This window comes from Lampetra fluviatilis, chromosome 28, assembly GCF_964198595.1.
Source record: "Lampetra fluviatilis chromosome 28, kcLamFluv1.1, whole genome shotgun sequence".
NCBI lineage: Eukaryota > Metazoa > Chordata > Hyperoartia > Petromyzontiformes > Petromyzontidae > Lampetra > Lampetra fluviatilis.
In genome coordinates, this window is record NC_136302.1 from 6,544,730 (window position 1) to 6,688,908 (window position 144,179).

At 44.8% G+C, this 144,179-nt stretch overlaps 6 protein-coding genes and 1 long non-coding RNA gene across 12 annotated transcripts; 2 read left to right on the forward strand and 5 right to left on the reverse strand.

Annotated features, from left to right (window-relative positions):
* The first annotated feature begins 3,128 nt into the window (after positions 1 to 3,128).
* Positions 3,129 to 24,816, forward strand: CASP9 (caspase 9). Its single transcript, XM_078869597.1, has 10 exons — positions 3,129 to 3,417; positions 6,768 to 6,937; positions 7,707 to 7,941; positions 10,123 to 10,166; positions 11,709 to 11,879; positions 12,841 to 12,930; positions 15,274 to 15,421; positions 19,302 to 19,547; positions 20,547 to 20,656; positions 22,020 to 24,816. Exons 2-10 carry the CDS (start codon positions 6,806 to 6,808, stop codon positions 22,125 to 22,127), a joined length of 1,284 nt encoding a protein of 427 aa, XP_078725723.1. The 5' UTR covers positions 3,129 to 3,417; positions 6,768 to 6,805; the 3' UTR covers positions 22,128 to 24,816.
* LOC144942659 (uncharacterized) lies at positions 23,694 to 32,091 on the reverse strand. Its single transcript, XM_078869457.1, has 8 exons — positions 32,052 to 32,091; positions 31,513 to 31,745; positions 30,316 to 30,366; positions 28,737 to 28,784; positions 27,721 to 27,765; positions 27,330 to 27,386; positions 25,286 to 25,387; positions 23,694 to 23,759 (listed from the first exon to the last, which is right to left on the reverse strand). Exons 1-8 carry the CDS (start codon positions 32,089 to 32,091, stop codon positions 23,694 to 23,696), a joined length of 642 nt encoding a protein of 213 aa, XP_078725583.1.
* Positions 32,092 to 40,428: 8,337 nt separating this feature from the next.
* Positions 40,429 to 41,797, reverse strand: LOC144942732 (uncharacterized). Its single transcript, XR_013639410.1, has 3 exons — positions 41,532 to 41,797; positions 40,789 to 40,832; positions 40,429 to 40,491 (listed from the first exon to the last, which is right to left on the reverse strand). It is a non-coding gene; the product is annotated as an uncharacterized LOC144942732 (long non-coding RNA).
* A 444-nt stretch (positions 41,798 to 42,241) lies between these two features.
* EXOC8 (exocyst complex component 8) lies at positions 42,242 to 65,223 on the reverse strand. Of its 2 annotated transcripts, none has more exons than XM_078869599.1 (17): positions 64,977 to 65,223; positions 63,599 to 63,754; positions 62,597 to 62,692; positions 61,901 to 62,001; positions 60,632 to 60,774; positions 60,141 to 60,220; positions 59,402 to 59,475; positions 58,365 to 58,479; positions 57,175 to 57,321; positions 56,220 to 56,271; positions 55,128 to 55,266; positions 54,435 to 54,615; positions 53,589 to 53,719; positions 52,526 to 52,645; positions 51,297 to 51,497; positions 50,159 to 50,326; positions 42,242 to 44,252 (listed from the first exon to the last, which is right to left on the reverse strand). In XM_078869599.1, exons 1-17 carry the CDS (start codon positions 65,035 to 65,037, stop codon positions 44,145 to 44,147), a joined length of 2,073 nt encoding a protein of 690 aa, XP_078725725.1. In that variant the 5' UTR covers positions 65,038 to 65,223; the 3' UTR covers positions 42,242 to 44,144. The 2 variants fall into 2 exon arrangements, with proteins under 2 accessions (XP_078725725.1, XP_078725726.1); XM_078869600.1 differs by having other exon boundaries at positions 42,242 to 48,319.
* A 2,643-nt stretch (positions 65,224 to 67,866) lies between these two features.
* LOC144942733 (uncharacterized) lies at positions 67,867 to 88,254 on the reverse strand. Of its 5 annotated transcripts, none has more exons than XM_078869602.1 (14): positions 87,797 to 88,254; positions 85,180 to 85,243; positions 83,659 to 83,720; positions 83,028 to 83,071; positions 81,740 to 81,802; positions 81,143 to 81,185; positions 79,859 to 80,254; positions 79,430 to 79,477; positions 78,919 to 78,963; positions 78,097 to 78,144; positions 77,001 to 77,100; positions 76,203 to 76,314; positions 75,427 to 75,526; positions 67,867 to 74,584 (listed from the first exon to the last, which is right to left on the reverse strand). In XM_078869602.1, the coding sequence occupies exons 1-14, from the start codon at positions 88,144 to 88,146 to the stop codon at positions 74,365 to 74,367; spliced, it is 1,695 nt and encodes a 564-aa protein (XP_078725728.1). In that variant the 5' UTR covers positions 88,147 to 88,254; the 3' UTR covers positions 67,867 to 74,364. The 5 variants fall into 5 exon arrangements, with proteins under 5 accessions (XP_078725728.1, XP_078725729.1, XP_078725727.1 ...); XM_078869603.1 differs by having other exon boundaries at positions 81,740 to 81,799; positions 83,028 to 83,074; XM_078869601.1 differs by having other exon boundaries at positions 83,028 to 83,074.
* Positions 88,255 to 91,804: 3,550 nt separating this feature from the next.
* On the forward strand, positions 91,805 to 95,633 carry LOC144942844 (uncharacterized). Its single transcript, XM_078869850.1, has 2 exons — positions 91,805 to 91,848; positions 92,182 to 95,633. Exons 1-2 carry the CDS (start codon positions 91,824 to 91,826, stop codon positions 94,206 to 94,208), a joined length of 2,052 nt encoding a protein of 683 aa, XP_078725976.1. The 5' UTR covers positions 91,805 to 91,823; the 3' UTR covers positions 94,209 to 95,633.
* A 4,296-nt stretch (positions 95,634 to 99,929) lies between these two features.
* On the reverse strand, positions 99,930 to 138,822 carry ECEL1 (endothelin converting enzyme like 1). Its single transcript, XM_078869851.1, has 18 exons — positions 138,802 to 138,822; positions 135,088 to 136,193; positions 134,124 to 134,192; positions 132,269 to 132,379; positions 129,642 to 129,734; positions 128,512 to 128,636; positions 125,784 to 126,006; positions 124,286 to 124,384; positions 123,100 to 123,174; positions 121,763 to 121,866; positions 120,641 to 120,699; positions 119,573 to 119,624; positions 116,803 to 116,870; positions 113,060 to 113,184; positions 109,520 to 109,585; positions 104,448 to 104,543; positions 102,737 to 102,813; positions 99,930 to 100,900 (listed from the first exon to the last, which is right to left on the reverse strand). The coding sequence occupies exons 2-18, from the start codon at positions 136,186 to 136,188 to the stop codon at positions 100,801 to 100,803; spliced, it is 2,643 nt and encodes an 880-aa protein (XP_078725977.1). The 5' UTR covers positions 136,189 to 136,193; positions 138,802 to 138,822; the 3' UTR covers positions 99,930 to 100,800.
* Between the last annotated feature and the right edge of the window lie 5,357 nt (positions 138,823 to 144,179).

Below are 144,179 nucleotides of genomic sequence, written 5' to 3' on the forward strand. Positions count from 1 at the left end.
ATGGAGTCAGACAATGGCTGATAGAAAAACCCTGGTAACCCCTAAAAATGTACAAAAACAGAACAAGCCATGACAAGGAAACCCAACAGAGTACAAAGGAGACGGAGACAACAAGACGGTGTTCATGAGACAGCACAAACGCAGCACGAATTCGATCGCAGACAAGTCAGTACGGTGACCAGGAAGGCAGACGGAACAACTCATACGACAAAAGAGACATTAGGGGCCGTCCATAAATGACGTCACGCGATTTTTGACGATTTTTGACCACCCCCCCCCCCCTCGTCACACGGCGTCACAAATAGTCAGACCCTCCCACTCAAATATGACGTCGCAAAAATCTGCCCCCCACCCCCAAAACCATATTTCCATTTTGAAAATAAAACATGCTTCAAATCGCTTTAAACTATTGTCATTGTAGTGCGTATTTAATGTGGCGCTGCACTCTGATGTTGTAGGAATGTTGTTATAACACTTAGTGTTGTTATAACAATTCTATATTTAATTAAACTTGCGCATTTTGATGTGACGTCACATTTCTCAACCCCCCCCCCCCCCTCGTTACACATCGTCACAAATGTCTGACCCTAGGTGTGTGACGTCATTTATGGACGGCCCCTTAGTACACGTTCCACGGACCCAAGGAGCCGGTACAAATAAAACAGGCAAGGCAAAGCAATGCAGAATACAGAAGGCACTTGGCCATGAACGTATTTAAAAATTAATTGGCCAAACATATCCCAGTGTAGCAGGACCCCTTTGAAAACGAGTCTTGAGACTCATTAAGGCTTTCCTGGGTGAACAAATACATCGATTATAGAGAATCATGAGCAATATAAATGTATTTTTCGATTTAAAGCTTTCGTGACTGCAGGGATTCATCTTCTTGGTTTTTTCGGTAAAGTCACGTAGAATGGAAATAACAAAATAATAAAAATAAAACATAAAATAATTCTCACGACGTTTCGGCCACAACGCAAGCAGCTGTCCTCAGGTGGAGAACAGGTCTGTCGAGAATACAGAGTCTGAATGACACACCCCAGGCTTGGAGCGTCTAATATGAATGTACACTAATTTACAAAAGGAAATGGCTAAACAAACATATACCAAAGGATTTGTTTGTTTGTAACTTTACCGAAAAAAACCTAAAAGTATGAATCCTTGCAGTCACGAAAAGCTTCAAATCTAGAATATCCCAAAGAAGCAGGACTCTCCTGAAAACGAGGCTTGAGACTCAGTGATGCTCTTTCCCGTGAGTAGAAACACTAAAGCGAGACGATGCAACGAAGCCGATACAAACAACAAATGATTTCTCGAATTGTGTCGTTTAACACAGCGTTGTGTGGTTTATCAACAAACAAAAAACCGAACACTCTGGAAGCTGCATATATTTCCTTGCAAGCTACTGTAATTGACGAAAGTCTTGAGGTTTTTTTTATGCATTCATTAATCGGTAATAATATAGGGTAAGGGGCCGTCCATAAATGACGTCACGCACCTGGGGGGGGTGAGACATTTGTGACGATGTGTGACGAGGGGGGGGAGTTGAGAAATGTGACGTCACATCAAAATGCGCAACTTTAAATTAATATAGACAACACGATCTACTTAATTAGACTTTTAATAAATGTTTTCTCCTACAACATCAAAGTGCAGCGCCACATTAAATGCGCACTACAATGACAATAGTTTAAAGCGATTTGAAACATGTTTTATTTTGGGGGGGGGGGGCAGAGCTTTGTGACGTCATATTTGAAGGGGGGTCTGACTTTTTGTGACGAGGGGGGGAGTCAAAAATCGTCCAAAATCGCGTGACGTCATTTATGGACGGCCTCTAAGCATGGAACGTTGGAGCAACATTCATTGGCCCATGCAACAACGTAGAGCCAACGTTGGCACGCGGTTGGCCCAACGTTGGCTCTATGTTGGAGTTGGACCAACTCCTGTTAAGATAAAACTAAAATTTGGACCAACTTCAACTAAGGGGGGAATTTCCGTGGGGGGTGGTGGGGGGTGGTGGTCGAGGTTGGGGGGTGATGGTGGGGGGTGGTGTCCCGTACTTTTTGGTTAAATAATGTAAAAATAAACTATGACATCACGTTAAACCGCTCCTCCTCCTTTAGATTGTGTTGCTGCTATAAATGTCCACATGATAAGCAATTTCGTTGAGCTGTCATTTGTGATAGGAAGGTCGCTTCTGAAGAAGAGCTGTTATAGCTCAGTGTGCCTTTCCTGGTTAAATAACACGTTTCGTTAGCTTAGTATATTAAAGTTGAGTTTGCACTCAGTGGGCTTTACCTGTTAAGATAACATTTTTTTAAATAAATAACAAAACATTGTTTAATAGTTTCGCTTTACTTTGTTTTTTTTATGTAAAGTTAATTTGTTTTACCTTTCCTATACCGTGCACACTCCTATCGTGTTTTTTGTCTTTTGTTTTAACGTTCTTTGACATTTGTAAAAAAAAATAAAGCGCTTTATAGCGCATCGCATTCCTCCCGTGGTATAAATAAATATTATCAAATAAATAGAAAATAAATAGAAAATAAATATTATCAAACAAATATAAAACAAATATTATAAAATCAATATTATCACATAAATATAAAAAAGTATTATCAAACAAATATTAAATAAATAGTATCAAACAAATATCAAATAAATATTATCAAACAAATATCAAATAAATATCAAATAAATATTGTCACATAAATATCAAATGAATAGTAAATAATTATTTAATAAATATGAAATAAGTTTTAAATAAATATTAAATAAATATTATCAAATAACTATTAAACAAATATCAAATAAACATTCAATAAATATTTAACAAATAATACCAAATAAATATTAAATAAATATTATCAAACAAATATCAAATAAATATTAAATAAATATTACCAAATAAATATCAAAAAAAATATTAAATAAATATTATCAAACAAATCACAAATAAATATTAAACAAATATTCAAAAATTATACCAAACAAATATGAAATAAATATTATCAAACAAATATAAAAAAAATATTAAATGAATATTAACAAATAAATATCAAATAAATATTAAATAAATATTATCAAACAAATCACAATTAAATATTAAACAAATATCAAATAAATATTACTAAATTATACCAAACAAATATTAAATAAATAATAAATAAACATTATCATCAACATTCGGAATCCACCCCTACCCCCCTCACCCCCAGCTGTGCTGGTGGAGGGTGGGGGGAGTGGTGACGTCACGGTTGTTGATTCCCGGCAGCCGCAGCTGAGAACCCGGCCACAGTCAGTCGCGACACCGAGAGGCTGAAGCATCTTCGCAACAACCACTCCTCCTCCTCATCATCCTCCTTCATCATCATCGTCGTCGTCGTCGTCTGTGCTACCGGACACGTTGACCACCAAGTAAGCACATTAGCACGTGTGTGTGTGTGATGTTAAAGTAAAATCATCGATCGTTTCGCTCGCGGCCCGCGTTGTACTTTTGACTTCGTAGCTGTTCTCGTTTAGTGCTGAGCGGGCAAAACAACCAAACACCACATCCGTGTTTTTAACGTCGAACCAAGAAGTTGCTACGCCGCTCTGCTACTCGCCTCATACCCGTTGTGTTACACACACACACAGCGATGGTATCGTACTGTGTGGCGGGTGTTGGATTACATCGTAGCGGCTACAGCAGCGTTCGTCGCCTCTTTTGTCATTAAACTCCCACAACTCCGCCACTAAACGTGACATTCGCCTTGAGCGCCGCTCACGACACACAAACAAACACCGCCAACTCCTCGCCTATCGTGCACGACGTTGGATGCCGGTGTTGAAGCTTTGTCAGCAGAGGCCGCGTTCACAACAGCAACAAAGGCAGTCGATTATAGCCACGGCGATAGGAAAAAGCCTGCATCTAGCAATGGATCGATCGTGGAACGTATTGATCAATGGACGTGGGCAAGTTGGAGGCGTTATGGTGAGAAGAGACGGTGGCGGTGGGGTGAGAATGGTCGAAATTCAACATCGGAGAAGTCATTGGAGCGGTGGCGCAGTGGTTAGCGCGTTATGCTGCAAATGCCCCCTGCCACCTGGGTTCCATTCCCGGTCACGGGAAACATCAGTGGCGAGTGATATTTGAACCGATCTTCCCCCACCCACCCTTCCTCCTTCGCCTCCATAACCAGAACCACCGTGGTGAAGTATGGTCAAACATCTTCCGTGACCGACTTGTGAGTAGGAGGGGCCCGTTATCCAGCAGTGGATTGACAATCACAGGACCAGGACCGTGTGCGCATCGACAACAAATGTGTCGGAGCAGTCGCCCGCGAGTAGCTTGCAACATGTACAGTGTTAATACTGTCAACGCTTTGTTGTTGTTAGGGCTAAAGTGACGCAAACGCCTGAAGGCATACTGGCAAAGCTACAGCACAGACGAAGAAATATCCTCGTATTGAACACAGGCGAATTCATGCAGTGCCCTTTGTTGACCCAGGAAGACGATCTGAACGTCGGTATTTTTCAGAAGGCTCCTGCTAGTTTTTCGGATGTTTTTTTGGCAATTCCAGTACTTTAATCATTGCTTTCGTTAATGTGACCACCCCCTCCTCCCCCACTGCAGCTGCAAGTGGCCGCTACATTGCCACTGTAAGAAAAACAATGTTTATGGGATTCACAAAGCCACCGTTAATCGCGACAATGTATCAAGTTACAGAGCAGGAGCGAATAATCGCATCTCAGACAAATGACATCTCTATTGGTTATACAATACAAGAGGTTTTGTGTTTTTTTAAAGAGACACACGTGGGGAATTCCCCATGCGTGCTTTTTTTGAATATGCCCAGATGCACCTTCTGTTGTCTGACCTTTGAGCAGCGGGTGACGCAATTGGAACGAATGGGGGCATGTTTGGGGCATGTTTGAGGCACGTCAAGGCATGTACTGTACCTGAAGTTCGAAAACTGGTCACAGCTTGAGAGATATTTCAGATTATTATTGACGGTGGATGGTAAGCGTGACGCCATCCTGCAAAGTGTAAACATTGTCCTGGCCTCTCATACGATATGGGTAAAAAAAAAATTTGAATTATAATGTATACATTTATAGCATTATGATTTGTGAATCAGAATACAGTACCGTGCTTCGATTTTACCACTTACCTCCTGATAAGGGATGCAGTTGAAATAATGGGGCAACTTTCTTAGATTCTCCAGCCTCTTGTCAACCCAGCAGTATAAATCGGTGCACCACAATGGATCGGCAGGTCGTGTGTGGTGGGGTAACGTCTTGATGCTTCCACCGTTTCTGGGACGTCTGGCCAGTGTGGAAGAGTAGACCAAAATACCCTCTATAGGGGCCCTCTCTAGAGCTCCCTTTGGTGAAGGCCCTTCTGCCAAACAGTGGGCTGAGCAAATGCAGGGATGCACCTTTACTCGTGTGTTTATTATTCAGATATAAATAGCAGCACGTGCATTTCTGCAACACATTTAGCATGTAGTTCGCAGTGTAAATATTAAACACGTGGTTTATTGCGTACTGTTAGCTCAACATCATCAGCTTCAAACTACTGAACAAAGGACCATGATCTGGATTTCATGCTGTGTTTTACTGGTGGCACTAGGAACTGTTCTGCTGGAATGTGTTAAGCATGCTGTTTCAGGGGTGCTGTTAAAACGACCTTTACTTGAATTAGGCACTTGTCCAGAAGAAATACCGGTTCCTATTCGTGTCTAGCTTAGTCAAATACTAGACAATTTGGCAATCGCTTAACTCCCCAATATAGATCCTCACTCGACTAGTCATAATTTAAAATCTTGACTCAAAGTGTCAGCATGCTTAAACTACGTGGTTCTCCTGTCATTTAGTCTTGTTGACCCACCTTTGATAATTCCACACTTTCTCGAGAGGACAACCACTGCTGTCTTATCGCAAAGCAGTACAGTTCTCACTTAGTTATCTATGAATGCATGATGATAATAATGGGCGGATTTGACTCCTGACTGGGATTTAAATGCGCAACTTTCTCAATATGATTAAATAACGTCCCTCATTTCGCCAGGAAAGCATTGCTGAATCTCAAGACTCAGGAGGGTCATCCTATGTATGGGATTTTGGTTAATTCCATGAATGAGTCTTTAGAACGTGGGGGGGGGGTACTGAAAATCCACCATGTGTACGAGAGAGTAACACTCCACATAGATAGTTTCATGAATCCATATCAGCACTGTAATATCCTGGCCACCTCCAAGTACATACGTATAGACTGTTGAACATGAAGAGTTGAATGGTACAAACCAGAGGTCGCAAACGGGTTTTGATTCCTTACCCGTGCCCGGTCGCACCAGGGTCGCAAACAGGTACCCGTACCCGGCCGTACCCGTACCCTACCCATACCCAGCCGGGTACGGGTAGGGTACGGGTATCGGGTACCTGATTGCGACCTCTGGGATGAAGCCATGTTGCAGGCGCGGGTGGGTTGATTCTAGGAACTTGAATTGCGAGAAGAAACAAGACGTTGGGAAATGAGTGACAAACAGTTACTCACCAGTGACTCATGGTCTACCCGTACCCGTACTCGGCCGCACCAGGGTCGCAAACGGGTACCCGTACCCGGCTGGGTACGGGTAGCCAGGTATCGGGTAGGGTACGGGTATCGGGTACCCGTTTGCGACCTCTGGTACAAACATGGCTTTGTCTTTTGAAATGTTTTGCCTTATTACATAAGTGCTTGTATGCTTTCTAGTGCTCAGTCCTTGGCCTTTTCCTTCTAACAGGATCGTTCGAAGGACTACAAATCCCTGTGGCAGGCATAATGGATGAGCAGCACAGACTGAAACTTCGGCGCTTGAGAGTGACTTTGGTGAAAGATCTCGACCCCAAGGCGCTGTACGACTACTTGGTGGCAAACGATATCTTCTCCGACGACATGATCGAAGAAATAAATGTAAGGACATCCTTGATGCACAACACGGATTGACATTGACTCACCCCATCGCATATTTTGCAGCCCGTTTCAACCATTGATTATCCAGTTGCAATGCATTTGCTGCTTTGCTGTACATGTTTTAAGCGATTTGGGTTGGTGGTGGTTGTGGCAGTGAGACTGTACATTATATCACTTGATTTACATGTTTATGTTGAAAAATAGACATGTTGTCTGAAAGGGGCTCTTACCTGGTTTTATATGAAGCTAATTTATCTTATCGATTGTATCCAGTCAGCATGTTGATTTGATATATTGTCACAATTGATAAAATTCCAATAACCATATGTATCCAGTTAGCATGTTGATTTGATATATTGTCACAATTGATCAAATTCCAATAACCATACTCTTGAAGAAACATGCAAACTTGTGAGTATTACCCCTCAGTGGTGCTGTCGCATTTTTGGCCTGTGGGTCTGTGCTCAGTAACCGTAATGAGAACAACAATTAACCTCCCACAGCTGCCGGTTAAAACACTTCTCTTCCTGCATCTTCCCTTTTGCCACTAGATTTTGGAATTTCCATCCCATTGTCTCTTTTCCCCAGTTATTCCAACCCTGCTCAAGTCAAGAGAGGCACTCATTCTTATCTATTACCCTTTCATCAATGGTGTTATTTGTCGCTGGGCGCTTGGCGGTTTGGGACTGTTTGTCGGCCTGTGCTCGGATCGCGTGGTTGAGAGAAAAAAAACAACCCAACCATTTCCACCTGCCGCGTGTGCTATCAGAATTCCGGCACTCGGCGGGAGCGTGCAAGCAAAATGCTGATGGAGCTGGAGAAGAGAGGCAGCCGCGCTCTGCCCATCTTCATTGAGGCCCTGTACGACAGCAATCAGTCGCACCTCGCCGAGATCATACGCGAGGAACTCGCCTCCGACAAAATCGACGCTCGCAGGCGCAGCTTGCCTATCTTGCCCATCGAGCCTCAGAATGTGCCGGGCGGTGCTCCGGATTTCATTTCAGGTACGCACACAAACATGACACGTGGCGGTTGTGTGTACGACGAGGAAATTAAATCCATGATACAGTTTTTTTTTGGGTTAGATCGCGTAAATATGAATGTGTCGTTAAACCCGCCTGCCCATTCACGAGCCGTCACATGGACCACTGGTGTGTCGAGCACAGTCCGATTGGACGGTTCTGAAGCACTCGTCTTAGATTGGCATGGGAATTGATTTGGGGATTGGTGTGGGACAGATGAGGTGGGAAGAAGGGTCGAGAATTTCAGGAAAAAGGGTAAAAGGACTTGTGAGAAAAGCTTGGGACACCTTTATGGAGTAGTTCCCTGAAGACTGCTCCTGACTACATGTCTGCAGATATTCTTTCAATGGGAAGAAGCTATCTCTGGATAATAGGATATTTGCAGATCGATTGGTGCCGTTGATAATGAGTTGCGTGTTATGGGGCCCACACGTAACAGGAGTTTAAACCGTACGTGCTTTCATGTATATATGTTGAACTTCTTTCACATCGTACATAGCCGGCCATGCTAATGTGCTTGTCTAGGAATTGCAATTTGTCAAAGAATGAAAATCTCCATAAATATAAAAGGCAAAGTTGTGATTATGTGTGTCTGTTCAAAATGTTTAGCGTACTTCCCGACATGCAACAAACTTGAAATTTGCCATGTGGGTACTTTCCAGACTGTACACCATGCAAAAATTATAAAAATACACTTTTGTTTTAGTTTTTGGGGGGGGGGGGGGAGCTCAATAATGCATATATTTTTTGCACGGCAAGTGAGCTGTGACGTCACATCTGTCACGTGGCCCGCGCACGTGGAAGCGTAACGCATTGTAGTGTAGTGGTTAGCGCGCTCACGGCCACCACCAGTGACGATTATTTTAACCGCTCCTGGGCCTCCCCTAGGTCGACTCAGCCTCAAACGAGTAACTGCTGTGGTGTGTGAACATCGCCACTGGGGAGACAAAGGCGGCCGGGCGTGGTTAATCCAAGCCCCGGGCGAAGCCGGGTAGTAAAGCTAGTTAAATATAATTTTAATTTAATTTACAAAGCATTGAGCATCTCATGATGCTGCAAAATCTTACCGAGTTGTGATGATTTGAGAGGAATGTATTCTGTCGTGAGATATCCAACAGGTGCAAGATGGTAAACCCTTAGACTTTGCACAGACAGTTCATAAACCTATTTGCTGTACTGCATCCTGTTAATAAATCATTGCCCTCCAGGCAGGTGGCTCATACGTTTGTTAAATAGAACTCCTCATGATCGACCAGTCCCATGCTCAGTGTTTTACATCGATTTAATAATATTACCTTTTGTATGTATGTTGAACCTCTTTCGCACGGAATGTAGCCAACTCTGCTAATCGGAGGTGCATAATAATATTATTAAATTCGCTAACGTTTTATTGTTATATCCTGTAGGTAAATTGCATAGAGCTAAATTAATTGATGTTTTCTAAGCCAATGCATTGACTTGTTATTTTAATCATACCCACTCACAGTTCAACTTGTCAGTTCTTTCCATTTTAATTTATCGAAAAAATAAGCACTTTACGTTTTAAAAAAGCCATAGTAGGTTTATGTAATAAAAAATGTTTACCCAAAATGATCCATGACAAAGCATAATGAGTTTTTTTTCATGACTGTTTTTTGTGATGAAGAGGAATTGATCTTGTAGACAGGGCCCAATATTGCCAACAACATCTGGCAACCCAACAGCATTTGCTTAACAAGCTTGGCTTCTGATGAGATCCTGAAGTTTTAAACTGCTCCAGTGTCTGCTTGTTTCAATAAATGCTGTTTTTTTAAATAATATTTGTCTGAATAGCCAACACTTTTTATGTGGAAAGATAAAGGTGTATTTATTTACTCTCCTTCAACAATAAAAGTGTATAATATTTAAATTTTATCTTCAGTTCATGACTCATGCAGACAGTAATTCCTAAGAAGCACTGTCATTACCTTCAAAGTCGTGTCCTTGAACAGACAATATGACATCTCTGAAAAACATCCATGAGATCATCTCAACTTTAAATTGTGAAGTTGTGAAACGTGCTTTAGTTTTAGACTTTGATAGTTGTTGAAACACCTTTCAACTCAGGTTTTTTTATTTATTTTTTCTATCACATGGTGCCATTTCAGTAAAAAAAAAACCTGTTTATTGCTTTGTTGTTCACAGATTTAAAGCAGATTGAAGGAGCAGCCGATCGCGATGAACACCGAGTGAGTCATTCTGATGTTTATCAAGCTAAGAAAGGCAGCATTTATTTGCCATTAACAGCTCACGATGCAGTGTCTCCCTCTGAACAAAGATTAGTGTGTTACACATTAAAAGTACAGCCGCAGATGTCTCCTTTGTTTAGTCCACAGCTAAGCAAAATCAAGGCATGGCCAGAACTTGAATGGGGAGACTTGTGGTGTTATCCAGTTATAATCATATATTTTCTATCATGCTGCCATTTCCTAGGATCTTGTGCTTTTACTTAAATGCTGTATATCTTCTCTTTCTCTGTGTCCTTCATGAAAGTAATACTTTTCTGAGGTGCTCTCCAAAGGTCTACTACCCCTCTTTCTTATCTTTTTGCAGACTGCTCCTAGTTATAAGAAACACCCCATCCAAGTCCACCTCTATCACCTTCGTTGTAATGCGTCACTTTTCATCCTTGTAATTAAGCACTTCTTTGTTTATATATCTGTCCAGTTTATACTTAGCGATTCAATTCGCCTTCAGCTGCAATTATTTCCGTGTTCTCTTTGGGGCCTGTCGACATCTCCAATTTGTATAAATTGCCAGCCTACAAACAAACGTGGTGTTGTATTATTGATGCATTTAAGGATTTGAATTCTAGGGTACTTGAATGCCTCCGCAACTCGAAACACCTTGCATAACATTTCCTCTCAGCCACCCTTTTTGTGGTTTAGCTAAGGAGACGCCAGATGTCCCTTGTGTGGCACAAGGTCTCCGTAGCACCAGTCTGCAAGTGAGCTTTGGTCTGCAATAGGGGGCAATGTTTCTACGTGGCTTTTCCCAGTTAAGTAATTCGGAAATATGCGCCACGATGCCGGCACACATGGCCTATTTTAAAATAACGGCACTGGATATTTAACATCGACTGTGAAGCACACAGCGCACATTTTATTGGTAAATACACCCGCAGTATTAACCAGGGCGGAAGCTGGGCTCGAACCCCTGCAACAAGCGACGCATGCACTACCGCTCAGCCGTGTCACATTGTAAACCTATGAAAAGACGCTGTACAGAGGAAATTGACACATCAAAACTCTGCTCAATTAAATCCTTAATTTGGGTGGCTCAGATGTGGGTGCCTGCTTCTTTGTGGACATAAGCAAGTTAGGCACACATTGAGTAACAGTTCATTAAAGCGCAACAAACTGTGCATTTTCTTGGTTCTTTCGGTAAAGTCACGTAGAAGTGAAATAATAAAATAATAAAAATAAAACATAATAAAATACAATTCTCACGACGTTTGGGCCACAACGCAAGCAGCCGTCCTCAGGTGAAGAACAGGTCTGTCGGAAAGACAGCGTCTGAATGAACACCACCAAGCTTGGCAGCGTATATTTAAGCTGGGTTAGAGGAGGAAGGGCGCCTTGACAAGAATTGTATTTTATTATGTTATATTTTTATTATTTTATTATTTCCCTTCTACGTGACTTTACCGAAAGAACCAAGAAGATGAATCCCTGCAGTCACGAAAGCTTTAAATAGAAATTTAAACTGTGCATTGCTGACTGACTGTGCAGGAATATCCAATGAAGACGTCACCACGTGGGAAATGTCTGATAATCAACAACATGGAGTTCAGGAAGTTACAACCGCGCTTAGGCTCGGAGATTGACTGTGCAAAGATCACCGACATGTTCACGAACAATTTCCATTTCGACGTCACCGTGAAAGAGAACCTATCCAAGAAGGTGAGGCGGCTGTCGGCTGAATGAGCGACCATCACACGCGACAAACCAGGTGCAGACGTTCAGCTGAGCCCACGCTGCAGCACAGAAACGCGACACATTCGGCAATTGCACTGCCCTAAAGAGGAGACGCGTACAGTCGGTGACGACGTGGGCAGTGGCCCTTCTTCATGGCAGAGATTGAGTGGACAAGAGTGGAGGACTGCATTGTACACTGGGCCCTAATTGGTGGTGGTGGTACCTGCAGTCGGAATGCAAACAAAAAACACAACTCTGATAACTGTCCTTGAAATTGATTGGTCCACACCTGAGACAGCTTTCCTTAGAGCCTAGTCTCACATGATGTTGGACCAGATGACGCCAAAAGGCGCACAACTCAAAGACAATGCACCATCAGAGTATGAGAGCTCGGGGTAAGCATTTACACCATTGGAACCTCATTTGCCAGATAAAAGGGTAAAAAACCAATCATCATATTTTGCTACTGGCAAATGAGGTTCCAATGGTGGTGGTGGTGTTAATGGTTTTAGCACATTGTACAAGTCGGGCGCACATACACAGCTCAAGTTTAGCATAATAAGATTTTAACTTAACAAGAACTTTGGGGTTGCATGCATTCACATACTTGGAGGTTGTGTGTCTCCTAACAGATTGGAAGCTTTCTTCTAGGCAACAGTAATTTTATTCAAACTACTTGTCACCCTGGTTCACTGTTTAGCATGGCCATACAGTTTGTGTGTTATTTAAATGAAACTAATTATATTTATGATGTCGTGGCCATCCTACTCATTAGTTATTCTCGCCCACCGGTCATCAAGCGACATGTCCTGTCCAAGGCCACTTTTCTTTCACAAACAAACCTAAGTCTTTTAACCAGTCTGTTTGCTAATCAGTGACTTTGCCTATGAAAGCCAGCTCTTGGGTTTTTACACGCATATCTAACCCGCTGCCTCTCCGCTTTCAGGAAATGCAGGGCGCCCTCATATCGCTCGCAGCTGATGACCACACGAAAGCGGACTGCTGCGTCGTTGTTATCATGTCGCACGGACGAGAGGTGCGGCCATCACGCGCGCGAATCGGTTTGCGAGCGGTAGTTGAGGACCTGCAGTTGATGGTGTAAGAACCTTATTCTTAGTTCTTTCGGTAAAGTCACGTAGGTAAAAAAAAAATAATTAAAATTAATAAAAATAAAATAAAAATCACGACGATTCGGAGGCAACACAAGTCTCCGTCATCAGGTGGGACCGTCACAGCCAGATTTTTTACCTACGTGACTTTACCGAAATAACTAAGAATATGAATCCTTGCAGTCACGAAAGCTTCAAATCTAGGTGTAAGAACCTGTTCAACAAGCAGCCTGTTCAACAAACAGCCTGTTCAACAGGCAAAGTCCAGCAACCAGCCTCAAACTAAACACAGCGGCCGCGTGCATTGTATGCATTTGTGTCACGTGTGTGTAGTCGCATTGTTAATTGTTCCAGGAACGTACATTTCAAAGAATTCGATGGTTGGCAAAAGCTAATTCAATATGTAAAGTGTATATTAAATGTGTGCTTGCACATTACATGCTTGGCTATTGTTATATAATGCGTGGTGGCGGGGAGCGATGGTGCAGTTGTTCACGCACTGCGCTAATGAGCTCAGCAACACGAGCCCGTTTCACAGGCACAGTTGATATTCGTGCCATGTTGTATCTGGAGCAGTCTTCCCCCCTCTCTTTAAGTTCGCTAACTTGCACACTAACCAGTGTGGATAAATATGGTCTAACAACTCCCACAACAAACACTACAATGGAGAGTAGGGCTGAACGATTAATCGATTTCTAATCGAAATCGCAATTTTTTTGTGATTTGAAAAGTCCTATAACTTTCTTATTGGAATTGTTTTATTATTTATTATTATAACTTTATTTATTTAACTTAACAATTGTTCTATGTTGGATTGCTCTATTTCAATTAAAACAATTAAATAAATACATTGGAAGCAATTCATATCTTTTAAGTTCTCATCCTTGCATTAGAATATATAGAGCAGTTCATATTTTCATGGTATCATGTGCTAATGCTCCATCACGTTTTAAATCTATTGCACAGTGAATATTGAACTGAAGCTTGACTTAAAAAAATGTAATCTCAAATCAAATCGCAATATTTGTAAGAAAAATCGCAATTAGATATTTTCCCCAAGTCGTTCAGCCCTAATGGATAGCTCCCTCCCCTGTCCATTACACGAACGGCTGTAGATTGCCAAAGGGACGTAAATTATACATAATTTCGAGCTGAACAGTCCACTCTTGATAACGACATTATTTTCTGCCGAAACAAATGTCAAGAACTTCGATGCTGTTAACTGCAATTGGTAATACTACCCCGTCCCCTTAAATACTGCATAGAGAAATGCATATCGCTTTGTGTGAAGTCAGCATTTCTTGCTTCTTTGGTTAGCCTCTCCCTACTAACTACAGGAATGTGGATTTTCTCGCACTGGCTCACGGCTGAAAATGGCAAATGAGTGAACGCCCCAGACGCATCTTTGCAGCAAAATACTCTGAACTTTAAACACACCTCTGAGATAAATACACCTTACCGTGGGTCACACTTTTCTGATGAGCCCCTGTGCAATTGAAACCACTGCTAGGTTGCCTCGTTTTAATAACAAACTAAAATTATCGGGAAACATGAATCCGGCAAACATGCTCGTAGACCTGATATTATTTAATCAAGTAAACAGTCTCCTTTGCTTGTTTAATTAAGACTACTACTGCTACCGCAATTCACTGATGCAGTATAATTATGCAATAAAATGATAAACATTTAAGGGGAGAATTTTATCGTGCACAAATGAGAATATGTTCCATGAGGCTAGGCCCGAATCTGGACAAGTATTTGTCAGCAGCATTTGTGTAAGCAAGAACGCTCTTGTTAGACATTCCGCTGGGTTGCCGCAGGTTAATTGCAAACAGTGCGGGAGGCTTTCAGTGCGGTGCAGCAAAATCATACGATCGAAAATTGTGCGCACGGTGAATTTTGTTCACACGCTGCAAAGTCTGGATGTTTATAATAGAATTATGTAGTCGTGAAAACTGTTTGGTGAAAGGGTTTTATTAATTTTTTTATTTACACTTTGCAAGAAAATATAGAACAATCTAAAGTGCAGCATTACAATATAACGCAATGTGAATTCATATCTATGATCTAAATACATGGACATCTTTCATAAGGATAATTACAATCAGAATGTGTGACTCATACATATGATAATGATGATGAGGATGCTGATGATGATGGTGCTACTGTTGATGATAATAATGGTGATGGTGATGAGGATGCTGCTGGAGCCGTTGCTGATGCTGGTGTTGCTGCTGCTGCTGATGATGATTTTGATATTACATCTACAGATAGAGCACCGACGGTTCCCGGGGGCTGTCTTCGGCACAGACGACCTGTTTGTGCGCATGGAGGAGATTGTGTCTTTCTTCTCCGGGACTGACTGCCCCTCACTGCTGGGGAAACCGAAGTTGTTCTTCATCCAAGCTTGCGGAGGAGGTAAGCTGCTTGGATACTATCGTACAGTTTATAAACATCGGCCATGATCAAATTCACTGCTGGATGAAGGCCTCCTAAGCTGTGACGAAAGCCTCTCCACCATCTCACGATCTTGCGATTCGTAATCCACCGAGAACTTGCACATGAGCGGGTGTTACCGCTCCATCGCCACGGTGGATAAGAGAGGTGTGCTGTAGGCTGCTGCTGCTACGGGTCTACGTTGTCGGCAGAATAGCAGTGCGGCGAGATCTATTGTCCTGCAGTACACCAACCCATACTGACCAGCGTGGTGAAGTATGGTTGAATAAACCCCATGACCCACAAAAGTGGTGGGGCACATTTGTAATGCGGGCGTAAGCGACCTTCCGGATGTGACGTCACGGGGAGGCGGAGCCAGGTGACGTGGGTGAAAGGTTGGGGTCCTTAAGTGGGTAAACCGGAAAGAGAAGTCAGTCGGGGTGTGAATGGAAAAGAGTGGGGCCGCGTGGGCGAACGTGAGGAGGGGGCACCGTTGAACAGCGGGAGCCAACCCCGGAGAATAGCAGGGAGCTAAAGGGTGGTGAGAAGCTGCGGAGAGTACAGCCAGGAAGGCTGTGTGTTAGAGGCAGCGGTGTGGCTGCAGAGAGTCGCAGGAGCGACGAAGAGAGAGAGAGAGAGAGACAGCACGAGGCTGTCAGCGCTGCGGAGTAAGCAAGAGGGAGAAGGGCAGCAGCGATACAGCCAGGAGGGCTGAGAGTGAGTAACAGCAGCGGAGCTGCTGTGGGGCTACAGGAGCGACAGAGGCCAACAGAGGGGCTGCTGGTGGAGAAGAGAGAGACATCGGAGTCAGTACTGTGGGGACTGAGCAAAGAGAGAGAGCCGTGTGGGTAATACAGTACGGACCAAATAAAGGACACTGAGCCAGAGATCGTGGTCAAGTCTTTTATTACACTGGTGTCAGAAGTGAAACGGCATGTCGAAGCAAGTGAGGAAGAAAATTACTCCGCCGCCAGCATCAGCTTCATCGTCCGACGACGACGATTTCCCTCCAACCATGGATCCTGCTGGGGTGGTGGAGGAGAGCTCTGCTGAAGCGAGCATGGGGACGGGTGTGGAAGATGTCGGCGCGATGGCGGGGCCGTCAACATCATCGGACGCTGATCAGAGATGGCAACAGATGGCGGTGCAACTGGAGGCACTCAAGGACGTCCTGGCGCAGCTATGTCAACTCGTCACGCCGAGGACGACGGAGGAAGCTGAAGGTGCTCCACGGGCCGCCACGTTGCCTGCCCTGCCGCCGCCATTAGCCACGCGGCAAGAAGCCGCCATCTTGCGCGTCCCGCGGCGCCAAACCGCCATCTTGGACACGCCGCGGGCCGACGCCTTTTTGAATTTGCCTCCAGAACAACCAACAATTGAAGAGAACGTGAAGAGGAGTCGGAGTCGCCACCTCACCACAGTTAAGGAATTCTCCATCGGGGGCGATTGGAGCGCTTTCGCCTGCCGATTCTTGGCGGCGGTACGTTCAGCAAGATGGACCGATGCTGAGGCCTTGGAAGTGTTGCCGACTCTACTGGACGACGAATCGGTTCGATTTTTCCGTTCCATAACGGCCGATAAGAAGAAGACTTTATGCGGAGTTTTTGAAGAAATGGCCGACGCTTATGAGCCACCTGACGATGCGCATCGGCGATTCGCTCAACGACAACGAGCACCCGAGGAATCGCCCGTGGCGTTCAGAGGTGCGGTGCTGGAGCTGGCCATGGCAGCTTATCCGGAGACGCCACAGGACCTGCTCGAGCCTCTCATATTAGGCAAAATGCTGGAGCTGTCTCGGGATCTGGGGATCCCCATGCCTGTGTGTGGACATGAGAAGCTCACTTCCCGGGCGGCAGCAAAGTGTCTGGATGCGCAGTTTAATCTCCGTCGCTGGAAGCAAGTGGCGGCATGGACGGGTGGGCCCGTCAAGGAAGGAGGCGCGATGGGGTGGGACCCCACAAAGGCGGTCTATGTGCCGGATGAGCGGGGTCCTCGGGAGCTGACGGCCGCCTCCTCTCCATGGTCGGGACGCGGAGGCCCGGGGCCGCGCGCTACGCCATCGGAACGGGGCCGTCGGGATGCAAGGCCTGCGCTTCGGCGCAATGATGTCGACTGCTTCCGCTGCGGGCGTAGGGGCCACTACGCCAAGGACTGCTGGGCCCGCTTCCCGGCTCCGCCGCAGCAGGAGGCCTCGGCACCGGACAAGTCGCCTAAAGATCCTCCGAAACAGACAGGTCGGCCGTGACACCGAGGGGGACGAGGTGCCCTGCTCGGAGGGCGCCTGCCAGCTCTGCGAGACCTTCGAGCCCTGCAGCCCTTCTGACCCCGCCGCAGGCACATTCGAAGGACACGGCCAAGACTGATTCTTCAGGAACACGGGACGTTGGTGGACTTCCAACCGCAACAGGAGAATTACCCCCTGTCATTCATCGAGTTCCATCGCGTTCCCGTTCTGCGAGCGGGCCGCCGACCGTCCGGGACGGTCCAGCGACCCGCACACGCTCTAAATCACTTACGTTTCGTTGATTGTATGTTGTGTTGTTGTTCTTGTTCTTACCCTTGTATTTATTGCATGCTTTCTGTACGTCCGTTGATGTTACTTGTTGTTATTGTTCTGTTGTTATATTGCATGCTTGGTGTCCTTTAGCGCAGAAGGTCGGTTCACGGCATTACGCTTTGGTATTGTTCAGCCGAGGTCGGCTGGGTTTTTTCTACGGGGGAGGGTGGGGTAATGCGGGCGTAAGCGACCTTCCGGATGTGACGTCACGGGGAGGCGGAGCCAGGTGACGTGGGTGAAAGGTTGGGGTCCTTAAGTGGGTAAACCGGAAAGAGAAGTCAGTCGGGGTGTGAATGGAAAAGAGTGGGGCCGCGTGGGCGAACGTGAGGAGGGGGCACCGTTGAACAGCGGGAGCCAACCCCGGAGAATAGCAGGGAGCTAAAGGGTGGTGAGAAGCTGCGGAGAGTACAGCCAGGAAGGCTGTGTGTTAGAGGCAGCGGTGTGGCTGCAGAGAGTCGCAGGAGCGACGAAGAGAGAGAGAGAGAGAGACAGCACGAGGCTGTCAGCGCTGCGGAGTAAGCAAGAGGGAGAAGGGCAGCAGCGATACAGCCAGGAGGGCTGAGAGTGAGTAACAGCAGCGGAGCTGCTGTGGGGCTACAGGAGCGACAGAGGCCAACAGAGGGGCTGCTGGTGGAGAAGAGAGAGACATCGGAGTCAGTACTGTGGGGACTGAGCAAAGAGAGAGAGCCGTGTGGGTAATACAGTACGGACCAAATAAAGGACACTGAGCCAGAGATCGTGGTCAAGTCTTTTATTACACATTGAATTTGAAATTAACAAAAATGGCTAGGCATGCAATTTATACGTGGACGTGTTATACTGATAGAAAATAAAAAAAGAGAAACAGTGTAATAAAAATTAGACAAAATAATCTAATTTTGAATTTAATTGTGATCCCCAAAACCCTGACGATTCATTGCATCACATGGGAGGCGGTGGGGGGGTGCAGCTAAAACTATAAACTAAACTTTTTATTTTACCAGGTAAGGCCCACTGAGCTATATAGATTTTTTTCAGAAGTGACCTGTCCACAAATGATAGTTCAACGCAGTGGCTTATGCGGACGTTTATAGCAGCCACACACTCTAAACTCATCTTTCTAAATCTGGAGGGAGTAACTAGAGGACCCGATGAAAAATTAACGCGACCACGGGGAGAACACGCAAACTCCAAATATACATCAGGCATCAGGGTCGGGATCGAACCCACGGCCTCCTGCATACCAGGAGAGGGAGTTAACATCTCGCCACCGTATAGGCGCGTATTAATTAACAACGCGTTCGTTGCTCTCATTCCCCTCTGCAGACGAGAAAGACCGGGGAGCTCGGGGCCCGCAGGAGAGCGACGGCGGCGACAATGGGGATCACGTGAACGGCAACGCGACGTCTGTCGACGCCATGCCGTCGGAGCTGGACGACGAGCCGGACGACGAGCCGGACGCGTCGCCCGTGTACTCTGAGCAGGCGCGCAACCAGAGCCAGGAAGAGGAGGACGCCACCCCGCACTTGCCATCCATGAGCGACATGCTTGTGGCGTACTCCTCCCTACCAGGTGCTTGGCACGGACGGCGTGCTGCCTTCTGCCTGCCGCGCGAGTAACCGCCGTGGTTGCGGCCGGCGTCGTTGGCGTCGTCATGAGGCACGATCAGTCCACTACTGGATGATGGCCCGTTCCCAAGCTGTCTCCACGTGCCACATCCTGTGTTGGTGCATATATCTGGGATGAGTTTCGGATTCGGGATTTTCAGATTTCGGATTTTCAAAGGATGATTTTTGGATCTTTTTTCAGATCCTTCACATTGTTACATTTTAATGTGTCCCCTGTGCTGGCAAAAAAGTGATGCCACTAGATGCCAAATGACAAAACTTTGTCAGTAAATCCAAGGAAGTGACGTTATTTATTTTGGCGTCATACTTTTGGATCATTCTGAACTAATAAAATATTAGCATCTTCTGTAGGCCACATTTTTTTTGATGTATTGGATCATTCTGAAAATTTAGAAAACATCCCAATTACTCATGGATTTACCCAGCTGTGGCAATTGGAGAGGGATCCCCTTTTGGCAAACCCATGATAGAGCCAATTGAGAAATCTGTCATGGTCTTGCGATGTAACAATCCACCTGGCATATGCACATCAGCTGATTTCTTTGCTCCATCTCCACGGTACACGTACTCTTGGCATGTTCCTTCCCTTGTAAATGTCTAAGGCTGTGTGTGTCAATCCATTGTTGGATGAGGGCTTTGACACTGCAGGTCATGGGGGTTATATAACCATTGGATGGTGTGGGGAGGCCTTCATCCAGCAGTGGATAAACAATGGCTGATGATGACCATGAATCGTGTGTGGAAGATATTTGAAGTATATTCGTTACTGTAAGGTATTTAAGAAGCAGTGCTTTAAATGTGATAATTATTACCACCTGGGTCAAACTTAACATAATCCTAACCCAAGAGACCTAAATAGTCTCATGTGCAAGAGTGGCCTGGATCGCCAAAAGTATACGAACATCGGAGACCTTAGCTAACCCGTACCGTCAATGTGTTGCAGGGTTTGTGTCGTGGAGGGACCGCAATCAGGGATCCTGGTTCATCCAGGTGATGCTGGAGGTGTTTAAGAAGCACGCAATCAACGAAGACCTTATTTCCATGATCACACTGGTAAGGATACCACAATAAGTAAATTTGCTCAGCATTATTTTAAACGCTCTCTGTCCAGCAGTATAAATGCACATACCGCGGTTAGTCGATCGGCAGGTCGCGTGCGGTGACCAGTGTGGAAGAGTAGGCCAAATTACCCTCCCGTGGGGCTAGTGGAGGCCTTTCAGCCAGCAGTGTCGTGAGTAAGAAATTTCATGGCTGCGCCTTTACCACCTTGAAATTTAAGATGGGTTGCTGTACCGACCGTGGTGGCGCACGCTTGCAATCCATAATTCCCAAACCCACTGGGCTGAGCAATGGATAAGAGATGGCAGTACAGCAAAGTCGGTTGCTGGACCTATTTTTCAAGTGTTGTCGCATCGTATGTGTGATGGGTTTTCTCAGGCTAGTCAAAGGTCTTCCCACATGCAAAATACTCAAGAAGGAAATTGGCCAATCATTAAAATGAAAAACCATTCACAGTACTGGAACAAAAAGACGTTGAGAATTGGTGAGGCAGTAAATCACACGAACTTTGTGTGACGAACGAGGTACACCATTACACGCACGGACAAACTGAAATGGCAGGAAGACATCCACTAGAAACCGGTGTATGATATCGGTCTACGATATATCTTGTAACGAAACGGACCTCACCGTTAAACGTGCAAATTTGAGCCGACGATGGCATATGTGTAGAGGTGTAATTGTGTATGGGAGCGGATGGCAAACAAACACAAGGGGCGTGGTTAGGGCCGTACACATAGGAGGTGGCCACACCGACGTCCGCACCTGCATCCCCCACGGGCCCCTCCCGGGGGGGCCGCGGACTATAAGAGGGGGTGAGCCGGAGGGCTCGAGGTCGAGGTATCAGCTTTAACCAGCGAAGACGGAAGACCAGCTAGAATAGGCCCCGGAGCTCCCCTGGCTCGCTGTCCTTATCAGGGCCGACCAGGGCAAGCCGGTGGCGTGGCCCCGAGAGCCCAGACTGACGAGCAGGTCTGGGAACTCAGGGGGTCGGATCCCAGCTTGACCAGGGCTGGGACAGGTAGCCTCCCCTAGCTCCCTAGTGGAGGACTTGGGCTTAGGTTAGCGGGGCTTAGATGTTGTGTCTCCCTGTTAGCCGAGTAAGGAGACGTTACCCCTTAGGTCCTGTGTATACTCGCTAACTGTATACAAGTTGTGTTAATAAATAAGTGTGCCTCCGATCCCGTCGTCAAGCCTCCTGAGTAATTACTACATATGCTTGGAATCATTGGGCTAATCTTGGCCAAAGGTCATAAAGATTTATCGGGGTGCACCTCCCATGACGACGTCTGTCTTTGAGTAACTGTCTTATCGGGCGGAAGCACGTCATCGTGTCTTGTTTTCTTGTTCGTTTCAGGTGAATGAAAAGCTGTCTGATGAGTACCAAGCCAAGGGTGTCTTCAAACAGATTTCCAGTCCACTCAACACCCTCCGCAAACGCCTCTACTTCAACCCAACCTTCTGAGCGTGGGGCAGGAACTTCGCACAGTTTCCATTTACATGTACGTAAAACGATTTCCAAATAAGAATGACGCAAAATGTTGCGCGTTCGAATTTTACGTAAAATATTTCACAACCAGTTTATTCGTGTTGTGTTCGATTTCTCTGCATTTTTGGATTGTGGAGGGAGACTGTGTGAAAAAATGTTTCTATTCCGTTGACAAAACAGTATTTCGAATACATGCGCAGCAACAGCAGCACAATCTCGGTGAGCTATTTAACTTTTTTTTATAAGGGTGGGGGACCAACTTGAATGAACTGCACTATGGCACACAGTACCCTAACCAATATAAAACGTGTGCACATACATTTAGTCAATCCACTGCTGGATGCTGGCCTTCCCATGCTATGCGGGTTGTTGGGGTGAATTCAGCATACCTCAGGCGGATGAAGACGAGGGGTGTATGCGAATACAATCCAACACTCATTTATGCTGCGCTGCCGTCTGGCGATTATTCAGCTCCGCAGCAGCCTATAACACCTTGAATGCAAGGTGGTTGCCCATCCAAAGCCTATCCAGCATCAAACCTGTTTAGTTTCTGAGATCTGACGAGATTGGGCACATTTTTGGCGATTTGGTCTTTGGGTGGTACAAACTTCACTGGCTGGGTTTCATAGAACAGTTTGCAATTTTAGCTTTAAGGCTTTGACAGAATACCAGCAAGACACCATAACCATTGCTAAAGCAAAGGGCAAAATATTAGCTTCATCACAGTGACAAAAAACATAAATTAGCAGTGAGTTGCTCTAAAAACTTGCACTCGGGCTTACAATTAGATTTAGGCAGTGGGTTTAAATTAACAGAGTTGTGTCTTCCAATGTGTTGGGTACTGATGAAGTGGGGACATTTGCTTTTAGCCGGGCGGATAGTAAAACAGAATCTGAGAGCTTTGGGTCTCTGGATGAAGTGTTTTGTGTTTAGCATTCCATGAAATACCTATGCATCTGTTAAACGAATAAATATATTCTTGCCGAAGTAGTTCGATATTTAGCATTGGTTTAAAGATAATTATTTGTTTTAACTTTATTGTATGCTTGTTAGAAAGATAGTCTATTTTTTGTATTTTATTTACTTCCAGCTTGGCAGGAACAATTGCATTTTAGGATGCATTTTTTACATTCGTCAGAAAATATTTGTACAAAATTAACTTAATTTGTTTTTGTAAGTATGCTTTTTTTTTGTTCACAACCAATGCTTACGTAACGGAACTATAAGCTTAAACTATAATTTGATTGTAGCACGGTTTGGTGCTATGGGGCTTAGCATGTTACTGGAGTACTGTTTAAAAGGTTGTTTTGACTGCCTCCATGAATCGTTGGGTTTTTTTTTGGAAACCTTGACTGTTTTTCCTGTTCTACTGGACCCTTGAGTTCTACTTCTTACAGGGGGGGTTCCCTTTGCCTGATCACGCCAGGGATGTCTCAACTCCAATCCTCGCTGGACCGCTTTTTCGTGGTCACGCCTGCTTTCTGCAACCACTTGCAAATCAAGTGTTCACACATTGTGCGCAAACCATGAAAGGCAAAACTGTTAACGTGGGCTGGGGTGCGGCGAGCGAAATGGAGTTTGAACAAGCTTTCCATTGTTCCCTTTAACCTGCCGCAAAATGATTGCATGGTTATGGGGGCAGAGTCGATGCATGTGTGCATGTTTGGGTATTACCACTCTGTGCCAGGTTCAGTTCGTTGCAGCAATTATTGGCGATGTGAAACTGAGCGGGACACAAATTGTAAAGGTGTCTTTGTAAGATAACTTCAAGAAAGTGAATTCGTGTTGTGTTACTGGTTGTAATTTTGTCCATGCATGAAACACACTTGCATTGCGCCGAGCCATTCTTTTTAACCACTCGGACAAGCACCACCTTGCTTAGTGCACTTGGGGGCAGGAGAGTCTTCCCATACCTTCCGATGTACGATTTCTACGTTGGGTGCACCGATGTGTCTTTCTGTTCTATAGCCTCATATTTTATTATCATCTTGTGAACGTTCATGCTGTGATAAGTGCCTGGTGCAACTGAGTAAGGGAGCCATGCTTAATTTGTTTACATTTTTTTTTGTTCCTGATTAATGAGAGGATGTAAGTTTCGGTGATTACACTGGTCAACACACTTTTTCTGGCATAAGGTATTCCAACGGTTTTAAGGTAATTGTGGGGTGCTGATTCCAAATCTGGCATCAGTTTTTGTCTATCACATCAGGTTTTTGAGATATCAAATATTGCATTTTCAATAAAAACTGCAGAAGAAAAATATTAAATAAATGTGGATATCTACATAAAATGATATTATTAACACACTATCCTAAAAATACAGCACCATATATTAACACTAAAGCAGTCACTGACTCGCAACAACTTGCAATCACAAGTGACGGAGTTAATTTCGGGTAAAATCAATGAAAATGGGGTATGCCGATAGCATAAAATGAGATGTGATAGAGCAAATCTGAGATCAGATTTGGAATCAGCACCCTGAAATTAGTCTAAAACAGCTGCAAAAGTCCAGGCCAGAATTTTTGTTGTTGTTGTTGACCAGTGTTATATATGCACTGTTCAGCTGCAGCCTTATTGGAATTAAATGCGGACAATCATTCGTGTTTGGTTCGCTGCTCTTGATGTGAAATGTTCGTTACTGCTTTTGTATTGTTGTTTAATAAAAATTTCAAATAATAACGCATGCATTATTTTTGCTTGCCAATACCATTTTTGGCCCCGCAAAAAAACCCCTCCAGTATTGAGACTCGTCTTCAAGGGGATCCTGCAATTTGGAAAGTGACCAATACCTTTCGGCGTTTGGCTTTGTGTGGGAGGATACCGGAGAAAAACCCACACATGTGAAAGGGCTGCACTCAACACCGCCATCAATTCAGAACACGTATTAGCTCCACGACTACAACACTTTGCAAACTCTGGTGGTACATCGTCCAAGCACTTACCAGGCACCAACCTGCTTGGCATCTGAGATTTGGGCAGATTTGGCACAAGACTACCCCGCCCCCCCCACCTTTCTCTGTGGAGATGGGGGCACTGCCCCGGTGCTTGTCAGAGCGCTGCGAAACTTATTGAGTTGCAATGAATCAGACCGACGTCACCGTTGCTTGTTCTACGTAATTTTATTGCAATACCTGAGGCAACCAATTAAAGTTTGGGGCTTCTACAAATCTAAAACCCTCTGGACCGAGGCTCCACCCCATCACTTTACACGGCCACCACTGTAGGCTGGGAATCTGCAACAATAACAACAACAACGGACGTCACTCAATCGACTGTGGCATCAACATTGAATTGCAGACAAGTGGCGGAGCGTCAGGTCGGCACAGGCTCTGGTGCGAGAATGTGAAATGGCCTCCCCTGTCCGATTTCCCTCTGTTCGTGGCTCAGCGCGTGGGGGCACCCCCCTCCAGCCCTTGGGCAAATTGCATCTCACAATGCCGAGGAACTGCAGGCAAGCCAGGCGGGTGAGCCGGCGTCAACGATTGTCTCATCTCTGCAGTGGCTCTTGGTTGTTTTCACACAATTTAGTGTTCGTGCGTATAAGAGGAAATCGGAGCACCCAGAGAAACTCCACGCGTGCGAGAGGGCAACACGCGATCCCATAGAGAAGGGACAGATGGGTTTTATTCCGCACTCTGCTGTACCGCCTTTTGGCAATCCAGGGTATTATTTTGGCCCATCGACGTTCGAGGGAAGGGAAGGGAACTACACAGCGCTGGATTAGAGACGCGCATAGCCGCCGCCACCACCACTGGGCCCGTAGTTTTATTACAGCCTGCACACTCCATAGCTATGCCACTGATTGCAGAGCTTTCCATGTAGTACAATGCGGGCTCTGGGGTTGATGTGACAAGGAAGCTGAATTTCTTTCACGCCGTACGTAGCCAACCGTGTTAATCGAAGGTGCGGGGGAAGGACAAGAAAATAAGCTGACTAAGTTGTGGAGATGTCACCGTCACCCTGTGCATCCCCACGGTGCAAAGGGAATTGTGCACACACTAAAAACATTCTCATCACAGGACAGAAATATCATGGGACTTTTTTTTGCATGTGGTGCACAAGTATGAGTACGACACAAATTAACTCATCGCAGTCGTGTTAACCACTGCATTATAGTGGAAGCAAATATAATACGCTGGTGTTCTTGGGGCATTGGTCCTCCTTCAGAGCACAGTGGAGGGGGGAATTTAAAAAAATCAGTGATTTAAAAATTGGAGATCACAATGTCAATTGTGGTGCCCTGAGAAAACTCGGAAAATTTAAGAGGTCGACATGGAGAGTTTCAAATGGACACAATTTTGGTAGACGATACGTAGCAGAAAAAAGCTCCAATTTTTTTTTTTATATATGCATGAACTCAAATCAACAGGGAAATCGAATGTGACAAGGACTGTATTATGGGAAAGCCAACGATGTTATTCAGTCACCGTGAAGTGCTCATTGGTATATTAAACGTGCTGTTCCTGGATTCAATCGTATTTTCTACAGTTCAATAACATTGGCTAGGGGTAGAGAGGCTTACTTACTTGTGATACTGCGTTGGCAGTGGTGCACAAACACAAGTAAGATAAATCATCTTTGCTACGAGCTATCGCCCAAAACGTCCCCTATTATATATTAAGTTTTGTAGTTTAGGGCTGCATTGTTTGACGAATGTGTTGAGATTTTTTTTATTGCTCTCAGCTGGCTTAGCCCGTCAAGAGTTAACTATTTACATTTTAACGTATTTTATTTCACCAGGCAAGGCCCACTGAGCTACATAGCTCTTTTTCAGAAACAATCTGACCACAAATGATACTTCGACGAAGTGGCTTGTCACGTGGAACTCTATGGCAGCCAAATGCTCTAACCGAGTGATGTTGTTGATTCTAAATGTGGAGCGAAAAACCGGAGACAATTCCATGCGACCACGAGGATAACACGCAAACTCCAAATATACAGGCGTCAGGGTCGGGATCGAACCCAATGCCCCTTCTGTATACCAGGCGAGTTAGTGACCATCTCGCCACCGCGGCACCTAAAGGTGGTTAAGGGCGACAGGCGCTACAGTTATCACTGTCCTATTGCAAGGGCTGGGTTGTCGTCTGCTGAGATTGACACACCGATAGAGGCATGCCCCCACCCCCCGCACATCCATATCACGAACACTCAGGCGCACAGCTCATCGCTGCCTACCAGGAGCCGAGGTAGCACCGCAGCCTTCAGATCCACAGCACGGGGAGGCTCCACCACCTGCACACAAGTTGCGGTGTTTAACTCATTCGCTCGGTACACCAAGGCAACTACGACGAAGACGACAAATAGCTGTGATTCGCCACAAAGTGACGATGGTTTCACAGCAGCGCCTGTGCCAGGCTGAGTGCATTTTGAGGACTGTGGAAGTGGACTTCGAAAGGACAACCACTGTTGACTTTCCACTAAGTAGTCCCTATTTTATCTGCCCTCATGTTGACCACCAATGGAGGATTTGAACTCACAATATTCCGTGACCTGTGACCTCTAACGACTGTGCCAGCAGGCCAAATAAGGGTAGTTATGTACAGACTCAATCGGTGTGTACCCTTACTGCAGTCTGAGGAACAGCTGCAGGGGCAAGGGCTGCTGCCATCACCTGGGGAAGAAATGTAAACAATTACGCATCGCCTATTGCACAGCACAAGCAAAGCAACAAGGAACACGTGACAAACCATGACTGCGTAAGTGTCGCCGACAACATTGTATCTGTTGTCCTTCCCTCGCACCTCAGATTGGCGCGGTTGGCTAAGTACGGTGCGAAAGAAGTTCAACGTGCATACAAAGCACAGTCAGCTGTGGCTGCCACTCGATTGCCGAGTTCGCTACCTGATGACGCTCAAAGGAGTCTTGGAGTAAATTGGCCTCGTGTGTTGACGTTTAAATTCAGTCATGAAAAGTCTTCATTCGCCGGTGAGAGCCGGAGTTTCATTGGTCAGAATTTGAGCAATACATTGGCACGTATAGAAAGTATCTGTGTAAATTTGTGATAACATCTTTGTTGGGTGGTGGAGGGTTAATGACAAGAATTGTGGGATAAAACGTGGCCCAACCCAAAAACTAATATGAATCATGTTCAACTACCGAAAGTTCTACGTTATTAACTTTAATGAGACCATCACGATGGAACACGTGACTCTTCATTCAAGAATGTGACCAATTAAAATAACCTTGCAAAAACTTCTTACCAAGTAGAAGTGAAATTGATTTGTGTGTTTCTTAGAGGGCAGTAGCAATACGATTGGTTAACCTGCTGAACCGCCCATACTGCACAACTAAATGATTCCTCCAGTCAAAAGAAACATTCTGATACTGAAAATCTGAGACCAAGAACAACCCCCTCGCCTTATTTCTCAATCAATGGAAATTCGACTTAAGAAGGACTTTTTCCAAGTACATTTTTGCTGGTCACCATTGAGAACTCGGTTTAATTGATGGGTACCTGACACCCCGGATACAAACCCAGGTTATCTCAGTGGTGTCAGCTCAGAGCTCTGAACCCTGAGCCGCCCGGCCACCTGACAGAATCACAGCGTGAACGCTGCACATCGTCAGTGAACAGACACATACCACTGCACGGACTGCCGGTCCCTCCACAGCAACACCCTGTGCTTCCACCTGTGTCCACAAACATGTAAGGTGACATGAACACACAATGAATGAATGATAAATGCACAAAGCACTTTCATCTCGATGTCGAAATCAGCTCAAGCCTCCCATAAATCACATGACTTCTGCGTCTGTTGAACTTCTTTCGCACCGTACGTAGCCAACCGTGCTAATCGGAGGTGCGGGGGATGGACAACAAAACAAAAAGCAGTTCTAAAGAAATTAGTTTTGAATCTGAATACCTCTCGCCGCCCCCTGTGAAAACAGACGCCGCTGCGTTTATCAAACTTCAGCTTCTTCCTTCTCTCTTCCTCTCTTCCCTCCCCCTCTTCCCTCCCCCCTCTCATCCCCAACATCTTGGCCCGGTCATTCCTTCTGCCTCCATCTCCCCCCATCTTCCTGCGCATTCCTTTCTTCCCTACCCTACTCATCTTGAGCCGTGCCCTCTTCGTGTCCGTCTTGGGGACTTCCATCCCTACATCTTTTCCTTTACCGGTCATCCTCTTCGGTCTTCCCCATCACCTTCATTTTTCTCTTTTCCATACATTACATTCTTGACTAGCCCCCCCCCCCTTTCCTGTGGTGTGTCACGGGTAAATCGTTTTACAATTAGCTAAGAACCGAGTTTTTCTGTGCACAAATAATTGATAACCCTCTGGGCTAGGCCGGTGTAGGCCATGCGGGCGAGACTTAGTGCACGGCTCTTCCGTAAGTCCACCGCTCGATGAGGGCCTCCCCACACTGTGGGGGTTCATCGAAGTTATTTGACCATACTTCACCATTCTGGTCAACGCGGGTTGGTGAAGCTGGGGTGCACGAGCGTGGGAGCGTAGAAGTACAGTGCATGTTTGCCCCCCCCCCCATCGTTGAGTTAGTTGGCCATCCACCCCAACTTGGATGATTAATGTCAACGGGAAACAAATTTGTTGAATACTGAAAACAGAAGGATAATTCGCATTTCACGTCGCATTGAAGAGAGGTTTAGGCGGCTGTTGGGTTCAGTAAACATGGACCATTGGGCTAACTTTTGTCCAATTTTGGGTGTCAGACGGCACAGCACCTAACACGTTTTGTCAACTTGTTACCACGAGAGCACAGGCCATGAGTGGCATATATATATATTTTTTACGTCAGAGCACAGATGTTACATGTACAGTCCGTTTGTCAATCCACTGATGGATGACACCCCCCCCCCCACTTCACCACGCTGGCGTGTGCAGGTTGAAAGTGGGGGAAACGGACAGAATAGCAAAGGATTTTTGTAGCCACGTCGCTTCTGAAACATTGGTTAATACCTCAGTGGTCTTTACCTGGTAAGATAAAAAAAAAGTAATTTTATTTGTATAAATGTTTTATGCGATTACTTACCTTTCCTCTACTTTGCATTCCTGCCGTGTTTTGTAATGTGTTTTTGTTGTAACGTTCTGACCCGCCCCTAGTGGACGTCTGTTGAAAAAGAGCTTTATAGCTTATCGGATTCCTCCAGCACGAATAAATATTCTGACTCTGTAATGGACACAATGAGCGAGTTGCAACTCACAGCTCCCTCCACCGCAGCTGCAGGTCCCACCTGGGCAGTTGCAAGTTCCACCTGCAAAGAGGTAAACACAAAACTCGGTTTTGCTTGAATTGAATCACCGCAATCAAAAGCCACGACGAATCCACTGCCGGATGAAGGCCTTTCCAAGCCCCCACCACCTCTGCCAGAGTTCTGCAATGTAGCAATCTTCCTCGCACCAGGACAAGATCTCATTTCATTGCTCAATCTCCGCGGGGAGCGTCCAAGACTGGCGGACAGATGAAGCGTTTGTGTGAACGACTGGAAAGTGCATGTCGATTGTGTGTGTGTGGGTCCTGATCGTGGAGGTTACACAATGCCACGTGTGCTTATTCGCCTATGTCCCGTGTGGACGTTTTAGCGAGCGCCGTGCAATTAAACCACCGTCACGAATTTTACAATGACGGCTCGCATCAAACACACACACGCGCGCTTGGCGCGGGTGCTAAATAAAGCTAATGGAGCCAATGCCGTTAATTCAACACGACTCCTCTCCCCTGCTGCACGCAAGCGTTTGTACTGCTGCGGCCAGCCACGTAAAAACACCTTGGGCTGTAATTTCACATCGGCACGAGTCAAGGGACAGAGAAGCTGGCAAAAACAGTCCTTTAAGGGGGCCTCCAGTTTGTTACGGAATTGAGCTTCACAAAGATGCACGCATGTTAACATACACACCGCAATTTAACATGTAGGCTTTCGCGATAAATATTATGAATAAAAGTTTTCTTTTGGTTTAGATCGCTTAAATTTAGATGCATCGTTAACTCACCACCCCATTAACCCCCCTTCTGATCTTCGCACCTGAGAGGCTCACAGTGATTACATCACCTTACTCTGTTTAAGACCAGGAATAGGAAGACATCGTCACAATTCTGGCAAAATCGCTTGATGAAGCTGGTTGTAATCACCAGTGAAGCGTCGTACTCACATTGTATATGTTGTGGGTTTAGTCTCCAACACACCGGTGTACCGAAGTAGTAACTAATTAGTACGTTTTATTTACATGACAAGCCTTACTAATTGGCTGCGTCGGGTGGTGGTGGGTTAACGACACATACATTTACGCGTTCTAAACCAATTTTTTTTTTATTATGAATAAACACCGCAATTAACTTTCTTTTTGTTTCGTGCATACGTTTACGAAAACAGGCGGGAGGGTTTCGCGAAACCGTTGTATACCTTCAGAGCAAGCGCCGGTGCAGCCACCGCCACTTTTGCAACCGCAAGACCCGCATGGGCCACTGCAGCAGTTGCTGCATGCGGAGGAGTCGCAGGGCGTCTCACCGGAGGTGTCGCACGGCGTGCCACACGGATTGCAGCAGGAACCGCTGCAAGAGCCACCGCAGCAGTTGCCGCATGCGGTGTCACACGGCGTACCACTGGACGGGTCACACGGCTTGCAGCAGGAACCGCTGCAAGAGCCACCGCAGCAGTTGCCGCATGCGGTGTCACACGGCGTGCCACTGGACGGGTCACACGGCTTGCAGCAGGAACCGCTGCAAGAGCCACCGCAGCCGTTGCTGCATGCGGTGTCACATGGCGTGCCACTGGATGTGTCACACGGATTGCAACAAGAACCACTGCAAGAGCCACCGCAGCAGTTGCTACATGGTGCGCCACTGGATGTGTCACACGGATTGCAGCAGGGTCCGCTGCAAGAGCCACCGCAGCCATTGCTGCATGCGGTGTCACATGGTGCGCCACTGGACGTGTCACACGGATTGCAGCAGGGTCCGCTGCAAGAGCCACCGCAGCCATTGCTGCATGCGGTGTCACACGGCCTGCCACTGGACGCGTCACACGGATTGCAGCAGGGTCCGCTGCAAGAGCCACAGCAGCAGTTGCCACATGCGGTGTCACATGGTGCGCCACTGGATGCGTCACACGGATTGCAACAGGAACCGCTGCAAGATCCACTGCAGCAGTTGCTGCTTGCAGTGTCACATGGTGCACCACTGGACGTGTCACACGGATTGCAGCAGGGTCCGCTGCAAGAGCCACCGCAGCAGTTTCCGCATGCGGTGTCACATGGCGTGCCACTGGAAGGGTCACACGGATTGCAGCAGGGTCCGCTACAAGAGCCACCAGAGCAGCTGCCGCATGCGGTGTCACATGGTGTGTTACATGCAGTGTCGCATGAGCCTGAGAAAAGAAATGAAAACATCAGGTTCGGGACTCGTAGCTGTTAAATTACTTCCAATGTGAAAACAAACCAAGGTGCAAACACACAGTGACAGAGCAGCAGACGAATAGGATTACAGGATTTCCAGTGCGCAAATATATCATTGTATAACCGCTATCACACCTTCATTCGTTTAAATGAAAAACAACTTTGTACAACTATGGCTGTTATGAACACACAGAAGTGTGAATGCAAACTTACATGGACTCTTGCCACAAGAACCACATGCCAGGGCGCAGATTTCTTTGTCGAGACACGCTGAAGAAAGTCATGGGAATACCCCGGGATTAATAATAATAATGCAGTACATTTGGTATTCATACCATTCTTATAACGCACTCCATACATATTTGAATTAATGGCATAGTATGAGATATCCAGATTAAGTGGATAAAAAGAAAGTGATCTGAGATGCAGATTTGTGATCTTTTTTCGCAGGGCAATTCTGTCACACTGGATAGTGCACTGCTCATTGCTAGAATCCTGAATAGAAAGTTAATCTCATCTTACGACAAATATCGTCACTGTCCATTGCTATTAGATGTCTGCTCTACGAATGTATGTAGAACGTCTTTTTCACCGTACGTAGCCAACCGTGCTAATCGGAGGTGCTAATCGATCTCTTTTGACCAGTGTATTGGGGTGCTTCCATTGATGGTTGAGCAACCCAATCAATAAAATTGGCAGTGCAACGCACATTTAAAACAACACACAGAGTCTCAGAGCGACAGCATCTCAAGATGCTGCATAAGAGTGGAGGACACATGCTCGCAGCGGATGCGACGATTGCAGACGGGGTTCGAGGTTGAGAGGTGGAATCACGAAGAGAGGCGTTTACAGTAATCCCTCGCCACTTCGCGGTTCAAGTTTCGCGGCCTCAGTGCATCGCGGATTTTTCAAACTGATTTAAAGGCCTCATTATACCTGTGCAGTAACACCATCATCATCATCATTCATCATCACATTCATCGAACTGCACAGGTCTGTCATTGTCGTCATTGTCATCGTCATTGTCATCGTCGTCGTCATTACTGGAGTCAAGTCTCAAGATACTACTGTCATTGGTGAGTGTAGAACACCATAATACGTATCGTATGAGAGAGAAAGAGAGTGAATGTATAATATTAAGGTTTTATAATTAAATAGATTGAAGCAAAATATATATATAAAGTATAAATATACATATTTTAAACATTCTGGTACCCACACACACATATACGGAAATTCCTAGGGGGCCAATCCTACTTCGCGGATTTTCACCTATTAACCGCGATAAACGAGGGATCACTGTATTTGTGTTTGGAGGAGAAGAACTGAGGACTCGAGACCGGACTGCAAAAGGGAACTGTTGCAGCGGTGCAGGTGAGCAGGGATACAGAGAGAGAGAGGTCCAAACAGCTGGGCCACCAGAAGGCAGAAGGAGAAACCTCCCATAGAGCGGAGGTGGACCTTGGCTGATGAAGAGGAGGGCAATTTGAGCTGAGTAGAGAGTGAGGCCGAAAGGCGAGGAGGTAGTCAGGAGCAGGTCCACGATGGCGACTTCAAACGTTGAGAGTTCAATTCTAATAAAAAAAAATTAACCCGTAAAAACAAAGTTTTTCACTATAAATCCTTTATATGCGTGGCGGCTAGAGTCCTCTCGTCCTCTGGCTTGAGATGGCTGCCACCTACGGGTCAGATGATTGCCTGCCACCATTAAGCAATTGGTAATTAAATATATATATTTTTTTCCTAAAAAGTGTAAAATTTTGGAAATTCTTTTCAGGAAAATTAATTGTCACGCACAACGAGTCTGTGTGGAAAATGTCAGCTCGATTGGATCACGGGAAGTGGGTTAAAAAACGACCGAAAGATTTGCACAGTCGTAAGCGCGCAAGCAAGCAAGCAAGCGAACTTAATATAAAGGATTTAAAAAGGCCCATCTCACTTTGCCGTATCAAAGACTCACGTATGTCGGCAGATGGTGACGAAGTACGGAACAGCGCCAATAATTCAGCCAGTCCATCCTTGTCTGTGGAGCAAAGCGAATGACTTGCAGGCATCAACACGGGGACAGTTTGAAAGATGTTGTAAGAACACGTGCGTGTGTGCCTGAGACAGTGGGGAGCGGTAATGTAGCGGTTAGCGCGCTGCGCTACGAACCTGGCGACCCGGGTTCGATTCCCGCTCACGGCCAACACCAGTGACCATTATCTGAACCGGTCCTGGGCCTCCCCTAAGTCGACTCAGCCTCAAATTAGTACCTGGTGCGATGTGTAAACATCGCCACTGGAGAGATAAAGGCGGCCGGGCACGGTGTTGGCTACCCACCCCCTCGTGTGCCGTGCCGGCCTTTAAAGATGCTTGCTAACAGCACTTGCCCCAACAGTCTGTTAAGGCTATACGGGGGATCTTTGTCTTTGCCTTAGACAGTGAAACAGTCATCAGTGACTGAGGGAAGCCTCTGTACTCGAGTCGGGAGTCCCGAGGTGCCAATGGGGGTCCCCCTATGCAAAGCAGGTGCACTCGGAGATGTTCCGTTACGCGATGGGCGCACGCTGGTCGACGTTGTGTTCAAGTGCAGTGCACCACGGACACCTTCTGACGAGGAAGGTGTTGCGCTTTTTATGGTTAGGCTAAATATGTATCTTTTTTAATTCTATTTGATTCATATTTTGAACCGTGGAAATTTTTTTTCTATCTTAAATTTGAATCGCCCAATGTTGTTATGTTTACACGCTAAGCGCTGTGATGATTTAATCGCCCAGGGCGCTATGTTAAATAAAGTTTAAATTATCGATTAAATACGAACGAAAGTGTCATCATAAGTTTCTATTCTATTTGTATTATATTTCTATTTTAATTTAACCAAGTAAGGCCCACTGAGCTCTACAGCTCTTTTTCAGAAGCTATCACAAATGATAGCTCAATGAAGTGTCAGGGTCCAGATCGAACCCACGACCTCCTGTACACAGGGCAAGGTAATTAACATTTTTCCACAGTGGCTCCCCAAGTTTAGCTAACACTGAGAACCCTGGTGGGACATTTATAGCAGCCAAGTACTCGAATCGCATGTTTTTAAACGTGGACGGAAAATCCGGAGGACCCAGAGAAAAACCCACACGACCAAATATACAGCACGCATCAGCGTCGTGATTGAACCCACGACTTCCTGTACACCGGGCGAGGTAGTTAACATCTCGCCACCGTGGCGCCCCCAAGTTTAGCCAACTCTTGAGAGCCCTGCTCACCGTTGCACAGGCGACTGCTCTGGCCCAGCAGGGAAGGGTCGGCCGAGGCGGTGCTGCCAGACAGCATGGTGCGCACAGCCAGGAGGCCGTCCAGCCCGCGAGAGACGCCGCCGGATAAGCAGCTGCCGAACTTGCGCATCAGCCGCAGGCATGGCTGCGGCTGCTGCGCGTTGCACGGGCAGTCTGCAGACAACGGGCGCCGACCCACGCACACGCGCAGATGTGAAGATCCCCCCACCACCCTGCACACCCACCCCGTGTTGCCTTACGCAGGCTGTTGGGGCAATTGCTGTTAGCGAGAACCTATGAACACCGGCACGGTGGTGTGGCCGGAAAACCCACGTCTCTCTCGCGTGCTGATGTTTACCCACCCCACAACGGATACTCATTTCAGGCAGAATCGACCTAGGGGGAGGCGCAGGACCGGTTAAGTTATTCGCCACCGATGCCGGCCAGGAGTGGGAATAAAACTCAGGTGGCCAGATTTGTAACACGGAACGTGAACCACTGCGGCGCTGCTCCCCGATGTGCATGCACGCGCACACACACACAGCGCACACACACACAGCGCACACACACACACACACAGCGCACACACACACACACAGCGCACAGACACACACAGCGCACAGACACACACAGCGCACACACACACACAGCGCGCACACACACACACACAGCGCACGTGCAACTCGACGTGTACCCACGTGCCACTGCCTCCGAGGAGGCATAGAAAGCAAATGGATTTTTTACGACTCACCATGGGTGCAGTGGTGATATTATAAAGCTTGCAATCTCGGAGTGACTTGAAGGTGGGGGGGGGTTGATAAATCGTGCAAAAATGGGACCAGTGTGATTCCATGCGAGACGCTCAGCTGCATGGCAATGAGGTTCATGTACGAGGCAGTGCAGCAGGTAGGTTGTTGAAGACCTATCTGTGCGGTATTTGAGTGTCAGCCGCTCGGACGCGTGGGTTCATCTCTGGGCAATTTGGTCACTCCAATTTTTGTTTTTCATAAAGTGACCATATATCCCAATATGTCCATGTTGAAACTAAATTATTGAAAGCGCTTCTGCATAAATCATTATCATCACGAAATGCACTTTATAACTACAGTGCAATCTTGTCTTTCATATTTAATCCTGCTCTGAAGGTCCAGTGCATGAAATGTTTTCTTTTGTATTTTCAGGTCCAGGCCAGGGTTTTGTTTGAATACAGTCGTCAAAATAAAAGTCTTGACCCGTGGCGCAACACGGTCAGGGGAGTAGAGACTGTTGCACAAAAGGGCAGCAAGATGAGCAGGAAAGGAATGCTGGGGCGGAAGTCCCCAAGACAAACAAAGAGGGCGCGGTTGAGAATCAGCATATTCATTTATACTGGAAGAATCTGATGAGCTATAAAGCTATTTTCCACAGATGTCCAGTAGGGGTGGGTCAAAAAGTTACAACAAACAATCCAACAACACGATAGGAGTGCAAAGTATATAAAAGGTAAGAAAATCACACGAAAAAATAAAAGTAAAAAATAAAATCAAACTAGTTTTTTTTTTACCAGGCAAGGCTCACTGAGCTATATTGCTCTTTTCCAGAAGTGACATGTGGCCACAAATGATAGCTCAACAAAGCGGCTTACCATTTGGAAATGTATAGGAGCCAAATAATGATGAACCGGGCAGCAAGGACAGATAGAATGACCAGGCCAAGATGTCAGGGACGAGAGGGTGATGATGAGAGGAGGGGGAAGAGAGGAAATGAGGAGTGAGCAAAAGTGAGCTGCACGGAGCAGCGTCTGTTTTCTGAGGGGGCGGGGAGAGGGGAGGGATTCAGTCAGAGCGGGGGTGGGGGGACTCACAGAAGTCACATGGTTTACAGGAGGCGTGCGCTGATATATATCTGCGTGGGCTGATGTATATTGTCATCATTTTCAAGCCCCTGTTAAGGCTTCCGCATGCCATGTGCGGGGTCATGGGGGTCGTGTGACCATCCCACACCAGAGGTCGCAACTGGGTACCCGATACCCGTACCCTACCCGATACCCGGCTACCCGTACCCAGTCGGGTACGGGTACGGGTACCCGTTTGCGACCCTGGTGCGGCCGGGTATGGGTACGGGTAAGGAATCAAAACCCGTTTGCGACCTCTGTCCCACACCGACCAGCGTTGCGCAGTGCGATCAAACCACCCCGCACGACGGCCACGACATGGGGAGGGGCCTTCATTCAGCAGCGGATTGACAAAGGGCATTATAGACATAGGCACCGAGATATCAACAACTGTTTAATGAAACGACTCAAACAATGCCTCGCGAGTAAGTGGGTCGGTATAAGAAGAAAGAAAGAAACGCGTGTACTGGTGGTGGTGTCGCGTGTAATGCAAAGGTGGCGATGGAATTCACATTTTACTTCCCCGACACTCTGTAATTGGCTCTGTGCTGCACGCCGGGGAAATGTCACATGGCACTTGCTAAAAAAAAATAACAACCCAATTTTCATTTTGAACGTTGTATACCTCTGTGTATTGTGAATACATCCCAGTAAGCACATACTTAACAAGTGCTGTACTTATCATGCGGTTTCCCGACCGCACATAGCTGGGCAAGCTAGCCAACCGCTTAACGTGCAAACATTCTGGCATGAAATAATAACGACGCCCTCCGCTTACCGGGAAAAGCCTGTTCATTGGCAGTCCCTGAGCCATTGGTGAAGATTCCAATTTCGCTTCAGCGCTACCACAAGCGGTACTCGCATTATCACTGCCAGAGGGACGATAATGATGATGATAATAATGAGCCGATTTGTCTCCTGACTGGGATTTGAATGCACAAATTTCTCCAGTGGAATGTAATTGTCCCCTTTCTTTAGCCAGGAAAGCCTCGACCGAGCCTCAAGACTCTTTGAGGAGGTGTCGGCATTGGGATGTTAAACCACTCAGATTTAATGAGCGTTTGGAATTTTGGGAGAAAACGTGATTACCCAGGAGAAAAGGCATGCATGCGAGGGGGATAACACGTAAAAACACAGGTGTGTTGAATCCACTTGCTGTACTGCCACTTCCTGGCCACTACGAAGCCGAGTGGGTTTTAGAGCCTCACAATGTTTGTGTGGATCCACCAACCCTCGCCTCCGAAGTGCTGGCTCAAGGCATGCGCCTCTATGTAAGCCACAATTCAGGTTTTTGGGTTATACTGGTAGGAACCCACTGGTTCCACCAGCCCACAGAGGATTATTGTGTCCGTCCGTCCGTCGTGCAGGGAGTGGCTGGGTGGGGAGGGAGAGGCTGGGTGGGGAGGGGAGGGGCTGGGTGGGGAGGGTGTGGAGGGGCTGGGTGGGGTGGGTGGGGAGGGGCTGGGTGGGGCTGGGTGGGGGGTGGGAGGAGTGGGGCTGGGTGGGGAGGAGCTGGACACCCCGTGGTGCCCTTATAAAACTCAACGTTTAACCTACTCACGCCGGCTTGTGCCCGCCCTCACAGTCGGGAATATTTGCGGAATACACCACGCCGCCGTTGACCGTGGCCATTGACCGAGCAACCCAACGTTCCTACCAGCTCCCTCCGCAGGAATGTGTTATCGCGTAAATATAAATGTCGTTAAACCCGCCACCACCCAACAACAATTAGTAAGGTTTGTCACGTAAACAAAACATGGCAATTCGTTACTAGTACAGCACACCAGTGTGTTGGAGAGCAAATCCACAACATTTACAATGCGAGTACGACTTTTCATCAGTAATTACAATGCATATATACAATGAATGCATATTAATTACAATGGATACCCATTGTAATTAATATGCATTTATTAATCCCCCCCCCCCCCATTTCGCACAAGAAGGGCTCACCAAAGACTTCATCACATCTACACCTCTATTTCTGGAACGAAACAGGAGGATTTCTCCACAAATCTGGCTGCCGCATGATGCCGGTTGTAATTACTGGCGAAACGTCGTACTCAGATTGTAAATGTTGTGGCTTTGCTCTCCAACACACAACCGGTGTGCTGTACTAGTGACGAATTGGCATTTTCTGTTTACGTGACAAACCTTAGTAGTTGGCTGTGTCAGGTGGTAGCGGGTTTAACGACACATTTATATATTTACTCGATCTAACCCAAAAAAGCCTGTTTTATGGATATTGGTTGGGAAAGCCTACGTGTTAAACTGTATTTAATCCATTGATTTTTTTTTTCTCGGTTCATGTGTGTTTCCTGTGCCACTGCTCTGTGCAATTGTGCTTCTCAATTCCATTCGTGTTTCAGGACTTGGCTTGTATATGTGCAAGACACAATTTCAGGTAACAAACGACGACGAATAGAGATGTCCAGTTTCAATAGATTTGTCTACCGGGGTTTGATGAAAATTCATTCTAGATTTGAAGTTTTCATGACTGCAAGGACTTCTGACTTATATAACCTCCTTGGCTCCGGCATATCTCCCACTTCAGTAAAACAAAAAAAATATTGCTGCGGTTGCTTGTGTTGCAATCGAAACGTCGTGATAAAAAAAAAAAATTCACCTACGTGACTTTACCGAAAGAACCAAAGAGTTTGATGAAAATTGTTCAATCAGCCCATCAACGACGCTCTGGCATTCTGAGCACAAACACGAGCGTGAAGTAGTGCGTTTCAATCATCCTCACTCACCATTGATTCCCTTTCTCGGGGCAGCAGACCCCGAGGTGATCAGCAGGACGAGGATGATGAGTTTGGACAGCATGGTGGGGTTCTAGTCTCCTACTCGATACAGAGACAACACTGGAACCGTGGAGACATCGAATGCGTCAGTGTTCACGCACAAGCACACGCCTTAAACGTGCGATGTTTGTGACAGCATCGCAGGAAGTTGTTGCACAATCAGATTCAGAATATGCATTTATACTGGAGGAATCCGATGAGCTATAAAGAAATTTTTCCCCCACAGATTTCCAGTAGGGGCAGGTCAGAGCGTTGCAACAAACAATACAAAAACCCGATAGGAGTGTAAAGTATAGTAAAGGTAAACAAATCACTTAAAACAATATACAAATAAAACTTAACTATGTTTTATCTTACCAGATAAAGCCCACTGACGTATTAACGTATTCTTCAGAATCGACCTGGGCACAAATGATAGCAAAAAAAGTGGCTTATCATGTGAAAATTTATAGCAGCAAAATAAGAAAAAAAGTATCTAAATGCCTGTTTTTACAAAAAAACGAGGTGCATCAGGTTTAGGGTGAACGGCAGAAAGTAATATACCGCATACAATTGTACGCATGTACAGTACAGCGTGTAATTGCAGAATAAGCCAATATTGTAACATTGTCTTGGGGTTACAAAGCTTGTGCATATATCTACGTTCATATTACTGCATTCACTTCCAGCAGTGAATTAGCAAGGAGTTGTACACAAACCTCAGTTAAAAAAACACAAAACCTCGCTGTAATTTTCTAATTAAAATCAATTATTAGCAATAATTGATTTAATATTTCTGCCGCGTAACTTTGCATTTAACACGAATTAAATGTAACCCGCCGAACGCACTTTAAGTTTTACAGGTCATATTTTTTGATGACTGAGACGATACGAGTGCATCTCGTGAAGACGGTATATGTAGCACGATTGGTTAAAGGCGCATTGACATTAAAACGGAACATTACGTAAATGTTAACATCATTACAACACGTTAATCACGGCTGTAAAATATTGCCGTGCAATTCAACCACGATTATGAAGACGACGCAAAAACACATCGTATCATAACAAGCCACAAGCGCACGGCACACAAATGTCAAAATTCAAAGCGTAACACTCACGGAGACGATAGCAGTCACGAGCCGCGTCTTGTCATTGAGCATTCGCGATCGCCGGCTTGTCGAGTTTTAGACGTGGGCGACTGCAACGTCACCGGTGTAGCTGACCCCACCAACCATCCTTAAATATCCAGAGCCCTGTATCGATCCGTCAAGCACCCCTTCGTCAAGCAGCATCCTGAACTGCAGCCCTCTGTCCATTTGCTCTTCAACATCGCTGTTACGAAATAATACATTCGTGGAGCTGTGGTGTGTTCCACGTGTATAGAAACATGTGTTCCAGTCCATCAGCCTATTTATTGGATTTACAGACCAATATTATCAAGCAGTATTTAAGCATATTCTGAAATGGTTTCAACCTTCTAAAGCTCATCCGCAGCCATGCTTGTTAAATAAATTCTGCTGGAGTTATCAGATATTGTCACAGTCACTCCATGTAAACTATGGTATCCGGTGTACTACAATGTCAGTTGTAATACAAATATATTTATTTAAATACGGCAATATTACCAGCATCCATAAAAACACACACCAGTGATAACTGTCCATGAATGAAGGAAGCTGAAATGTTTAAAGCCATCTTGAACTTGCCCTTGTTGATTTAAAAACATACAATATTTAATGTGTTATTTTGTTTTGTGTGTAAAGCAATTCCAAGGAACTTAGATTGAAGTGCAGTCATTAAGCTCATTACATGACAGGCAGTCACAATCAGTGGTTTACATGTTTATTTAGCAATAACAAATTACACGTGTTCATTTTCAGTGTTAACTTAGGTTATAATTTGCGTGTGCAGAACTCATAAAAATGTTAAGACATATCAGTGCAACTACATTACATGATGTATTGGAAGTTTACACACAATATACAAGCACAGTTCTACGAAACCTGTAATGTAATTGTTAAAGTCAGTGCAACACATGGGACATCAAGCATCAAATGGCAAGAACGTTTCCGTAAAACTTTCCAATCATGACATTTGCATGAAGAATACAATGAGCGTGAGTGTTGAAGCAACGTGAAATGTAACTTGAGGAGTGAACCATGAACTTATTTCCACCGCACGTAGCCCACTGTGCTAATCGGAGGTGCCGTATATTATAAAACGGTCCACTTTTCAAATTAAAAGTGCTTGCGTGTTTTTGGAATTTCAAATTCTAAATGGCAATTTTGGGATATTTTCAGATTTCTTTTTTATCGTTTACATTATCTACCAATGTCAAATGTTCTTGTGCCACATGACAACACTTTTGGCAGGGAGAGAAAGTACAGTAACGTTATTATTGTCACTTCCAGTTTTTGAAGCAATCCGAATAATACGTAATTTGGATCGTTCAAAATTTCGTACTCAAGGCACCATTTTCATATTTTTGATCAATCTGAAAATCGGAAGCACATACCAATATCATACGACACTCTTTTCAAAGCCTTCTTTCTGTCATTCCTCTTAGAACGCGAGAGCCAAAAGCAGACCAGGCAAGAGCAGGGCAGAAAACGCGATAAAACATCACTTCCACGAACACTAGTTTGCTTTTTGAGGGCGTGAACTGAAAATATCAGCGATCATAGCCTCACTGTCACCTGCCACTCCGAAAGTAACAGAAAGAGTGGCTACCAGAGTGCACACCAAATGTTTGGACAAGGCAAACAGACAGAGTGGGAATTGCATACCAGTCATCATTTATCCATTGTGGCCAATGGGAAACAAATGTACACATGGCCATGCTAGAGAGATGGTAATGAAGGTGATGTCTAAACTAGCATTTGTGATTGGGATATACTTGCGAACTAACGTGGCTAAAAAGACACAACAAGCATGAAAAGGTAGATACAACTGGTGGATGTTCAGCCCAACTTTCAATGTTTACCAATCAATATGCTCAAATGATGTATAATACAGCTTAATACCAATACACATTTATACTGAATTGGTCAGTATGAAACGCAGCAAAAATATGATTGGGAGAGATGACAAGAACTGCAACTCTGAGAATAACCTCTCTACACCAGAATTTGATTTCTATCGCAAACATGTATTTTCTATGTTTTGTTTAGACCCATGGCTAGGTTCCCAAAACCTATCAGTGTTGAACCAAAGTAGGTCACTGCTCCTGCTCGGGTGACTACAAGTGCACATTTCAATTTCTTGGGCATGCGATAAATAAATGTAGCATTTCTTAATTTCCAGTACTTCAGGAACTACAAAACTCCAGCCCAGAGTTATGCTCTTACAGGTCCCGAGTATACAAAGTAAAGTGTAACATTCAGAGGTGTGGACTCGAGTCATGTGACTTGGACTCGAGTCAGACTCGAGTCATGAATTTGATGACTTGCGACTCGACTTGGACTTGCATAACAATGACTTTGTCCCACCTATGAGATGTGGACTCGAGTCATGTGACTTGGACTCGAGTCAGACTCGAGTCATGAATTTGATGACTTGCGACTCGACTTGGACTTGCATAACAATGACTTTGTCCCACCTCTGGTAACATTACACGACTGTTGCTCAGCAAATGCAGAAAACTGGAACAGTGGGCAGGATGTACTGGAGTTAAGAATTACAGCAACCAAACCGCTCCTTCAACCACCTAATGGCATCAGCCGGCGAGTTCCTCACACATCCGACGTTGTGCTACTTGGGTTGACGTTCTGGAAGGACGGGAGCTTCAACATTTCCTTGTGCAGCTCCAGTAGCTGCTTGGCTGGAAGTCCCACTGTCTCCTGTTGACAGGAAGCAAGAGAGAACACGTTAGACGTCCAAGCCCATCAACAAATTGGCCTTCTAGACCAATGTTTTACACAGCAGCACTTGTTTAAAGGAAGACCACCTCCCCCACTTCCACCAAAAGCGTTATCTTGAATATTCACGCTTAAGTCACGTGTCCCAGGCTGCCATTAGAAGCGACGTTTTGAGAAAATACTAAGCAATTTTTAAGTCATGGTTTATGTGCCGCCGAAGCACTCTAAAGGTATCGCTGCAGTGACCCCCAAATAAAAATGCACGACGTTAGGTCATTAAGATATTACAGGTGTTCCCTAGCGACATAACTGACTGCAGCTTTAACAACGAGTTTCTCATTAATGACGCTTCTAACTCATGCGAGACAGCCCGGGATGCACAGCCTCGTTACTTGTCTACAAGATCGGAGTTGTTTTTTTAAATAATTTTGTTTGATAATTTTTTTGAAGACAAACCGCAGAATGGCTTCGACCTCATGGAGTCACATAGTAAGTGTTACATCATGAAGCAATTTCTCCGAGTCTCGTCCGCCACATCATGCCGACGAAACACATAGAAGGCTAAACAGCTCCAGGATTTGGCCTCGTTTAAACAAGCGCTGTTGGTTAACATTCGTCTCAAAAGTACCATGGTTGATGGAATGAAATGCTCTTCTAGATTTAAAATGAAGGAGACCCTTCTCTCTAACTTTTTGTTACTCAGAATTATTACTCACTTTAGTTATCCAATAAAGGGAGCGGTGGCCTGAGTTCTATTCCCGGTCATGGCTAACATTGGTGGTGCGTGATATCTGAACTGGTCCTACACCTTCGCTTCACAAACAAGCACTGACCAGCGTGGTGAAGTTTGGCCAAGCAGCCCTGGTGATGAACACGGCGTGACGATTGTTGTATTCACCCGGGAGTTTATTTATGTTGGGCTGTAAATTTACATTATTGTATTTAGCAACATTACTGCAGTGTTAAGTGCCTCGCAGAAGTCCTCTGTTGACTCTGCAACATTCATGAGGATTCTGAAAAAAAAACTATGGTCAGGTGTTTGTCTTGCATTAGTGTTACGAGAATGGTGAGGTCTGGCTCCAGCTTAAAAGTTAACTGGCCCTACAGTACAAAAATAAAACTTTCCGTAGATTTTATACAATAAGTCTCATGAATATAAAAAAGGGTTACAGTTTCACACAGGCCCTGTAAGAAAACGTGTCCGAGTGAAAATTGTGAGTGTTAGTGACCTGGATGGAAAAAAATGAGTGGGTATTAGTAAAACAAAAACATGCGCAGTAAACATTAGAGGACATATATTAGTTGACGGAATGAATCAGGGTATTAGTATAATTAATTTAGGATGAAAGGCCAATTTGTTAAGGATTAAAACGGCATTATATTTACAGAAAAATAATACATTTTCTGGAAAATGTATTTGCTGTTTTACATCTTTACAATTTGACCAAAAGAATCAAACCCCTGTAAGATGTATGTCTGCTGCATACAACAGATTCATATTTAGTTGACACATAGGCATGCAAAAAAACGAAGTCAGGAACACACTGCCGTTTGTGTACACATTTGGTTGCATACACATTTGATTGTGTAAATATAATATGCACCAAGAGAACAGACTGACTAGCATACTACCAATGAGACAACCCTACAATTGAACCTCATGGCGGTACCCCAGGGTACCATAGTACCCTGGCTCTCGCATAATGTCCGCGATGCAGTCATTTTTAGTCTGTTGATGGTCGGCAAAGCGGCAATCGACTCATCTCGACGAGCTGTACACGATGCACCACTACGGTGCGTAAGAGCGTTCGGGGTTTCAGCGCAATCGTCCTCGCTGCGTTTCGGCATCGCGGAGTAGCACCGATGTCGGATTAATTGGTACCCCAGTCGCAGAGTTAAGTAGACCCCTGGAAAAAATCGTGTCCCAGAAATAAAACATTTAATTGCCTCGGCCCATTTTGTATTATTTGGTACCCATAACAAGTGCTTCCAGGCATTCAAGAACATTGGTTACAATTATTATGTTATTAGGCACAATTACTCAGTCCTGGTAAATATATCAATGGTGGTCAAAAGGGTTGGCTACATGATCTTAGAAATATGTCCGAGTGTCCAATAAAATAACATTCATTCAATACAAGACAGGTCTGTATCAATAAATACGTATAAAGTGTATTCATGTGCATAATGCACGTCAACAAATTATACATGTAACATAAAGTAATCCTATTTAGCTAAAATAATCCAAGTACATTCATACAAAAGGTGCACGAAAATCACTCAATCGCTATTTTTTCTTTCTTTCTCTCTCTGAATCTCAATCGCAATTTGATCAAAGCTCCTTTACAATAGAACACAAGCCGAATAAAAATAGGTCCGCTACATTTCAGAGGGAGCGTATCAACGAGACGATCACCCCCCCCCACCCCTCCCTTAAGAGGAGAGCGCCATCATGGGGGCTGCCTGCGCTGGAGCGCGTGTCAACACACTCGACGTGAAGAGGGGACACCAACAAGGCCCTCGTTAGCGGTAAAAGCCCGGCTTTGCACGAGCTGTCCGTGCGGGGAGTGCCACTCAGCGCGTCCCCCCGCAAGCGGCCGCTTGTTTGTGGACAGGGCGGCTCAGCAAATCCCTCTTCATTGAGAGGCTTGCCAGTCATCGCCAACGCGTGGACAACCGTCGCCGCGCCACTCAAATTTAATATTTCACCTCCTTTTTTTTTTCCTGCGCTTCGTGGATTCTTGCGCGCTTAGGTATAGGTTGTAATTCAAAAGTCAAAGTGATTTTCTGCTCAAATGGGAACTGAGGCACGAGTGCCCGTCATCAGTGATGTAAATTCCCCATTCCTATGGCGGGGGGCAGGTCTATTCATAGGACAACCATTGATGAGTTTTCTATAAAGTGGTAATTGTTTTATTAATCCCAGCAGGATGATGGGATCAGTCAAACCCCCAACCAAGATTTCAACTCACAGCCTTCAGCATTAATAATATAACAGAATTACAGCAGGAAATGTGTAACGGCAGATTAAGTTCATTGTTTAAACTTGCACACTGGTAGTGTTTGCAACTTACACGGTAAGCACTAAAAGTTTTGTTGATAATAACCATTGATTCACAATAAAATAGCGAACCTTTAAATAATTCTGAAAAGTTAATTCAAAGACCAACACATTTTACAATGACACAATAATGCATTGTATTTGTTTATTTAACACTAATATATTTCATACACATGAATCCTCTAACTTAATTTCCTTATATACTCAATGGCCGTATTTTCTTTTTGTAACGATGATCATTGCTAACAACGCCTTTGCTGAATAAAGGTACAGTAGAAAAACCAGGTGTACAAACCATCACTGATCTCAGTAACACATACAAATATGTACGTACGAGTATCCGGCAGAGGACGCTTTTTATTGTCTTTCGCGTCACACTCGCTGGTAAAGGTACCTGAAATTGTTGTATATCTGGATTTAGCATCGATAACCTCCAGATACGATGTTTGTGGGGCTTTAGTAAATTTTATTGTTCAGGTTTTGTCAGAAAAGGTTTGGGGGTGCAGAAATTCAAACGGTTTGGTTTTTTTATTTTAAAACGTAGCTTTATACTTGGCATGACCCAAATGTTAAATGTAATACAAATAAATTAACACAACTGAAAAGCCAGGCAATATGCCTCCTTCCCAAAACTGTCCACAAGAAACGTATTCTAACACATCCCATGACCCACGTGGAATTCTGGGACTGCAAGATCACGGCAGCAATGTCAGTTAGTTTCGCCAAGTACACAATTATTTGCAGTCACTGGATGATAAAGAAAAAGCACCCGCCACCAAGAGCGCACAGCGGAGACGAGATTTCCCTCCACCAGGAAAACGAGTACATCAGTAAAGTGAGGACAACGCGCAACCACCACCACTCCTCGGCACCTTACTGGTCACACGAGAGAGTTGAGGCTCTCTGGGTTAACACGAGGCTTTGAGCCGGCCTTGGTCATATCCTTCCTGAGATCGGCCAGCTGACGAGCTGGCTTCCTGGCCCCTTCCTGGTGGGAGAGGTGCGTCGTGGGGAGCAACGTCAACGATTCGGTGGCTATCGCAGCCTGACCTGGGTGCAAGCTTCAAGCAGCAGTGGAGGAACATACGGATCCCTCCGGTTTTTCTCTTCACATTTCAGAAACATGCCTCTGGAGTATTTGGCTGCTATAAATGTCCACATAAGCCACTTCGTTGTGCTATCATTTGTGGCCAAGGTCACTTCTGAAAAAGAGCTACATAGCTCAGTGGGCCTTTCGTGGTAAAATAAAAAGTTTAGGTTATAGCCGACCGTAGGCCAGATTTGGCTGGAGACTCCATTTCATAATTCAATTCAAATGCATTGTATATCGTGCCTTATCATGATAATTACAATCTCAAAGCATTTTGCAAGATTACAACAATAAGGCCCACAGCCACATGGAAATGTCTATCTGGTGATGTGATGCTGATGGCATAATTAAGAGTTTAATTGTGGTGGGGAAAAAAATGAAAATAACACAAACAGCCTGGCATGGCAGACTATTTGTTTTTCTCCAATAATTAAGATGAGGAAAGCTTTGATTATAATTTTTCAAACATCATTGATACAATTTAACCAGATTTTCAAAATGTTTACCATTATTTCATGCATGTTTAAAAAACAAACTTTCAATTGTGATGGCCAAATGTCGCGATGCATTGCAATATAGAATATGAATGCCACCAGGTTACAATAAATATAACCAAAACGTTATTTCTTGACTTAAAGCTTTCGTGACTGCAGGAATTCATATTCTTTGGCTCTTTCGGTAAAGTCACGTAGATAGGTTCAAAGAAAATTACCAAAAACTACGACGTTTCGATTGCAACACAAGCGATCGTCATCAGGCGACCGCTTGTTTTGCAATCGAAACGTCGTAGTTTTTCGTTATTTTCTTTGAACCTATCTACATGACTTTACCGAAAGATCCAAAGACAACGTTATTTGTTGTTGACAATTCACGAACATCTTTCTTGGATACCTGCGGGTTTAAACGTTTAAATCGGCATTTCATTGATTTATCGCCTTGGAACACAAATCCAAAGACAATACAATGCATACAAATCTTGATGAAACAGATGTTCTGCTTCACGATGCACTCAACACATCAACACTTGATGCGCGCACACACTTATCACACACACTCGGCCTGTGTGTCCCTTCAGGAGTAGCTGAGCAAGGATGACTGGCAAAAAACGAACGATACCCCAATTACTGGCACTTCATGGAACTAGAACTCCACGTATTAAAATGCTGATCAGCACCGCTAGGCTATCCGGGTTCGGTTTCAGCTCAGACACGGAGAATGTACTCATACTTTATCGATTAATTTGTGCAAGAACTTCTGCAGATATCAAGCTACAGTGAGTGCTATGTATTAGTGTAAACCCCTTTATGTTAATATTACATACGTTTAAGTGCATCGTTACAGCTGAAGGGGTGGCACAATTATTAGTGCGCTGCGCTTGGAAAGCAGTGACCCGAGTTTGACACCTGGCGATGGCTATCATCAGTGCTGAGCGATATCTGAATCAGTCCCGAGCTGCCCTTTACCAACCGGCATTGACCAACAGTGACGTACGGTAAAATAACCCCTACGACCCGCATGGCTCGTGATGCCCTCATCCAGCAGTGGATTGACAAAAGGGCTGAAAATGGATATTCGCAACTGCTGCACGCCAATTTAGGCATTTTCTGCAGTGAAATAAGTGTCCGCCAGCACATGAATGGGGTACACAGGACTAAGCCACGCCACTGCATTGACACAACACAAGCAGATTCAACTTTTCCAGCGCGTACCTCGCGAGCGATCGTACGCAGCGCTCACCTCAAAACGGTGCTCGATGCGAGGTAGGATCGTCTCCAGGAGGAAGGAGGCATTGTGCCGAATGAACTTCTTCTTCTCGGGGTCCTGCTCGCAGCGCAGGCTGTAGTCCACATGCTGCACAGCCACCAGGATGATCTCGATCAGACCATCCACCAGGACCATGTGCAGCTGCAACACAAAGAGGACGGCGGTTTGCAAAGTTAAACCCTGGGGTGGCCGGCTGGCTCAAAGAGCATGGTGCTGTTTCATTCAGACGCTGTCGCCTCGACAGACCTGGTTTTCACCTGAAGACGGCTGCTTGCGTTGTGGCCGAAACGTCGTGAAAATGATTTTATTATGTTTTATTTTAATTATTTTATTACTTCCCTTCTACGTGACTTTACCGAAAGAACCAAGACGAGGGGTAACGCAATGTCATAGAGCACTAAACGGATACTACTGAGAGACTGGTTTCAAATATGGGCAATTGTGTATGATCAAAGCGAGTGTTGTAAGGTTGATGTTCTAAGCCAGGTTTCTCAAGTATACCGAGTCTCAGCCCACCCAATAAATAATGACTGCATACAAAAAGAAACCCCATCATAAAATGTCGTGTTTCACACAATTTGGCTTATTCCAGCTGAGAATTGCCATTTCAGTTTAACTGACAAATATGATGAACCTTCCCTACAGGTCATAGGTGTGCCACTATTGTGATTAAATAAGTCTATTGAAGTGGTTTTAGAGAGTTGGGTGACGTCATCATCTGAGGTTGTTTTCTGACAGGTTTGTGCACTGCTGTGGGAGTTTTATTCTCATGTAATGTTTTATTTACATTACATGAGGATAACACAAGTGGAACTGGCCAAAACATTAGATGAGAGATATAAAGTCATACACATAGATGGAAAAAATATTCATCATCTCAGATATGCTGACAGTCATGATTACATTATTACAAATTCAATTTGATGTATTATGAGCATAAGAATAGGATCGATTAGGTAGAAATGTATTTGATTAACTGATGCTCCAATACACACCTAAAATTTCTAAAATAAACTGACAGCTGCCTGTGTGGAATACATAAATTGCATCTAAACACGAGTGCAATGGTGCCGACTGCAATGTGGCTGCGCCGTTTGCACTGCGTCCGTACTTCGGCCATGTAGAGTTTGAGTCCATCCTCCAAGAAGGACAGCAGCTGTTTGGTGAACGCCACAATAGTGTAGCTGAGATTGACCCAGCAGTCTTGGCCTGTGTACTGGGAGAAGTTTGAGATTCCACTGGACATCATTTCATCCTTCAGTTTCTGCAGGGCTTGTGGAGTCATCAAGTTCATCTGCCTCCACATTTCCTCCTATGAAAAAGGGAAAAAAAAAGAAATGTAACGCATTGTAAACATGTTGCACGTAAAGACCATTTTTGTCGTATGGGCTGTGTGGCTCTTCTAATTTTATCACAGAGATATTCTGCCCAGGCAAGTTTTCAGCCAGATATGGTTGAGTAATTAGAGGTTAATTTGGAATGTTAGGATAAAATCTAAATCAGCCATCATCGATTGTTTTCAATTACCGTACTTCCTTACAGTGCTAGAGGCAATCGGGAAACATTCGTTTTCAAAAGGGCTGCCTGTAATGGCAAGCACAATGAGACGTATGTTATGAATTATTTGACAATGGGTCAAATCAATATTGGAAATACGGACTACAAAAAAATATATTAATCGTGAAATAATACATGAGTACTTGCAGAGTAAAACCATTAAACTAAATGTACACAAATTTGAAATAACCAAGAATCTAAATATGAAATAAAGTACATTGGATGTTTTTATTGATAAAATGCACAATTTGTTGACGGTGGTGGAACAATCAATGAGACAATGTGTGATCTCCCAGTGTAGAAAATGAATAAACTAAATCACAACCAATAGCCAATTTTCTACAAATACATTTTAATACTGTTTGAAAAACAGGTGATTAGGTGAACGATTTAAAATGCAGCCAAAAATATCTACCAAACACATGTTACAATGGAAACAATTGCATAATTAATGATGCTAAATTCCATAGGTGTGTTTTGATATTTGCGGTCACTGCATCGCACACTTTTATATGCGCTTCTGCGGCCATCTGGAACGCTCTTCCTTCCAATATTAGGCCACTGTATTGAAAATTAATTTCTCTAGAACTGCTTTCTTTGTTTAGTTTGTTATCCTTCCCCTGCAGTTGGCTACATAAGATGCAAAAAAAGTTCAACATACATACATTCGGCTGGAGGTACCAACAAAACCAATTATTGTTCAGGAAGACAATTTTATTTTGCTGTTATCCGAGATGCAGAATCAACGCAAGCTGAGAGAGTGGCGCACAGCAATCCCCTTACAGAGTTTCGGTGCTTGGTCGCCTCAATGATGATGTCCTTGTAGCTTTGAAGGGCAGCCTTCATGTCCTTGAACAGTAGAGACTGCAGTGTGAAGGTGAGATCCAGCCCAATCTCACTGAGCTGCACGCCACAGGGAACGCACGCAACAACGCATGTGTTCAATTAAATTTGTGCTTTTTACAGGAGGAATGTGCTGAATTAATAATTAAATTATCAGGTTATAATAACCATTATGACGTCATTTACTCCAGAAGACATTTTGCGATGCATAATGTAATTGGCGATAGATATTTATTTTAATTATTGCACTTGTACAAATAATTGGTCAGGAAATAAGAAAACAATGAGTGCTTTATAGTGATATTTTTTCAAACGAACAATATGATTATCGTGGACAACACATTCCTGCGGAGGGAGCTGGTAGGAACGTTGGGTTGCTCGGTCAATGGCCAGGGTCAACGGCGGCGTAGTGTATTCCGCAAATATGGCCGACTGAGGGCGGGCACAAGCCGGCGTGAGTAGGTTAAACATTGAGTTTTATAAGGGCACCACGGGGTGACCAGCCCCTCCCCTCCCCACCCCACCCAGCCGCACCCCTCCCCACCCTCCCCACCCAGCCCCTCCCACCCTCCCCTCTCCACCCAGCCCCACCCCTCCCATTTTTGGATGCGCAACGGACGGACACAATAATCCCCTGTGGGCTGGTGTAACCAGGAGGTTCCTACCAGTATTATCTTGTATAGTGTAGAGTATGACCATATTGCGGTAACTCTGGCTGATACCTTAAACTCTCAATACTTGGGAACTTGGTTTAATCATAACAAAATAACTAAACGTACAATGTTTCCTTTACACATCAGCGTCTCCAGAGAAAAAAATTAAAGTATTTTTTTCACAACCCAACAGCCACACAGCCTTCTGGGAGTGCATAATTTCAGTAGCATCGATTTCAAGGCAATCAAACTCTGGAGGGGTTTCTTAGGTGGCTATCTGGTTTCAATCCAAGATTCTCAGCCCTTTGTGCCACTGAGAGCATCTCTAGAAACATCGTTATTCTCCGTACCTTTTCGCAATGCCTCTTAGCCACGGCCACGCACTCAGCTACAGTGGAGAGGCTCTCCTTGCTGTCAAACACCTGTTTGCAGAACGCCCCAGCGAACATCTTCATCGCAGAGCGTGACCACACCACAAAAGCTGAAACGAAAAAATTACATTTGTTTTTCAGCTTAGACACTCAGCACCTTTCAACAATAATTAGGTTTAAGAAAAAAAACATACTAAAATGACAAATGGAGTATCACTAGCTTTGCATATTTAATTTAGTGTTTTTGTAATGCAGACCTTTTGAAGATTAGAGAGAGCAAAACCCTTTGCCACAAACAATACAACACCACCCATTTTGTGGTCTCACACCGTTTGAGACGAGGCTGAAAAGAAAGCTGTCTCTGGTGTGGACCAATCAGTTTCAAGGACAATGCATATACTATCAGAGTGTGTTTTTTTTGCATTCTGACCACAAGTATTGTGGTTAATGTAGACATGATTCCTTGTAAAAGAGGTTTCAGTTTTGTTGCCAGAAAAAAGGGGAAAAACCTATTCTTGTATTTTGGTCCTGGCAAAGGAGGTCCCATGATGCTGTATATTTGTGGACTCAAACACGGGGAAGTGGGTTTTGTAGAGCATTTCACCAACCACTGCGACAGTGCCCCTCTTGGTTCCAAACAAACAAAAAGACAAACTCGCTTCCAACATTGACAACACTCTTTCATGACGACAGAATGAAAAAAACGGGAGGCACTTAGAGAAAGGTTTAAAACTCAGAGCGGAACCCAGCAGGAGAGAAATGGGGGGGTGGGGGGGGGAGGCAGCCGGCGGAAACCGGGTGCGGCAGCCGACGTGGTGGCCGTACACGAGTAGCAGCCAGAGTCGGCAGCGAAATCCCGCTCGAACTCGCGGGCCGTGTCCAGCAGGCTGGTGAAGAACACGTTACAGAGCTTGTTGATGTAGAGCAGTGTGGAGCCCTCGATGCGCAGCTGCCGCGTCGCCGTGTGCACCGCAGCCTCGCGGTTCTTTAGGAAGAGCTCGCACGCCTGCGGCCCCGGGGGGAAAGAAAATACTTTTTTTTTACGACAAATACGACGCAGGGGTGGTGTTTGTTACGAGGACTTGTAGAGGTGAGCGGGTGGCTCAAAGGGTTTGAGCCACCACTGCTGAGATCCTGGGTTAGAATGCAGCCAGCCACCCTTGATGAAACTCGTTTCTCACGTGTAGAAAAGTAGATTGTCTCAGCCCAGTCATAAAAAAACTGCACGATAAACTATAATACATTTTTTGTTCATTTGTCCAAATACACATCTGAACATTTATGTTTAAGTTTAATTTACACGTGAAAAAATACTCTTTGCAGAGTATATATGAAAGGCATACCCTGAGTGAGGATATAGGAAAATATTCGAGCGACTTTATAAGTTGCTGAGAAATCTGCCGTGATCATTCCCCGACACAAGGTGGTGCACTGCTCGGTGTGGCATTCCAAATGGGAATGTCTTTGCCTCGTGGCATGGAATAGCGCAAGTGAACTGCGGGACATAATGGCAGAGACCTTAGTTGACTGGCCGAGGCGGATGAGCTGGCAGACAGCGCGCCGTGTTGCCCTCGGGCCACCCCTCAGTGATCGGTCGGGCGACAGTTCAAACACCAGCACGTCTGTCAGCTGTTTCACCCGCTCCTCAACCTTCGCCCTAAATCGTGCACAACACACACACAATGAGTTTAGACTCTAGACCCATCGTTATCCTGTACATAATCTAGGGGCAAGTGTTGTTAGAGAGGACCCTTTAACAAAAAAGAGAGGCGCAGGCTGAGGTGGTAGAGTTCGCATCGTGCCCGGCTTCATGTCTTCCTGGGAAGCAATGATGGCACAGTCGTTAGTGGACTGCATTATGATCTCAGCGACCTGAGTTTGATTCTCGGCCACAGTTAACATTAGTGGCTAGGAATATCCCAAACAATTCTGGACGAATACCCCTGGATAAAAAACCCTGCGATCAACACCATGTTATGCAGCATTCATTCAGCAGTGGATTGGCAAAGGACCTTAAAGATCTCAGGAGAACCATCATACTTTCCGATACTAATAGCAAACAGTTATAGAGCACATTACACGATAACTATTCACATTTACTGAAAATATTAGCTTATTTATATACAGAAAAACCTTGGATTGCAAGTAACTTGGTCTGCGAGTGTTTTGCAAGACAAGCAATTTTTTAAAATAAATATTAATTTGATAAACGAGCGAGGTTTGCAATACGAGTAGTACGTGTATACGCTTTGTCTTCTGAGCGTCACGTGATCACAACTGATATACGAGTGCTTTGGATTACAAACACGTTTCCGGAACGAATTATGCTCGCAATCCAAGGTTTTACTGTATCTATTTAGTCAGCAATTTATATGTTGGATGGCGGCTATTTAAACATTGATGCGTGGTTTGTCAACTAACTTCCAAAACTAAGTGCTTCTGCCGGGCTTTTCCAACATGTGACTTACACTTTATCTGTTGCACACAACCACCCTTTGATCTGCTGGGTACATCTATGGAATGCTTGCATCACAACAATTTGCAGAAATATTTGGCCGCAAGTCAATGCAGCCAATTGCGTTGCCTTGGCAACGAGAATGTCACACTCACCTGAGTTGTTTTACAGGCAGAGTGGTGGGCTTGTCTTTCAAATACACTTTAACTGCAGGGAATAAGAATATAAATGACAATTAATAGTAGGGCTCTGTATTCTCTCATGTAGGTTTAGTACACGTGTAGGCGAACACCACCAAGTTCACATTCATTGCATTTACAACAAAATATTTGGCAATAGCAACATGCCTGTGCCCACTTTGGATATAATGAAACAATTACAGGAAGGCATCGCAAGACATTTCCTCAAATTGCATAGTATATACAAGTTGCATGGTGTTCACGTATCACAAACACGACACTAATAGCATCTGTTGTACTCAATTCCAAGTAAAGTTAGATTAAATCACAAACAGATCATGTTTGGGCTGCTGCTGGATGCACTTTGAAAAACACAGAACCGAGACTGAATGTATTAGCTCACTTTCCTAATGTTGACGTTAATTTGTACACAAGTTTTGAACATTTCCATGCACACCAAAGTAAACGAAAACTATTTTTATGTAACCAGATTAGGGCCGCTGAGTTATGTAACTCTTTTTCAGAAGCAACCTGGCCACAAATGATAGCCCAACGAAGTGGCTTATCACGTGGAAATGTATCGCAGCCAAATACTTGACTCGCATGTTTCTAAATGTGGAGAGAAAAACCGGAGGACCTGGAGAAAAATCCACGGGACCACGGGGAGAACATGCAAACTCCAAATATACAGGGGTTAAAAGGTCGGGTTCAACCTTAATCCACAACCTCCTGTATAACAGGTGAGGTAGTTAACATCTCACCACTGTGGCGATTTGACTGCGTTTCAGTCGAATCCCTCATAAAATTGAGAGTCTCAATAAACTGGCCTACCAACTTTTTCGACATATGCTTGAGCACCATTGCCAATGCAGTGCCTTTACGTCTCGCAGGAAAGGCTTGCGTTGATGGTTCCCGGCTAAGTGCGACTCACGTTTATCCAGGAGGTCGACCGCCCCCTCAAAGTCACGCTGGGCGATGCACACGTCCAGGTCTTCAGGCAGCTCCTGAATCCACTCAAGGGATAGGTTCACTGCCTCCTCCTGCGTTGGACTCTCCGCCGGCTCGTCAACCTCGAAAGCTGGAGGAAATTGTGTGTGGTGAAATAATGGAGAGGGAACACAACACACACACGCATGGTCAGTCACACAAGGCAGTAGCCAGGAATATAAACTTAGCGACTCACTCTCAAGGTCAACATAGAGGTCGTTATGGCCAATGATACCGATGGTACCACACCTCATTGCTGATTAATGTTTTGTGTTAATGGGATAGCATTAACACTCTGCTCTTACAGTATCCCAGGATCTGGCTTTAGGTCTTCACTTTGTCAAAAAGTTGATTCAACCTTCAATGAACATTCTTACTCACTCAACATTGCCATTATTTGGCTGTAAGTTGTCCCCTTGTTTACCAACTTCTGGGTGCCCACTCCAATGCATGCCTCGGTAACCTGCCCTTGTCCATCCTGCACGTTTATCACCCGCATCTACCCCCTTCCCCTGACAGCATCTTCTATGCTTTCTTGTTATGCTCTATTATTATCTTCTGAAGTTATAATTAGCTGTCTGTATATGTATAACCTTTCTGTAAGACCAACATAGAGTTGTAATGGTGAACCCTGCTCATACAATTGTATTATTATATCTGTGGCATTAACACAAGCGCAGGAGTGCAGTGACACAAATGCACAGCCACACACCAATACAGTAATATACATGCCAAGCTACATATACACAAAACAAATACTCAAAACAATTGTTAATAAGACTGCCTTGAAAGTAAAAATGTATAATAGGCAATGCTTCGAGCAAAGGTCCTTCTTGGTAGCACATAACTGTGAAAAAGAGCCATTGCCCATAAGGTCATCCATTGTTTCCTTTTATGGCAGTATTACTGACTAATGTGTTGATTTTGTCGTTAATTTTGCTGGTGCACCGCTGTCAAAGCAACATCACCAAATAATTTGTTCACTTGCACGCAATGATAAACAAGGGCATGACACGGTCCCATAGTTACACGCATAAACACGGACACGTTAAAATTACAACACGTCTAAAAAACACGGAGAGGCTGTCGGCAACGTGCGTGGAACGGAATATTGGCGGGAGGCGAGACACGTACGATTCGCTGGCGAATCAGGGGTTTTTGGAGACATGGGCCTCTCCTCCTCCTTTTTCAGCTTGTCACTGGCAGCTTTGCTCTTCTTGGTCTCGTCGAGGATATCCAGCCACTCTTTCTGCGGAAGACGTAAGAGACAAACACAACATCACAATACGTACGCTGGGCCGTCTGGAATGCACAAAATGTATTTGCAGATAATCGTTTTCTCTGGCTATCACATGCAGGCTCAGCATTAGTTATCATTAGACTGTCTGGGAGGTTTCAACTGAATTAAGCCTTACAAATGATGGCAAGCAATATTATTCCACTGCCACTGTTTTCGGAGACACATGGCGTCTTTGTTTCAGCTAAATTATGGGTCACCCTTTTTAAAAGAAAACAGTTACACCTTAGACAACATGCCGTGCAGCTTGCTGTAATGATGTGTGATGCATCTTGGGCAAGATTATAAATGCACACTATCTTATACCATGTGTAATGGGTTCCGGAGACACTTGTAGAGGTAACTTCTTTATTACAATACCACACTCCAACAGTCCTGATACTCTGTTACAGCCTAGGGACACAGCCTAGGGACACAGCCTACTCTGGCTACGCTCTCCGGTCCTCCGGCTACAATTACCCTCGGGGAGGCTACCTGACCCGACCCAGCCAAGGTGCGGGTCTAGACTCTGGCTTCCACGGAACTCGCCCTTACAAGGACGTAGAGCCGGGAGTCCCAGAGTCCCACCACTGGCCCGCACAGCGTCCCGGCCCTTACAAGGACAAGCGGGGCAAGGGGGTCCAGGGTCCTAAGCTGGCTGGTCTTGGGTCTTGAGCTGCGACTGGTACCGATCGTCTGGGGAGGTCCCCTTTTATACCCCTTTGCCCATCGAGGGGAGGCGTTGCGTGGGATCGTAGATCCCCCGCAGCCCCCCCTTTGGCAGTACGGGGCACCCTTGCAGATGGACCTCGTCTACCACTGCGGGTAAGCGTGGCCCATCTAGGGCACTACACATGCACCACTGATACTTGTACAGTGTTGAACAACAATCCACCTTTATTTTGATGTTTTCTGCTTGAAATATGCGGCAATCCGGGTATTTCATCACCTTGAACATGTCCTTCATGGCTACACAGGGGTGGAATAGTAACTGAATTAGGCTCTCTTACAAGAACACAAGAGCTCAGTTATGCATTAATTATAAAATATATGAATTAAAATCTGTTCTGTCAGTATCAACATCAACTTATTCTGAAAACACCATCAACTTTGTATTGACGTTTCCTCTAATGTGACGGAGAACAATGTGAGTTATAATATGCATGGGCGTGTACGTCTTATCTGCAAGGCCACTGCAAACCACAATGTTAAGTCGTTGTATTTCCCATCTTTGCTCTGAAAATTACACGCATTTTTAGCCAGTGATATTATTGTTTCATCCTATGTTAAAATAAAAAAAATTGCTCTTCTGAATGTCAAAATTCTTTCCTTGTTAACAAAAATGTTAATTGAACATATTGTCAACAAAACTAGTTGCAGTAAAATGCAATGTCAGAATTCACAATGAATCCCAAGAAATGGTGCATATTAAATGCATGACTCAAGTTTAGTCAACTCTCGCTTACACATGGATGATGTTGGTTGCAAATCAACTGTGCTTGTGAATAAAATTATCCGCATGCATGCTGGTTTAATTATTCTCTGTTCTTCACTCTTCGATGGTCATTATCCTGGCTTATCAAGAATTGACTGTATGAGTGAATGAGCCTAGTGTGGCTTTGGGAAGGGCTTACGTCCATTATCCTTGACGTTGATGATGGCCAGGTCTCCAAGCTGGTAGAGGGAGTGGTAGCGGTAGCGGACAGCACCACGCCTGGGATTTCAAAAAAGAGTGCACACAATGAGTTTGATTCACTACAACAAAACCCAGGTCACAATCCACGTGTTGGCGAAATATTCTCTTTCGTCATATCCTCGGGCCAAAATCTATTAACGATATAAATCGCAAAGGCCATGTGTTTCAGCTATTTTAACAAGACGTAAAATAGGCCCTATATTCAGCCTTCTGTGAAGGTTTCCTGTAATTGACACGTGCATTACAGGCATTAAAGACTGCTGTGGTGATAAATCAGTTGGCAATAGTGGCCAGTGCTCCTTGCCTTTATTAACCCGCACTGATCGTCGTGGTCAAATAACTCCCATGATCTGCCACAATGTAGGGAGGCCCTCATTTAAACAAGACCCACAATGTATTGCGATGCGTGCATTGTGTTGGCAGTGCAACCTGTTGGGCAGCCATGTGGCGATGAGGAGGCAGTCGTTCATGAGGAATGCGTGCACCCTCTGGATCTGGCTCATGGTCTCGGCGTCGTACTCCACCAGGTCCCCGTTGTACACCAGGTACCGGCCGGGCGTCTCCATGATGTCCTGTGTTGCACACGAACAGGAATGGTTATTAGGTGTGGTATTTGGCTGCTATACATTTCCATGTGATAAGCCACTTCGTTGAGCTATGATTTGTGGCCAGGTCGCATCTGAAAAAGAGCTATATAGCTCAGTGGCCCTTACCTGGTAAAATAAAATAAGAATGTTCATCATTACACTACTGTACCATTGTAACAGTTTTGCTGCAGTGACAGAGAAAGATAATTATTAATGTAAGCATCCACAATCCCAGAAATGCAATGAATTTTCAAAATGATAGGTTGTGATTCTATTCAAAGATCAATCTTATTTTTGGTCTGGTTTTCACTGGAATGTAATTGATAAAATACATGAAAATAACAGCAAAGTAAGCTGAGAGGTACACCACTTCTTTCTCCCGTCCCTCTGGATTATTAATAATGTTGACAATCGTCAGTTTCTCTGCTGGGTCTTCATGTGGCTTCACAGACCAATGCGGGAGCACAGTGCTGGCTACATTGAATGCAGAGCTACTTGCCCAGTAGCACTGATTTGAATGCAAGTTTTCATTTTTCGAACCCCATCTCCAACTACACAATACGATTTTTTTCTAAATCCTGCGAGCCCGCAATTATATCGCAGTGCCATGCACTGCTCGAATTTCAGTCGGGGATGTTAGCCCTTTGTAGATTCTGTTTCAGGGTGTCTGTGGAACGTTTCATCTGGCACCACCTAGCGGTTAAACGATTTAACCACGACTTGTCTAGTGATGTCACCTTTCAGAGGGTCATTCTCTAACATTGGAGTAATGAGGAGTGTTGCAGACAGACCGTTCTCTCGTAAAATTATCATGAATGCACAACTGAAATAAAAATTCTAAATTCACTTGAAAAAGACCAAATCAGCTAAAAATAATCCCGTGTGATTCATCAGGGCTTATGCAGACACCGAAAACAAGATCTTAAAAAGATAATCTCATCACTTACATCAATATTACATTGTTATACGCAAAGTTCAAATCGATAATCTCAGAATTGCAGATTAAATAGCCAAACATTTTTCCATTAAACAACTCCAAATTCTCCGTTTATTATATAAAATGACAATATAATTTTTAATGTGGAAGAAAAGCGTTGAAAAGTGGACATACCTTACAACCCTCAACCTTCTCCAGAAGGGTGGTAAGGGTCCTTTGTTTCACCTCCTCAGTCTCTTTGGGAAAAGCAGTCGGCTTCTCTTTGGCTGCTTCCTCTGTAAAATGAGGATCCAGGTCAGAAAACTACTTTCTGTACTGCATGCTGCTAAAGGCACCTCTCGTTGGCATGTAGTTTGGTGTCTCACACAGGTTCCATTTCTAAAAGTGTCGGTGTTGCAGCACATTGCCTGCAAGAGTGCAACCCAACCTCAAATTTTGGAAGCTACGCCGATTCTGCAAAGTGCTTGGATGAGCGACAACCATGGATAAAACAGGTTCTATAGGTTGCTGTGGGGTTATATTGGCAGAAGTGCAGAAAAGCTATTGTTGGACTCTACTATGCTCAAGTATACGGTCAAACAACCTCCGCAAACTACTTATCCTGCAGCCCATGTTAACTGCCGTTTCCTCTCGGCAGAAAAAAACATAGTATAGGAACCATTCTGAGAAATGCCGGCGTGGTATACCGTCACATATATCATGCCAATTTCAAATGATGCACTTTACACCTCGACCGATCTGGATAATGACAATAATTACCAATGGTTATTGATGGTCACAGATGCTTTTTCACGATAAAATCCGTAAGAACCTTAATGCTAAATGCAGTGTGGTGTACGGGTCCTGGAATGCAGCCCTGAATGTGCTCACCCTTATCGGTGGATAGCAGGAGCTGTGTGATGCTCTCCATAATGGTCTTCTGCTCTGTAAGGATGTGGCTGAGCTGGTACATCTCACTCTCCAGGTCTGCGCATATGTTGAGGTTAACACACCGTGGACATGCATCCATCAAACAAAAACGAATTCGTAAAAAATCAGTCATCGGAAAATATTAAATGTCTCCGTGATCAATGGGCAAATCGTAATTTTTATTTGTGTTCCAGGGCGACTTGCTATGTGTGGTACCAGTCTCCCGAACAGAGCCTGAACATGAGTGCCAATGTATTAATGCCAGAATAGGATAAAGGCACCATTGCCTTCCAGTACATTAGCACTCATTGAATTCCCCTTAAATTCAGTCGACCCCCGACTGGGATTTAAATGTGCACCTTTCCAATTGTGAGTGTCAAATGCTAACCAGTGCCACATAGCTGGTATAAACCATAGTTAATTTACCGTAATTTACTACATTGAGAAAAAACAATGGTCAGTCGAATTCAGTTGTGTGCTATGCTAACTGTGCAATATAGGCTTACTTCCATAAGAGTTTTTTTTAGGTTAGATCATTACTAGTTCAGCACACCGGTGTGTTGGAGGGTTTACTCTCCAACTCTCTGTTGGAGGGTTTACTCTCCAACACATCAGTGTTCTGTACTAGTACAACTAATTGGTTGTTGGGTGGGGGCGGGTTTAACGACACATTTAAATTGATGCGATCTAACCCAAAACAACTCTTATAAATATTGGTCGCGAAAGCCTACGTATTAAACAGGCTTATTTAATAACATATTTTGGTTTTATTGCGTAAACCTGGTTAAATAATATAATATATAATACATATACACTATGGAAAACGCAAATTGCATCTGAATGAATCTTTAGGTTTCAGGAACCCGAGTATTTTTGTAAATAAAACCTGGGCTCTAGCTTCCCACCAAATTAAATGTAATACACATCCAAAGTGATTGGATAAAAATGTTGCACGGAGGATACAAGAGATCTCCTTGGCGGTCTCAATGAACTGGTGGTAATTCTTGTAGACATTTTTCTTCAGATTGAGGGCAGTTTCATCCGCAAGGTTTTGGATCCTCTGCCGATGTTCCTGAAGATCACGGTCAGCGTCCGACTGCTGAGACAGAGCCTTCACATCTGGAATGACAACGGAACTTGAGTACAGCTAACCTTACTGATGATATCCAAGCAGCGACACACACACATGCGTGCTGTCTGCTCTAATTCAATAGGCAGACATGGTAGATTGCAACGTCTCTCCCCATGCAGACCAATGTCACAGCACTTTCCACCTGGCGTGGGTAACAATTCTGCAATACGGTACATGCACCGTCACAGCCCTGTTCTCAATCCACAATTGGATCAGAGGGCCTTCCTGCCCACGCCACAACTGTGGATTTGGCTGCCCACAAAATAACCTTATACCAAATTTTGATTTAAAGCTTAATTTTTATTGTTTTGTATTTTTATTTTATTGTTTCCCTTCTACGTGACTTTACCGGAAGAATCAAGAATAACACATTCCTGCGGAGGGAGCTGGTAGGAACGTTGGGTTGCTCGGTCAATGGCCAGGGTCAACGGCGGCGTGGTGTATTCCACAAATATGCCCGACTGTGAGGGCGGGCACAAGCCGGCGTGAGTAGGTTAAACGTTGAGTTTTATAAGGGCACCACGGGGTGACCAGCCCCTCCCCACCCAGCTCCACCCTGCACGACGGACACAATAATCCCCTGTGGGCTGGTGTAACCAGGAGGTTCCTACCAGTATGAACCTCATACCAGCCTACAACACATGCTAATCCTCCATTCTCTATCCAGGCTCAAATCCGCTGTGCTTCAGAGACCGTACAAGACGGGTAATCATCCCGGGTGCAGTAACAGCTGTCCCAGTCAAGCGGATGACCGCAGTCCTCTTAATAAAGCAACACCACAACATCCCTGCCCTCCACAAACAGATATTAATATGAATGCAGCATTTGTATTCAAGCTGTACAAATAAATGACATTATTGTTATTAATGCAAGAACGTCCTCTACATGGGCTAATGTTTCAGCACCGGTCCCCACGTGTTGTGCTGTATTCTATGCTCCCAGACCTTCACCAACCCCGCACTAGTCCACCTGGCGGTGCGTATCTGAGCCAATAGGTGGAAATTCCACATTGCCATGACGGGAACCAGTCTCTCCACAATGCATAACGCAGCCAATGTCGAATCCTCTCACAACGCGGTACTAATTTTAATGCATCGAACCCGCGCAGATGATGATGGGCTGCGACAATGAGAACAAACACGACTGTGACCACAATTGGTAATACTTTGACGTGCGCTGTTAATTGGGTCGTAAGCGCCGCTCACTCACACTCCTGAGGGTCGAAGTTAGGCACGATGAGCTGCCGAGCCAACTTGGATGTCTCCGTCATGACTTGCGGTTTAAACCGATATCAATCACGACCCCGTAACGACGCCGACGAGTACAATAATAACACAATAACAACGATGAGGTGAGCTTAGCGGCAGCGTCAAAGGGCGCGAGAGAGGCGAACACAGGAAGACGGCGAGCCGCACCAGGGGCCTAAGTGCGCATGCGCGAATCGAATCGCGGCCGACAGTCGTCGCGTTGGAAATCGATTCAAGGAATCGATTCTTGTACTGTGTAGGTGTGTTGTGTGTACGATTTGGCTGCTCATTCAGAGGAGTTGGAGACGCTGCTGAGACTGGAGCGTGCCACTAAGAGGTGGGGCCTTACCATCAGCCCCAACAAAACTAAGCACCTGCCTGGGTATTTTGTACCATCGGACACTCCACCCCCACAACTCCCAATCGGTGATGGGGCAGTTGTGGAGTGAGTGGAGAGAGTGGAGAGTTTCCCATACCTGGGCAGTGTGCTTATGACCGGCTCCAGTCTAACAGCAGAGGTCTCACTCCGAATCAGTCGAGCGGCATTATCTTTTCATCGGGTGCGTAACGCTGTGTGGAAGCTTCAGGTCTTCTCGGCCACAGTCATTCCTTCCCTTCTCTACGCTTGCGAAACGTGGACCCCCCTAATGGAGCATCTTCACTGGTTGGAAACATTTAGGCTGGCCTGCCTACGATCCATCCTGGGTTTAACCAGGCTGGATTGTGTGAGGAGCTCACAAATCCTTGAAAGATCTGTGCAAAGTCCCATCGGTGAGCTCCTCCGGCAGGCAAGGCTGCGTTGGCTGGGTCATGTAGCCCGCATGCCCAGCCACCGCATGCCAAAACAGCTTTTGTTCGGCCGGATCGAGGGGGCTAAACGGAGGTGGCACGGGCTAGGGAAGAGATGGAGTGATGTGTTACAGGAGGACGTGGAGCTGAGTGGACTTGCCGATGACCGGTACCAGCGGTGTCAAGATCGGCCTCTGTGGAGGAGGCTCGTGAAGGACGCTACTGGGCAGTTGGAGGCAGTCGCCCTCCAACAACAACGGAGGGCGGAGGAGCGACGCTCACAATAGCGAGCGGAGCGCCGGGTGGCTAAAGCACAGCAAGTTGGCACAGTCGGGGGCACAGGTGGTGCATCAGCCAGTCATCTCGGTCATCTCAGTCAGTCGACCCGTGGCACCTGCTGGGTCTGCCCCGTGACCTGCCAGCGGGCGTTCGACACTCCACGTGGCCTTAACGTGCACCTAGCCTGGCACAAGCGTCGTGGTGACGTCACCGCCACTTAGTGGCGAACGGCGGTGGTTGTTGTTGTTGGTCTGCTGTGTGTGTACTGCCTGGAGTGTTCATAATCTTATTGTTATGTATATAGTCTACTGTTAGTCTCTGTATTGCATGTACTGTTAATACAGTCTGTACTGTCGGTCTACTTTGTACTGCCCGTGTACTGTGCGTCTCGTGTATACAGCCAGTACTGCTGGTAGTGTGTACTGCATCTACTGTTCTGATGGTTCACTTTGTACTGCCAGTACTGCTGGTTTAGTGTGCACTGTATCCACTGTAGTTGGTTCGCTTTGTCCTGCCAGTACTGCTGGTTTAGTGTGTACTGTATCTACTGTACTGCTGGTTCACTTTGTACTGCCAGTACTGCTGGTTTAGTGTGTACTGTTTGTATTCTCTGTACTGTTTGATTCGTACTGAATGTACCTTGTCAGGTTTGCACTTCCTAGTTGTTAGCAGTGGATTTGCAAGCGCCCGTCGGCTATTTTAAACACTTCAGTTTTAACACGTAGGCTTTCGCGACCAATATTATTCATAATCAACGTTTTTGGGTTAGATCGCGTTATTTATAAATGTGTCGTAACCCTCCACCACCCGACAAGTATTCTGGCGAATTGCCCGATGATGCTGGATGTAATCACCAGCGAAACGTCGTACTCAAAAACTGTAAATGTTGTCTATTCACTCTTCAACACACCGGTGGGCTAAAGTAGTGAACTATTTGTCTTTTGTCAAACTGACACTTTTTTGCTCATTGGCCGTGTCGGGTGGTGGAGGGTTACGACACATTTATAAATAACGCGATCTAACCCATACCTCGGTATACGACCGCTTTGAAATACGTCGAATTTGGTATACGTCGTGTTTTAACGAGAAAAAAATGTCTTGGGATACATCTTGCTTGGGATACGTCTTGCTTGGGATACGACACGCTTGCTTGGGATACGACGTCTTGCTTGGGATACGAGGCGCTTGCTAGAACTTGTATGGGTCGGGATGAGTCACCGCGTAGACCACGTTCACCACTCCTCCCCTTCCTCACCACCATCCTCGTAGGCTATCAACTCCTCTCAGCAGGGTAAAGTGACGTTAATTTTTTAAAATAAAATTTTAATTTATTTAAGCATTTATTTTAACTTATGTATGCATTTTAGTAATAAGTAGTCTCAATTATTTATACAACCCCATTAATGTATAATATGCCATATAAAATATCATTTCTTATACTCTGGAACTGATTATTTCCTTTCCCTTTATTTATGGGAAAAATGTTTGGTATACGTCATTTTCGGTATAAGTCCTCCTACCTTCTGGAACGAATTAACGACGTATACCAAGGTACCACTGTATTAGCACGGTTGGCTCCGTACGATACGAGAGAAGTTCACCATACGTAATTTTTGGAACACGTTTCTTTCCTCAACCACAGTGGAGTCGCATTGTTAGTCTTTTATAATGACTATGCTATTGTATTCCCCCCAAGACAGATACATAAATACTTGCACACAGTCATATAAAGTTCACATTGTATTTTTAATGTAAAAAAAAATACCATACAGTGTCAGTCGTGATATTTCAATATACTCGCATAGGTATAAACAGATGGTAAAATTATCAAGTGTCTAGTGCTAATACTAACAATAAGACAGTTTTATACAAATATGTTAAATCCAGAACTACTGGCTGAGAACCTAAAACAAATCTTCAACATAATTTAAAATGTCATCATATGTACACTTGCAAAAGTGCACCTTAGTAACAAACACTGCATTTTATATTACACAAAAACAGCATTCAGTCAAAAAGACCTGGGAACAATTCTACGATTTTAAAGTTAGTAGGCTGAAATGCAATTCATGATTACTGCCCAAATAGCATGCCCATTACAATCCAAGAACAAATACATTTTTTGTATGAGCATGGCAGCACCTACAGTTATCACTGAGGGATATCTTCTGGATAAACCCTAGTTGGCTCGCCTCCCAACCTCCTCCTATGCATGTGAGAGTGGTGGGATTGGCAAGGACAATACATCTTTCTTTGTAGTTGCAAGCGGAGGATCTTTTTTCGGATTGAGAGGCAAAGGAGGTGGCACTCACTGGAGCTGGTTATAGTCGTGCAACCACGTAGTTACGAGTTTAGGAATTGGGTACATGTTTCTCTTCGGATATAATCGAGTGAAGCTGTATCCCAAGTTCGCACGTAAACTACTGTGTATTATGTTTTATTTGTATTATTTTATTATTTCCCTTCTACGTGACTTTACCGAAAAAACCAAGAAGATGAATCCCTGCAGTCACGAAAGCTTTAAATCGAAATTTTACTGTGTATGTATTGCTGTACATGGCTTTGAACGTCAAGGAGTGTATACATCATCGCAGCTTTGCTCTCTTGCTTGGGTCAACTGCTCAACTTAGGCTTAGGCCGCTCGGTTGTTTCCAAGCCTTGGCTCAGGCTCGGATCATAAAAATGCTGAGCATGGCTGTGACAGTGCTCTGAGTTGGCTCAAGTTAAGCATGGCTTTGAGCCAGAGCCGTGACTCAGAACACAGGTACAAGTGAGCATTCTATTTGAGCCCCACCTACACGTTTAGCCATGGGAGAGGAATGGAAGATTGATCAGTTCGCTTCTTAACATATGCTGGGTGACACAGGGACATCCCTATTCGTGATTAGAGTAGGTGATTTCCAAAGCCTACAACAGTTCACTTTTATTTGTATTTATAACGTAATAATAAGTTACGTGCATAACCATCCTAGGTAATTATCGAATGAGTTAACATCCTTCTACCGTGTTATATAAACGTTTAAAAAAAATCTACAATGAACATGTAAAAGATAATAAATTAAAACTACATTTACACACCGTTTACGCGTAAATGTTGGCATGAACAGTGCAACAACAATCAACCGCCATTCGCCACTAAGTGGCGGTGACGTCGCCACGACGCTTGTGCCAGTGCACAAGCGTGAGTCCACACATAATCCTACAGATGAAAGGTAATGAACAGAGTCGGCCACTTTACATGAATGTTATTTAGTATTGCCAGTAATTTTTTAGCTTTGACCCCTGCATAAGTAATGTCTGGGTACATCACAGCATAAAAGGCAATACTTTAATGTAACTGCCTACTGCATCATAATTCACATATATTTACAAAGCAGGACTAGGCAGACAATGTGCAAGTTAGTTAGGGGAAGTGAACAGCCTTATTAAAAACAAAATACACTTGCAGATGAATGTTTTTCAAATAAAAAATGTTTTTCAAATAGGGAATGTTTAGAAGATATGCGAATTAATTATTTCATTGTGGACCTCCTATGATGTGAAACATCGTTCTCATAATGAGGCTGTCAATGTGAGGACTGACGTCGACAGAATTGGTCTTTGTTATTGCGGAATGGTATGAATGGTGTGCATGATGTTATTAGAAGGTAGAGCATACGGTTATAGTCTGACCTTGTGGGGAAGGGTAAGAAAAAGTTTTCCTCTGACAATGATGGAAAGCAAGCGTTGACGGTGACATTCTTGTAAATGTATGGCGTAGTATTTTTTTAAAATATTGACGTGGTAGGTATCAATTCCTAAAAGTTAGTCTCAAGAATTAAAGTTTCAAATCCAGTCCTGGAAGCCTGGTTTTAAATCCAAAAACATGAATTGTATTTCGTTAGCATCAGGAAACTCTCCACACATTATGACAGTGGTTCTTAACTTTGACTGCAGCCTTGCTCCCCTTTAGTTCTCCATCGTAAAAAAATGTTCGTTAATAAATACTTTGGTTTGATGAAACAAAGTAGCTGTACTTACGTGCCCGCGATTAATTTGTTTTTCTATGGTTTACCTTCTTAAAAAATCTAGCCATGTCTCGCATCCCCAGAAAGGGCATCTCGGACCCCCAGGGGGTGCGTGCACCCCAGGTTTAGAAGAACCACTGCATTAGGAGAAATGTGCGACAGTTGCAATACAATGGAACATACTATTTATCAGTGCTAAGTTTATCTGGCACTAGACCATCGATTTAATGGTCAGGGAAAACTATTTAATCCGGCTTCTGGGCAGAAAATACAAACGGATGTTATGACCTGTTGATGAGTAAGTTGAATTGTAGATAAACCTTAAAAACAATAATGCCCAGTGTCAACATGAGCTGATGTAATGGCAAACAAAAGGAGGGGAGATACCCAAGTTTGTTCAAGTATTGTTGGCTTGTCACTTGTTTTGTATCCTGGACATTGTTTGGGGGTTGGGTAATTAAATTCTCAAAATCGTAACACCGGAAGCAACAGGAGACCTTCACCATTCTTGCCCGATAAAGCTGATTGTAATTATCAGCAAAACGTCGTACTCAAATTTTTAAATGCTGTTGATTCTATCTTCAACACACCGGTGGGCTAAAGAAGTGAATTATTTTGTCCTTTGAAAAACGTGACATTTTTTTACTGTTTGGCCGTGTCGGGTGGTGGAGGGTTACGACACATTTATAAATAACGCGATCCAACCCCAAAAACCTTGATTATGACCTGCAGTCCTATGAGGTTGCTCTAGAGCTACCCAGTTTCATCAACGAACTGACCACTTCACAAATATTATTCTGATTGTGACAGTATAGTCAGGGTGGTTTAATAACCAGCAGTGTTTACTAATATTGATATTATGGGGGTACTCTTATGGCAAGACTACCTTGTACAAATTTCATACATTTCAACCACTGTCCTAGTGCCTTTATCTGTGTGCCTGGATCCTTTATAAGATTGTACTCTTACATCAATGTGGTAATCATGATGAAATCATGTATACGTTTATAAATATTCATGTTGTATTCCCAATTTAAACAGCTAGGACTCCCAAGTACCTATACGTGTCACACGTAGCAGGTTGTACTTTGTTCTTCCCACCACTTGAGATTCTGGGCGACACCTATTTTTATTTTTCATCGACGTGACTTTACCGAAAGAACCAAAAATCTAGAACTTCCATTTAAGTTGGCAAATGCAACCGTTCCCACCAGCTACTGAGAATGAACCATTATTTCAGAAGAGGCTGACCACAATCAACATTTTACAGACAAATCGGCACTAAAACGCAAAACATGCACAACGATCGAAGCCGTACATATTCTGCACTGGAATACGACAAAATGAAATCTGCACACATAAATTATATACACATTTCTTTTTATGTACACAAAACATGTCTGTATACTTAACTATACACAACTAGCTTTTTTGCCCGTCCAAGGACGGGTGGATATTGCAGTAAATATTAAATATTCAATAGGAAAATTGTTCAGCTCATAATTATTGAGGGGGGGGGGGGGGTGCCCCATGTGGAGTGACGACACCCATTAATGGTTATTGTGGATGGGGTGCAGTATGTGGAGTGACTTAATTAAGATACACCTTGAAATTCTTGGTCAGGCCCTCAGTCACTGTGTTATAGTGATGCCACTGCAATGATGGTACTGTGTTTTAAAATGAATGCAGTACAGGAAGACCATGACATGGGCACCACTAAGATCCTGTTTTTGAATGAGTTTCAGCTACCCGTGATCTCAACCTGGCATTTACTGTCATGAGCAATGGCGGAGTCAGGATTTTCAGGTCGGGAGGGCAACCCCTCCAGCAATGAAAAATGATAGAGGAGTTGTTAGAAAGTAAGGACTTGTCCCTTGTTTTTTATTCGACGCGTGTGTGGCGATGGCGCAGCCATCGATCGAGGGTCGAATTCGAACCGTGTGTGATCGGCATCGCGCTCGCTGAAGGTGAATGCCTTCAGGGAAGTCGTGTACTGTATACGCAACTGCGCACAATTCTGTGAGTTACTTATAACTGCTTTGCTGTTACTTATTGATAATTACGGACTCAGACTATTGTCCTATCATCTCATAGAGTTCCTGGCACGTAATAATATGCTACACAGTGGCAGTGGGGGTCACAAAATGCCGATTTATTACTAATAAACCCCAATGATCCGATCGAAATTGGGGATTTCGATCGAATCATTGGGGGGGGGGGGCACGTGCCACCCCACCACCCCCCACTGGCTCCGCCAGTGGTCATGAGTTGATGGTCTCAGATGGGTTACCAATGACTGCACAAAAAACATTGTATTACATTGATTGTTCCTTTAATTTTGTTTAATTCAGCTCTTGAGAATTAAACAAAACCGGACTGGCATGTGATGAACACTGTAGTGTATATAAACAGTATCGTGTTAGTGTAGTTACAAAGCAGCCTATTGAAATGCCCATCTCTTGTTAAAGCTGATAGAACAATGATAATTAATTAGTAAATTATAAAACAGCAGAAGCAGTACACGGGGGGGGGGGGACGTAGTGACATCACTCGACGATGCGCTTGATCGCAATATTCAAGTATCAGACACACCGCCTATGTAACTAGGCATGTAAATACTGTACGCACCGAGTAATCGATTTAAACCGATATTTGAAATAAATGTTTTCCATTGTGTTCGCGAGAGTTGGGTTATTTATGGTTCATGAAAATTGCGTGAGATTGGAGGTGACAAAAACTGTACAAATAATGCATCAAAAAATGAGAAAATATAAATAACAGTAAGAATGAAATGCACTGCAACTCCAACTTGTGACAATTCATAAAATAGCCGAGGTGTGGGGTGGGGTTCATTGTTACTTGACGGATCTGTTGTCTTCATTTAAAATGGGTTCACATACCTTCGCTTGAGTTGACATATAAAAAAATATGTACATTACAGACATGCAAACGCACGTACAAATAGAGTCAAAGATCCTGCATTATAGCTTACAGTGAGGGAAAAAAGTATTTTATCCCCTGCTGATTTTGTACATTTGCCCACTGACAAAGAAATGATCAGACTATAATTTTAATGGAAGGTTTATTTGAATACTTATTTCCCTCATTAACATGCAAATCAATTTATAACATTTTTGACATGCGTTTTTCTGGATTTTTTTGTTGTTATTCTCTCTCTCACTGTTCAAATAAACCTACCATTAAAATTATAGACTGATAATTTCTTTGTCAGTGGGCAAACGTACAAAATCAGCAGGGGATCAAATACTTTTTTCCTTCACTGTACTTCTGAGCCAAGTGCTGGTGTGGCCTAACATTCGTGATTTGCTTACCTTTTCTATACTTTTGTATTGTTTATTGTTGTAACATTCTGACCCGCCCCTACTGGACATAAGTAAAACAAAGAGCTTCATAGCTCATCAGATTCCTCCAGTCTAGATATTCTGATTTTGAAAAAAAAAAATCTGATGTTTACAGACCTCAGCAAGTACTCGTTTGACGCTCAGATTGATTAAAGGGTGGCCCAAAACAAGTTTTGATATTGTTTGCTACTGATGTCAGCTGTGGCCGGGAGTCAAAATTGCCTGGTTCATAGCTCAGTGCACTAAACCACTGTAAATACCGCTGCCCCCATATACACTCGTGTACATATGTAGAGGAATAAAATATGGATGTGACGTCAGGTGTGACGTTCAGTGCGATGACGTCACGTCTCCTAGGGTACTTAAGGGATACCCCGTGACGTAAGCGTGGTCACTGTGGGAACGGGTAGAGTAAGCAGGGTGAAGAGGGAACCAGGGGTAGAGAGAGGGATCGAATAGGGAGTCTGGGGAGAAGCCGGTGGTAGCCGTAGAGGTGCTTCTCTCTCCGCTCGGTGGAGTCGGCAGAGTCCACGATCCGACACGAGAGACCGGAGCTAGCCGGCAGGGACCCGGACTCAGAGTAGGACCCCTAGCCCCTGGGAGTTGTGTACCCTGCTGTGTAATATTGATAAGCTTTAATAATCCTGGCGAAAGCCCTTAACTTACCTCCGTCTTCGAGTACGTCTGTCGGAACTTCTCTACACATACACAAAGACACATCCAATTGGTTTTACAGCAACGTATTAGTAAGAAGTCTATGTGGTGTACGTCGAGTCCACAACTCACTCCTATACCATCCCACCGGATGTCGTCGTTGGCGGATCCAGAGTTTGCTGGATGCCAAAAGCAGAATTCGTCCTCGGCCAGCTTGCGAATCTTACTTGTTCGAAATGCAAGACGGCGCAAAGTCCCGTCAGCAAGCGTGTGGCTGCACCGGCGCCGTCTCGGGGTACGGGTTGCCCGGCTCCCGGTCGGGGTGACTTTTGAGCTGGTGGCATCGGAGGTTGTCGCTCTTCTCGAATCGCTTGCCGCAGAGGTCGCACGCGAAGGAGAAACTCAGCTCGATGTTGTGTTTGCGCATGTGCCAGTTGAGCGACGCCTTCTGCCGGCAGCGGTACCCGCACAGCTCGCACCTTTGAAAACGCGCGCGTATTTGGGAAGGCAAAAAATATGTAAAAATGTATTCACGCTGTCCAATGCCCATAGCCAAGATGAACGCAGAACGTCTCGCAACGTATGAAACGTAAGGGGATGGTGGTGTTGGCAGTTCACGGATGCACAAGAATGGCCTGAAAAGAAATACTCACAACTCATGAGGCTTCAAACTGATATTAACACTTGGCTAACATTTTGATGAAATTTTCATTCACAGCAGAAAAGTTTACTTAATGTATATTTTTCTATTGATCGTGGAAAGGTATTATCAGTCTATCCATAATGTCGAACAGTCTTTGTCATGCCGTTTGAATGTCACAATACAATGCTTAGTTTTGGAAGTTCATGTCAATTGAACACATACTGCAGTCACTTCTCTATCAGCACATCTAAATTTATGCATATATAAATGTTAATCTGTTCACCACTAGGATATTGGACAAAAGTGTAAACTTGCATAAAATATTTAATTTGACACAATTCTAATTACGAGAATATTATGTAAAATATTCATCATTGAGCCGTACAACTTCAGATTAATACGATACCTTTGTAAAATGTGTTTTTCGAAAATACAAAACTAAACACAACAAATGCTTTTAATAAAACTAAATTAAAGTGTACTGATTAATAAATAAAAATGAGATTAATATAAACAATTGCATTTCTTAAACTGTTTTGTATTAAAACAAAGCATCTCAGAATAACCGTTCCAATCCACCGGCATCTCTAATGATCCTGAAATATAATAAACCACATGGCACCTGCACACACGATAATAAATATGATCTCAAAGGAACATCTGTGATGAAGTACTCACTGCAGGGGCTTTTCTCCCGTGTGGATCCTCAGATGGATGAGTAGATTCTTCTTGGATTTAAATGAAGCTCCGCACGTCTCACAGACAAAATTCCTCTCGTCTGTAAACAATCGCAGTACAAGGAAACAATTTTAATTTACAAAGAATCTAAATGGACATGCGTCTCAAGACACTGATTGCAAAGAAACACGTTGTAGAATAGAATAAATGTTGCTGCACCACCCTCTGCTGTTCACTATGCAGTGCTTGTACAAGTGTTCATCGAACCTGATCATTTGAACTCTGCACCCTACTCTTAACCCCAGCCCTGACCAGTAGCTTGTACATATGGCCAAAACTTATGGGACTTTTCACAAGCACTTTATGACAACGGAAACAACTCAAAAGGCATGACGCATTTCCAATTGCAACAAACTCAACTATTTTGTTTACAAGGTAAAGCCTATTGAGCTATTATCCCTTTCACAGAGGAGACCTGGCCTCACATGATAGCGTATCGAAGTGGCTTATCATACGTGGGAATATATAGTCGCGGCCAAATAATCTAAACACACGTTTCTAATGTGGAGGGCCAAACCAGAGGAACCCGGAGGAAAATCCACACGACCCACGGGGGAAAAACATACAACCTCCAAATATACAAGCATCGTCGTCAGGGCTGGGATCAAACCCACAACCTCGTGCATACCAGGCGAGGGGGGGGGGTTAACATCTCCTCGCCACAACGGTGCTCACAAGAGACGAGAGAGAAGCGTGACACGTTCTGTGTCGCTCACCCGAGTGGAGAAGCTGGTGCTTCTTGAGGTGGCGAGGCAGAACAAAGCGCTTGCCGCAGCCCTGCATGCCGCACACCAGCTTGCGGTCGCCGTGCACAGCCTTCACGTGGTTCTGCGCAAGTGACATGGACAAGGCCGAGTAAATGTTACGCGACATCCGAAGCGGCCGCGGTAAAAAAAAGGTCGGTACTTCGAAAAACACAAGCACGTTACGTACTTTTATTTTTGTACATATTTAAATCAAAAGCAAATTTTTATTTTTTTGACTGGGTAAGGATCACTCGAGCAATGTAGCTCTTTTTCAGAAGCGACTTGGCCACAAATAATATCTCAATTAAGTGGCTCATCATGTGCAAATTTATAGCAGCCAAATACTCGAAACGCACGTTTCTAAATGTGGAGGGACAAACCGGAGGACACGGAGAAAAATCCACACGACCACGGGGAAAACACGCAAACTCCAAATATACAGCAGGCGTCAGGGTCGCGATTGAACCCACAACCTCCTGTATACCAGGCGAGGTAGTTAACATCTCGCCACCATGGCACCGCCAAGGGGTGATTTGTCGTTATCCTATCCCCCATATGCAAAGTAACACCAAAGCCTTTTGCCAATCCACTGCTGGACGCGGCGTGGCGGTTGTGGGGATTATTTGACCAGTCTTCACCACGCTGATCAGTATGGGTTGTAAGCGGGGAGCTTAGATGTAGCAGGAAACTACAGTTCAAAGGATTTTGCTTCAATGCCCACTGCTGCCCGCACCACCATAGCCCCGCAAAGCAAAGTACAGCACGTACTGTCAGGTACTCCTTGACACGGTAGACTTTCTCGCAGCCAAGCTGCGTGCAGTGGTAGAGGACAGGTAGCCCATCAGCGTCCATCTGCTTGGTTTTCCTCCTGTGCATGGGACACGTGTTGCTCCAGTAAGGCTCGACGCACCTCCGATTAGCACGGTTGAATACGTACGGTGGCTACGTACATCAACACCACTCGCAGTCCCAATGGCCACAGCTGACTCCGTTGGGACACTGCACATATTGCATTACTCAGCATCAGTCTAAGCTGCTATTTCTTCACTCTGAACAAGGGCCAGCATCAGAAATATTTGTCACATGAATGAACCAGTATAGTATTCAATCAGTTTAGCAGTTCATTTGTGAGTGTGGTGTTCAATTATACTTTGGCATTTCTGATGTTGCAATCAGATTTCACAATCTCATTATGCAATCGGACGCTTTAATGGATTCAAATTGTATCGTATTTCCATAACGTCAACATTTTTTTTAACAGATTGTAAATACTGCAAATTAAATCAATCTAGTGCTTTATGTTTTTACGTTTTTTAATTACGTCTTGCACATTCATTTTGTTCATTACATTGCGTGATACATAACGTCCAAAAATGACACTTGCTAAAATGGTCTCAATACCAATCAGGCATGTTGGTCTATTCTGCAGAATGACATAGTTGAACTCTGATGTCTATTCTACAGCTGACAGTGTCCTTCATAAAGCTATTGAGTGTGAATACCACAAGGTTGGACTTAAACCGAATGAACGCTTGCCATTTGTTGATTTAATGGCAAGTAAATTCAACAAGAGGCTATCCAGTGGTGTAATTCACTATTTGGGGAAAATGTGGTACGATGCTCTGAATGGTTAACTTTTTAAATTTGAAAGCTATGGGATCATATTAATTATTACTCCTATCATATACTGGTGACATATTTTGTGATAATATAAAATATGTCACTATGTCTTCGAGTGTAAATACCACCGTGAATTCATGGATTTGATTGGCCTGCCACCTAGAGGATGATGAGAATTAAGTAATATCCAGCCCAAAAGACTGCAAATCCAGAAAGGCTCCATAAAAACAAACTCCCAACACACCTTACTTTACGGGTCGTAGGCTCCATTGGGTCTTTCTTCTGATACTTCCTGTTGAGAAGAAACAGGAAAACAATAATATAAGAAAAGGGTTTTTCACTTTTTTCTGGCAACAAAACTGAAACCTTTTGACGAGGAATCATGTCTGCATTAACCACAATACTTTTGGTAAAAATGCAAACAAAATACACACTGATAATATATTGCCATTGTCCTTGAAACTGATCGGCTTTCTTTTGAGCCTCGCCTCAACTGGTGCTAGACCAGAGGACGCCAAAAGGCGTATAGCTCATAGACAATGCACTATCAAAGTAATGAGGGCTCTGGGTAAGCATCTACATCATTACTGGCAAAGGAGGTCTAATGATGTAGATTCTTACCCCGAGCCCTCAATACGATGGAGGTTGAACTTCTTTGGTACCGTACAAAGCCAGGTGTGCGGTGGAAGGACAACAAACTAAATACAAAAAGCAGTTCTGATACACGATAACTCTATTTGTATTTTTGACCCATCCTGTGTTTATATTTTTTTGTATAATAATGAAAACGGCCTCTTCACGACATGCCAGTAGTGGTAGTTATTCGAGCACATTTTGGCACGCTGGAGTGTGGGAGCAGAGAAACAGCCAAACATTGGATTTTACTGCACTGCTCCTCTCTCCCGCCGACAACATAGCTCTGCAGCCTATAGCAACCTGTTATTGATTTCGGTTGTCCATCCTACCACGATCTAGGCTCAACCCTGCTTGGCTTCTGAGATTTGACGCAATAGGGTGGATCCTAGATTACTTGGTCACAGGACATGATTTGTAGGAGAGGATTTACCTTTTCTTTGGTTTGTCATCATCTCCAATGTCCTTGGCACCTTTCCTGAAAAAAAGCGCACGTTTTTCTTCGACGAGCTTAACATTCCACTTATATTGGGTTAAATCTTGACTTAAAGCTTTCGTGACTGCAGGAATTCATATTCTTCGGGTCTTTCGGTAAAGCCACGTAGATAGAAAATAATAATAAAAATATCACGACGTTTCGATCACAACACAAGCAATCGTCATCTTGTGTTGCGATCGAAACGTCGTGATGTTTTTATTATTTTTTCTATCTACGTGGCTTTACCGAAAGACCCAAATAATATTATATTGGGTTGTTCAGTCATTAACGTTGTGGATCGATGACGAATTTCCTGCTTACCCACCGAGCGCCTCCATCCATGGCGCATTCACAAATATCAGGGATCTGCCACTTGTGCTTCAAATCTTAGTTCGTGTGAACGAAAAATTACCAGCTGGTGCCATGCGTTGTGCAGGTGCAAGCATTGACACTTCACACAACACACCGTGTTTTTGCAGGGGTGTTCTGCCCCGGCTTCTTGCCTTCCTTGTCACTGCAGGCGCATGCACAAAGGTGTACAAAAGCACATAATGTGGACTGGCATCAGGGATTGACTCCTTGAATCATAGGTTCTAACCGTTAAACAAAGGACGGTTACTGCATCGCGCGCTTTCAGATGCGCTTCTGCAGCCGTCTGGAATGCTGTTACTTCCGCATATTAGGAAGCCACTGGAGATATGCACTTTTAAATCTAGATTGAAAACTAATTAGATTGTTGTCCTTCCCCCACACCTCTGATTAGCACAGTTGGCTACGTACCATGCAGATTGTGAGGATTGTTTCAACCGAACCTCACCACACTGGTCAGCGCAGGCATATGAGGAGCGGTCAGTGTGGGTGTATGACGAGCGTTCACCGAGTGTAAGCGACTCACTAATCGGAATCCGATTCAACGGAACTGCCGCTCCCACACTCGCCACACGCTCCGACTTCCTCCTCGGCGTTGTCGTCGCTGCCGCCAAAGTCGTACGCGTCCCGCGGCGTGTCCTTCACGACGGCGGCCGCATTGGCCGTCCCATCCGCCTCCCTGCCATCGTCGTCTTCTACGTCATTATCCTCTGCCTCGTCATCGTCTCGGTTGCTGCTGCTGCTGCTGCTGTTGCTGCTGCCACTACCGCTGCTCTTGCCTTCATCTGCCGCCACGTCTTCCTCCGCCGAATGCTTCGATTGGTTCTCTTTTTCCGCTGCTGCTGCTGCTGCTACTGCCTCGTTTTCATCCTCGTGTTCTTCGGCGACTTCGTCACCTTCTGCTTCTTCGCTCTCATCACCGCTGCAGGCGCGCACACAGAGGGGAGTCGCGTGTCACCGGGCACAGATGTTACATCATTACCAACAGGAGGCGTTTTGTGTTTAAATACGTAAAACAATACACTGTTGCTTTTACACTACGAGACCTCCTTTACCAGTGGCAAAATATAGTGATAGGTTTTAACCCTTTCAACTGGTACAAAAACTGACACCTTTAAACAAGGCATCATGTTTGCAATAACCACAACACAAGCAGTCAAAATGCAAACAAAAAGAAACAACTCTGATAATGATATGCACTGTCCTTGAAGTTGATCATTATCAGAGTTGTTTCTTTTTCGATTTAAAGCTTTCGTGACTGCAGGGATTCATCTTCTTGGTTCTTTCGGTAAAGTCACGTAGAAGGGAAGTAATACAATAATAAAAACAAAACATAATAAAATAATTCTCACAATGATGAGCGGTCACCGAGTGTGAGAATTATTTTATTATGTTTTGTTTTTATTATTTTATTACTTCCCTTCTACGTGACTTTACTGAAAGAACCAAGAAGTTGTTTCTTTTTGTTTGCATTTTGACTGCTTGCGTTGTGGTTATTGCAAACATGATGCCTTGTATAAAGGTGTCAGTTTTTGTACCAGTTGAAAGGGTAAAAATGTATCACTCACAATACACTGTTGGTTAGCTCAAGTGTTGGTTTCAAAGTGTTGCCAAAGTTATACGAATGATGTAATTCCCCCGAGGGTTGTAACAATTTATCCCCTCTGTGTTTGAATGAAGAATCACTATTCGGGATCACAATCTGATTCACTACTTGATTTGCTTTGTGCCCCCGTGGTGTGCACACAATTGATTGATATGATAACACAGTCGCAAAAGTTTCCTTGAATATATATTGCAGTGTACACACCTGTCGTCATCATCTTCCTTGTAATTTTTACTTGTGGCGCACTCTGCGGAGATGAACAGCAAAGCGTGATCAATCGCAACACTCAAACAATCGGACACACAACACTGGTCAACACACTTTTTCTGGCATAAGGTATGCCAACGGGTTTAAGGTAATTTTGGGGTGCTGATTCCAAATCTGGCATCAGTTTTTGTCTATCACATCAGGTTTTTGAGATATGAAATATTGCATTTTCAATAAAAACTGCAGAAGAAAATTATGAAATAAATGTGGATATCTACATAAAATGTTATTATAAACACACTATCCTAAAAATACAGCACCATATTTTAACACTAAAGCAGTCACTGACTCGCAACAACTTGCAATCATAAGTGACAGAGTTAATTTCGGGTAAAATCAATGAAAATGGGGTATGCCGATAGCATAAAAATGAGATGTGATAGAGCAAATCTGAGATCAGATTTGGAATCAGCACCCTGAAATTAGTCTAAAACAGCTGCAAAAGTCCAGGCCAGAAAAAAAAAATTTTTGTTGTTGACCAGTGCAATATTCTTCACCAAGCTGACCTGGACCCAGTGTATTCATGTCACTCACCCCTTCTAGTGGAGCGAGATGAGCCTGGCTTCCCCCCCACAACTTTCTGCCAATCATGTTCTTCTGATGCACAATGCACCCAGTGGACCCCGCATGTAGCAAGGTGAAGAGAATAAAAGAGATTACGATAAAACTTTATGGTACGACAACGCAAAACACAAACTGCTCTCATTTTGCAGATTGTGTGTGGTGGGCCGTCCAAACACGAGTTTGAAGCTTCGTTAATGAGTAACTATATTTTAGATTTGAAGCTTTCGTGACTGCATGGATTCATATTCTTAGGTTTTTTCGGTAAAGTCACGTAGGAGACTTGTGTTGCCTCCGAAACGTCGTGATCTTTATTTTATTTTTATTAATTTTGATGTTTTACCTACGTGACTTTACCGAAAAAACCTAAGAATATAACTATATTTTATCATGACCATTTGCATATTTTTTTTTATTAAAACGGGTTTTAGCCTTTTGTCTCCAATTCATGCCAACCGTTGTACCAGTGTCATGTCACGAGCCAAAGAATCCCTTCGGAAATGTCAGAAACGTGCCCTGTATCGAGGACGGGCTGGCGGAGAATTTTACAGGACTACCCGCAGAATCTTCCAACTCGCTGCACTTGTAAATCAGTTTAATCAATGGGCAGCTGCCTGGGTTGGAACTCAGGTTCACGGTAGTGTCGGCTCTGAGCTTGCCAACCTTTGATCCACCGACCTCTGAACAGCTTACGTTTAAATGTGCCGTCAACCACACAAGCTGAGCCTTAGCTTTCATATTCCAATAGCAAAGTCAACAAAAAATATTGACACTGTGAAGCATTTGGATCAGGAATCACTAAGATTAAGAATTTTCATTTTTAGCACCTGTTACCCAAGGGCTCCCTCACAAAAAGACAGCGATTCTAACTTAGAACATGATTATAACTTAACAAGATAATCATTCACAATGAACATGTGGATGATGCGTCAGTTCAATGTTTTACGTGTTGAATGTGATGGATTCCACATTATCTCTGTGGCCGCTAGAGGTTGCTACATTCACCACAAGTGGAAAAAAGTAACGGATTCTGGATTAAAATCTCAACGCTGATTCATCAAATCACCAGGGGGTGGTCAGGTGACACGGCCCTACTTCACAACTATTAATGGTTCTTCGTGGCGCTTAGTTATGGGCCAACCTTTGCACGTGGGGATATTTTATCGCTGGCTGATGCTTCAATTAAATTTTCTTTCTAAAAAAAGATTAAATCTACACACGTTAAACGGACCACTGGAGAGTGTTGCATGTACACATTTACCTTTAAACACTGGCCTGATGTCCGATCCGTTCTGCTTTCTGGTCCTGCTGGGCAGTGGCAGACGGGTAATAATTAGTGCGAGTATTTAGGCCTGGTGTTGGTACACCATGATGATATAGCTAACATTAATACCGTAGGGGCAACGGGTACAACCATTATATAAACGGAGTGGTAGCTCCTGCAATCTCTCATTTACTTGATACAGCTGTCGTGGCTGTGACGGTTCCACCTGAAGACGGAAGCTTGTGTTGCCTCCGAAACGTTATTTAACTTTTATTAATTTTAATGTTTTACCTACGTGACTTTACCGAAAAACCTAAGAATATGAATCCTTGCAGTCACGAAAGCTTCAAATCTAGAATTAAGAGCTGCATTTTTGTTGGAATATCACTGTTATCTTCTTGGTTCTTTCGGTAAAGTCATGTAGAATAGAACTTCACGTAGAATGGACTTTACCGAAAGAACCAAGAAGATGAATCCCTGCAGTCACGAAAGCTTTAAATCGAAATATCACTGTTATGTTGACGCACAACGTATGTTCTATACCCGGAAAGATGGAATTTGTTTAAACTATTTATAATACATGAATGTACCAAATGTTATGGTCAGGAGGTGAGGCTGCAACACTTACCCACTTTCACGCAGTTTTTCAGCAGAAGATTCACTCTTAATGCGAGTTTGACTTGCTTTGTTCTACAACATAAATAATATACATTTATTTTGACGTGATACAATTAACTTGAATGTTGCATTCAACAACATACATTGTACAATTAACACTTCGACAGTCTCTATCAAGCACATTTTGCCTGTCGTTTATATCAATATAATTTGTCCACAATGACCAGTCACTGAATAATCCACGCAGGCTATTAAACTCTTCGCTATAGCATGTTATCGTTTGTGATAAGCCATGACCATAATCAAATTATAAGATTGGCTGGGAGGTCTTATGTGCCTATTTAAAAAGGGAAAGCCGATGCTCCCGTATTCTCAAGGTGGCATTGCCGAACTACAGAAGGATCGCTTACAGGGCTGGCATGCCACTGCTTGTTGCATTGGGAAATACATTCCTGCGGAGGGAGCTGGTAGGAACGTTGGGCTGCTCGGTCAATGGCCAGGGTCAACGGCGGCGTGGTGTATTCCACAAATATGTCCGACTGTGAGGGCAGGCACAAGCCGGCATGAGTAGGTTAAATGTTGAGTTTTATAAGGGCACCACGGGGTGACCAGCCCCTCCCCTCCCCACCCACCCAGCCCCACCCAGCCCCACCCCACCCAGCCCCTCCCCACCCAGCCCCACCCTCCCCACCCAGCCCCTCCCTCCCCACCCAGCCCCTCCCTCCCCACCCAGCCCCTCCCTGCACGACGGACACAATGATCTCCTGTGGGCTGGTGTAACCAGGAGGTTCCTACCAGCATAAAGTTAACTCTTAAACATTAACCATGGCGAAACATTTTCACGACAGGTAAGGTAAACACAGGATCCAGTTATTACCATGAAGTGCCTACTAAGGAAGAGGAGTATGAAGAGGTGGATGCTTGTAATTACACCGACGGAAAGAGCATAATACAGTAAAACCTTGGATTGCGAGTAACTTGGTCTGCGAGTGTTTTGCAAGACGAGCAAAAATTGTAAATACATTTTAACTTGATAAACGAGCGAGGTCTTGCAATGAGTATTGTAGTACGTACAGTATACGCTTTGTCTGCCGAGCGTCACGTGATCACAACTGAGCCGATGGTTCTTATCTCTCTCTCGCTGCGGGATTGTGGGTAATCATCTCCCATGCTCGGACCTCGGTCGGCGTGCCTCACTCGTATAGTCAACATCCGTGCGAGCGTATACTGTTTACTACAGTGTTGTGACCACGTGTGTGTGAAGCGTAAAGCATTTTTTTTATTTAAAGGATTGGAAGGAAAACTCCTCAAGAAGGGAACATGCCCTGGAGAACATCCACCTTGGAGATGGAGCAATGAAATTAGGTCGAGCAGGTGCAGGATAGCTTGTATAATCACGGGACCGTGAGTGATAGCAACCGCTTGGGGGAGGCCGTCAATCAGCAGTGTGGACTGATCACGGCCGATGTTGAAGGTATTTCAAACAGCCGTGTCACAAGTGCAACGTGAACTTTAAGCAGGCCCGACTCACCTTCGATAATCTGTCTGGCTTCACGCTCAAGGTATTCGCAACAGACGCAGCAGCCGCAGTTATGCTGCAAGAAAATGTAGATCACAAGTTAGAATGCATGCATTTCACTATACCCAGACACTTGCTTAGTAATAAATGTGTACCAATGCACAGAATTGAAATACATTAAGCTAAACGTTACATGCGTTGAATCACACGTTTTCCCCACATATTGACTTCAAGATGCACACATTGACTTCAAACTGAATTACAAAGTACAGGACCATACGGATACTTTCAATGAATTCCCCCATCTCATGGGCACCTAAAATTTTACATCCCCACAGCCACTCGACCATTTATGTAGGAAATGACTGTCGTCCAAAGCGTGTCACATTAACCAGCCCGCACCGAATACAACCTAAAGTCCTCTGTCAATCCACTGCTTGATGAAGGCTTCCCTGCACTGTCGGTCATTGCGAGGTTGTTTGATCGCATATCACCACGCTGGTCAGTGCAAGGATGACGAAAGGTGGGGTGGGGGAAGCCCATCCGTGGTAGCATGATACAACAATCGATGGATTTTTCTTCAGTTCTTTGTCGCTCACAATGTAACCGATCACTATGCGCAACCACCGGTCAGGCATGATGGGTTACCCATCAAAGCATTATCTACACTCAAACCCGCAGAGCTTCGGACATGTGAAAAGATCGGGCACATTGTTGGCGATTTGGCCACCGGCTCCGATACTCGGATCCATATCCGTTGTCTCTCTGCGGTCTCCAACAACAACCGCCGTTCACCACCAAGTGGCGGTGACGTCTCCACGGCGCTTGTGCCAGGCTTGGGTGCACTTTGAGGCCACGCTGAGTGTCGAAGGCTCGCTGGCAGGAGGTCAGACTCAGGAGCCATGGGTTGACTGAATAAGATGACTCACAGGATCTGTCACCTGTGCTCCCCACTCTGCCGACCTCGCTAAGTTTTAGCTGCCCGGCGCTCGGCTCGTTGTTGTGAGCGTCGCTCCTCTGCCCTCCGTTGTTGCCGGAGGGCGACTGCCTCCCACTCGAAGACTTTGCTGTTTTTTCCAGGATTTTTCTGTTGCGTGTAGTCACTTTAAGATGTTTCTTGTTCATGTTTTTGTTTTGTTGCGGTTGCACCCGAGTCAAGAGCCGCATGGCTCACAGGGTTATATACCTAATACATGAAATAAATGAAACTGAAAACTGCCCAGCAGCAGCAACAGCGTCCTTCACGAGCTTCCTCCACAGGGGCCGATCTTGACACCGCTGGTACCGGTCTTCGGCAAATGTCCACTCAGCTCCATATCATCCTGTAGCGAATCTGCCCATCTCTTCTCGAGCCCATGCCACCCCCAAGGAATAGAAGTCATGGGAGTCGTAAGGCAAACTTGACGACCAGCGAGGAAAACAATTGGCAGTCAAGCAGTGCGTGAAGCTCAGAGGTTCAGTAACCATGGTAGCAGCGATAAGGAGCTGACCACCTGGTAAGAGGCCGCCCATAAATGACGTCACGCGATTTTGGACGATTTTTGACCCCCCCCCCCATCGTCACACGGCGTCACAAAAAGTCAGACCCCCCTCAAATATGACGTCACAAAGCTCTGCCCCCCCCCAAAAATAAAACATGCTTCAAATCGCTTTAAACTATTGTCATTGTAGTGCGCATTTAATGTGGCGCTGCACTCTGATGTTGTAGGAGAAAACATTTATCAAAAAGTATATTTAATTAAGTAGAACGTGTTGTCTATATTTATTTAAAGTTGCGCATTTTGATGTGACGTCACAATTCTCAAACCCACCTCCCCTCGTCACATTGTCACAAACGTCTGTCCCCTTCCCCCCCCCCGAGGTGCGTGACGTCATTTATGGACGGCCCCTAACGCGTGATTGGAGTGATTCAGTGATTAACCGACACGGTATTAACCGGGAAGTGACTTTATACAAATTAATATTATACAAATTATACAAATTAACTCCTGGGACCTCGGATTGTGATCAGCCCCTCCAACCACACTATGAGACCTCCTTTACCAGAGGCAAAATATAGTAATAGGTTTGTAGCAGCTGAAAGGGTAAAAACCTATTACTATATTTTGCCACTGGTAAAGGAGGTCTCATAGTGTAAATGCTTAACCCCGAGCTCTCAATACTCTGATAGTGCGCTGTCTTTGAGTCGTACGCTTTTTGGCGTCATCTGGTCCAACACCAATGGAGACTAGGCTCTAAGAAAAGCTGTCTCGGGTGTGGACTAATCAACTTCAAGGACAGTGCACACACATTATCATCATCAGAGTTGTTTCTTTTTTCTTCTTGGTTCTTTCGGTAAAGTCATAATAAAATAATACAATTTTATTACGTTTTATTTTTATTATTTTATTATCTCCCTTTTATGTTATATATATAACATAATACAATTTTATTATTTTTATTATTTTATCTCCCTTCTACGTGACTTTACCGAAAGAGCCAAGAATATGAATCCCTGCAGTCACGACAGCTTTAAATCGAACAATTTTCTTTTTTATTTGCATTTTGACTGCTTGTGTTGTGGTTATTGCAAACATGATGCCTTGTATAAAGGTGTCAGTTTCTGTACCCTCCCACCACCCCAACTCACGCATCTCCATCATCTCCACCACCATCACCACCTCCTTCGACTACTGCTTCGTCATCTCCCACCGCAGTCACCGCTGTTGCTGCACCATCACCACCACCACCAGCACCACCACCACCATCATCACCGCCCACAGCTGCCCGGTCGAGCAGAGCCAGCAGCTGCCCGGCGAAGTCCTCGTCCCGAGCGGTGCCGGCGCGCCGCTTGGCCGCGTCCCACCGCTCCTTGTGGCGCCCCACGTGGACGCTGCGTCTCTTGCGCTCCGCGTCGCGCCGCGTCCGCGCAGCGCGCCGCTCCGCCTCGCTCGCGTACACGGGCGTGCGGCCCGGGGGCCGGCCCGTGCGTCGGCCCATTGCAACAGCAACGACTCGCCACGAACTCACCAGCACCACCACCTACCACCTCACCACTACCCCAACCACCACCTCCCCACTACTACCACCTCACGACCACCACCATCTCACCACCACCACAACTCTCCACTACCACCACCCCACCCCTACCCCAACCACCTCCCCACTAGCACCACCACTTCCACCACCTCCCAACCACCACCACCTTACCCACCACCACCGCACAACCTCCCCACTACCACCACCACTTCCACCACTAGCACCACCACCTCCCCACCTCTGCACTAGCACCACCACCACACTACCACCACCACACCATCAACACCTCCCCACTAGCACCACCACCTCCCCACCACCACCACGTCCCCACCACCACCACCAACACCTCCCCACTACCACCACCCCACTACTACTACCACCACCACACCATCAACACCCCCCACCACGACGGCTTCTGTACGCGTGGAGCCCCGCGCCTGCTGCGTCTCTGCACCACATGGAGGGGGGGGATCTCCACTGTACTCGCTGTCTCTACAGAGCCCTGCGACATTCGATTCCACTTGAGCAAAAGGAATCGATCGAGTCGATTCCTGGGTCGTGGTGGGATTGTGTGTCTTGAATGGATCACAGTAGAAAGCAAGTGCTTCGATGAGTTCCATTGGACTGATGGTGACAGTGATTCAAGGAAGAGCCGTGCACGCTTATTAAGGTGATACCGAGCGCGGGCTCGGATGGTGAACTCGATTCGATTGACCTTTCTGATTCGATTGAGTCGATTCTTCAGAGGTGGTGGATCCGTCGGGGCAGGTGTTCGAATAGGGGTTAAGAATCGATTCCACGATCCGGGGGTTGTGGTTAGTGTTCACGTTAATCGATAAGTTTGATTACCTATCACTAGCAAGAATGGTGGAGGGGGTCGAAGGAGCGTGTTCGATAAGCGACGTGCTGGTGGACGATTCTATTATTTCATCGTTCACCATGGAATCAGAATTCGTTGAACCGGCGGCTGGCACACGGATCGATTTATCAACTAAATGTCGAATCGATTCCCGATGAGATTCGCGACTTCGTAAATCAGCCGTGGGCTCTCCACTGCTGGATGAAGGCCTCCCCCACCACGTGTCTATGTCTCTGTCTCTCTCTGTGTGTCCCTGTCTCTTTTTTTTACGATCAGTGGAAACAAGAAGATGCTCGGTGTATTCGGCACTTTGCTTCATTCATCATTTCGTAATTTTTTTTAGAGAGTGAGCGAGAGAGTGAGCGAGAGGTGGGGGTTTACATAAAGCAAAGTTTAAAAATTTTAATAAATAAAAATTACGAAATGATGAACGAAACAAAGTGCCGAATACACCGAGCATCTTCTTGTCTCTGTCTCTTCTCGCTGTCTTTATGTGTGTATCTAACTCTATACCTGTGCCTGCCTATGGGGCCGTCCATAAATGACGTCACGCGATTTTTGACCCCCCCCCCTCGTCACACGGCGTTACAAAAAGTCAGACCCCCTCTCAAATATGACGTCACAAAGCTCTGCCCCCCCCCCCCCAAATAAAACATGCTTCAAATCGCTTTAAACTATTGTGGGCATTTAATGTGGCGCTGCACTCTGATGTTGTAGGAGAAAACATTTATTAAAAGTCTGTTTAATTAAGTAGAACGTGTTGTCTATATTTATTTAAAGTTACGCATTTTGATGTGACGTCACATTTCTCACCCCCCCCCCTCGTCACACATGTCTGACCCCCCCCCCCCTAGGTGCGTGACGTCATTTATGGACGGCCCCTATCCCTTGGAAGTGCATCTCTATCTGTTTGTATCATTTCAGGCCTCTTCTCTCCCCGTGTTTCGTATCCCCGTGTTTTCGCACCTATCTCTAGCCCCGTCTCGTTTCCTCTCACGCCATCCCCTCTCCTCCTGGGTGTCTCACCGCTCCACTGGACGTCTGTGAAGAAAAGCGCTTTACAGCTCATCGGATTTCTCCACCAGCGAAAATCAATATCCCCATTCTGATTCCACGCAGCCAGAAAGCTCACCCACAGCTGTGGGTGGCTATGGCAAGTGCCGTTCCAGATGCTCACAATGGCATGCGATCTAACCCCCCCCCCCCAAAAAACCCCGATGTTATGAATGAAACGTCGTGATTTTTATTTTATTTTAATTTTATTTTTTTACCTACGTGACTTTACCGAAAAAACCTAAGAATATGAATCCTTGCAGTCACGAAAGCTTCAAATCTAGAAGTTATGAATTAAGTTGCGTTTGTATTGCGTTAAGGAAACGTCTCAGAGCGAAGAGCCCCCTATTGGCAGTTTGACGCGTAGGTATTCGCGAACAATTTCAGAAAGTTCGTTTTGTTGGTAAGATCGCGTAAGTATAAATGTGTCGTGAACCCGCCACCACCCGACAAAGCCAACCGGTAAGGTTTGTAATGGGAACAAAACGTGCCAATTATTTACAACTTCAGCCCACTGAAGTTGTAAGTCCACAACATTTACAATTTGAGTATCGTAACGTTTCGCTGTCAATTGCACCCAGCATCATCAGGCGATGCTGCCTGATGATTCTGGATGTAGCCTGCCCCTGCGTGGCACACGGTGATTTGGCACATAATTGACATTGCATTTTACAGTAAAACCTTGGATTGCGAGCATAATTCGTTCCGGAAACGTGTTTGTAATCCAAAGCACTCGTGTATCAAAGCACTCGTGTATCAGTTGTGATCACGTGACGCTCAGCAGACAAAGCGTATACACGTACTACTGGTATTGCAAGACCTCGCTTTTTATCAACTTAAAATTCATTTTAAAAAAATTGCTCGTCTTGCAAAACACTCGCAGACCAAGTTACTCGCAATCCAATGTTTTACTGTATATGTGTATATGTTTTTAGTTATTTGGGGAAATCCATACGGAACAATACAAAACTCCACGGCAGAAAGGCACCCGAGTCAAATTCTGCACGCTTGGATGATGGCTCACGAAGTGGTTACCACTGTGCCTCCCTCTGCACACAAGCAGAACTCCGCAAGTAAATACATTCATACAATGCTTTCGTTCATCGGCCAATGGGGCTTTCTAGACCAATATTACCCAGCAGCATTTGTTTCATCCAGCAAACGTTGAACTAGTTTTGACGTTCTGGGTCTCACCAGCAGATTCAGGCAAGTTAAACAAATGCCACTGGATTTCCAGATGATTTTGGCAAGAGCACTTGGTATACCGGTTAACAGTTACGCTTAGCAGTTCGATTTGATTCTACTCCCTGGTCCTGGCTACGCGAAATGGATATAAGCATTGCCCCAAATTTTAACAATATTCTACGGGTACACTGCCTCTGCCATGGGAATGTGGAATTTCCACCACCATCTTGGGGCTGCCAATGGAGATGAGCATTGCTTCATTCTCATCGGTGGCCTTTGCCAGGATGACCTCTGGACCTCATTTCCAGATGAGTGTGGCTGTAATGCTGGAAACAAAGTCTGTAATGACATTCAAGCCGGCCATATATGGCGTTATTATTACACGTTCTGTCGGCATGTGTTGTGAGTTGATAGGGCTATGGGTGTGCCGCTGGGTGTGTGTGCCTCTGTGCCAATGAGCAATACAAGGATATGTCTCATTAAGAGAGAAATCTATCCGCTGCATGCACACGGTCACCGCTACCCGCAGCGTGCAAACACCATGCCCCTGCATGAACTCAAATTCGGTAAGTGTCATCTCAATACACCATCTAATAAGCATTGAACTTTATTTGTAAATTACTCGCAGCTGTTAGTACTACCGTGTTCTCTGGATTAAAAGAAGCACTACCCCTCCCCCCCCCGTTTATTTAAACCAAAAGTGTCGGTTCACCTTATAATGAATCTGGTATGTCTTTTGTGTGTGTCACCAGATTCGCGTAACGTTATTGACACTGGGCACAAGTTTGGGTCGCGTCTTATTTTCCGGGCCGTCTTATAATCTGCGTCGACACAATTTGCGCGCACTTACCCACGCCACTTTTCTTTGTTTGTGTTACTTTTCTCAACAAACTCCTCAGCGTCCCTTGTGCTCATCTGTCTCGTCCTGCCGAGCTGCTCCTCCGACGGCCGCGACGAGAGCTGTGACATTGGCCCCGACAACGCGGGCCGTCTCCGAGCTAACTGCAGCTCCCGGGGTCTGCGGGATTTCCCCACCAACCTGAGAACGGACATCAAGGTCCTGTGGGTGACCTCCAACCACCTGGTCGCCCCTACGTGGGCCGTCCTGGAGGGCCTCCCTTTCCTGGAGGAGCTGGACCTGGCCCACAACCGCATCGTGAGCTTGACGCCGCGGGCGGCGATGCCCATCTTGCACATTGACGCTTCGCACAACGCCCTCACCGAGCTGCCACCACTCGGCTTCCTCCTCCGCCTCACTCGGCTCAAGATCAACGACAACCAGATCGCACACTTGCCCGCGGACGCTTTCACTGCCCTCGTCGATCTCCAGGAACTTTTTCTCGGCAACAATCGCCTCGGGACTCTCGACCAAAGCTCCTTCACCAACATGGATTCGCTCCGAATGCTGTCCCTTCATGGAAATGACCTGGCTTCCGTTTCTGCCAACCTCATGAGCTCAATGAGTAATCTGGACGTGTTGGACATCTCCAACAACAGTCTTAAGTCACTGCCGCGTGGATTCTTTGAGCCGGTGTTGCTCTCCTACTTCTACGGCTACCAGAATCAGTGGATTTGCGACTGTTCTGTTGCCTACTTATGGGAGTGGATGCACGATATAAACGATGACAAGGTGTACAACAGCTTATTGCAAAAGGACATCGAAAGCATTGTCTGCTCAGACCATGGTCCGCATTCTGCAATACCATTGTATAATTTGGACAAGGACTCTTTTTGTCCAGCAACTCTTGATCCGAGCACAAATGTTGCTATACCCACCTTTCCGATCCCTGTTGTGAAAACTACACCTAGACCTGCGACTACAGCATCGCCCTCAGCACCAACAACAGTTCAAGGTAAACCGACCACCGCATTTCAAAAGATGACTACGGTTTCGTCAACAACAACAGAAATGACCACTGCCCAAGTCACAAACGTTCCCTCCACTGTCAAAACGACTCTTCGTACGACGGTCGAAGCCAGCACCGCTGTTCCCAGCGCCGCGGTCACTCGCGTGAAGACCACCCCATGGGTGGCGAGCACGGGGGAAGCAACGACGAGCCGAGTCGTCACCGCACGAGCGCAAACAACCACGCGGTCCTCAGACGACTTCACCAATGCCACCCGCGTTCAAACGACACTCGCGACGGCCGCGCCGGCGACGACGACAGCGCGCGCGGTCGCAACAACCGAAGCGGACACGCCGAGCAGCACCGCTTCACCCACAACTCTGCATAATCCGACGACGAGTCCACGTCAAACGACCGCAGCTCTTAGCGCCGTGCTGACACGGACGAGCGCGCGTTCCCGCGCAACTCCTGAAGGCGACGGCGGCGAACCGACGACGGCTGGGCGGGACGCGACCGTCGAAGGCACGGCCACAGCTCGCACGTCTGCATCGGCTCGCACTCGACGCTGGTGTCTCTGCCAACCAGAGAAGGATGCCACTTCCCTGGACACTCCGCGGGAAAATCCGTGCGACAACAGATATCAGCTTCCGTCGACGGAACGCGGGTTAACCGACGATTCTTTTTCCGACGCTTCTTTTGCCGATGCTTTAGCAAGTCACTTGAAGAGGCTCACCATGACGAGGTGCCTCAGGTACGGCATCTTTCCCTGGCTCCTGCACCTCATTCACGCGCTGATGTTTCTGGCGCTCATTTTCTGCATTATCCAGCTTCGGGGTTACCTGGTGGCCGAGCGGCACGCAGCCTCCAGGCCGACAGAGCAGGGCAGACGCCGCCCCGACCATTTGTCCCGGCGCTTCCAGCACGAGATCATCAACCACCCGCTCAACCTGCGCCACAGGAGGCTGCTGCCCATGGGGGAGGGCACTCTGCCCAGCGACGAGACGAAGCCTTTCCTCTTCCGCTTGAGACACGTCCCCGAGAAAGACCCGGGGCCCGAGGTCTCCATAGTGTATTTCTGAGATTTCATCATCATGGTCATTATCACTATCAGCAGCTAACATTGATAATGCACCTCCCATGCACATAAATCTCAGGGCACTCCTGCAGCAGGGGACCGCCGGTGGCCGCTGTGAGTTTCAATTTGAACCCGGTCAGAAGTGGGTATTAGTATGCCGGTAAGGGTGCGATGTTGCTATATTGCCGCCTAATTAAGTAATTAATACAATTTGCTATATCTTGGACCGTGACATGGGCTACTTTTATTCGAACAACATTGCGTTATGTTTAGCTTTTGTTATGAAGCTGCTGATGCGTATTTAATGTTTAGTACAGCCACAGTATTAACCAGGGCAGCCACTGAAATTTAACCGCAAACCTTTGCAAAAATTCTCGAATGTGCTGTGGCTAGGCCATGTCTCCACCCTAACATGCGTGTTCGCAATATGGAAGAGTGAAATTCGTATTAAACAGATGCATACACTAGTGGTGGCTGGGAATAAGAATATCCTTGAGAACATGTTGGGAAACACCAGACATTTGCTGAACTGGTGAGACGGTGTGACTACAGCAATAAGATTGTGGTCATTGTGAACCTGAAATGCCTACATATTTGCCATCGGCTTAAGTGTGAACCATGTTTCAGTTTCATTTATTCGGAATAATCCTGTGAGCCATTCGGCTCTTGATTCGGGTGAAACCGTAATCTGACCCAAATATCGAGTGCATTGTGGACACTTGCCCACAGATAAGCATGTGGATTAGCATTTTGCCAAAGCTCAGGAAGTAGGAAGGGGTAAGAGTGAGTTATTTTTGAGGTGGAGGCGGTGACACGATTGTAGGTTGATAGGGTTGCTACATGTGCAGACAAGTTGTGAACGTTGTTCCGAACGTTGAAAGTTTACTGGGACGCTGCATAGTTGATTTTGGGTGAAGGCCAGAATATGATTCTGGGCTAATCAGAATGCCGTTCCGGCTTATTCGATTTTATTTTGACTTCCTTCCTAGATTTTTTCTTGAGGATGCTTGGCGAAATGTAAAGTCACATATAACTGATACATTTGGTAATAAGGATTGTTCTTAAATCTTGACTTAAAGCTTTCGTGACTGCAGGAATTCATATTCTTTGGGTATTTTGGTAAAATCGCATAGATAGATATATTGTTCTTAAACTCAATGGTGAGCTAATTCAATAGAGATAATAATTGGTGCGTCACATGCTTGTGCACGTGAAAATTATTATGTCGGGGAGTGTAGGGTCTTAAAACTAAATTTGGCCATATTGTTACATGGCATAATCCAAAAATAAATTGAGTCATAATATTGGCTGTGAAAACCTCTATGTTAAGAGATATTCTTGTTTATAACATTATGAAATGTATTCTACAGTATACTGTTTGAAAAAAGTACCTATATATACATACACACAACATAAAACAATTTAGACAGTATTTTGTATTACCGATTTATTAGAATATATAATAAATCCATTTACTGCGGTAAATTTTGGACAATTTTACATGAAGCCAGCACTTAATCAAAAAGTTCTAAAAAGCATTGCAAAAACCACACACGTGAAATAAAATACACTGCTGTGGAATTGTGGTGTGCGGCAATGTTAGGGCGCCTGTACAGAATTAAAAGCATGTGCTCGAAGTGACATATGACCAACGTCATTTGGCCCCTTAAAGGCAGAAAAAAAATCGGCAATCCAACAAAGTTTCGATTTAAAGCTTTCGTGACTGCAGGGATTCATCTTCTTGGTTCTTTCGGTAAAGTCACGTAGAAGGGAAATAATAAAATAATAAAAATACAAATAAAACAAAATAAAGTAATATAATAATATAATAAAATTGTATAATGTTTTTTATTATTATTTTATTATTTCCCTTCTAAGTGACTTTACCGAAAGAACCAAAAAGATGAATCCAACAAAGCTCTACATTATAGTCCAACACAGTGGCATGGCGTTTGAGTATCCAGGCTACTGCCACTGCACCGGGGCCCATGGGCCAGAAAGGGCCCAGGTTCCTGGCTACGAAGAGGGTGGACTGTGGACAACAACACATTTTCCTCCAGCACAGTCTCTTGGATGCTAAAGACTGTTGGATGATTGTTATTATTGGGGACAAGTAACTTGTAGCGGGCTTTACCCACTTTCAGCTTTAGTATCATACTCTCTCCTGGAGGCAAATCACTTTTGGCTCGCTGATGGGGACTGGATCTTTTTAAGAGTTTAGCATGAGCAATGTGGAACTTTAGGCTATCCATGCCTTGTGATTATAACCAAGTAACCCACCAATAGTACATAAATTTTTACCGTCCAATAATATTTTCAATTCAGATTTTCAGGAAAATTGTTTTTCGCAATTACTTGAATATATTTGTGCTAAATTACAGATTTTAGCCCTTCAAAAATGTTAGCATTTACCTCAGTCAGTCATGATTGTCCATCAGTGTTGCTTATTGTGCAGTAATAATACATGAAATGTGGGTCATTTGGCCACTTGGTTAATATTGTTTTCTTCATGGTACCCACATTAATCAGTAATGCAATAAGGGTGACGTTTTGGTCACCTGTCACATGGTATACACTAGAAAATGTGGACAAAATTAAAAGTTATTAGCATTTAGAAAATGGCCACCGTTTTTTTTATCGTGCAGTGTGCTACTAGTATTCATTTATACTTAGCAATATTTATTGTGGAATCTTTGGGAATTCGTTCCACAGTGCTGCGCATGTATAGTTGGGTGCCACGGTGGCGAGATGTTAACTGCCTTGCATGGTATACAGGAGGTCGTGGGTTCGATCCCGACGCCTGTATATTTGGAGTTTGCATGTTCTCCCCGTGGTCGTGTGGATTCCTCTCCGGGTTTACCTTCCACATTTAGAATGAACATGCGTTTGAGTAGTTGGCTGCTATACATTTCCAAGTGATGAGCCACTTCGTTGAGCTATCATTTGTGGCCAGGTCGTTTCTGAAAATGAGCTTCATAGCTCGGTGAGCCTTACCTGGTAATATAATAATATTCATCACAAATATTTCCCAATGGCAATCATCGTTGTGATTGTCAGTTAATTGCAATGACCAAGTTCCAAGTCACCTTGTCAGCACTTATCCTGCACAAGCTTTCGCATGGACACAAAGCGCACACACACACATATATAAAATATTGAGACAAGGTGAAACAAAAACACGTTGCATTTTCCTTTTAAAATGTAGCAAAGCCTCTATGTAATGTTTCTCAGAAGACCAGCGAAATAGAATGTTCCGTGTGGGAAAATGTTAAATAGGGGAACATATTCTATGTAAATGTTTTTTTTGGAAGGGACTTAAAAAAATGGGATGTTAGGTAATTCGAAAAATTCACGTGGGAAGGTGATAAGAAGGTTTAACTTCATGTTGCAATGCATAGCAGAAAGGCAAATATTACATATTTTCGTGATTTATGCATTAAACAATTATCTGTATGTATTTTTTTTGCTTTAATCACCTAAGTAAAATACAATAAACCCTCCCCCCATCTTGTTTTATATACATTACATCAAATAGTAAAAGCACTCGAAAATTCATCAAAAATATAATAAAGGCATGCTCCCTTTAAAAGTCTACTCCAATGCAAATCCATCCATCATGAGATTTGCTATTACAGCCACAAAAAACTAAAGTACAGTCGATGCAAATGGTCTTTTAGTTAAAATTTCTCGCAGTATTTTTATACTGTAATTAGCAGAATGATGGTCTAACATTTTCCATTAACGTGCTTTCCTGTTCTCTCCACAATCTGGTCGTCTTCAGTGTTGAAATTACATTTGATAACGAGCCACCAAATACAAATCAAGCATTTGTATGCCATTACTAAATTGTGTTTTTTTTACGCGTCAAATTGGTGAAATTTTTGCCACAAACCTTGAACAAAAAAAACAATGATAATTTATTAAAGGGACTGGGGTTTTACACGCACAATATATTGTAAAAAAAAAATAAACTGGATAACCAACCATTAGAGTAGACCTTTAATTAACAGTGCTGCCATTAACATGACGGGCATTGATCATACGTCAGCCGATGGAAATGTGTGCATATCACTTTACAACAATTGGCACGGCTTGCTTTGTATAGCAGCAACACAACCTCAATTACCTAAAAAAGATAAACAACACCTTCTTTACATATGTCCCTCCATGTAAAAAAATAAAAGCTTTTCGTAAACATCCTATCGGTTACACGGCCTTCTGGGAGCGAATTTTCTCAACATCATCGTTTTAATACAAGCAAACACTTTGCAGTGTTAGTACGGCATCTGTTTAATGCTTGCGTTTGAGTGTGTTTTGTCGTCGCAATGTGGGGCTGATGTTCCCCCGCACACATTTTAGATTTATCCTGCACAGTATCTATGCTACAGCCTGTGACCTCAGGGTCGATGGACTCCTTCGTCTGAACAACCGCCAGTTGCTGTCCGTGGTGTGACGTTAAGAAAAAAAACGCCACTTTTGAAAAAAAATCTTGCTGTGGTTTTCACACCTGATGATGATTGCTTGTGTTGCAATCGAAACGTCGTGATAATTATTGTATTATGTTTTATTTTTCTTATTTTATTACTTCCCTTCTACGTGACTTTACCGAAAGAACCAAGAAGATGAATCCCTGCAGTCACGAAAGCTTTAAATCGAAAAGGCGGTGTCTCATCAGCAGAGGCAAGGTTGCTTGCTGGTATTTCAACCAATGCTGCTGAACAGATGAATTCCCGGAAGGCCGTGGATGAAATACTTAAATTATTTATCTGGAGAGACCAACATGGGAAGAAGGCATTATATAATTATCGACATTCTCCACAATGACGCCGAATGATTAATTTATAATTAAGTGAGCTATAGCGGAGGTACAAATATAGTCATCGATACGTAGCAAGAAGCCGGCTAGATTAACAGTCGGCGGTTTTGTGCACAGTAATATGGCAATGTGCATGTTAACCAACGTCACAAACTGGGGCAATAAAAGTCGCAGCGCAGATTCTCAGGTTTTACCCAGCGATCTGTTTAACGAGTACATTTTTCATTGCCCCAGGAATGCCCACACATCGCTCAAGGCGAGCAAGGGCAAGCGTTATGTTTTTTTAATGAAACGTACGGTTTTAACACGGCGTTTATCACGATTCACTTCGCCCGTACGGGAGGGTGATTTGCGACTTTTCTGTAAGCACCTATATACAAACACGACATATCCATTTGCTATTGTTCAAATACAGTACACGAAGAAACAGTTTTGATGCCATAGTCATGGAAATACTGAGCAAGGAATTGAAGCCAGCGCTTCTCACGATGATCGTGGCACTGTGTATCTGTTACAGATACCAACCTACTTGTTTCTCTCTTGCATTGGGGCAGTTTTTCAGATGTCAAACCCACCCTGGGATGGGTCAATGAATGGTGCTCTGGAGATGGTGGTCACTGTCTGCTATTTCCCACAAATATTTTTTGTCAATCCACTGATAAAGGTTTCCCCGCACCATTCTGACCATGGAGGTTGTTTGACCATACTTCACCACGCTGGTCAGTGCGGGTTGGCGAACGAAAGAAAGCCAGGACCAGTGTCGATATCACTCGCCAATTCTGATTTTGGACGATTTTTGACCCCCCCCCCCCTTCGTCACACGGCGTCACAAAAAATCAGACCCCCCCTGAAATATGACGTCACAAAGCTCTGCCCCCCCCACCCAAATCAAACATGCTTCAAATCGCTTTAACTATTGTCATTGTAGTGCTTATTTAATGTGGCGCTGCACTCTGATGTTGTAGGAGAAAACATGTATTAAAACGTCTTTTTAATTAAGTAGAACGTGTTGTCTATATTTATTTAAAGTTGCGCATTTTGATGTGACGTCACATTTCTCACACCCCCCCCCGTCACACATCGTCACAAATGTCTGACCCCCACCCCCAGGTGCGTGACGTCATTTATGGACGGCCCCTAACCGTGGTCAGGAATCGAACGCGTGGCACCAAGTTCATAGCACATTACATTTGTTATTTACCCGCTTAAATTATGTTCACTTTCAACACTGTTACATCATTGCTCTTCCGTTATATCTTGCACTTTGTAGCTGAAGTTTAGTTTCAAGGTGCCTCATGAATAAATTCTCGTTCTGCAGTTGTTCTCAGGACAGACTGGTCCATGCCTTAGGAATGTGGAATGTCTACCCATTTATGGAACAAATGCATACTCTCCAAATCCCATGCCAGCATTGGGTGCCACTGACAATAATTAACACGCATTGACACTTGTGCAAATTACCAGTGACAGCGGGCTATGACCGCCAAACTAACCACACGCGTGATCCTCTTTCTCGCGAGCCTGAATCCAAATACATAAGCCCATCATTATGGAGGCCCTCGCTTTGAGCCACCCAGCCCAACATTTGCTCTGCTTCCTTTAACACCGAAATACATCCAAAGACCGCATCAATCGGGGGGGTCAAACTCGGCCATAGAACTCATCGCACCCGCTAGCCCGAGCAGCGGCCCCCCTCTCTGGCACGCATACACGTGTCACGTGGTGTCCCTGCGGCCGGGTTGAACACGTGGGGGGTGATGGTGGTACACGTGCGTTTTCGTCACCACACGGAGCACTTGTGCTGAGGGTTCATGGGGGTGCCTCGCCGGCAGTGGAACACCCTGCCGAACTCGTCGAACTGAGACGCGCTGCCCAGCACCCTGCGCCGACAGCGAACAAAGACACAAGATCCCCCCCCATGTAGCCTCTGCCGACTGTTGGGGCAAGTGCTGTTAGCGAGTAGCACCTATGAAGGCCGCCAGGGCACACCAGCGGGTGGCGTGGCCAGCAACACGCCCTTTGCCCCCCTAGTTGCAATGTTTACACACAACACAGCGTACTCATTTGAGGCTAAGTCGACCTAGGGGAGGCTCAAGACCGGTTCAGATAATCGTTACTGGTGTTGGCGTGAGCGGGAATCAAAGTCGGGTCACTGGGTTTGTAGTGCAGTGGTGCGAAGCAGGACCCTACGCCACCATCAAACACCAAAGACAGAGATCCCCCGTATAGCCTACGACAGACTGTTGGGGCAAGTGCTGCTAGAAAGCACCACCAAACAGAATCCATCGCGGATGCGGATATGCGATGCACAAAAGATGGAAAAAAACTCTCCAGTTTGTGACTGTGGTGATTGAACAACAGAATGTACAACATATAATCCATCCACAAATACGAAAGGGGCACAACAGCGATAGATTCCGCTGCTCCTGACGAGGTTATTTGGCTTCAACAACCTGAAAGGGAAATTTATCTACATGCAGCCATACGAAAAAGGAAGGGTCAAACAAACAGATCACACAACACAATTGTTATATTCTTTGGGTCTTTCGGGAAAGCCACGTAGATAGAACAAATAATAATAAAAATATCACGACGTTTCGATTGCAACACAAGCAATCGTCATCAGGTGACAAATATAGCGGGAGAGCTGCTGAAAATATAACGAAACATAACAATTGTTGATTTACAGCTTTCGTGACTGCAGAGATTCATATTCTTGGTTCTTTCGGAAAAGTCACGTAGAAGGGAAATAATATCCTAGACTAACAAAGACACCAATGGACCTACATAGAGAACCATTCACCATACACATAGGCTTAGATCTTCTAAGCCAACAGTTATATTATTGTATCATGGGGTTGGCTGTTAGGATTTTCTTTCTCCATGTGCCTCTCTCCTGTGCATCTTCTCTAGTCGCAGCTGCTGCCCTCATATCTCATTCCGCCGTATCCTCCCATCTCACCCTCGGTTTCCATCTCGATTGGTATGGTGCAAAAGAAGTTCAACATACATACATACATCTCCTCCTGCCCTGCATCGGTGGCATCTCGATAGGCTTCACGTCTCTGGGTCTCTATGTGAGCCTATGTGTATATTTATATTTGTGCGATCTAACCCCAAAACACCTTTGTTACGAATAACAATAATATTGATCATGAACGCCTATGTGTTAAAATGAGCCGATGAGTCTCTATGTGAGTTTACGAGTCTCCATGTGAGTCTGTGGTTCTCTAATCTCCAAAGCCCTTCTAATTGCATCGCTTCTCAACACGTGCCCAAACCATCTGTGCCCTGCTTCCCTTACATTTTTGGGAATATTAGACACCGCCGCTAAGGCGCCAATATCTTAATTCCACATCCTTTCCCTTACAGATATTCCCAAGATCCATTTCACGAGGATGATGGGTGGAGTCGACCCCAAACCACGCTTTGAACTCACAACCTTATCTGCTAAGCCAGGGGTCGGCAACCTACGGCTCCGGAGCCGCATGCGGCTCTTTACGGGCTGCTTCTTGACGATATGTACGTATGTACAGTATGTACTCAGATGCATTGCGGCTCTTGAAATACTGAATTTTGTACCGAATTGGAAAGAAATGGCTCTTCTTGTTATTTTGGTTGCCGACCCCTGTGCTAAGCGCTGTGTGTGAACCACCGCACCACACTCTTCGGCCGGTGGTCAGTTTAAGTGGGGCACCTGTAGTTGTAGTCCTCACCTGTAGTTCTCGGGCGAGTGCTTGTCTGTGAGCAGCTGAAGGTAGAGAGACTGTGGTCTTCTCTTCATGCACCAGTTCTGAGAAGAGAATGCACACTGCTCAATTAATCCCCGACAGCTTTGAATCAATCGCCAGAGTTTGCCTGTGGTTACGCTACGTGCAAAAGCCAATTGGTGTGTTTTTTTTCAATTCTAAATTTTGTACTGTTTATGCAAAGGAACACGCCTGTGAATGCGTCGACCGCAGAGATGGAGCGATGAAATCAGCTCACGTTCAAGTGTTGGGTGGATTGCGGGACTGACCATAAAAGATGAAGGCGGTTTGAGGAGGCCTTCACACAGCAGTGGATTAACCAAAGGCTGATGATGATGATGATGGTTCAATTGTTTGGAGAATAACAATGTATACATTGTTGCTGCTAAAGACACGGTTAATCATGCAGCCGTCATTAATATTGTTAAAAAAAATAGATTTAGGATGCAGTGAATGACAAACAGGAGGAAGCTACATATGACAAATCCCATCTAATCACAGCCACTCTAATCAGCACACCTTGGTGAAAGGTGCACATACATTACAGTACCGTACAAAGAACACCAGTGGTCTGTTAAGGATAAACAATTCTGTCTTGCGAAATTAGAAGTTACTCGACTTATAGAAATAAAACAAGGCAATGTTGATTTAATTTCATTTGGGCATTACCCCTACTCCTGAATGAAAACCAGTGATTGATTCCTCGTCAATAAGTCAGGGTTCAATCCGTCATAGTTTGTCACGAAATCACTTAACCCCAACCTTAACCCAACGCTATTTAAATGCTCAACACTGGAACCACTCAAATGTCTGCATTGTTATGGACATATGCTGTATTTCCGTGTCATATATGGATTCAATACCAAACTCTAGGCTGAGTGGTGAATATCATCAACGTATTTTTTTTCTTCAATTTATGTATTCGAATTACATTAATGTATACGTCTTTCCAAATAACGTATCCTGCTTACCAAAAGGACAAATATATATATAAAATGTGCCAGTCTAAATTTGATTTACTTCCACTTTTAAATGTTTGCTCAGTGAGCAGGATGAAATTAGGTGCACGGCAGAGAGGTTGTGATGCCATAGCAGAGGTTGCAACCGGGTACCCGATACCCGTACCCTACCCGATACCCGGCTACCCGTACCCGGCCGGGTATGGGTACGGGTAGCCGTTTGCGACCCTAGTGCGGCCGGGTACGGGTACGGGTAGGCCGTGAGTCACTGGTGAGTCACCGTTTGTCACTCATTTCGGGTAGGGTACGGGTAGGGAACGGCTACCCGTACCCGGCCGGGTACGGGTACGGGTACCCATTTGCGACCCTGGTGCGGCCGGGTACGGGTAAGGAATCAAAACCCGTTTGCGACCTCTGTGTCATAGCCATGGGAACCATGCATCCACAGAGCAGGGGAGCTGTGATCTCTGTCGTGCCCTAGACCCACCAGGTTCACTGCCAGTGCTGACCAGAAGCTCCTGGAGGCCCGGGGGCAGCATGCCACGCGGGGCCTCTTCTTACTCCACCATCCACGGTCCCCTTGTGGGGCCCTCTGCAGCGTGAGGCCCCCCCTGGTGAAAATTGTCCCTTTTGCTCCCCACCACCCACCCACCCCCCTCTCTGGGGGGCCCCAATTTCACCGCTGGCTGAGCCGATGGCATTGGGGACGACGCACTCACCTGTGCGAAGGCAACGAAGAAGAGCTGCTCGTGGGTGTAGGCCATGCCCTGCAGGGGAGGCTCGGGCCCATTCTCACGCACCCACTTCTGATAAGCCTACACTCGCACGCACAGCAGCCGGGGCCCGTGCAGCAATTATAGGGCACGGTTATGGGGCCAAGGGGTCGTTAGAGAGCGCATATTACAGGTACGGCCCAGCGCTGGGTACGCAGGAATGGGTTGTAGCAGCATCATTCCTAGCCAGCCTTGTCCTTGCCAGGGCTACAGACCGGATACTATTATCATCACGTACCAAAGTGACACATCACGTCTTGCGAACGTGATGTGTAACTTTGATCATTACCTGTGTATCGATAGTTCAATGTTAAAGTGACATTTTATTGAGGGACTACTACTGTGTTGTTATCTTGGCGTGGTCTGGGACTGTTTTGTTGTTTTTGCTGCCTTGCCCAATGTTGATAATTCGGACTTCTATCAATAAAATATGTATTATTTATTTACATTTAGTGACTTTCTTACCATATTCTCTTTTTTGCACTGATATCGTTTTTCGTTTTCTGTTGTAACTTGCTGACCCGCCCCTACTGGTCACCTGTACAGAAGAGCTTCATAGCTCATCGGATTCTTCCAGTATACAGGAATATTCTGATTCTGATCTGCCGCTGGCCATTATCATGTGCCCAATACTGGGTAAACACGTGACTGTGGTAGCAGGACACGAGAACAAGATGATGCGGCTAAGAGTAAACATTTTATCTATGGGACACTTTTTGCCGGTATCAAAATGATGAAAAGGGAATGGGCTTTAAACCTTTCCGGCAGTAATACTGGAGGTGTAAATATGTTCAAATACCCTCCGATTGCAAGGCATCGAAGTCTGCATAGACCATGCATACATGTGGTAAAACATGTAAACAAATATGTTGTGATAGCGTATGCAATAACGTTGTGAAAACAACCAAAAATCCTGCACTAATATTAATTAATTTCAGCCGCTGGAATCTCACGGACAAAGAAGGGCTTCGTTACAGACACGGACATTTCGGAATGACACTGCTTGTATTCAACAGAGGGCAGCAAATTCCATTGGTGTATCATATACGTTTATGTAGCAAACCACACTGACCAGCGTGGTGAGGTAAGGTCAAATATCTCCCACGACCTACGCGATGTGGGATGCCCTCATCCAGCAGTGGATTGACAGCCGTGTATATATAACTTTCGTGGCAGATCTTTTTGTCCGCATTTGTCCGAATAAATTATGCGTGTCTGAGTAACTTGAAGTGTGGATAATCACGAACAGTATAATGAATTAGCCATCACTTCTGAATCGCTCCTCTTAAACAGCATAAAGGATCGGGACAACAGGAAGAATGGTCGGTGGCATACGTGTTTGCAAATGTGCCCCCTGCTGTGATGATAAAGACATGGCCATGCATTTGGTCATGCGGTTATCACACTGCCCAACACGGATGACCTCGGGCAGCGGTTCCTAACATTTTCGAGTGTGCGGACTCCATCTCAACCTCCAAAAAAATTGAAATTGTACATTGCCTTAGTGAGGAAGTTACTCAAAAAAAATGTCTTGCTGTGGTTTTCCCACCTGATGATTGCTTGTGTTGCAATCGAAACGTCGTGATTTTTTTTCTAACTACGTGACTTTACCGAAAGAACCAAAGAGTATGGATTCCTGCAGTCACGAAAGCTTCAAATCAAGATTGACGTTCTAGATTTGAAGCTTTCGTGACTGCAAGGATTCATACTCTTAGTTCCTTCGGTAAAGTCACGTAGGTAAAAAAATGAAATTAATAAAAATAAAACAATAAAATCACTTGATGCAGCAAATCTGGCTGTGACGGTCCCACCTGATGACGGAGACTTGTGTTGCCTCCGAAACGTCGTGATTTTATGGTTTTATTTTTATTAATTGTAATTTCATTTATTTACCTACGTGACTTTACCGAAAGAACTAAGAGTAAGATTGACGTTACTATAATTTGTATTCTTCTTTTTTTCCCTGTAGTAGCCTCACGGACCACCAGGGGTCCGCTGATCACAGGTTTGAAACCGCTGACCTAGCGCCCTCAAGAGAATTGATATCGTGGCCATTATTTCTCTTTGCCTGATCAATTGGGAAAACAAAATCGGGTCGATTCATTAAGATGAAAATCTCTGGCCCCTAGCCTTGGCAATGGAATAGAGATTGTTTAAGTAAGCGCGCACGATACCTCTGTAATGAATTGGCAACATTTATTTCACAAATTATTACGGCAGCTGAGATGGGTAGGGGGGGGGATGACTTCACAAACATGCATTGAGATTATTTATATTATTTTGATGCTATAATTGTCCAAATATATTTATTTGTGTTTGGGTGATTTGTTTATATGTATTGTACTTTGCACTCCTATCATGTTTCTCGTGCTGTTTGTTGTTGTAACGTTATGTGAAAAATAACTTCATAGATCATCAGAAACCTCCGATATCAATAATCTGATTAATTGTTCTTGGTTCTTTCGGTAAAGTCCGACAGCTCTGTTTCACCTGAGGACGGCTGCTTGCGTTGTGGCCAAAACGTCGGGAGAATTTTTATTATGTAAAATTTATTATTTTATTATTTCTCTTCTACGTGACTTTACCGAAAGAACCAAGAATACGAATCCCTGCAGTCACGAAAGCTTTGCATCGAAATTTGATTAATTATTGATTGTGACACTGTACAGCATGGTCCAGATATCTTGTGACCCCCAATGAATTGACCCCTATTTTTTGTTTTCCCTTGCATATTCATTTCTTGTTTTAAATAAAGCTTATTTAAATACAGCTTATTTAAAACATATTACGTTTTATATAATTAACTGGGGGTCACAAGACATCTGCACAACCCTGTACAGTACTTCCCACCGCCAATAATGATAGCATACTTTAAAGGAATACTCAGTAGAGTTACAAAACGAGATGAATGATTCATAATCACGTGTGATGTGATACATACACATTGTACACGCACACTGGGTACGCACACACAATGTGGGCTCGACTCCCGAGATGCCAAATCATCCAAAAAAAAATCTAAATTGCTCTCGACTCTTTTGGCATATCATACAAAACAATGTTTAAATCCAAGAACATACCAAACCTTTCTCGATAAGCCAGAGAGAGCTTAGCAGCTGTCATTGAAACAGATTTTTAACCTCACTTAGCAAATTACTTGGTGCACTTTCCCACAAGGGCTTTGTAGCGGTTTTTTGTTTTACAGAAGCACAGTGTTGGGATGATGCGGCGTCTTGTTACGTCTGCATCTCACAACAACGAAAAAAACGGGGAAAAAGGAACACAGCACCATGTCTTACCGGAGTACAGAGCAACGTGCAAATGTGCCCGGAATGATAATATTATCTTCATTAAAATGCCTACGTTGTGTCCGTTTTCAAAACAAGAGAAATAATTCTCACAGAAATTGCCTTACTTATCTCTTTGGTTCAGCGTTGCCAGTTTAACCAACCATTTTGTAAAAATAAACGTTCACCAAGAGAAACCCATGATTTAAAAGAAAGTTAAAGGCTAAAACAGATACAAATAATTATTTTCGCCCATCAGCCTATATGCTGCTTCTGAAAAAACGATCTATCTTCCATCAGTAATCAAACCCTGCACCCTGCTGGGCCGGTTTTAACTTTCAGAGTCTCATCAGCAGAGAGTGACTGGATACATGAATGTTGCTGGGTTGCAGAATTGTATAAGCAGGATATCTCTCTTCACAGTATGGAACCCAATCAGCACAAAGCAGTACATTTGTACAAACGCTATGTGGAGTCCTGGAGGCTTACGGGTAATAACATTGCAAACCGTGCATGTCCCCCCAGCCCGAATTAAATCAGAATTTGTTTTAACAGCGTGTTCGTTCAACCCAGTGGCATTTGTTTAACGGGCCTAGCCGTGCTGATGCGACTCTGAGAAATCGAAACCGGTTCACAGTTTGCTGCTTAAACGCATGCTGCTGGAAAACAATGTTTGGAAGGGCACATAGGCTGATGGACTAAAAATGTTATCTAATCTGTACGTGTTATTTATATATTATATCTTTAGTACCCATATTGTGATTGTGCCACGGACACGTACAGCCCTTTTTGTCAATCCACTGCTGGATGAGAGCCTCGCCACGCCGTGCGGGTCGTGGGGGTCATTTTACCATACTTCACCACGCTGGTCAGTGTGAGTTGGTGAAGGCATTGAGCATAGACGTGGAACCGAAGTAGAGTACAACAATGGATTTTTCTGCACTGCCTTCTGCTGACAACCACGTAGCACTACCCCACAGCCGCCTATGACAACCGGGATTGTATGGCGCTATCCAGGCTCCAACCGGATTAGCCTCCGAGATCTGAAGAGACCGGGTGTCTTCTGGGTGATATTTGTCTGACTCGCACACAATCCTTCACCACAGTGCGTGGGTTTTTGTCGAGGTATGTTTGTTATCTACAGTAATGCTGTATCTGCTTAAAAAAAAATTAATTGGTGAATATGTGTGACATGAAACAACTGTGAAGACGTGCTCTCTGAATCTAATTAACAGAAGAATCTTAATGCAAACAATATTGCATGTGTACATGGCCTTTCGTGTGTGTGTGTTGTGGGCGCAGCGGTTAGTACGCTGCACCACGAACCTGGCGACCCGAGTTCGATTCCCACTCATGATCAATAACAATGGCAAATATTTGAACTGGTCCTGGGTTCTCTTCTAGGTCGGCTCAACTTCAATAAGCACCTCGTGCAGTGTGTAAACATCTTCCCTGGTGCGACACAACCCACGCCACCCCTTCGTGTGCCATGCCAGCCTTCATATTTCCTCGCTTAACAGCACTTGCTCCAACAATCTAATAAGGCGATTGGGAGGGAGCATTGTCTTTGCTGCTCTCTGATGCGTATCAGGTTGTACCCGCCACATTGTATTCGGAATAACGTCCGACGTTTCGGCATCTACCACTGCAGTAGAGACTCTGTGCGTGTGATTATAGACTCTGTGTGAGGAGATTGCGTTGCGGGAAGCTGTAATGTGTGATTATATTTACATGATACGCTAGCTTCAGTCCTCCCATGTCAGCAATGTTTTCTCCCAGCGTTAGTTTTCCATTCACCTAGACGAAAGAAAAGCCACGTGCATTCATGAAGGAAAACATCGTTTTAAACGAATCAACAGCCACACATTTTAGGAAAGTCACATTACACCCGGGGTTGTAACCAAATGTCATGAAGTAGCGTTGTTTGCTCTAGCAAATTGTACAGAGTTTCGATTTAAAACTTTCGTGACTGCAGGGATTCATATTCTTGTTTCTTTCGGTAAAGTCACGTAGAAGGGAAATAATAAATTAATAAAAACAAAACAATAAAATTCTCACGACGTTTCGATTGCAACACAAGCAATCATCATCAGCAAGAGCATTTACACATTTTCAAGAAAAGAACATTTTCAAATGTTCTTGCTGAGGGTTTCACACCTGATGATGATTGCTTATGTTGCAATAGAAACGTCGTGAGAAATGTTTATATTTTTCGATTTAAAGCTTTCGTGACTGCAGGGATTCATCTTCTTGGTTCTTTCCGTAAAGTCACGTAGAAGGGAAGTAATAAAATAATAAAAATAAAAATAAAACATAATAAAACAATTCTCACGACGTTTCGGCCACAACGCAAGCAGCCGTCCTCAGGCGAAGAATGAGAACATTATCAAGCTAGGAGCTTATATAGGTGTTGCGAGGAGGAGCGCCTTAACAAAAGAATGTGCATATGAAGAGGAATTTAGCATACCAATGGAAAATGCGTAGGAGGTGGGCGGAGGGGTTTCAAAGTCCCATTATGCCCATGCATTATGCAGCTACATATCACTAACATTCCTTTCCTTTATTAACGCTGTTCCTTGCGCCCCCCCGTGGTGCTGTTGATCCTGCATAATGCATGGGCATAATGGAACTTTGAAACCCCTCCGCCCACCTCCTACGCATTGTCCATTGGTATGCTAAATTCCTCTTCATATGCACATTCTTTTGTTAAGGCGCTCCTCCTCGCAACACCTATATAAGCTCCTAGCTTGATAATGTTCTCTTTCTTCGCCTGAGGACGGCTGCTTGCGTTGTGGCCGAAACGTCGTGAGAATTGTTTTATTATGTTTTATTTTTATTATTTTATTACTTCCCTTCTACGTGACTTTACCGAAAGAACCAAGAAGATGTTTATATTTTATTATTTTATTATTTCCCTTCTACGTGACTTTACCGAAAGAACCAAGAATATGTACATAATTTATTTGCTTTGAATTTGCATTTTATGTATACGTATGCGTAACCACATGTGAGCTGACTGAGACCAAGACATCCATTTTCAAGGGAGACCTGACAATTCTCGATATTATAGCGCATTTAACTTAAAGCAATATTAAAAAAATATATATGAATACAGGTCCACACTGTGTTATCCTCGTAGCGGCTTTTGGCTAGCCATCAAAAACAAAGACGGCCACCACATCACGCTCTTTCAGATGAGCTTCTGTGGACGTCTGGAACGCTCTTCCTTCCAATATTAGGAAGCCACTGGAGCTATGCACTTTAAAATCTACATTGAAAACGAACTTCTTTATAACAGATTTTTTGTGCTTAGTTTGTTGTCCATCCCCCGCACCTCCGACGAGCACGGTTGGCTTTGTACAGTGCGAAAGAAGTTCAACATAAAACATACATGGAGGCTCATAAATGTTCAGCCAATGTACTATACTAATGTGTGGTTACGTGCACCTACACACCCCGTCTGAAACTGTTATAGTCTTGAGTAATTAAAATGTTTATTTGGGATTCAGGATTTAATGCGCTTTTTTATATGTTCATACAATGTAAACCAACATTTATTCCTTCGTGACCACCGCGTCCACACATCAGCCCCCTTTGGGAAGGTACGTTTATCTGTAGCCTCATTAGCAATGTGAGTGGACGTGTCATGCAGATAACGTGCATTGCCGTTTAGTACGGGGTTTCCTTAAGGACCCGCCATGGGACGTCTTTACATTTTAGCAATGCCGTCCATTCCCATGCACATTAAGCCGAGGAATGCCGTTTGGCAACCCTGGTTAAGTTGACCAGTCACATTGGTCTCTCCAAGGCTGGGTCCACACCAGAGCAGTGCCGGATTAAGCTAGTGCAGGGCCTGTAGCATATGTTATAAAGGGGCCCTAAATACAAAAAAAACACGTAAATATAAAAAAAACAAATTTTTAACTTGCATAGTAAAGTAATTCTATTTTATTATTTGCTATACAACCAGATAATGCGACAAATCTCTAAACCTTAAACACCCAGTCGTTCATAAGAGTTGAAGGCAGTATAGTACTATAGTAATAGAGCAAGTGCAGAATCACTGAACCGGAATTGATAGCTTGAAAGCATATAGCGCGGGGCCCTTGAAAGTGTTGGGCCCGTAGCATATGTAGCTACTTTTGCTACTAGAATAATCCGGCACTGCACCAGAGCATGCAAACTTGGTTGCATACCACTGATTTGCTTATGTCAGTGAGTTGATTTGCGGTGAGGCCCATCGAGCAAAGGAGCTGTTTTCCAATGGTGACCTGTCCAAAACAACATGCGTGTTGCATGGGACTGGAAGGGTTTACAGGGCTCACGTGAAAAAAGGGAATTTTAGAAACATGCCAACTAAATAATACACGACTGAAACTAACTATTTACAATGATACAAATGCTAAAAATCCAAGATAACATTATGCATGACACTAGTGAGAGGAACTTACGTATAGCATTCAAAATTTCATTTTGCAGACATCTTTGCAAAGAGACGTCCACACGTATGCAGGTGATTAAACTAAAACTAAACAATATTTTATTTTACCAGGTAAGTCCCACTGAGCTATATATACCTTTTTCAGACAGCTCAACGAAGTGGCTTATCATGTGCACATTTATAGCAGCCAAATACTCGAAACACATGTTTTGAAATGTGCAGGGAAAAACCTGAGGACACGGAGAAAACATAATGGGACCTCCTTTGCCAGTACCAAAATATACTAATAGGGGGTTTCCCCTTTTTTCTGGCAACAAAGCTGACACCTTTTGCAAGGAATCATGCTTACATTAACCACAATACTTGCAGTCAAATGCAAACAAAAAACAATCCTCTGATTATTTATGCATTGTCTTTGAAACTGATTGGTCCACACCAGAGACAGCTTTCTTTAGAGCCTAGTCTCATATGGTGTTCGACCAGATGACGCCAAAAGGCGCACAGTTCAAAGTATTGTGGTTAATGTAAGCATGATTCCTTGTAAAAAGGTGTCAGTTTTGTTGCCAGAAAAAAGGGGAAAACCCATATTAGTATGACACGGAGAAAAGTTCACACAGCCACAGGGTGAACATGCAAACTTCAAATATATAGGCATCAGGGTCGGGATTGCACCCACGACCTCCTGCATACCAGGTGAAGGGCATTGATATATTGCCACCATGGCACCCCATTCAGTTGCGAAGTAATCCAGGGTGATTTGGTTGAACTATTGATCGCTCGGCTCAGATGTTATCGTGTCGCGTGCTTTGCATGGTGGGTACACTGCTCACGTTCTGCTTGTTGATGGTAAAGTTGTTGTACAGCTTCACGACGCATTCTGTTCGCTCCAGAAACTTGCCGTACGAATCAGCCGTCCACCACTGCTTCAGATTTCCGTGTCTGTCATACTGCCCGCCTGCAGTCAGAAAGCTTAAGTCATGACATCATCCGTTCACCAAGGATCCTCAAGCAGTATTTCATTCATTATTAAATCCTTTATATTAAGTTCACTTGCTTGCTTGCTTGCGTGCTTGCGTGCTTGCTTGCTTGCTTACGACCGTGCAAATCTTTCGGTCGTTTTTTAACCCACTTCCCGTGATCCAATCGAACTGACATTTTTCACACAGACTCATTGTGCGTGACAATAATTTTCGTGCAAATTTTTTTCCAAAATGTTACACTGTTTAGGGAATTTTTTTTAAATATTTAATTACCAATTGCTTAATGGTGGCAGACAATCATCTGACCCATAGGTGGCAGCCATCTCAAGCCAGAACACGAGAGGACTCTAGCCGCCCGTTTCATGATGACGCAAATGTTGACTAACCACATGGCATGAAATCCCTGCCCCCACGCTGTACAGTGGAGACTATTTATAGAGCAGTTAAATTGAAGCCGCCAGGTTCTTGAAAGTGGTAAAACGGGTCAACGCTAGTGCCCTCGGGAATATACGGGGCATGTCAAGAGGTGATCTTACATATAAAGGATTTATAGTGAAAAACTTTGTTTTTACGGGTTAATTTTTGTCCCATCACCATCACCATCATTTATACTCTGAATGGAATGCTCCTGGTCCCATCAGATTGCATGAGCTAAGCAGCGCTTTTTTTAAATCCTTTATATTAAGTTCGCGTGCTTGCTTGCTTGCTTAGGACCGTGCAAATCTTTCGGTCGTTTTTTAACCCACTTCCCGTGATCCAATCGAGCTGACATTTTCCACACAGACTCGTTGTGCCAGACAATTAATGTTCGTGAAAAAAAATTCCCAAAATTTTACACTTTTTAGGCAAAAAAAAAATATTTGATATATATTCAAATAGAACTCATTCATCGCTTTGGCTGAACGTCACAGTATAACAGCCCAGAGCATAACCCCTCCACAGGCCGTGGCGGAGTAGCGCAGTTGGTAGCACCCTCGCTTCCCATGCCAAAGGTCGCGGGATCGATCCCCGCGTCCTCCACAGGCGAACATATTTTTAAATCCTTTATATTAAGTTCGCTGCTTACGCATATAAAGGATTTATAGTGAAAAACTTTGTTTTTACGGGTTATACTTATAACTGGGATGGAATAACTGCCTGAGAATGTAACGTGCTGCAAGGCGGCCATTTAAACAAAGCATCACGATAGATTATTTAATCTATCCGTGTGGATGTTTGAGTATTAGCCTCTTGTTTGTATGAGTTTTCAATGGGTATTCCAATTTTCTCCCACATCCTAAAGCAGTCAATTTGGGAAATTGGTAAACATTCAAATGCAATACTCCAGAAAAAAAAGTTTTTGGAGACTCAGCGAGGCTTCTCTGGGTTAAATAAAGGACACGTTGAGTATTATTCCTATTTTTTTTTATCTAACATTTGTCAATGAATCCAGCCAATTGAGTCGATAGAAAAGTACCTGGCTCACAAGAAGGCCGTGAGTCTAAAATCCTGGTTGTGATTTAATTAAGTCCATAATCTTTAAAAGGAAAGACAAAATAAGTATCACTTTCTAGGAAATCTAGAATGGCTGTCCTATGAAGAAAATGACGAAAGGAAAGTGGAAATGTTATTACAAGCCCACTGGATACAATTTAAAATTAACCACAAATCCATTTAAAAAGGTTGACATGAATTACATTACAAGTAAATACATTCCACGAACATGAATACTGGCAAACATTGTTGGCTGGGGGCAGATTACTCCCTCACACTAAATCAACAGCATTTCCTAAAACACAGCACGCAGAGTAAACAATCTAAGGAGAGAGGTCAAACTGCTTTAAGGGAATGTTAAAATTGAACCCTTCCAACAACCACTCTGCCTCCAATGATGAACGTGTCTGCTCACATCGCAAGCTTCAAAGCAGTTGAATCCCTTTCACGATGAGTCCAGAGATACGATTGGGGTTTCAAAGTTCACCTAAAGTGCAGTACGTTATACACACTGCATCTCATTATTTTTACCTTAAAGGCATTTATTTAGCGCCTTATCCAAGGCGCTTTACACAGAATTAACAACGGTACGTATGGCAGAGGTCGCAACCGGGTACCCGATACCCGTACCCTACCCGATACCCGGCTATCCGTACCCGGTTGGGTACGGGTACGGGTAGCCGTTTGCGCAGGGGCGGTTTCTTCATTAGGGCGATTGGGCGACGCACCACCAATGTCATTCAACCACAGAGTCACGCTAGCCGTCACTGTGCCTCTGGATATAGTCCAATCAGCGTCATGTCACGTTCTGTGGAGTACCGCCTCTTTTTGGGCGATTTCACTCCGGCTGAGAATCGCCCCGAGTGGCCCCATAGACTTACATTCAAAGATGTTTTTTTTCTAACGGGGGGCGCTGCAATGCATTATCTATGGCTTCCGGGAGGGCTCGCACTAACGTGCTTACGTCATCATACATAAGCACGTTTCATCCAACAATATAATTTGTCGCCACCTAGTGGAATCTTTAATAAAAGAAACTTGAGTGGATTGTATTAATAGTGAGTATAGAAACAAACAAGATGTATTGTAAGAGTCACTTTATTTTTCATTAATATTAAAGAAGTGAAGTTGCCTTTACATGCTTAAGCTGTTAATTTATCCATTGCATGGGTGGACCTTATCCTTATCAATCATCCAGACATTTGCCCCCCCTGAGAGATTTTGCAGGAGCCGCCACTGCGTTTACGACCCTGGTGCAGCCGGGTACGGGTACGGGTAGGCCGTGAGTCACTGGTGAGCCACCGTTTGTCACTCATTTCGGGTAGGGTACGGGTAGGGAACGGCTACCCGTACCCGGATGGGTACGGGTACCCATTTGTGACCCTGGTGTGGCCGGGTACGGGTAAAGAATCAAAACCCGTTTGCGACCTCTGACGTATAGATGTCAATGGTGGAGATGAGATGAATGAAATCGATGAGAGGAAGCAATGGGGGGCAAATCTGTGATGTGTGAATTCGGGGAAAGCGAAATTGATGGCAGTAAATGATGGTGAATAGCTTGAATGGGGAATGAGTGAAACCCATATAATGAGAAAATTAAGAGGGAAAAATAACGGTGGCAGTTACGAGGGGGAGATTAAGGGGTCATGGAATGAGCTAGGGAACAATAAGTGAGTTTTGAGTGCGGAGTGGAAGTTATTAAAACATTCTCAACATCTGCCACACATACAGATTATAATATTCCATACCGTGTGCACACTATTACCTGGATAAAGCACGCCACTGCCGGCAAAAGGGCCTCCACTAGATGGCAGCTCTCGAGAGAATTTATAAACAAATTAAGTTTACGTGTATTTGATTTGTTTACACGGATGGTCCCATTTAGCCAGTTGCCCGGCTATTTTACAAGGGGGATCCGTGGTACGTGAGCACAGCAGCGGTCACAAAACGAACACTTTATAACATAGTATGTATCATTTTATGATTTCATAGATTCGGGAAATGTCCGTGTATGAAACATTATCGGAGCCACTTGGCCGAATTGGTCGTGTGTTTCATCGCTGCGATTGTGACATTGCACAGATGTTTGTACGGAAGGCGTCGTTTTCTGCTGTTCTCACCCCAGTCATCGTATCCGTGCGTGAGCTCATGACCGATGATGGTCCCAATTCCCCCATAGTTCATGGATCTGTTGGAGGAAAGAGACGCGAAAAACCATTGTAAAGCGTGCTCAACCTCGTTCTTCGAGACCAGGGGCTGGCAACCGAAATAACAGGAAGAGACATTTTCTTTTCGAATTTGGTGAACAAAAAACTCAATATCTTAAGCACCGCAATGCAATGTGAATACGAGACGGTGGGGCCTTAATAAATGACGGTCACGAAGCCGTCCTTAAAGAGCCGCATGAGGCTCCAGAGCCGCAGGATGACACCCTTGTTCTAGACCCTTGTTCTAAACCCTTGTTCTAGACCCTTGTTCTAGACCAGGGGTTGGGAACGTCTGGTTCACGGGCTGTATGAGGCCCGAAAAATCGTTTAATCTGGCACTGCCAAGGCAACCGCAGGCGGGACTCGAAATTCAATAAATCTAGGAGTAAACCTGGAAAAATAGTTGCGAGTAGCAGCAACATCATCAATACCAGCTAACATCACACGCCTCGCCAAAGAGAAGCAGTTCCAGCCATCACATTAGGGGTGAGTTAATTAAATGTTTGACCAAATATAACAGGCAAATTTTTAAGTTGATAATTTTGTATGGCCTGCGAATGATGCTATAAATATCCAAATGGCCCTTGGTAGGAAAAAGGTTCCCCACCCCTGTTCTAGACCCTTGATCTATTTAGCTATCGGGGCATGAACGTTTCTATCACCGATATTTCCTTGCAGTGCTCTCTTCTCCACTGTCCTCTAGAGTGAACTTGCCTGTGACATTTCCATGATTTGGTCCCGAAGTACTCAGTAGGTGACCTTTGTAGAGGAACCATAATAATGAGTTCTCCAAAAAAATACTTTTGTTTTAGAAGTGACCAGATGGCTCAACGGTCGGAGGCGCTGAGTCAGCACTGCTGATATGCTGGGTTTAAATCTGGGCAGCCACCCATGATTCAAGTGTAGATAGTTAATATGAATAATACTAATTTACATTTGCGAGGTGCATTTCATTCGTAGATCCGAATAAACTGGGTATGGAAAGCGTGAAATAAGTAGAACCAGGGTACATTGCCAGAACTAGGTGGGTAAAGGCCAATTTAAAGAGGTGAGTGTTCAAGACAGACTTAAATAACTCTGATGACGCTGATTGTCTTATTACCCAAAGCAAAAGCGTTTCCTACTCAATAATTGATGGTCTCTGCCTGGTCACCAATGACTGAACGAAATATCATCAAGTAAAACTTAAAAAACGTTAAATTTCGATTTAAAGCTTTCGTGACTGCAGGGATTCATCTTCTTGGTTCTTTCGGTAAAGTCACGTAGAAGGGAAGTAATAAAATAATAAAAAATAAAACATGATAAAATAATTCTCACGACGTTTCGGCCACAACACAAGCAGCCGTCCTCAGACCTGGTCTTCACCTGAGGACGGCTGTTTGTGTTGTGGCCGAAACGTCGTGAGAATTATTTTATTATGTTTTATTTTGATTATTTTATTACTTCCCTTCTACGTGACTTTACCGAAAGAACCAAGAAGAAGGTTGAAAAACGTTTTTTTCCCCAAAATTTGTATGGCTAAATTCCAGCTCTGAGAATTAAAATATTGGTTTGGCCGTCACGTGACGGCCACCAATCCCAGACGTTTTGTGAAAGTCTCCTGCAGACCTGGGGCTGCAGTGCTATTGGAGATTTCCAAAATAAATCTTCGTGTCATGATGTGCTGATAGCACGCTGGAAATAAAATTGGAACAAGTATAACCCGTAAAAACAAAGTTTTTCACTATAAATCCTTTATATGCGTGGCGGCTAGAGTCCTCTCGTCCTCTGGCTTGAGATGGCTGCCACCTATGGGTCAGATGATTGCATTGCACCATTAAGCAATTGGTAATTAAATATAATATTTTTGTCCTAAAAAGGTGTAACATTTTGGGAAAAATTTTTTCACGAACATTAATTGTCACGCACAACGAGTCTGTGTGGAAAATGTCAGCTCGATTGGATCACGGGAAGTGGGTTAAAAAACGACCGAAAGATTTGCACGGTCGTAAGCAAGCAAGCGAACTTAATATAAAGGATTTAAAAATAGACCAAATTACATCCAAATATGTAGATTCATTGGGTATGCATTTGATTACCTTTAAATTACTTTGCCACAGTAAAGCAGAATTATTTCAATACAAGCCTATTGAAATCCAGCCATGATTAAAACACGACTCTAATTGTGGCAGTTAAATTTTTTTCAATTGGATTAGAATCTCCCACTGTGATTATGCATTGTTCTATCTGAACACACACTAACAAGATCTACACGCGATACACTGACACAAAATGCCCTAATTGCCATTAAAGAACATGCATCTATTTTCCATTATCTTATCCAGCTGAACAGCAATAATTTTCTAAGGCATTTTTTAAAACGCTTTAATTAATCATTCTAAATCTCATCCAAAATTCTTACAGGCACATGGAAATACAATTGTGAAAGCAGTTTGCATTTTACATTGAATGAAATTGTGATTGCAAAAGTATGAAATTGTGGATGAGGGACGCAGATTAATATTACTTAGTTTGAATACGAGTTGATCAATGCATTGTAGTGCTGTATAACCACGTAAGACACATGTCAATCCCAGCTTTGGAAATGAGAATTCAGGAGAGGCCTGGGTCGGTCTTTGGAGACCAAAGCCGGGCCATGTTTACAAATGTTATTGACGGTTCATATGTTCATTGTGCCGCTTACTGTGGGAACTCAGGGTCATAGAGCGTGGGCTGGAGGATACCAGCTGGAAAGACTGGAAGGCAAAAGAAAAACAGGGCATAGAGACAAACGCACATACCAACAGAAACACGAGAATGATAGACGACCAATTACAGGCCCGATGGAACACAGGAAGATACAATATGTATACATAAACACACAAGCACACACGCACAGCAGACCAGACAGAGACACGCGTAACAAAATTACGTTGTCATTAGATTACTGCCGGCAGTCGATATCTTAATTCATTTCATCTTTACATGACTCATGCAATGCATGGAGAAGCGTGCCGTTATTTTTGGTAGAGGTAATGTTTATTTTGCATGACCGCCGGGCATGTAATCATTTTAAACTCACAGCGCTTCGATGAATTGTCACGATTTATTTCTAGATTAGTAAATTTCACTTTTTGATAATTATATTGCATGCTCAGGGCTGCCTAGAGTCTTGGGCAAACGAGGCAATTTATTCTGCTCCTTATAAAAAAAGGGACTCATAACGGGCCTGCTTTTTTTGTTGTCGCTAATGTATTATTTAGTGAGCCTCACGTGGCATTGCGCCATGAGTCTCCAGCAATCATTGGGTGAGCCTGTAATAGGCATATGAATTGCATAATTTGCAGATAATAATTTCGCATGCACAAGCTTTGAAGTTTGTATCCTGTGCATAAGAAACAATTTTAATTTATGAATTAATGGGTATTATGGCCCCATCATGATGTAACGAGTGTACTTAAGTGTCTGTACGCTACAAGAAGCATCAAGGCAATTGAAAATATCTCAATCATCTTTGACAGATCAAAGACAGCGGGGCACCAAGGCATAGACATTTAAATATACGACTTTATGTTTAGACTGCAAGAGGAGTGTTTCGCAGATGAGTTCACTGAATACATCACGATTGCCATTCATTGAAAACGACATTAAGAGTATAAGTAAACATACTCTCTCGCTAGGATTCACATAATATAATAAAAACACCATAACCTCTCCTGCACTTTAAACACAACAACATTTGCTTCCAGGGGGCATCTAAAACATATCTTACCCATCTGGTTGTGAGTGGGCAGATAATATGCGTTGAGAGTTTGAGGAGGAAGCAGCCACCTACAGAAGTAAAGACACGCGGTTGGAACGTTACGTGTGTCAAGCTCTAACGTAGTCCATGGGCCCAGAATAACACATATCTTGCATGTTGCTACCACTGGAGATGGTCAAACTGGAGTTGGACCAACATCTTTAAATTGGCAATAAAGTGAATATGCAATAAACTTCTTTAATAAGCAAAAAAAAATCAACGCATTCATCAATAACACTGCCTTGAACGGAAACTTAGATGAGTCAGTATTTTTGACAAATGCGTGGATGATTATTTTGTTTGTTATTTGTGCTCGTAGACCACGGCAAATGCAGTTTAACCAAATAATGTATTTTAATTTCTTAAGTATGTTTACACATAATTTACTCTTGTTAGTTGAATACATGTGTCACCTCTGACTGGTACCTAATTCTAATCTGGCTCATGAACTAATCCTTATGAAAGCTGCATTGCAACAACAGACGGTTGATCCGTTTTATTATCCCAACGTCATGGAAGTCTTAAAGTCAGGAATGCAATTATGACAATTTAAAATCTCATAGACAAAGTTGTTGAACACGCTTAAAATCAGTATTTATATCCCCCCTTACCGATTGTTATCTCGGCTGCAAACCATCGGAAATGCAATGGGTTCAATAATAATAATGATAAAAAAAGAGTATTAATATACATGGATGATGGCGATGATGGATGGGTGACGGATGATAGATTAAGATGATAATGGGTAGAGATGGATGGCAACGATGACCGACTATGATGGCAATTCATTACGATGACAGAAGCAAATTGAAACCGATAATGTAATTTGCATCGCCCATGAAAAGGCACCAAGAAAGCTAATTGTCAATCGAAATATATGGCGGTGATGGGGAGGTAAAGGGAGCAACGGGGTCTGAACCCCATCTCGATGACCGTATATTGCCAACGTATTTCTTTTGGGCCCAATGCGTGTTTTTAATGGTCAATTTTTCCCAGCTTCATTTTTACAACGGCGAAAACTATAAAAAATTCTTCATCGGGGCGAATGTGCAAGCAACAGCCACGCGACTGTGAGGAGCGTGATGGACTCACACGTTGCGCTCCACCTTCTGATGAATCTTGTGTATCGACACGTTGATGTTGAACTCGATGCTGTTGAGGATGTTCTTGAAATACGACTTCTCGTTGACTTCAAACTGAAGCGGTAAACAGTTCACCACCGCCGTTTAGTCATCCACAAACGTAAGCTGCGGCACTCGGAAAGATCACAATCGGTTCAACTGGTGGTCAATCAATCCACGCAGTCGATGATTTACGCATTCTCGCAAACACACGCGCACACCGCACACACCGGCATCAGGGTCGAAATTTGCCAAATTCTAACATAAACTGTTGAGTCCTTCTGAATGAGCAGTTCCCATTGTGTAGCTCAATCTGTTGTAGGCACAATAGACATATTGGCTGCTTTCCAGTGAGTTCATTGCTCAGAAGACACAACGATTGATTTACAGTCCACAGAACGGCACTGACATTCGCCTGCTGTAAGGAAATATGGCATAACTACAGGCCGCTTTGTGTAGTTTAGCATTCATATATTTTTTAACATAGTTGCTGAGCACAGGCACAACGCCCGCTCCTCCAAGACCGAAAACGTCAAGCGGCCAGCCACAAACAGCAGTTGTGATAGCTCAGACTGAACAGGCGTCTCGAATTGAGCAAGGTTATGAGGGCTCGAGGGGGAAAGATGCGATTGGTTGGGTAACTGGATTTCAGTACCCGTTTTGAGCACCGCGAATTATTCACGTGAATTACGTAGAGACTCACAAACGTATATACGGATCGAATCACACACGTGAAAGAATCACACGTGTTTTATTGTATTCGTACAGGGGTGGGGAACGTCCGGCCCGCGGGCCGTATGAGGCCCGCAAAATCATTTGGTGTGGCCCTGCCAAGGCAACCGCAGGCGGGACTCGAAATTCAATGAATCTAGGAGCAAACCTGGAAAAGCAGTTGCGAGTAGCAACATCATCAATGCCAGCTAACATCACACGCCTCACCAAAGAGAAGCAGTTCCAGGCATAACATTAGGGGTGAGTTAATTAAATGTTCGACCAAATATAACAGGCTAGTTTTTAAGTTGATAATTTTGTATGGCCCGCGAATGATGTTATAAATATCCAAATGGCCCTTGGTTGAAAAAAGGTTCCCCACCCCTGACGTAGAGACTCACAAACGTATATACGGATCGAATCACACACGTGAAAGAATCACACGTGTTTTATTGTATTCAATTATGTCGTATGCAATGGGTTTGCATGGTCCTTTCCAGCTACAAAGTGGCCACTACATTCACCCCGCGACGTAAAACTACACTTATCGATCCGAATACAAAAAATTTGGACGCAGAAAGAAAAGACGCGACTTACTCCATATTCCTTATCGACTTCGTCCATCCTCCCAAGAAACTCGGGATAGCCGATCATGTCCATCATGTACTGCAGCTGCAAAGACAAAGATCCCCCATGTAGGCTTTAACAGGCTGTTAGGGCAAGTGCTGGTTACGAGAATCTGTGAAGGCCGGTACGAAGGGGGGGGGGGGGTGGCCAGCACCACGCCCGACCGCCTTTGTCTCCCTAGTGGCGACGCTTACACACCGCACCAGGTACTCATTCGAGGCTGAGTCGACCTAGGGGAGGCCCAGAATCAGTTCAGATAATCGTAGCTGGTGATGGTCGTAAGCAGGAATCAAACTCGAGTGGTCAGATTCGTAGCGCGGTGCGCGAACCACCGGCATCAGGGTCGAAATTTGCCAAATACGAACATTAAAAAAATTGCGATTATAAATTTGCAATCATCGCCCTCCTACTGGAAGACGAACGCCTCAGATCAAATAATTGAAACTGGATTGCAATGCCAACGCAGAGTTTGCTATTCGTCGTCATCAGACTTGCGTCGGCCACAAAGGGTCATTAGGCGACCCCGAGTGTCCATGTCACACCGCGCGACAGAAGGAAAGCCTCTTGCAAGGTCAGACAAGCGTCACGCCCGCTCTGATGAACCCACGAGGTCCCGTGGTCGGCCGGCTGGACTCTTCCGTGATGTAAACCGTCGACTGCTCTTTGTGTGCCCGTGAGTTTCCGCACCTCCGATTAACACGGTTGGCTATGTACGGCGCAAAATAAATTCTACATACATACAAAGACAAAGATCCCCCATGTAGCCTTAATAGATTGTTGGGGCAAGTGCTGTTAGTGAGCATCTGTTAAGGATGGAATGGCGCACGAGGAGGTGGGTGGCCAGCACCACGCCCGGGCCGCCTTTGTCTCTCCAGTGGCGATGTTTACACATCGCACCAGGTAATCATTCGAGGCTGAGTCGACCTTGGGGAGGCGCAGAACCTGTTTAAATGATCGTCACTGGTGTTGGCCGTGAGCAGGAATCGAACTCTGGTCGCCAGGTTCGTAGTGCAGCGCGCTAATCACTACACTACTGCTCCCCAATACACTCACCCACTCACTGACCCACTCGCTCACCCACTCACGGTTGGCTACGTACGGTGCAAAAGAAGTTCAACATACACACATACATGCAGTAGCTGCTGCTAATTGGTACCTTTCCTCGTGCTGCGTCCTTTGTCTTTTCATCCATCCAGCCCAGCTCCTCCAGCCGCTGGTCAAAGGCATGCTTGATGTCCTCCACCATCTGCTGAACCTGAGTGTTCGGCAAATTGGATTTTTTATTCAAACACGGCTTCGACGGGTGGTACGGATTAATTAATCAACAACGAACAGCAAATGAGTGACACTTTATTTGGGGGGTGAACGGAGGTTGTCCAATCAGACTACTGGACACTGATATGTATGTATTGAAGGGCTTTTGTCAATCCACTGCTGGATGGAAGTGGTGCTTATTTGACATTTTATTTACTCATCTCTGCGTTTTGTCCAGCCCCTGTTCGACAAGTGTAGAAATTTCGAACGCAGCTTGCAAATTAAAGGAAGATGGCTGAGACATTACCCTCCCTTCTACACCCCCCTTCCCTCTTCTATGCGTGGGTTTTCATTGGGAACTCCGGTTTCCTCCCACATGTATAAACACTCATTAATGGAGATAGCGAAACACCCTAATATCGAACTACAGAACTTGGGCAACTGTTGGTTCTGGTTCTGCCTGCCCTTCCCACGATGAAATGTGGTTTCCTGCACCTTTGAATAATTCTCTCTCTCTATCTTTGAGAGTGGATGAAAACTGTGCACGTGAAAAATTCTACATTATTATCAGTGGAGGGGGTCTCTCTGCCCCCGCTGGCGCCCTTCCGACACTACGGGCCTCATGCCAACCACACACTACGCCGCTGGATCCGCTTGGTAACCAGCGAAAAGACTAAAAACGATACTCTTTGAGAGCTGAGTTTTGGGCTTCTGTCCGAGGCATTTCTGTGCCCCTTCCATTTTTTATTGCTTGTGCTTCATGCCGGGCTTTTGTAAAAAAAAAAGACAAAAATCCACCTGCTTTGGCTCGTCTCTAAAAGATTGCTCCCTTCAGTGCTGGATTAAGCTAGTGCGGGGCCTGTAGCATATGTTATAAAGGGGCCCTTCATTTAAAAAAGACACATAAATATTAAAACACACACATTTTTTACTTGCATAGTAAAGTAATTGTATTTTTGCACGTGCTATACAGCCAGAAAACATGACAAATCGCTAATCTAAAACAACCAGTCATTAATAAAAGTTGAAGGCAGTATAGTACTATAGTAACAGAGCAAGTGCAGAATCACTGAACCGGAATTTATAGCTTGAAAGCATTTAGTGCGAGGCCCTTGAAAGTGCGGGGCCCGTAGCATATGCAGCTAATTCTAGATTTGAAGCTTTCGTGACTGCAAGTATTCATATTCTTAGGTTTTTTCGGTAAAGTCACGTAGGTGACTACATATGTAGCTACTTGTGCTACGAGGATAATCCGGCACTGACTCCCTTCCCATTGAGATGACAGCAGCAGCAGGAGGGGGGCCATCTCTCTCTCTCTCTCTCTGCGCCGCGGTGGAACCGAGGCGGCCCCGCCAATCGCCGAGAGTGACTCCCTCGCGGCGCGAGAGAGGGCACCTCACCCTCTGCTTGCTGTGCAGGGAGAAGTGCTCGCGGACGAAGAGGGCCCCGAGCACCATGCCGAAGTACTTGTTGGCCTGCGCCAAGCAGAGGCGCTCCAGGTCCACCTCCTTCTCGGCTCCGTCCACCTCGCGCGAGAAGTCGTGCAGCGCGGCGCGGAACGGCGGCGAGAGGTGCGTGCTCAGCACGATGACGACCCGCCAGAGCATGTAGTTGTGCAGCACCCTACACGGAAACGGGATTGGGATCGGAATGTTTATTTATGCTGGAGGAATCCGATGAGCTGTAAAGCTCTTTTTTTCCACCACAGACCGCTGTGCTGATGTAGTAACGAATTGGCACGTTTTGTTTACGTGACAAACCTTACTAATTGGCTGTGTCGGGTGGTGGTGGGTTAACGACACATTTATATTTACTTCACCACGCTGCGCAATAATGGTTGTTGAAGGCGGGGAGCGTGGAACACCGGACTAAAATGAATTTTACTGCACCGCTGCCCACCACGTCGCCTTGCCACATCCCTATGTTAACCTGTTGGTGCACGCTGGTCCGCCCATCCAAGCAATATCCAGGCTCAAGCATATTTAGCTTCTGAGACCTGACATGACCGGGTGCATTCCGGGTGATTTGGTCAGAGGCATTATTTTATTTACAGTATATATATCTGTATTTTGCATATCTGGCACTGCAATCATAGTACGTAGTATAAACAGCAAACACGTGGTGGAATGGGATTTTTCTACAAATTAAATAATGCATGCATATTAAAAAAACAAGATTTCAGTCATAACTGCGAATGCCTATTTCAGGCAGCAGAAAAATGCATTTGAAAAATTCCACGCGAGTAATTTGCCTTTGAGTTGGAGCCAGGGGGGAAAAATGCAGTGCCCCATTCAATTTGCGGCAATGTCTGTTTGATGCCGCTTACGAAAAATGTAAGAAAGATCACCTTAGACATGCCAAAGATATTTTACATTGTTCAATATGCCAAGCTTTAGATACATATAAGTGGATTAACGCATTAATGAAAACAATTTATATTTTAAAAACATCTTTAAAAAATTCCATGTTAGACTCACGCGAATGCCTCAACCTATATTTTCCCGCAATAATTGACCCCTGATTAAATAAATTACTTTTGCATTATTTTCAGCTGAGAAGGCTTTGAAGCACAAGACAATGTATTTTATTGGCAAATGAGGTCTGAGATTAAATCAATTGTAAAAACGTTACGACACAAAACAGAATCAATATTCACAGAGCATGCAGTAGAAAGATGAAGGTGCAAGCCTGCAATTGCCTGCTCACGCCATTGCTAACGGAAGGGTTGGGAGCTTTAGAGAGCCCCTCTAGACAGTATTAATTTGGCCTACTTCTCCACGCTGGTCAGATGTCTTGGAAGAAGTGGGATTACCCATGATTTATCCCCGCAGACGCGACCCGCTGATTTATTGTGGTGGTGAACCCAGTGCAGCCAATCTAGATTTGAAGTTTTCGTGACTGCAGTGATCCATACTCTTTGGTTCTTTCGGTGAAGTCACGTAGGTATAAATATAAAATAATTTATTTTAATAATTTATTTTATTTTATACAAAGTGACTTTAAAGTCATGTGACTTTACCGACAGAACCAAAGAGTATCCAGTGCAGCCAGTTATACTGCCGGGCGGTTGCACAGAGGCCCATTATTTTAACTGCCACACCGGGAGATCAAACTGTCGACCTCTGGATTACAAGTCCGGCGATCCGACCCTGACGCCATAGCAGCCTAAGACCCAAACTGTAATCCTCATCATGGGAGTTGGTGAAACATCGGAACAAGAGCCTGCAGACTCAATGAGGCATTCCTGGGATATTTTAAAATATATATATATAATTAAAAGATGTGTTCCAAATCAGAGACTTAAACATTAAAACGTCTGCATAAAACATACCTAAATTACTATTAATATTACAAAAAACGAAGCTTACAGATGTTCTAGACCCGAGGATGATTTATAACAAGTTAAACATTACTTAGAAAAGAGCTCAACGGTAGGGGTGACCAATCCACCAAGCACTCTGATCCAATCTGGAGGTTCTCAACAGGTTCCATGATCCACCAGAGAACTATAACAATTACCAGTACCTGTTTGTATAGACATAAAGTACTAGCGCCATGCATGTACATATCTTGTACTTCTTTCCCACTGTACGTAGCCAACCGTGCTAATTAGAGGTGCCATCCTATTGGTAGAAGTCATTATGTTTTTAATGTGTGGAGTCTTCGTCGGTGATTTTTATTTCGCCATCAGCGGTAACGAGAGTTGTTGTTGTTGTGTGCTTATGGCAGCATTTGTTCTGTTTTGTCCTTAGATCCACAGCAAATATTTTTTGATCCACCCATAGAATGCGATCCACGTATTGGCCACTGCTGCTCGAGGCCACTGCTTAGTCTGTTGGCCCCTGCTTAGTGTGTCCATCCTTCCCCCGCGCCTCACATTTGCACGGTTGGCTACGTATGGTGCGAAAGAAGTTCAACACACATACATGCATTAGCAATATCACATTATGACCACACCAGAGCAGGTCCCACACTTTTGAGCTGTCGCACACAGTTAAAGAGTAATGAATCATTATCAAATATGTGCAGAAGTTCTGACCCTTATGGTCAGCGTTAAGGATACATGTCCAACTTAAACGTCTGATCTGTGGCTATTGGTCAACCCTGTAGGTGTGGGCTGTGCTGTACCTGACAGGAGTGGTAGAGAGGAGATGAGAGAGTTTCTTGATGTAGGTCGTAGCTAAAACCACGACTTCTTCATCTTCTGAAATCCGCTTTCTAAAAATCTGCTCCAGAAATTGCCTCCAGTTGATCTGATCACGTAAAAGAAAATGCATTGATGTAAAATTGGGAATGTTGGACATGGCAGCGAGGTAGCATCTCCACCAATACCAATTTTCATTTAAAACAAAGCTCATTTCGCATTGTTGAAGAACATTATGTCAAAAATACAAATCGTCTTCCATTCATCTCTCGATATATATACACAAATATGTATTTAGTCCATCAGCCGATTGCCATTCTGGCTCAATATTTGCCAGCAGGCAGAACTCTGGGCTGGTTTCAAACTTCAGGGACTCATCAGCAGAGACAAGCCTGTTAAACAAATATTAATGGGCTGCCATATGTTATTGGCAAGGGCACTTCATCTACTACATGACGGGGTCTTGTTTGGCCTAAGAGTAACATTTGTATAAGAACTCATTTTGCGGCATGCATGGGTAATAAAATAGAAAGACTTCTGTTGGTTGCTCAAAATAAAACAAAGCATTTTTAGTTGATCACCTAATAGGCTTTTCAGATCAATATTACCCAGCAGCATTCGTGTTAAGCAATACATATCTCTGGACAAATTTCAACCATTTGGCTATCATCAGCAGAGTTTGGCTTGTTCAACAAATACTGCTGGATTGCCAGATATCTTTGGCAAAAGAGCGCTCCATGTGTTTTAAAATAATGGTCCAGAAAGGCCATAAGCTGATGGATTAAGTTATCACAGTATATAAATCACACTTGCTGAGCGAATGGGCCTAAAATGCCAAGTAGCCAGCAACAAACAGCACGATTTAAGTTGCATAATTTGGAGCGAGAATTATGCTCATGCGATCTACTCATGGTTATTGATGGTAGTACAACACATTACTTCACGATAGCGTATTACATTAGCTGTTATGGGCCACATCTACTATTGAAAAGCAATCCCTCTTCCGCTTGTTTAATTAATTTCACGGCCAAGTGTCCACTGGACGGACGGTCCACCCAGCTGCAATGCCTTCCGCACCGCAGGCTTGGTTGCCCGTGCATGGGTAGATACTCACAGCTGGAGCCAAATGATGAAGGTCCCTCAATTTCATTTTGTTGTACATGTTATTGATGTCCCGTCTCAAGGGGTCTGACTCTGACAATGTGATCTGTGGAGCAGAAATCACGCGAGTTGCTTTTACCCCCACCACAACAACAGCAATTTCAGCCACACTTAATGGGCCAGTCCAGGCTAATGGCCACATTCACCGTACATTACGGCCATTCCAAAACAAATCAGGAATAGAAAGGGGCTTTTATTACTTAATATATATCAGTATGAGAATCATGTCGTGTTTGGTGGCTGTGGGTGCTGCCACCCCTTCCAACCCGTCTGGTCAGCGTGGAACAGAGGTCGCAATCGGGTACCCGATACCCGTACCCTACCCGATACCCGGCTACCCGACCGGGTACGGGTACCCGTTTGCGACCCTGTTGCGGCGGGTACGGGTACGGGTAGACCGTGAGTCACTGGTGAGTAACCGTTTGTCACTCATTTCCCAACGTCTTGTCTCTTCTCACAATTCAAGTTCCTAGAATCAACCCACCCGCGCCTGCAACATGGCTTCATCCCAGAGGTCGCAATCGGGTACCCGATATCCGTACCCTACCCGATACCCGGCTACCCGTACCCGGCCGGGTATCGGGTATGGGTACCCGTTTGTGACCCTGGTGCGGCCGGGTACGGGTAAGGAATCAAAACCCGTTTGCGACCTCTGGCATGGAAGATTGGGCCATATGGGCCATAACATCCCTTGGAGGGTCCCTCTAGAGCAGTGGTTCTCAACCTTGTTTTGGCTCCCGCTGAATTGTGTTTAAACCGAGTCACCCCCACTGCACTGACCCAACATGAAATACATGTATGAATAATGATGATCATCAATATTTTAGCCAATTGTCCATTTTGGGAGGTATCTTAACTAGCTCGTAACTGCAAGTGTGTACAAAATTCAACGGACACACTGCATGCGTGATGTGATTTGTTCACGCTCACTGATTAATTATTCTTAAAAAACCACGTTGTTTACGATCAATGAGTTTAGAAAGGTGTTTTGTATCGTTTTAGGTTACCACATGGACTAACATTTTATCGTAGTTACTTTATATTGGCAGATTCGTACATGCTTACTCACCAAATGACTCTGTGTACCATTTAATTTCACACATTTATACATCTATACATGATCGCACGTATTGCCACGTGCCCCCAGGGGGTCCGTGTGCCCCCGGTTGAGAACCACTGCTCCAGGGTCCCCTTCATTGGAGGCATCTTTCCACCAGCAGTGGCCTGAGCGTGGAATTGCAGGGCTGCCAACCTATAGATGTGAGGTCTCATGCATCAATGAAACTCCTGTTGTTGTTATCGTTATTATGAGCGAACTGGCTTCCCTGAAGCTCACAGCTGTGCCTTAAAGCAGTGATCATGGCCACGTGTTAGTTCAGCAAAAGGTGCTGCGCAAGAGCACAAATCTTACGTTGAGTTCATTTACCCAGTGAAATTATGGTTCACGGTGGCGTTCGTCCATTCTAAGTGGGCTGCAAAAATAAAGGACCTTGTACACAGTAGTGGCACCGACCACAAGGAATGGCCGCTTTGTCAAGGTATTACACGTATTGTGTTACTTCTAAGATATCGAGTGCATTGACAGTAGAATATGTGCATGCAATGTGAATAGTCACAATTGGTGGTTGTGATTCATCTTTCATTTGATTAATTGTTCCTATCTCTTTTACCATCTCATTTGTACTCTTTATATATTTTTTGAGTCTCGCTTGTAAAGTTTTATTTTGTTCCATCAGCCAAAATGTATGACTGGCATATCATTTGCATAGACTGTGAAATAAATATATTCTCGTACGCATAGTTCTATGCATGTATCATTTTATTCGATACATCGATGAATTATTCCATACCCACTGTCAAATAAAAGCAGCAGTCTTCACAGTGGCACAGATGAGCTTGATGGCTGCATGCAATCTATATGTGTTTAATTTCGGGCAGTTTATTTATTATCATGTATGTATGTTGAACTTATTTTGCATTGTACGTGGCCAACGATGCTAGTTTACCCAGCAAAGCGTTGCCGAGTCTCAGGACTCCTTTTAAGGAGGGTCCTGCCAAGTTTTTGCAGTAGCCAGTGACGTTGCTATATGTAGCGCTGATTGAGATAAAATCTCAGGACATTTTTCAGCATTGGGATGTTTGGTTAATACCACTTACATTGGTATCTTTTTAGAGAAAAGCTTGTTAAACACATACTGATGGGTTGCCAGATGTTATTGCCAAAGGCACTTCATCGACATGACGGGGTCCTGTTTGGTATAGGAGTCGCATAGTTACTGGAGGAAAACCAAATAACCCAGAGGAAACCAATGCCGAACAGGAGGAAAACATAAAAACTCCCCACAGAAAAGATTCCCGAGTCGGGAATCGAACCTTGGCGCTTCTTGCTGTCAGGCAAAAGCGTTTCCAATGCGCCAACCTGCTGCCTGTGTAGGCAATTAAAAACAGCCTTGTGGAAACCACACGCAGTACTGTGTATATATATTGCGAGAAGAAACCATACACCATGCTACCTCGACAATGTAAAAAACAAATGCACCATGTTCACTGGCTAACCGGCATCTCTGGCCGATGACTCACGTTGGCCAGCTGCTGTTCAAACTCAAAGACGTCCTCCAGCTTGTGTCTGGCGTTCCTGGCTCCCAGCAGGGTGCTGATCTTGTTCATCAGCACCTTGTAGGCCTTGATCACCTGTGGACGCACGGAGAGGGGGAGAAGGAGCGAGGGTGCGTGGGGCGCGGAAGCCCCATCGTCTGCATTCGAAGGTCGAATACGTTATAAGGTCGCACTCATTTCACGCACAATGTGCTTGCCACGAATGAACCACAATACCTTGCTGATCTCGTCCAGGAGATTAAAACACATTCCTGGCGGAGAGAGCTGGTAGGAACGTTGGGTTGCTCGGTCAATGGCCAGGGTCAACGGTGGCGTGGTGTATTCCGCAAATATGCCCGACTGTGAGGGCGGGCACAAGCCGGCGTGAGTAGGTTAAACGTTGAGTTTTATAAGGGCACCACGGGGTGACCAGCCCCTCCCCACCCAGCCCCACCCCTCCCACCCCCCACCCAGCCACACCCCACCCTCCCCAGCCCCTCCCCACCTTCTCCACCCAGCCCCACCCTCCCCACCCTCCCAACCCAGCCCCTCCCTGCACGACGGACGGACACAATAATCCCCTGTGGGCTGGTGTAACCAGGAGGTTCCTACCAGTACAATCACGTGAACATCCTCGCAACAGCGGCAATTGGCTAACCACCTGAGCAAAGACAGTCAACGCATTGCGCGCTTTCAGATGCGCTTCACCGGCTGGTGGTGGTGGTGATGGTGGTGCTTGCCACAAATCAACCACCAATAACCTCGCTGATCTCGTCAAGAGGCATGAACCATCACCACGCGACACTCCGGTCACCCTCGCAGCAGCGGCGGCTTTTTGCTGTCCATCGGACAGAGACGGTCACCGCATGTGCGGCCGTCTGGAACGCTCTTCCTTCCGATATTCGGAAGCCACTGGAGCTATGCACTTTTAAATCGAGATTGAAAACGAATTTCTTGAGAACTGCTTTTTGTGTTTAGTTTGTTGTCCTTCCCCCGCACCTCCGATGAGCACGGTTGGCTACTGTATGTGCGGTGCGAAATCACATTCAGAACCGCACGGTGACCTAGTTTCTCATCTCGTTGAAAGGTCTTTCGTCACGTGGCATTCCGAGAATGTGCCTCTGCAAAGAAAGAAATCGCCTCTGGTCACTTGGGTTCACAGCGTGGTGTGCAAACCGCTTGCAACACTGCTCCTCCCCACCCGGTTTTGATGAACAAACTACAGTCGCTATTTTTGTCTTGGTGGATCACTGTAGTGTTAACAAAATGTATCATTGCTCTGTATCTCCAATAAGGTTGACGATGATCTTGAAGTTGATACAAGAACTCAATTGGTTGGAGGGACCGGAGCATCGAGATGATGTGTCGATGATGATATCCGAGGTGTGAGCTAGAAGCCTGCCTGCGGCAAACTCTGGCTCACTCGGAGTTTGGAGATGAAAGGGATTGGCGGTGACCATTGAGGAGACCATCGCTGTGGTGAGCATGATCCAATGGTCTCAGAGTCAGTGGGGGCAAGTAAGTGGCAGGCGTGCTTCAGAAGAGGTCACGAGATCGAAGATATAAAGTACGTTGATGCTTTTTTGTATTATTCAATAGCCAGCACTGACCAGCGTGGTGAAGTATGGTCAAACATCCCACAGTCAACATGGGGTTGACACGGGGCTGAATACATATATTTTTTAATATATACTATTTTATTTATGAACCGTAACACAGGAGGGGGGTACAGAAATTTTGCGGACCGAAGTCCAAACTCGGTGCTCCTGGGTTCCGGGAAAAAAATGTGTCTTCATGATAATGATGCTTTCTTAAGTTTCCACTGAAACATGCAACATACCTTGAGGCTTTCTTCATCCTGTCCCAGGTAGAGGGACCGCTCAGGCAGGGTGAGTCCCTCTTGGTCTATCTACAGGCAGGGACACGGGTAGGAGAAACACAGATGCGATGAAGAGTCGAGCACAGTTATTTATAGGATTCAAGAGATGTAAAGCAGTCAATCTTCACGAACCTGCTCGTGTTTCTCCCTTAAGACACATCTCTTCTCTCTAGCACATCCCGCTACTGCTACTCTCTACCTCGCCCCCCCCCCCCCCCCAGCTACGACCAGGCTTACCCCAACAATTACCCCTATCAATACCCCAACCCGTATCACTAACACAACCCCTATCACTACCCCAACCTCTATCACTACTCCTATCACTACCCCAGCCCCTATCACTACCCCAACCCCTGTCACTACCCCAACCCCTATCACTACCCCTACCTCGATCACGATAACAACCACTCACCGCAGAGAACTGTAGCGACATGACCGCACTCTACGATAGCTGGTGCCAAACTGTGCCGCACGCCCTCCCACTATGGCCTCGTGGGAGCCTCGGTATCGATAAAGTTATTTAATGTTTTCTTCTGATTTTGTTCGGAAGACGTACGTGTTTGTACGTGTACATAATTGAAACGAAATAGGAAGAAAAAATACTGACGTACACGTACAATTGATAAATTGGCCGGAAAAATGCATTAATTATCGAGAAAACCCACTTGGCAACATTTACGATATTGGCAGACCAATGCTCATATGCTTGCCGTTTGATGCGTGCACCTTGTGCTACACAGGCACATCTACCGCGGGGGGGGGGGGGGGGGGGGGAGGTTCCCCTGGCTACACTGCACACGTACGTCATCGGAATGGGAAAGTGTTTACCAGGGCGGCCCGCTGAGCCCGAGCCCACCAACGCCTGCAACAAGTGGCGAACGCGCTCCCGCTCGGTCACGCCCGCCGCCCCATCGCCCTCAATTACCCGGATGACGTTGCGGCTGGAGTTCTTGTCGTCGACGTTCACGGAGATGGAGAAGTAGACGGAGGTGCTGAACATGCCCTGCGCTCGGAAGAGCAGCTCGTCGAAGTTCCAGCTGCTGGGCCTCCAGGAGCCCAGCACGTCCCAGCCACCGCACGCGCGGATCACCTCCAGCATGGGCTCCCCGCCCAGCCGCTCCAGCTCCTCCATGTCCATGCACGAGCGGAAGAACGCCTTGGCTTTGTGCTCTGCAGATAATGGGGACGGCGGTGACGACGACGACGACGACGATGAGGACCACGTCGTCGATGACGCTGCCGCCGCTGCTGCTGCTGCAGATGACGACGACATGGACGAAGGCGCTTCCACCGCCGATGACTTTGACGACGACTTCCTCGAGGGCGACTTCGACGACGAGCGCGCCGCCGCCAGCGGCGACCTCGGCGAGGCGTCCCGCCGCTCGGCGGCTCCTCGGGCCGCGATGGGGCCGTGCAGGAGCTTGGCCAGCTTGTCCTCGTTCTGCTCCGCGATGGCCGTGACCAGGCCGTAGCTCAGCTTGTCCTCGGGAATGGAGTGCCTCGCCAGCCAGCCGCCGCACGCGAACGCGTAGAAGTCCGCGCACGGGTCCACCGATGGGTCTACGTTGTGCGCCACGAAACGCGCCGCCTTGGCGAAGCAGCGGCCCCTGGGGTTGCAAGCGGACGACGCGGGCCACCGCTGGTTGCCGCTGCCGCTGCCGGGCGGCGGCGGCGGCGGTGCCGGCGGAGGCGGCGGCGGTGCCGGCGATCGCGTCTCCGAGATGTGCCTGAGCAGCAGCACGCAGCCGAGCACCACGCAGAGCCCCAGGGCGAGGGCGCACGCGGACAGCAGGAAGAGCTCGCGGGCGCTCCAGCGACTCGAGCACGGGCCCCCTCCGTCGGTGCCGCCGCCGCTGCCACCGCCACCGGCGGCGGAGCTGCGGTCTCCCGGCTGGGGACTCAGCCGGGCCTCGAGGGAGAGGGTGCGGCCCGACTCGCCGGAGCCCCGGGGCCCGAAGCCGTTGAGGACGGTGACCTCGGGGAAATCGTCGTAGCGGCCGATGAAGGAGTGGCGCTTGCTGTTCATGGCGCCTGCGTGCGTGTGCGTGGACGCGTCGACATTTGAGTGTCATTGTCATCGATGTGATCGTCGATGCGATCAATATCGTCATCGTGATTTTTGTCATGATCATCGTCATCATCCGTGTGATTGTCATCACCTGATCATCATCATCTATGTCATCATAATCGATGTTATCATAATCAGTGTCATCATCAGTGTCACCAATATCATTATCATCATCGTGTTGTCTCTGTAATCACACTCCTCAGTGTAATCAATGTAGTCACCACCAAAGTCACTCAATCAATCTTATCATCAAAAATGATTATGATCATGATCGTCAAAGTAATTGTCATCTTTCATACCACCATTATATATAGGTCATCATCATCATTCCATGATCATCGTCACCTTTAAGAGTTGCTGGTGGACCTTTTGTTTACCTCGGGAAAAAATTCAACTGAGTCCTAATACTCATTTCAAATTGCGTTTACCGTGGAATCTCTGGGCTTGTGTCTCATCATGTACTCTGAAGAAGCACAAGAGAGGTGGCTGTTTTAACCATATACAACTGAAACGCTCTCAACTTTCAGTGGGACGCTAAAGATCCCGTGACGCCCTTCGCAAGTGTAGGCCATCGTGTGACGGCGTCGTGGTCCAAATCAGAAAAAAAAATCTGGGATTTCACGAAGCATCCATCGCCCCCTACTGCGGGAACATGGCAGGGCCCTCCTGAAAAAAATGTTCAGGATAAATAAGTCTAATAAAACAAGTAATAAATATTGTACAAGCATATGAGTAGGATATGTGTTTATATATATAACAGTCGTAGAGAGAAAGGGAGAATGAGACCATAATAACACTTTCACCTGACAGTGGATAGAAACTGACGAGGCTAACGAGTTATAGGTGCAGTTGGTGTCCATGAATCATTGGGAGGAATAAGCTCTAATTTCACCTCGTAGCCAGATTCTAAAATCAGAAATACACTCCAACGAAATGGAATCAATGCTATGTCGAAACCCTGCGTACACGAGTGGATAACACTGCACGAATATGCGGGGATAGATCAGCGAACCTATTTGCTGTACCCCCTGCAGTCACCTCGCTTCGCCTGCAGGTCCGTGTCTCATACGCCACGTGCTGCGATCCCAGTGCGATCCACCAACGCCCCTCTCAAGCCCGGATTGCAATAGGCAACGCGTTGCCAGCAACACCCTCCGAGCTAACTTGTGCTTAAGGGTTTGATTTCAGTCGGAGTTGTCCGGGGCTGAACTCCGGAAAATATTTCCCACGAGAAGTTAAGATTTGCTCGTATCACTTTACAACAGGTTACCGAACTCTTTATATTTGTGACCTCCTGCGATACGACTTTTTCAGTTTATCAATTTACCCCCTTCCCCCGCCCCCCCCCCCCAGATCCAAGATATTCAGACCCTGTGTTGTCATGTAGATTGCTGTAGCAAGTTGTGTTAGCGAGCACCTATTAAGGCTAAAACGATGGGCAGAAACCACTTCTGGCTTGCTTTTGTTCCTCCAGTGCTAATTTATACACACTGCACCAGCTTGTCATTTAGGGCTGAGTCAACCTAAGGGAAGCGCAGGACAAGTACTGACACTACTTGACAAAGGTGGCCCGGAATCGGATTTAGGTTGCTGGGTTCGTACTTCGGAGCGCAGCGCGCTAACCACTGCGCCACCGCTCCCCACGTGGGACACCCACGTGCACACGTATGCATACATACGTACACACACATTCGCGAGGTCATCTAAATCGGCGCTCTGCATCTCGCGGGATACACATGTACACACTACACGTACATACAACGGCATTTCATGCTGAGTCGACCTAAGAGAGGCCCTGGCCAACAACACGGGGCTAACCTTGGGCTCGTTGCTTGAGTCAACGCGCGCATTAGCAATAGCAACCACGTGCGCGCGATCTCTTGCGCATCAATTGGGAATGAAGTGACTCAACACTTGCACACACTGCTCTGACATTCCTTAACTACTGGCACCCTCATTATCATCAACAGCAGCAGCCATGGTCAATCCACTGCTGGATTGAGGGCCACCCCAAGCCACCGTCTCCTCTCACGACGCAAATCATGAATCCACCTCGCCACCCGCACACGATCAAGTAATTTCTGATCATTATTCAACAAGACGCATTGTAAAAAAAAACACACGAAGACTTGTACGCCTGTAATAAATATTAAATCAAATACAATTTGTCGGCTATGCTTAAGGCATAGTACGTCGTAAACAATTACAATTCAGCAATACATCATGAAATATTCGCATTTGCAATATGCGATGAGTGTTGCATTCCATGGGGTTTTCTCTGTCTCCCCCCCCCCCTATACTTTCATCAGGATCACGAATACATAGTAAAGCAGCCACACATTGTGGTACTTGCAGCCACTCGTAGTAATACAGACTGCGCGATACAGTATATATCTACGCACTGTGTGCGCGCGTATTTTGTATGCATCGGCACATTCGACATAAAACGTGTGCGTTCGTGCGCGGGGGCACCGCCGTGGAGTTACCACAACATTCAGATGAACACGACACAGCACACCGCCGGTGCATCGCATTGTTGAGACACGTAGGGCAATTTGTAAATCATCTTACCAGTCCGTGTTGAAATGACGCTCTCCCTGTACGTGTGTTGCAGACTCCTACCAAGGCAGTTTCGAGTAGACAACCGACATCGTCAGTGAGAATGATCGACAGCGATTGGGAGCGCTGAGCACGAGATGAACATATGATGGCAATTATTGTAATGCTGACTCTTGGATGATGACGATGATGATGATGTGTATTAGAGTGGATGGTATTGATGGTCAAGGTGGTGGTGATTGTGATGATGCGTTCGATGATTATAATAATACTGTGCTGATTATTAAAGTGGCGGTGTTATGATGCTAATGATGATGATGATTATTATTAGAGAAAAGTGTATTTGCGATGTTGGTGCTGACCGCTTTTGGTGCCGATACTGATGTTAGTTATAGTGGAACGATATCGGTGCCGAACATGACTTTGCCCATCAGACTGGTGAAGATCAACACCATGATTAGCGTGCCATCATGATGCCGATGACAGTGGTGGCGACTGTGAAAGATGTGAACGATGCTGATGACTCCTGCGTGGATGTTAACCTGCAAACGCTGCGTGATGGAACGCACCGAAACAGCCTCCCCCGTCAAAGTCGATGTACTGCGTGCGACTCCTCCCCCTACCTCTCTTTTATAAGCAAGCCACTGCCGTTAGGGGGAGCGGGGGCTGAGGGGCACACAGAGTGGGGGGGGGAGGCTCCCAGAGCCCAGGCTGTGGTCACCTCGCCGACGCTCATTGCTAAGTGCACGCGGCAGTGAGATGCAGCTGCTGTTCTTCATTGCATGGACGCCGCACGCACGCACGCAAACAACGTGGTCTTCTTCTAAAGAAAGTGGGCACCGCACATCTCCACCGGAATATGCAAGCCTCGCTGGAGTCCCATGAGGCTGTTTTCAGGAGGCTCTTGTGCCGCACGGCGATCTTCGACGAGTATTTTTTTTATTTTCGTCCGGATGACAGGCTGGTCCAGATGTCTTGTGACCCTCGTAAAAAATATTTTAAACGTAATAAAAATATTTTTAAGGTAAGGTTTATTTAAAACAGAGATGAATATACAAAGGAAACAAAAAGTCGTTAGGGGTCAATTCATTGGGCGTCACAAGACATCTGGACCTACCCTGTACAATGAACTTGCAGCGTTTTCCACTTGGTTCCTAAAATAATCTTACGTTGAGATTACCCTTTTAAATTAGTGTCCATAATATGCGGGTACATCGAGTTCTGTCAAATCTGAAATCAACGGTGGGTGCTTAAGTCGCATAAAATAAATAAAGAGATGTCGTATTGAACAGCCATTTTGTCAATCCACTGCTGGATGAAGTGCCCCCCCCCCGCCCCATGCCGTGGCTGTCAAGGTGGTAGTTCGACCATACTTCACCACGCCGGTCAGTGTGCAGTGTGGGATGGTGCAGAAGGGGGAGGAGGGTCGAGGTACGGTACGCCTCGGAGACGGCTTGGATATCACTCGCTACTGATGTTAGCCGTGGCCCGGGAATCAAATTCAGGTGACCAGGAATCAGGTTCACGATATTATTTGAGCTCACCACTGTGCCACCGCTCTATCAATATGCATGATTAGCTTATTAGATGTCACTGGTTTAATGATAACACTGGTCAACACAAAAAACATTTTTTTCTGGCCTGAACTTTTGCAGCTGTTTTAGACTAATTTGAGGGTGCTGATTCCAAATCTGATCTCAGATTTGCTCCATCACATGCTATCGGCATACCCCATTTTCATTTATTTTACCCGAAATTAACTGTCAATTATGATTGCAAGTTGTTGCGAGTCAGTGACTGCTTTAGTGTTAAAATATGGTGCTGTATTTTTAGGATAGTGTGTTTATAATATCATTTTATGTAGATATCCACATTTATTTAATATTTTTCTTCTGCAGTTTTTATTGAAAATGCTATATTTGATATCTCAAAAACCTGATGTGATAGGCAAAAACTGATGCCAGATTTGGAATCAGCACCCCAAAATTACATTAAAACCGTTGGAATACCTTATGCCAGAAAAGTGTGTTGACCAGTGTAATAATCTGCAAATATGAGATTCCTTTCACACAAAAACATGTCAAAGCGCCATGCATGAAAGGTAGGAAGATAAGAAAAAACCGGGTGGCAGAACAAGAGCCAAAGAGAAACAACACTAATGAGGACAAACTTTGGATGGGGTGTGTTTTAGTCGGGTCCGAGAGATGTCAACACTATTCGAGAGCCTCCAACGATAGCGAGTTTCACATCTAGGGGGGGGGGGGGCGCTAGTGGGAAATTCCACATCTAGGGGGGGCACCAGTAGGGAGTTCCAAAGCTGGGAGGGTGCATCACAGTAAACGCCCAACAGAGTTAATTACAGGTGTGTTGATTCTATGTTATATATTTGAAGCAGATAAAAAAAAATTAAATCATTATTTGTTTCTTTCGGTTAAGTCACGTCTAAAGATAAAATAATAAATTAAATTAAATAATAGAATACGACATTTCGATTGCAACACAAGCAATCATCATCAGGTATAATGAAATAGCGACATAAAATCTAACCAGAAAACTATAGACAGACATATTAGCAGACAGATATCACCAAGATACATAGAGAGAGCAACACAGGTAACAGAGAGAGGTGGTCGTCTCTGTGGGGTGGCCTTAAATAGACAGAGGAGGGCGGACGCAGAGAGAGGGAGGGGGGTTAGAGAAAAAAATTAGCATATCAATGAGTGGACAACAAAACGTGGTGCTGCAAGTGCGATGACACGGCAAGCAAGCCTGAAAATCAGGAGAAGGACACACTAAAATTAAATAACCTAGTAAAATATCGAAATGTAATGTAATACAACACAGAGGGTCGGTCAACACACAATTAACGCATAGCCTGGTTGATTACGTATTTCAAAGATTGCTAAGTTAGAATTTAAGTGTGAACATTCCAAAGAGAGGACACAGGCAGAGAGAGCAAGTAGTCAGAGAGAGAGAAAAAAGAAGATAAGTTTAAAACTTCCCCGTAGAAGTGGTTCAATCTCTGTGTTGTATTACATTACATTTCGATATTTTATGTCGCTATTTCATTATACCTGATGATGATTGCTTGTGTTGCAATCGAAACGTCGTATGCTATTATTTAATTTAATTTATTATTTTATCTTTAGACGTGACTTAACCGAAAGAAACAAATAATAATTCCTGCAGTCACGAAAGTTCTAAAAATTAAGATTAAAATTAAATCACTTAAAATAAAAAAGCTGTAGATGGTGTGAGTTTCATCTCAGCACCGCAAGCACTCGTGTGTAAAATGTGCAAATAATGAATTGTGCACTCTGAATACTTTGCTACTAATGCACTGAATCAAACACCCAATTAATTAGAAACAATTTCCATTAATCTCCCCGGATGATTTACTCGTTCTAGATACGGTACGTTAATGTATTTCACAACAAGAGAATTGCATACGCACTTACAAAATAATTGCATAAACATACATTGCTGTGAAGTTTTGCCTGTTCATATTTTCGGCGAGAAAATTCCTATATACGAATGAACACGTGTTTATTATAATTATAGCTGAATAAAGCTAATAATGATCCACTTTATTTACACTTGAAAATCTCACTGCCGACATCAATTTCTGTCTGCATAGCGACCTTACTTTACTTAATAGTTAAAGCCAATATACACTTAATGATAATTTATATCTCTGCTAAGCCTGTCCCAGCAGATTACTTAATAAATTCATCAATAATAATAATAATAATTCATCTATAATTATTTTGTTACCAGGAAAATATCCTTGTGTCTCCAGACTCTTTTTTCACGATGGTCCTGCATCGATTGGGACGTTTGGCCCATCCCATTAATGAATGAGTGCTTAAACAAAATATTTTTAATGTATTTTAACATGTATGGCCCACTGAGCTATACAGCGAACTGGCTATCGCAAATGATAGCTCAACGAAGTGGCTTATCACGTGGACATTTATAGCAGCCAAATACTCTAAACGCGTGTTGTTGGCAAGTGGGAAAACCCAGAGTGCCTGGGGAAAATCACGCAAACGAGGGAGTAACACTCAAAGGTCAGTACAGACGGATTCAACAATTATTTGTAATGGCCAATTCCCAACTTCAGTATTCACCACCCACCATAATAAACTAATCCTTGCGTCTCAGGTCGTCCTTAGCTTGTTTTAAAAAAATGTCGAGGTCCTCTATTTCTGTGATACATTGTCCCTTTGAACATACCGGCCCCCGCCATAGGAATGTGGATGTCATCCATTGGCTCCGGGCCATTAATTAATCTGAGTACCGCAGCACGCTTATTTAAGAATGGAATCCGCTCTATTTGATATATATATACATTTTATAATTAGAAATTAGTGAATATAGGAAAGAACGCATGGAAGCGGGAAAACATCATTTCACGGGCACGAGTGAGATGGATGGAAGCAACACTGGACCATGATGGGGATGACACGGGGGGGGGGGGGGGGGGGGGAGCGTTCATGCAGTAGTGGATAGACAGACAACTATTGTGATGATGAATAAACAGTGATGCTTAATAAATGTGATGTTTCGTTGTGTAGATTTTATTTTAGGATCGCATTGACTTTAAATGCATTCAATTCTGAAACTCCAACGTTTCGGATTTGAGTGAAACAGAGATATATATTATATACACTCAGAAACCACAAACATATATGATGTTCAGCATCGCTGATTACATATGGAGGAGCCCAGAGAAATCTGAGAAAGTTACAGAGTATTGCAAGTGCGTCAGCCAATTAATTAATCCGTATTAATGTCTTAATTTCTCACTCGATATTGTCCGAGACGCTGCTAGGCTTGGCTTGGGGTAGAGATTACTGGCATTAGGCACTACCACTAGAGGCCAAGTTATACCTATCCACAATTATCCCATATTCTTGCACATTTAGGAGAAAATAAGGCGACATGAATGTGGCATTGGCAAATATAATTCCCACAACAGCATTCCGGGAGCGCTCCGTCTGAAATTCAGCACCGCCTCCATCAAACGGAGAACAAATCGCGTGCATTTGTCCAGCGATCTTCCGCGCACTTCGATGCGGTGGTGTAGGAAGCTTCCGCGGATGTTGACGTGTATGAATTATGGATCACGGGTGGCAGTGGATGGAGCACATCGGCTGTGAAACATGCGCCGAGACCCTTAATGCATCACGGTGAAACTGCAGACCGGAGCAGTTGTGTGGCTTAGCCACTTGGCACTGCGCATTGCGCAATTTTAATAACAGAAAGCCTTTGAAAAATAACGGGTGTCAAGCTGGTACATAAAAAGGTATCCTAATATAAGCTGCATAGCATAAGCATTTAGACTGTACGTTTAAATAAAACACGATGATATTAATAGTGAATATGTA

Excerpts from the sequence above, each read along its gene's own strand:
- LOC144942733 (XM_078869601.1), bottom strand. The coding sequence starts at position 88,146 with ATGGGCCGACGCACGGGCCGGCCCCCGGGCCGCACGCCCGTGTACGCG. Across the intron at positions 81,803-83,027 it reads CATCAGGCCAGTGTTTAAAG|AAGAACATGATTGGCAGAAA; the intron begins GTAAATGTGTAC and ends ATTGTGCATCAG. Across the intron at positions 78,145-78,918 it reads GATGACAAACCAAAGAAAAG|GAAGTATCAGAAGAAAGACC; the intron begins GTAAATCCTCTC and ends TCTTCTCAACAG.
- ECEL1 (XM_078869851.1), bottom strand. The coding sequence starts at position 136,188 with ATGAACAGCAAGCGCCACTCCTTCATCGGCCGCTACGACGATTTCCCC. Across the intron at positions 132,380-134,123 it reads AGGATGAAGAAAGCCTCAAG|GTGATCAAGGCCTACAAGGT; the intron begins GTATGTTGCATG and ends GTGCGTCCACAG. Across the intron at positions 121,867-123,099 it reads AAGTCGATAAGGAATATGGA|TTTGAAGTCAACGAGAAGTC; the intron begins GTAAGTCGCGTC and ends TTACCGCTTCAG.
- LOC144942659 (XM_078869457.1), bottom strand. The coding sequence starts at position 32,091 with ATGGCTGCGGTGGCTCTTGCAGCGGACCCTGCTGCAATCC. Across the intron at positions 28,785-30,315 it reads CAGCTGCGGTGGAGGGAGCT|GTGGAAGCACAGGGTGTTGC; the intron begins GTGAGTTGCAAC and ends TTGTGGACACAG. Across the intron at positions 25,388-27,329 it reads CGGTGCTACCTCGGCTCCTG|ATTCCCAGCCTACAGTGGTG; the intron begins GTAGGCAGCGAT and ends TTATTGTTGCAG.
- LOC144942844 (XM_078869850.1), top strand. The coding sequence starts at position 91,824 with ATGCCCCTGCATGAACTCAAATTCG. Across the intron at positions 91,849-92,181 it reads CCTGCATGAACTCAAATTCG|CGTCCCTTGTGCTCATCTGT; the intron begins GTAAGTGTCATC and ends CAAACTCCTCAG.
- EXOC8 (XM_078869599.1), bottom strand. The coding sequence starts at position 65,037 with ATGACGGAGACATCCAAGTTGGCTCGGCAGCTCATCGTGCCTAACTTC. Across the intron at positions 62,002-62,596 it reads CCTGCTATCCACCGATAAGG|AGGAAGCAGCCAAAGAGAAG; the intron begins GTGAGCACATTC and ends CTCATTTTACAG. Across the intron at positions 57,322-58,364 it reads CCCTGATTCGCCAGCGAATC|CTTTCGAGGTTGACGAGCCG; the intron begins GTACGTGTCTCG and ends AATTTCCTCCAG.
- CASP9 (XM_078869597.1), top strand. The coding sequence starts at position 6,806 with ATGGATGAGCAGCACAGACTGAAACTTCGGCGCTTGAGAGTGACTTTG. Across the intron at positions 11,880-12,840 it reads AAGAGAACCTATCCAAGAAG|GAAATGCAGGGCGCCCTCAT; the intron begins GTGAGGCGGCTG and ends CTCCGCTTTCAG. Across the intron at positions 12,931-15,273 it reads TCATGTCGCACGGACGAGAG|ATAGAGCACCGACGGTTCCC; the intron begins GTGCGGCCATCA and ends TTACATCTACAG.